The 103,373-nt window shown below is 39.6% G+C and overlaps 3 protein-coding genes across 3 annotated transcripts; 1 reads left to right on the plus strand and 2 right to left on the minus strand.

Moving 5' to 3' along the window:
* Positions 1-2,303: 2,303 nt before the first annotated feature.
* fmn2a (formin 2a) lies at positions 2,304-38,775 on the plus strand. Its single transcript, XM_068720076.1, has 17 exons — positions 2,304-4,461; positions 7,293-7,456; positions 10,406-10,549; positions 11,906-12,750; positions 13,304-13,445; positions 17,507-17,594; positions 20,965-21,026; positions 24,988-25,079; positions 25,174-25,303; positions 25,578-25,724; positions 26,361-26,420; positions 27,055-27,175; positions 29,217-29,309; positions 35,287-35,338; positions 36,316-36,465; positions 37,490-37,571; positions 37,786-38,775. The coding sequence occupies exons 1-17, from the start codon at positions 2,304-2,306 to the stop codon at positions 37,810-37,812; spliced, it is 4,557 nt and encodes a 1,518-aa protein (XP_068576177.1). The 3' UTR covers positions 37,813-38,775.
* A 61-nt stretch (positions 38,776-38,836) lies between these two features.
* grem2a (gremlin 2, DAN family BMP antagonist a) lies at positions 38,837-46,738 on the minus strand. The gene is made up of 2 exons (XM_068717102.1): positions 46,274-46,738; positions 38,837-40,350 (listed from the first exon to the last, which is right to left on the minus strand). Exon 2 carries the CDS (start codon positions 40,347-40,349, stop codon positions 39,771-39,773), a length of 579 nt encoding a protein of 192 aa, XP_068573203.1. The 5' UTR covers position 40,350; positions 46,274-46,738; the 3' UTR covers positions 38,837-39,770.
* Positions 46,739-47,594: 856 nt separating this feature from the next.
* On the minus strand, positions 47,595-100,594 carry rgs7a (regulator of G protein signaling 7a). Its single transcript, XM_068720088.1, has 18 exons — positions 100,405-100,594; positions 99,351-99,469; positions 69,041-69,137; positions 66,026-66,076; positions 57,647-57,753; positions 56,068-56,119; positions 55,077-55,141; positions 54,667-54,743; positions 54,357-54,438; positions 53,332-53,406; positions 53,079-53,177; positions 52,727-52,788; positions 52,200-52,310; positions 51,959-52,084; positions 50,003-50,189; positions 49,647-49,736; positions 48,742-48,778; positions 47,595-48,419 (listed from the first exon to the last, which is right to left on the minus strand). The coding sequence occupies exons 2-17, from the start codon at positions 99,426-99,428 to the stop codon at positions 48,758-48,760; spliced, it is 1,380 nt and encodes a 459-aa protein (XP_068576189.1). The 5' UTR covers positions 99,429-99,469; positions 100,405-100,594; the 3' UTR covers positions 47,595-48,419; positions 48,742-48,757.
* Between the last annotated feature and the right edge of the window lie 2,779 nt (positions 100,595-103,373).

The raw sequence follows: 103,373 nt of genomic DNA on the forward strand, positions 1-103,373 counted from the left end.
ATATATACGTATATATATATATACGAATATGTATATATATATATATATACGTATATATGTATATATATACGTATATATATATATATATATATATATATATATATATATATATATATATATATACATATATATGTGTGTGTCTTAGATCTAAAACACTGTCCCGCTGTCTTCCTGCTTGAACATACTTTTTTAAAATTTATTTTAGCTATAATTTTCCAGTTTGTAGAGTTATTTTTTCCCCCATTTGACTTTAATGGTGTTTTTGTAATTTAAATATCTTATATCCATTCTCTTTAGAAACCTGTCGATGTTTGAATCACTAATTAGCTCAGTGACATGTCTGGTAAAATCATATATCAGCAGGACACAGCTGAAACTAATTTCTTGATTAGAGGGACGGATTTAAAAGTGGCACCAGGGTGCACCAAACCCAAAGGAAGGAAATACCAGCTTGTTATCATGTATGGAGGCTTTTTATCATTTTCTTTTGTCAAATATGAATCCTGTACTGTTTGACTCTACCACAACATTAACAAAGAGTGTCTAGTTTTAACCAGAATCTGAATAAACTTGCAAGTTGTTTTTGACTGTCGCACAGTTCTGTATATTCACGTGATGAGGCCTGATTAAGTTAGTGAGCGAAGTCTCAGACAGTGCTAATGGAAGATGGCCAAACAGACCAGACATGTGATGAGGAAAATACCAACTTCATGTGACCCATGGCTGAGGAGCGGCTCATAGACGAGGACAAACACCCATTTGTGTTGTTTTCCTCAGTCTGTGCTGAACCACTGAAGGGAATCCACCAGTCAGGCAAGTACACCGTCACATATAATATCTTTTTAAATGACTAGCTAAGAGGCTTATCCACAGTTTTTTCATCATTACATACATTGTGGAATTTGACTGCTCATGTTGCAAAATGAGCGCTCAGGAAGAACAAACTTGTATTAGTTATTCAAGTGTTTTGACAAACACAAACTTTAATGAACTTCTGAGTTGGTAATTTTTGGTAAATATTTTTTCTTTTAATTAGGAGCCTTTAAGAATGACATTTATTTAGTTTGTGTATCATTAGTTTCACCCACTTAATTTGCATTCTTACTTTAATACACTTTTGACTCTTTAAGTAAGAGAGACAATCTTTATAATTGGTGTCAAATGGCTCAACTTTGTGTGTACCACACCCATTAACCAGTCCTAAGCCAATGCTCTATGCAGAGACACACACACACACTCTTACATAAATGTCCACTCTTGCCTTTAAGACATGTTTGTAAATAAAATATTTTGTAATAATTATACTGGACTGTGTCTTTAAATGTAGACACAAATCACCCGAGAGGAATTGCATAGCTGTTTGACCAATTTGTAACTAGTGAAACTACATTTTCTATAAAAGACTGATTTGTTACAGTCTGATTCAAATGATAAATTTGTTAAATCTATGTCAGAAAATAGTTTTTGAAAATAGTTTCATATTGGTTTTCTTTGGGCTTTATGACTCTATATGTTGGATGCATTTAATGTTGTGTTTTTTGAGCTGCTCAGAATTGGAATCAAAATCAGCTTTATTGGCCATGGATGCGTATGCATCTATGGCCAATAAACTCCGGTTTACACATTGCTCTCAATGTACATACATAGAATATACAAATAAACAAGAAAAATATAAAAATAAGGACATTAAATACAACAAAGTAGAACAGAGAAACTAAGTATAAACATATAACTACTATGTACAATATAAATGTGTATCAAAGAATATATATGAACATGAGAGCAATCACAATGGATTTATTGAATAGTGCAGAATGGTCTTTATATCATATCTCACCTATGTGATGTTGTAAAAAAGAAAAAAAATAGGCCATCAGATGTCCAAAACCCAAAGATGTTCAGCATACTATCATAAAATGAAGATTTAATTATTTGCTGTAGATCGATTAATCGACTAATCATTTAAGCTCTAAATTTGTTTATATGTGCTTGCTTGTAATTATTAATGTAATGAATGGACACAAATTGCAAAAACACACAATGGAAACATTTCAAGAACAAATCTAAATAAAGAAAACAGTTCATACACAACAATATACAAACTGCATGGCAACAAGAGACATAAGACAGTCAGTTTGAACTCATCTTCAACTTTTACCTCATGACTCCACTGAGAACAGATGGCCTCTGCCATTGAGAAGCTAAGCTGGAATTAAAAATGAATTAATGTCATTTTAACTTATTTTTCCTTTACTTCAGCCTGCCTCGATCGTCTCCCCTCCAGATGAAGCCACTGTGTCAGGATGCACACTATTAAGACAGTGGAGACCCAGGTGCCCTTTCTGAAAGAGAGTTTCTTCACCACCACTTTCAAAGGCAGGAGGAAAAGCAGCGTTACCAACCTCCTTCGTAAACAACAGCACTCACTCCTCAATCAACAACACCAGCAACAACTGTGCATTATAGAGCAGCAGCATCCTAAGCAATTTCTCTCCCCTTCAGTAGAGAATGAACAAGGGCAGCGCACTCCAGAGCATAAGCGACTTGTTCGCTCGACCAGCAGCCCGTTATGCAAGACAGCCGAGCGTGCAAGAGCAGATGGGGATAGAAAGGAGGGGCAAAAAGAGAGGAAGGATCAGAGGGTGAGAGAGGGTAGGGGGGTAGAGCGAGGAGTGAGTGGTAGCGAGCCCGCGGCTGTCAGTGCCAGTCCCCTCCTCCTTTCATCATCAGCGGAGCTGGGAGAGGCAGCATCATTCTCACAGCTGCCTTTAACTGTAGTGGGCAGACAGCAGGGATTAGGCAGCTCTGATAAGGCTCTGACCACCAGAGGACCAGCATCAGTAGCAGCCCAGGAGGAAGCCTGGCATGCCCAGCCTCGACCCCAGCAGCATGGCCTGTTAGCCAAGGGTGTCCGCCTGCTCAGGAACATGGGGAACCAGGAGGCAAAGCAGAAGAAAGGAGGAGGAAGTAGTGGAGCAGCAGGAGACTGTGATGGCGACGCTGATGAGAGGGAAGTGGACAAAAAATCGAAAAAGTCCCACAATAAGATAAGTAAAGGAGGAGAACATGGTGGTAAGAAGAAATCAAAATCTGAGTCGAAGGGTTCTGTGTTTTCCGGCATGAAGATCAGGAAGAGTATATCAAAGGCCAAAGGGTTGTCTAAGGATGACATGTTGGAAGATGGGAGGTCAGCACACTTGGGCAAAGCAGGGCTGAAGCCCTCTGCAGAGGCGAGCCTGTCAGCTGACGAGATGGGCATGCGATCAGATGTCGAGGGGAATCTATGCTATTTGACTCCAGACAGTCAGCAGTCTATGGTGGATGAGATTGGCCGAAAGACAAGCTCAGGGTCGGATGCTGACCTTTATAGTTTTCACTCAGCAGCAGCTGAAAATGAAGACCTGCTCTCTGACATCCAGCAGACTATAAGAGACCAATGTGTGGCCAGTGACAGGCTGGAAATGATGACAGGCTGCTTATCTGAAGGGTCAACCTCTGAGCAGGTAACGCCTCACCAGCTATTTAATCTGGATCAGGAAGTTTTCTCACCCCCTGTTGGTGCTGAATGTGTACCTCAAAAAGTAAGTGAAGGCTGTAAGAATTTAGAGAACGAAAGCTATTCTTCTGGTCCAGGGTCCCCAAGTGAAAGTGGTCCAACATCTTCAGCACCGGACAGCAGTGGCAGCCTTCTCCCAAAGACTAACAGCTCGTACAGCTTCCCTGACACTACACCCACCAGCACCTCGTACGAGAGTGCTGAGGAACACCAGGATGACCTGGAGAGTCCCGTTCTGCACCCACAGAGGCCTCAAGGTAATCGGGGACCGCAGAGCAGCTATGCATGTGGTCCAAGTGTCCGCTTGGATCCCATGGTGGTGAGGGCGGGGCCGATGGGGTCTCACAAGAGTGCGAGTAGCATGGACCTGTCTCTGGAGAGGGAGGAGGAAGAGGAAACAGGGAGACGGGACTTCCTGTCCCTGAAAAGGAGGAAGAGTAGTTTGTCTATTAGTCAGCTAACAACCGACAGCACCAGTGTTTCTCAGCCAAGACGGACTTCTTCCACCACCTCCCCCTCAACTGTCAAACTCTACCCTCCAGTCCACCCCTCCTATGTTAAGACCACCACCAGGCAGCTCACCTCTCCAATTGGCTCCCCCATTACCAGCCCCAATGTGCCCAGAAAAACAGACGTTGCTGTTGCTTCAGTGGAATCTACCCAGGGATTCAGGAGGCACAAGCAGCGGTCTTGCTCAATCGCTGGGCCCCTCGGTGAGTCTGCAGACTGGTTCACAGAGCTGGATAAGCTAAGAGGGAGGCAGGGTGGCAGGGCCAAATTTCCAGAGCAGGAGACACCAGAGAAGAGTCACACAGGTGGGTCGTACTGGACACTGGGCTCGAGGAGAGCACATTATGGACGGCGGACCTCCACTACCACAGCACCCTACCTGGATGTCTTCTCTGGTGAGTCACATATAACACAGGTAACTGAGCTGCTGCCACACATGAAGCTATCAAATGTATGACCTACAGATGTGGCTGATTTGGTTGTTAAAGACCACAGTGATTAATGGTAGCTTCTTGTTTTGATAAAAGAGAGGAGATAAATTGTTTGGGGGTTTCTTGATTGGATGGTTCGAACCAGGAGGTAATCAGAAAGTAGGAATAGATAGAACAATGAGGTCTGTCTCAGAAGATAAATGAAAAAGCAGAATATTAATAGTTCACATCATGTTTGGGCCACAGCCCTACAATTTAAAACAAAACCTGAATCTATATACTATTAGCGTTAAAGTTCATATAGTACAAAAGTGTTTGTATGGCTTTAGGTGGCGATGATATATAATTTTCCAATAAAAAGACCAAAACCAGTAATACGTTTGTCCCTCTCTTGATATTTTCCTGTTTGTGGTACTCAGCTTTAAGCCTATTTGTTTCAACTGAGGAGGTAAATCTTTTTAAAAAAAGGCAGAAATATCAGTCAGTTTTTAGAAATGCTAAGTGGTTTCCTAAAACAGGGCACTTTAGCTTTCAGCAAGTGAAGCGTGGTGCATTTGTTGCAAACTATCTTCAGCCGCAGATTGTGTATATGGGAAAAATAAAACAAATAACAAAAGGTTCTCCGCTCAGACTACGTCGGTGCTCGGGCCCTGAATAGTGTTTTGACAACAATGGAAGTCTATGGTCGAATAACCTACATTGGGCTTAAATTAATACAAGCCATATTTGTTGGTAGGGTCAATACATTGACAAATATAAAACTATAAAATATCACCAGGACTAGCATTATCATTTTGAGTAGAAAATCCTTTTATTGACTACTCTGCTCTCACAGAATCAACCTTTTACTGACCAAGCAATGCATCATGGCAAAACAAAGATTCCTGCCATTGAAAAATTATAGTTTGTTTTTCACTTATTTCTGTTGTTGCTGGGAATCCCAAATGGGCCGGATGTGACCCCTATTAGTTTGGCTCCAATCTCTGTCCATATTGAGATTAGGTTATTATGCAATGGTATTGTGAAATGGTTATGGTAAGTGTATAGTTATTAAAATTCCAGTGACAAATGATCACATTATTTAAACAATCACAGTGAGAATAATAAAGTTATGATTTAAAAGTACAATAGCTCATGAAAATCATGATGAAACAGTGAGGGTTCTTTACTGAGGAGTGTCTTCAGAACAAACGCCTCCTTCTAATAAAACAATGCCACTCTGTCCTCCTCTCTGTTGTGGTGCACTTCAAGAGCTCAGCTGCTCTCCACTGTCTGAGCCTGTGCTCATAAATCAGACAGAATGACAACACTGCCGCCCACCCAGGGCGATGCCATCCAAGCGCGCGCACACACACACACACACACACACACACACACACACACACACACACACACACACACACACACACACACACACACACACACACACACACACACACACAGTGGACACTATTTGATGCTAAACCCAAGTGACAGTTTATCTGCATGACAAAAATGAGTCATGATATGAGGTCCATTCTCATTTTGTCAGGTGAATTTATTGTAGCCAAGCATTGGAGATCCTTTGTATTTTGACCATTGGGCCTATCTGGGATCTCCAAATGAAAAGACATATACTGTTCTGTTGTTATTCACAAAGACTCTGGTTATTTCACCACTTAGTCACTCACTAATTCTGCTCTGCATGTTACATCAGTTTGGCCAGTTTTTCAGGTCACATTGGGCTCTTAGGAGGGAGTAGGAAAACCAAAGAACGGTAAAAAAACAACTGACTACAGATTAATAAAACTAATTCTATATGTAAATGCTATACTGAACTGATTTGAATCACGTTAAGTTGGTCTGTGTCTTAAAGATTGTACATGTCCCTGTGAGTTACTTCATACATTTTATGAGATGCAATCAGTTTTCTGCATTAGCCCTCAGTGTTAGACGACAAAGTGCTCAAAATCAATATCCACAGGACCACGAGTCATAGGACTGTGCTAATGTCCTCTGAATCACATGGTTTAACATGAACAACTGACTACACAGTGTGTCATGGTTGGACTATGAAGCAACAGAGCTGTGTTTTTCCTCAAGGCTCCACATCCTCTGTTGATGTCACATAGTTAATATTTTGTTCAAGCTTTAATAATTACTTCTGCTCCTGCCATCAGCAAGAAACAGGATTCTTCATTATCTGGGATCCAGACCTGGCCCAGGGATTTTGAGATTATGAGAAATGTATCACAGCTCAAACTCACTTTGCTTTCTTACTCTTACTCCATGCCAAAAAAAAGTTTTTGTCTCTGTCTTGGTAATCAGACAAAGAATAATCTGTTTTCCCACTGTATTGAAATGTAGAATTAAAGAGCTGTACAACCGCACCACAATGTTAGGCCTTGTGCTATTTTTCTCTTTCTGATACCCAAAACTTTAGTCATATAAAGTTTGCTCATTAACAATAATAATAGTTTAAAACCAAGTGTGATATTGCTGGATGCACTGGTAACATCTGTCTTGAATTTCATTTTGCATTTGTTAATTCTTTGCACAACACAGTTAACACCATCTCTCCTGTCATCATTTAAATGGTGCGAATAGAGTTTGCACATTGAGGTGTTTAATTATCACATCTGAAACTGAGACATCGCTTTTCCACTCTTTGGTTAGAGTGACACAAGGTGTCTAGTTGAACACTTCGGCTCGCCTATTTATGATATATTACAAATAAATTAGTTTTAACAAAAAATGGAGCTTGTTATTCTTTAGGCCAGTTTCAGTCTTGCGCTTCACTGCCTTTCTGTTCTCAGGTCACACTCTGTTGGACTGGCTGTGTATGCATGGTGGAGATGGGTCTGCAGAAGAGGAGGCGAAGGAACTGTGTCACCGAATGTTGGTCCAGGGTCTGCTGCACCCCTTCAGTGACGGCACAGCAGAGCTCCATGGTGACAGCACTGCGTCAGCAGTGTTTAATGTAAGACCTCCGTCTTCACTGCCTGCCATCATGGTTGTTTTACAAAATTATGACATAACTCGATATATATTAGTGTTAAAAGTACAAAGATAAAAATGTCACACTTTCAGAGGCAAAAACTGAGGCGCCACTGCTCTAATTTTAATTACACTTCCACGTTATGATGTGTGTTGTTAGTGATTGTCCATTCAGGACTGTGGCTGAATGACAGTGATTTGACATCAGGCAGTAAGTTATTGGTCTGAAAAGCGCAGCCAATGCGGAAGTTCCTTGAACTTGCATTGTCACTTCCGGTTGCCAAATAACAAGATGGCCAAAATGCTGAACTCGTTGACATTTGCTCATCAGATGATAAACTGAAAGAATGTAGCACAAAGTTATTTGCAGTGACCAACCAGTATACAGAGTAATGCCAAGCTTATCAAATCTGTGTTTCTATATTTATTACTGTGATTCATTCCAGAGACATTTGATAATCTGAAGAGCAGCGGTGCATGAAGACAGGGTGACCGCATGAAAGTTAATTTCATAAATCTTTAATTCTCCATTCCCGTAATGCTTTGCTCCGACCTAATCTCATGAGCATCACATCACCCTGCACAGTTCATCACAGCCACCCTCATTTCCCCTTGTAGCTGCTCATCCTACTGAACTTCATGTTGGTGTACTGTAGGTTTTGAGTTCAAACCTACAGTTTCTTTGAGTTTTTTTGAGTTCATCCGTTTGGTTCAGACTGAAATATCTTAACAACCATTGGATGGTTTGCCATGAAATATTATACAGACATTCATTGTGCCCAGAGGATGACTTTTCCGTTGACACCACAGGGTGTTGTCACTTATCCAGTGAAATATCTTAGAGTTTTCAAACATGGATTGACACAATTTTTTTTTACAGACATTCATGGTCCCCAGATGATTGTTCCTAGAGCTGTTGCATGGTTGTAGACTCTTAGTGTTGTTGTTTTTTATGTCGATTACCAACGAATGTGAGCAGATTAGTGTTGGTCTCTATTTGCACACTGCTCCTCCCCCCACATATGCATGAAACATTATGTACATACGAGCATGTAAAATGATGTTCATGCATAAAGGTTCATTATGCATACCTACACTAAACATGCATGCTCTAAAGCTGTTATATTTTCATAAATTAAAGATAGTCATTATTTTGCTTGCCTAGTGTGCAGTCACAGTAGGATGCAAACCCAGAGCACTTTCTTTTTATGTTCAACTCTGCCACATGTGCACTCATATAGTATATACAAAAGGACAGCCCCAGACACCCATACATGTTCAGGCATTTCCTCGCATGGCTGGATTAATCGCAGTCCCTCTTACGCTCACTCAGTCTCACACACACACACACACACACACACACACACACACACACACACACACACACACACACACACACACACACACACACACACACACACACACACACACACACACACACACACACACATATGTGCTTGCGTAGATCATCTGCTGACCATGTTATGTAACAACTCCACGTGCCTTGGGCTCAGGCTGCTCTTCCCCAGCAAAAAGCTCACCATGTCAGGGTAGGACAGGATTGCAGTGCTGCCCCCACCCCCTTTTTTTCTTTGTTGTTGTTTTTTTTTGTCCTCACTCTCTGCCTCAGTATGAGGCCTGCCCTGGAGTCCTGCATTATTCAGCTTGATCAAAAATAGCCTTTGCTGTTGCCATTCAGAGTATGGATCTCATTGTTATGGTTTTGTTTCTTACAGCTAATCACTCTTTTAAAATACATCATTACAGTCAGTCTTTGCTCCTTTGCAACCTTCTCACTTAAACCCCTTTTGATACCTCAGTCTTTTAGATTTGTTTTCCTTTAACAGTTAAATTCCATCTTGGTAGGAATAATTTCCTGCATCACCTCTGTCCTCTCTTTCTCCATCTAGCTATCCTTTTATTTCCATCCTTATCTCTCAACTCCTATTTGTCTTCCAATTTTCTACCTAAATATGGTATTGTATCCAATTTCACTGCTGGAGTGAACAAATATATGAGTGGTGGGTTTCTTGTTCTGCATACCGCCTGAAATTTAATACTCCAACTTTTTTTCTGTCCAAAAATGGGGTTTGGGGAGGATGAGTATCTAAGAACTCTGTATAAATCAAATGTCATCTCTCTCACTTGGCGTAGATAAATGCTAATGAGTTGCTTCACATCAATCTAGCATGCTTTGTACCGTGTGTCTATGTGTGGTTGATTGTGTTTTACCTGTGTTGGAGGGACATAAATCTGTTAACTCAGTCACATTGTGGGGACTCGCCTTCCTTATGAGGACAAAATGCACGTCTCTATAACATAACCTAAACCTACTTTACCCTAAAATGTAATGAACTAAGGTTAGTATAAAGGCTATGATTTAGCTGTTGGGTTAGGGTAAGTCTCCAGGAAATGTACATTTATTTAAGTCAATGTAATGTCCCCAAAGTCGTGAAAACAAGACTGTCTGTATGTGTGTTTTTCTGGCTGTAGATCAGGTTACCATAATCCAGCTAATGGGTTTTGTCTTGAGAAAAAACACTGTCTCAGGACAAAAGGAGGAGACGGTTAAATCCCACAAAGTACAAATCATTGATTAGTGTATCTACATGACATGATGCTTTGAATCTATAAGAAGAGGAGAATGAGTCTGTCTTTTTTGTGACCGTGCGCTACATTGGCTATGAAAAGGAAAAAATCTTTATGGTTCTTTCTACACTTGAAGCGTGCAGAAAAAGCTGACTCATATTCCCGGTGGATGTTGTTAAACTGTAATCATGCTGCATTCCATTATGTCTTCACACAGTATGATGGATACAGTGGGTAGTAGCTCTCCATGGGAGCAAGTAGTTTTGAGCACAAATATTTCTCCTTGGATCTGATCTCATTCACAGTTTGTTTTTTTTAAGCTTGTTCTCTAAACCGTCTGCAGGAGGAGCAGCTGTACACCTGGGCTTCTGTAGGCCTGCCAGTGTCTTCTCACTTGTGGGAACTCTATGGGGGGCGAACCACAGCCAGCTTGAGAACACCTTTGCATCAATCATCAGCCAAAACATTAGGAGCTCTACACTCTCAGGTTGGTTAAATCCTCTCTACATCTTAGCGTACTTTACAGTAGGATTGCCCGCTCAGCATTATGCTGGCTTTGATATGGTATCTTGGTTTAACTACCAACATCAGAGAGCATCGTCAGGTTTTATAACCCATCACATAAATTCAGTATAATTTGTTTGTTAACTTTTGTGTATACCTTCTATTTTAATTTTAAAATTCTGCTTAAATGAAGACGCGCAGATGCAAAAAAAAAAAAATGTAACTTTACAAAAAACAAATTGTTTAAAATACATCTGGGGAATATATTTCTTCAAGATCGTTTTAAAGATTTATTCCATGCAGTGGAATGTTTTTTTAAATTATTATTAAAAAGGGAGACTCGTATTTGATTTAGCCTTAAAAATGTATATATAATTTTGATAGAATTCCCACATATAAATAAAACGCTCAACACACAAATACAAACTAAAGAAAAGGGCTCTACATACTGAACAGAACACCCAGTGGGTCATGCTGTTATACGTTTGAGACTTGGATGGAATAGATGCTCTTCCTTTTCCTCTTAAATTAGCATGGCAAATGCACCAAACTGTTTAGTGATTTGAATATGTTTTCATGACATTGAGAAATGCCTACTTTGAAATGCATTCCATTGTGTCCAGATCATCAGGCATTGAAGAATGCAACTGTTAAGGGATTTATTTCACGCATATTTGATTCAAAATCAACAACATGACATGTGCAACCTGTCAAAATGTTGAGGAATACAGTAAACCTCAGTCTCTGGACTGTGAATTGTTCTTTGTCCACCAGAGGTCAGACTTGTCTTGAAATACTTGTGAGACTGTCGCAGTGACCCTCCCTGTTTCCAGGAAGAGTTAATAAATTAGGAAGGCTATACTGACTGAATGTTCCCCTTAAAATTCAACGATGTGACCACAACTGGGGAATGTGTACTAGCAGACACAAGCCCTCCCCATGTGAGGCCCAACGAGACTCACTGTCTCTGGGGTCAATTCTCTCGGTATCCCCTCATCCCTGCTCTAACCAGTCTGGAGCCAGAGGTCTGATGGAGTCTAGACATAATGGACTTTCTTGACCCTCCGTTAGCCCACAGCTCTGTCACTAAACTCCCTCAGCTGTGGCTGTTTTACTGTTTATAGAGTGTAATTTATTGAATGACAATGTGTCCAAGATTTAACAGCAATTTTTTATGTCAACATTAAGAGTACAAGATAGGCTAGACTACCTGCTTTTAAAGAAGGTGTCATGTAGCATAAGCCCCGACTCATGGGCCCTATTTTTCTTCAGTTCACATTTGTGAACCTTTAGTGCCGTTGTATGCTAGGTTAAAATTTTTGTTTTTGTTCACTGACAGACAGAATCCAGCAGGTTGAAGTCAGGTCAGTCATCGTCAGAAGATGAAAGCTTCCTCATCCCTCAGCTGGAGAGGACCGTCGATGACCTGCGGATTAAGATTGCTGTGTTGCAGGGCCAGCAGGCCTCCTTGGCAAAGGACAGCGGTGATAATATGGGAGCTCTGGGCGCTGCCCACCACAAGGCCTCACAGATGAGAGGAGGAAGACTGGGAAAGATGAGCCAGGAGGTGTCCGTCCAGACCTCACCTGTGGAGGAGGGGTTTAAGTTTGACGTGCCTTTCATCGGGGGATCAGGCAGCGTGTCGTCTTCCATTTCATCCTCCATCCCCAAATCTACAGAGAGCTTTGTCTGCACGTGCCAACAGAGGCAACCGAGCAGCGCCCATCAAGCTCCTCCACCCCCGCTCTCGGGAGGTATGCCCCCACCTCCACCACCACCTTTACCAGGGGGTGTTGCTCCTCCTCCTCCTCCACCACCACCCCCTCCCCCACCCTTACCCGGGTTTGGACCTTGTCCACCACCGCCTCCTCCTCCTCCACCACCAGGTTTCGGACCTCCACCTCCTCCCTTGCCCGGTTTTGGACCTCCACCCCCACCTCCTCCCCTGCCCGGTTTTGGACCCCCACCTCCTCCACCGCCGGGTATGTGCCCTCCTCCCCCACCCCCTCCGCCTGGAATGGGCCCCCCACCTCCACCCCCACCCCCAGGCTTTGGGCCTCCACCACCACCAGGCCCCATGCCCTCCATGATGGTCCAGGAAGCTGCCCCTGCCAAGGCTGCAATAGAGCCCCCCAAGCCAATGAAGCCACTCTACTGGACACGGATACAGCTGAATGCTAAAAAGTAAGGATATGCTGTTTGATAGATATGTATCACTTGCACATAGGTATTTTCTGAACAGTAGAGAATTGAGAGGAAGCTTGTCCACTTAAGATAACGATCGCCACGTGCTCTGATGGCAGTAGAGATGCTAACCTTGTGGAAAATGAAAGTGATGCAGTCCAGGCATTGTGGTCAGCACTGAATTACTTACTTGAACCAGGTTTTCTTTCCTTAATAAGGCTTGGAAAATTGTAGCTGAATAAACATCTAGAAATAGACTACTTGATTTACTTGCAAGTGAGGAACTTGATGCTGAATCCTATATGTAATGTGTTGGCTGACAGATTTGACAAATGGATTTGTATGAGTGGATTTTTACGCTGCAAAAGATGACAAATGAGTTCTCCCAAAACAGCAGAGGACAATCAAGAACTGTGCAAAATGCATTTTGTGGTGAAAAAAAACATGAGTTACTATAAAAGTGGACTTAGCTGTACTTTTTCAAACAATACATGGCAGATTAAACCTTGCCTGTCATTGCTCCCATAATAATTCTCTTTCCTCTTATCTTCAGGCCCATTGGCTCACTGGTGTGGGATACAATCGATGAACCGAGTGTGGACTTTAAAGAATTTGTGGAACTTTTCTCCAAAAGTGCTGTTAAGGAGAAGAAAAAGCCAATTTCAGATACAATCAGCAAGTCCAAGGCCAAGCAGGTAAAGTACATTTTATAGTTGTGTGTTTGTATATCCCCCTGGGTCACTAAATATAGTTTCTCTTCAGGGCTTTTCCCATCTTCACTCTCACTCCTCTGATGACCCGTTCCTTTCCATTTCTCCTCTCTGACGCTCTCTGAGTTGCTTTGAGTGACAGAAGGAACTGCTTCAGCCAGACAGTTATTATGTGGTGTGAGCTCTGGCTCCCACCCGACTCCCCCGTGACCATCCAGTGGCACCGAGCCAATGTCTCGCGTGCGGTGAGGAAACCTCACGACGGTGATGACTGTTGGGAGAGACGGAGTGAGGGTGGGGAGAAGAAGGAAAAAAGGAGGGAGGGAGAAGCCTGGGAGCTGTATTTCATGATGTGGTTCCTCCCATTGTGCTTTCTGTATGACTTAGTTTAATAGTCAGACTTTGCCTCCCCAATGCCCTTCATGCCAATCCATCAATCTACAAGTCAAACATTTGATCTACGATTTAAAGCTGCTTTGGTCAGGATTTTTATGTTGATGTACTATTTGCCCAAATGCTGTGTCTAAATCACAATAATGTTGCACCAGGGATGAGCTTTTCACCCTTCTAATTAAGACCCAGTAGGATCACCAGACAGTTGTTGCTGAGATGAAATATTGGTCTCAAGAGTGGACGTTAGTGGGAAATCTTCTTAGTTTATGGGAAGTGATGAAGTGAAACTCAACACTAGAATATAAAACTAAAAAAGGCTCCGATCAAGGAAAAGTTTGACAGACAATTGTTAAACTCCTCTTCCCCATCATAATAATAATAATAATAATGTATGTACAATTGAGTAGTTTCTGAAGCCACATAACATCATTTCTTTTATATATTGTTTTAAACTTCCAAAGCTGTATTTGTTGATGCCACATGGTCCATCCGAGGTGTATAAAAGTTGATGGACATTTCATCATAGGTTTTATTGTCAACTGGGTCAATTTTTGCATTTCTTTTGCCTGCAGCTTTCAAATGTGTTGCTTTAGGGAGTCTGTTTGGACGCAATAACGATATTATTTCACTACTTTCATGGGTTCACTTGATTGTTCAGGAGAATTATTTGATCTTCAAGCTGTGAAGATTCCTGTGTAAGAAAAATGCAGCATATGCTGGAACATCAGCCACAAGCGTGTTTCATGAGGAATATGCACATCCTAGTAAGTGACTTGGTAACTGCCGTAGCTTAGTTTAAGCCACTATGTGTAGCAAACAAGAGGGGAAAAAAACTCACCTTGAAGCTTTGATCCAATAGAGCACAAAAGTCAACACCAATGGGAAAAGGTAGATAAGCTAAGTGAGTTTGCCCTTAAGAAAATCCTTCTTTCATACAGGGATTCCTTTTCAAACACTCTGCCGTCATCAAGCTTGTTGGCACTCCAGGAGATGTCAGATGGTTTCTTTAACACTTGAGAAACTTAATGGAGGGATTGGACTTCTGTACAGAGCAGTGCGACAGCTGAGAGTCTAGATATAAGAGATGACGCAAATGAGTGTCCCACTCTCTATTAAAATAGACTTTCCTTTGTGAGATGTCGTGATTGATGGAGCTCTGAGTAAGTCTGCTACCACGTCATGCAGTAGCTCGTGTTGTGGTTGTATTGCTAAATAGCGAGGGACGAGAGACAAATGGACGTGGGTGTGGGTTGAATTCCCCCAGTCCTCGCTCCACGATGCTGCAGTGGATGTTCTCCAACACAACAATAGTGCTGAAAATGTTAAAGTCAATAATGGGAAAAATAAAAACATAGGCAGAGCTGTGACGGACCCCAATTTGGAGCCAACCTTTGGCATTTCCATCTCACGAGGACCGTCCCCAGGCCTCAAGACGATCGATCCCATCTCCTATTACTTGCAGCTCTTCCCGTCCCCCTGTGTGTTGTGAGTTCAACTGTCTTGCTGATGACAATCCTCCTCTTCAGAGCTACCACTAGAGAGCAGCTTTGACGTCAGTACTCTGCCAGTAGACATCAGTGTCGAATGTGAAATGCTATCATCGCCTAGTGTCAGGGGTTGATCTGCTGTCTATCTGCAAAGGAGTTTAGAAGAAGAGCTCTGTTGCAGTATACGCTGCTGGCACTTTCAGACAGAGGTGCAATGTAGCCATGCTGCTAGATTATGTGAGGTGAATCTGTTTGAGATTGATTTGATGATTTTTGTTTTGTTTCTTTTGTCTGAGCAGCAGTCCAAAGCCCAAAGATATTAAATTTGTGACCACAAATCTTCGTCTAAAATCATCACAGTTAAGATGCTGAAGCTTGGGGATGTTCAGCATTTGTGCATGAGAAATTACCTAAATTATGAATCAATGATCATAGTAGTTGCAGATGCATTTTCTGTCAATACACTAATCCAGAGGCTTTCAAAGTCTACCCTAAACAAATCATGAGCAGTCAAAAGTAAAGTGGTGATACCGCTGGTTATTGTTGTAACATCTGGCTATTGTGCAGACTGTTTATCGATCAATACGTGGATTCTGCAGAACTGTTTGTTTTCCCTCCACTGCTCAGTTTTTAGAATGTCAGGTGATAAAGCAGGCCTACAGTACATTTTGAATGTATTTAGAGCTGTTAAGCATCACTAAATATAAAGTCTTATTCATAGTTTTAGTTCAACTTAAGCTTGATCACAAAGTTAAATGCTAAGAAATAATTTATATTGAATTACTTTTTGTACAACTGGAAACAAGTTTTTATTTTCAGGGTTCTTCTGAATTGTACCTCAGTGATTTGTTTCTTGTATGGGATTGATGAAAGTCCATATTGGCCAATGCTCAACATATAATTATGTAATTATATAAATATAATTACATATAAATAGAATTAATGTGACTTAAAGGATTTCTTTAAACAAAAAACTTGGATCTCATGAGACTGCTGAAAGACACGGCGTTAGATGAAATGTTTAGGGTTGTTTCGTTGTTCTTAAAAAAAAAAGCTATTGATGAAAAATAATTTCTCTATCCATAGTGGTTCATGGATCCAGCTGTGTTTCATTAAGAAATAATACTACTGATGCACTGCGAGGGCATTTTTTAGATTTATGTAAAAAGTGTAAAGTGATATCAGGCAGCACTGTAAACCACTGAACTCTGTTTAATGTAAGTTTAACCTGTTTGTACATTTAGAAGAGTCAGCTCAGCTGATGAATCATGACTGATGACTTGTTATTTCACTGCCATTAAACGGCTACCCTACACCAGCTGTCACAGTCTCACCGTGGAAGTCATTCAGCATCATACCTCGCCCGGCCTGTCCCAAGAAGCTGTGGCTGAGCCAGGAAAATGGAGACAGTTGGGGACTGGTGATATAACTTCCTGTGTGTTTGAGAGGTCTGTGGTCTGTGTGATCTGGTTTAGATGGAAGCGTTCTGTCTGGATCACAGTAGGCTACGGGTTTCCTGCCCCGTCTCTTCACCACTCTGCTACTCAGCGCACACTTCTGCTTACTCAGGCGAGCGGTGGTTCATAATGGCCCCCTTTGGATGCAGTTTTTCATACTTAATAACAACACTGGCTTGATATTCAACTCCTGGCTGGTTGAAGTGGAAGCTATTTCTATTCAGCTAACATTTGTTAATATTGCAGCTTTTAGAGCAGGTTTGATCTTTGGATACGACAGTTTTCACGTCACGTCTGCTTTGAAAAAAAAAAAAATCCCTGCATTGTGCAATTCCATGAAATAAAATGTATTCCAAACCATAGGGATTCTCTGTAAATGTAATCAGTCGCAGGACTTCATGTGATCATTTTGTATTTCTTGTTGCGTAAAAGGTTTCATATGTATGACTGAAAGATGATGGATGTGGAGAATTGGATTAAAAGGAGAAATTGTTAATCATCATAATTCAGCTTGACAGCATTTTAATTTCACTAATGTTTCCAGGTCTTTATCAGTTTCCTTCTATGGAAAGGAACAAATTAAGGGGAGTGATGTTGTGGTCCTTTTTTAATTAAATGTGTTGTCTGCATGTGTGTGTGCGCATTATGTCATGATACATGTTGTATTATCATCCCTGTTCTCTTTGGTCTTTGTCTCGTCAACCCTTAGGTGATGAAGCTCTTGAACAACAAGCGTTCACAGGCTGTGGGTATTCTGATGTCCAGCATTCATCTTGATATGAAGGACATCCAGAACGGTAAGTCTTATCATGTGGTCAGATATCTGGTTTAATAAGTCTTTGTGAAGAACTCTGTTACACAGATTAGAGCACGATAATGGAATGATGTGTCTGCACACTGTAGGAGTAGTTATGTTCTGCATGTTGCTGCAGTATGCACGTGGTATTGAAAACGGCACTGTAAATGTGGAGAAAATGGAAAATAGAACTGTACAGTAGATTTGTCGGTGATTCATTATTTTTTATATACAGTTGACATTGAGTTTACCTGTATTTTAAACCGCAAAAAGTCACACATCTGGGACGTAAATATGTAAAACCCAGGTGAAACACAAATTTTGATAACTGTGTCTGATCCTGACCATCCCAGTTTTTAAGAAAATTAATAAAACTGCTGTCGGGAAGACGCTATAGATCCACTGCAGCAACCAAGAACATTTAAAAAAAGTATTTTATTCCAAACGCCCAAATTTTGTTTCGTAATTCGTAAAAAGCATTCACATTTGGACCGTATTTATGTGATTTACTACTATTATGATTGTTGTTGTTGTTGTTATTATGAATATTATTATTCCCAGCTGTAGGGGAGGCAGTAACTTCAATAAACAGTGGACATGCTGAACACTGACATCAAACGCCACTCTTAAACCACAATATCTTTTATAATAATTTCTGTATACAACATTAAAAAGTTGGCCATAGTATTTCAGATTGTTTTGATTGTTTTTTAGTACAGCTGTGCCAGTTTATTATTAAAAACATCTTCTTTTAAGTTGACTGGGAAGTGAGTAAGATTGAGTGTCAGTTGAATTCATTGACAAAGCTTAAACCTCCCTGTAGTAGTTGGCTTTATCACAAGTCATAATGTTGCAAGGCATCTGCAATGTTTTCCCTTTGTTATTCTCCCCATTTCTTTGCTCTCATTTTGCATAATCTCTCCCCATCTAACATCTACATCATGTTTCTTCGCGGCGCTCTGTCTTTCTCTGATGAGTTGTCACCATCCTGTCTCAGCGGCTTTGTTAAAGTGAAGTCATTCAGGAGATATTGATGGGAACAGACTGTTTTCCTGTTTTAGTTACTCTCTGATTGCTCTGCAGTCTTCGCTCATCCATGTGTCTAAACACTCTTCCTCGTCTCAGTCCTCCTACAGTGGTGCCTTTTTTACAGCTTCAACTCTTTATCTCAGTGGCAGCTAGATAGGTTGCGTTAAAAAAAAGGTGCACCACAGAAACCAGGATTGGTACGTTTTATACACTTGTAGCAATAAACAGTTGCTCTGTTGGGCTGTTTTGTCTGAATGCAATACCTTCAAAGCATTTTGTGGATTTTCACTCTTCTGGTCTAAATGTCAGTCGTTGGTGCATCCATCTCGGGTCAGAGTGGGAGGGCAAGCGAGGGCCTCTCTCATCAGCACTGTCATTTATCACTTTATGTTAGGACAGTTTTTACCAAAGTGCATAATTAGCGTTGATTGGAAACTTCAGTATATCATTGAGAGTAAGCTCAGAGTGAAGATATCTCTGCCTTGGACAAACAGTCACCCAGAAAGTGTTTTTTTGTTTACGTTGTCATGCATTTTAATTGAATGATTATTAGGCGTGAATATTTATTTCCTTAAAATACTCCTTTCACCAAAAGACGATATTAGCAATGCTGCTGTTTTCCCATTCCTGAAATGATCTTGTGTTCCCTTGTGTCATTAGAGGTTTCAGATGATTAAAGAATCAAATCACAACTTGTTTACAAAATAAAGAGATTCATTCATCAAAACTTTATAATTGTCCCTTTCAGTGCAGTGAATCAGTTTTATTTCCTCTTTATTCGGTGATGAAGACGATGACTAGCGAAGGCATCATGGCTTCAATAGCTCTGACTCGAAGAAAAACAACTTCTGATTCATTGATTTAGATCATGTCTGTTTTATGGTGACCCAACTTCACAGCGAGAAATCAAAATATTTTTCTCTTCATCCCAGCTGTTATTTGGTGTTAGACTTGGCCGACACTCTGCATGTTTCATAGGACACTTCCGTGCGGTGTCTGCTTCCTGTGAGGCTTTGGAGCGCCAGTCACAGTATTAGATGGTGGTTGCCGGCGCCATGCTGGGGTTGAATGTGGTAGTCGGGGTAGACCCAGGCAGATGGGTCTGGCTTTTGGTCATAAGGGGTCTGTGTGAGAGTGATGATACGGCTTTCTTCCATGTCTGTTTAAAAAAAAAAAAAAAAAGCTGTCTCCAATCAAACCAGCCAGCCAGACTCTGGTTTTGATAGTAATGAAAACCAAATGGTAACAAGAGAAGAGTGCGAGAAACAAAAAATGGGGAGAGTCAAAGAGGTGGAAGTTATTTCTGTGGTGGCTTTGGAAGAGGAAAGAGTGTGAAGAGGTGAGAGGGTGACAGCAAAGAGCTGGGTGGATTTGCCCTTGTGGCACAAGAGAGATTAAGAAGGATGCAGGATTACATGAACGAAGATAAAGCAATATCAAAGCTGAAAACACCAGGCAGAACTGACTGCACCAGAACAACAAACTCCATGCTCCCCCCCCCCCCCCCTAAAAATGCCTGACCTTTCTCTAATTTTGTTTTTCTGGTGATCTTCTTTATTCTTGTTTCCTCAATGGAAACAAGAATGAAAAGCTTATAAATCCAGAGTCCAAGCATAAGATGTGATGCAAAGTGAACATTGTGCATTGAGTAAATTACTCCCAAGTTCCTTTATCCCCTCTGACACTAGCTGTTTCCTCTGTACCTCAACAGCAAATGAGCGGATCAAAACAATGTCAGTAATTTGGACACCCACAGCACGGCGAAACACATATATAGGTGTGGAGAGCTTTGCTGGGTGATTGTGCGCACAGCAACACCTCAGCCTCAACACCGCAGACCCCCGGGCTCTGTTTGTCTTTAAACATTTACTTTCAAAGGATTAATGCTCGCGGGCGCCAGGTCCTCGCGCCGAGACAAAAAGGCGACGCCAGGAATTCAAACACAGGAGTTCAAACACAGATCTTTGTACCTTCGACAGATTTCTAAGACCTCCGTATTTATGTTTTAGTTAGCGAGCGGCCCCTTCCATGCTATCGTGATGAGAGCTGATATCTGTGTAAGTCACAGCACATGACCCTTTATGTGCAATGAGAATTTTGACCTTGTTTTGTGCCATATTCTGCTCCAGCAGAGCAGCAACATAGATTGGAAAAATGTTCTGCCAATATTTGTGTTTTTTTTTCAGCCAAAGAAAATGTTATAATCTGAAGTGGAGGCCTGTTTGTGCTGCTTTCATTTCTGACTTGTTAATAGTGTTCCTCAGAGGCAGTAGAGAAATGTCATGACATGCTTCAGTATTAACAGTCACATTAACCATGTCGTCCTCTCCTTCCATCCACAGCCATCCTAAATATGGACAACACTGTCGTTGATCTGGAGACTCTGCACGCCCTTTATGAGAATGTGAGTATCACAACAGGCTTGTAGCGCTCCCCGGAGCTGGAGCTATGTCTTTGTGGTTACAACAGTAATAACATTTTTTTTTACTTTACAAATTTTTGACTTTGAGTAGAGGATGATCAAGGCTCATGTGGACAGAGGTTTCAGTAAAGTCAATAGACCCATGAAAAGACAATATCCCAAACTGAAATACACTTCTGCACTTTCCTGCCAAGGCAGAACAATTTAAATACACAATGTTGAGCAACAAACCCAGTGGAATTATACAAAGTAACACCACTGACAGCTCCAGCTGATCTTGACTGCAGCATTCAGTGTGGGAAAAGCTTAGTTTTTTTTTCTTTTCCTCTGTGGTTTGCAGTTTTATTTTGGAACAGTTTGCTTGTGACAAATGGAATGATTTATGGTTACACATTTCATGCCATATATGAATAACAGGCAATCATTTTATTATAGAGTGAAACCTAAGAGGACCCAACAAGCTGTGATATCAACAAAATGGCAAAAGAGTCATTCATCAGCTGTTAGTGTTGTTTTATTTGGCACTTCCATGAGGGTAAGCCGCAAAATACCAACTGCTAGCCATCAAAAGATACCTTGCAAAGATTATCAACACTTAAACTGAAGAAAAAAAACCCAATTTTAATTAAATTTGTGTTTATTTTATAAATCAATGTGTTTTTTGCAGTCAGTCAGTCAGAGATGTCACTTAACTTTGAACATGTTTCTCTATGTGGACTTCCTATTCCATGTTCCACTTAAAAGGGCAAACTAAAGGAAATGTGTATTAGATACCAAAACAAACAGGTGAGCCATAAACCATACTGGTATGTGTGCTGTTTGGCGACAGAGTCTGCTGGCCTGAAAGGGGACCAACGCGTTCACATAGTAAACATGTTTTCTTCACCCTGGACGGGATTGAATTCACTTTTGTAACGCCCCTGTGCAAAGGAAATGGTTGAGAAACTCCAGGATTTTGTGTCACACAGCTCCTCTTGAAAGTGCTTTAAAAAAAAAAAAAAAAAAAAAATGAAGAAAGAGACCACAGTGAGCTTCGCCAAGTGTAACCACCACATTGTATCGGGTAATATTAGCATAAAGAGAATTACGGAGCTGTCATCGCTACTATCCAATATGTCTCCATAAAGGGCCATGAAGGGCTCCTTGTATACAGTAAATACATATTCATCAACCTTCACTGATCTTCCCCGCCCAGTGGAAACGGTTCAGGACCCGTTCGTATTCGGGTCAGTAAATAATGGAACATGAAAACGGGCATGTTTTCCACATTTCAGCTGTAATACAGTTTTAAGATGCTGTGAAATTCCTGTGAATTGTTTTTTGGCAGAACTACACAGGAGAGGCCTGGACCTTTGGCTGCCAGAGGCATATTAATAATGTTGATCATGGGAATGAGACTGAGGCTTGAGACGAGCTGTAGTTATGAACCAATGTGTCATAACTGAGGATCAAAAGTCTTCTAACCTCTCCACTCACCCCGAGACTTCAAGCCCTCTCCCTCTCTCTCCTTCTCCCCCTTATGGCCTAAGGCTATGTTATTGAGTTGAGGAGCCAAATTGTTTCTCTTTTGTATTGCGAGACTCCATCCTGTCTGTGGGTCTCCAGCCCCCTAAACCACAGTTGGCAGCACAGTCAGCCTGTCTTGAGGAATGCGAGGGGCTTCTAATGGTTACACCCTCACTCACTGTGCTAGGAGTAAGATCACACACTGCTCTCCCTCACTCTTTTTTTTTTTTTTTTTTTTCCCTCTCACAAACAAACACGTTGACCCACACGAATGTGCACATACTGTACTGTGTGCACACAGAGAGACGCACACAGGCAGGGACAGAGTCGCTCAGTCTATGAGCCGAGGATTATGGCCGCTCCTGTTCTTTGAACAATGAGCCGACGCCATTAAAGGGGTCACAGTGATAGTGGGACACCACTCCCTCCCCTCTAATATCACAAGCTATAATCTGGGTCCAGACAGTCTGAAGTTCAGACTCCTTTCAGCTGACGGTAGCTAAATGTCATGGAGGTCAGTTTGAGCAATAGTCCCTCCTACGAACTTTTACACTACAAATAATCGCCTCATGCTCCTCTTTTCTTTTCTTAAGACAAAGCCTTGTGATGTCTAAATATACTTAACATGATGCAATTTGTCATTTGGACAACATTCATTGACATCTCAATGTACAAATAAAATCATAAATGTTGTTCCGTTGAAAATTGAGTGACATGAATGGTGATTAAGCCCTGGCTGGTGCTGTTTAGCCCTGCACTAGAAACCTGGCTAATGAATACCACTTGGCTACCGCTAAAATTCTGGCATCACGAATATCATTCTACCTTCTTTTGCATTTGATATTCCACATGGGACTGTATTTCTCATGCTATCAACCAGTGCAACATGCCCTAGCAATTCAAAGATCACACGCTAATGCCTACTTGTCCCCAATTACACCAAACACTGCTGGGCTCTGATGCTGCCCTTTGAAAAGGATCTGCTTTGTATTAAATATATTTACACTTGAAAACATCTCAAGAGAAGGCAAAGGAGAGCTTGCCCTCGTCGACAGAAGGCAGCGGTGTGTAGAATACTAATCGGGCCCTCAGTGCTTTTGATGCTGCCGTTTGATGTTTTCCAAGGATCCATGCCGAGACCAAAACCCAAGAGAGAAAGATGGAGAGACCAGACTGCTGAGACTCAGACTTTGGGGGCCTTTGGGCTCTGGAGAGACTGAGAGATAGTTTACATTCTCTTCCTGGGGATGGTTTTATTGTTTTACCCATCTGCGTCAGACACATTAACATCTATTGTCTTTGCCTCTTGTGAAAAACGAAGGGGCATTTGGCCTGCTTTTCTTTTTCTTTTCTTTTTTATACCACCTTGTTTAAAACTGTGGTCCAGGCCCTGACAGCAGGATAATAGTCCGGAATGTTGTCTGGCTGAAGCAACTCTTTAACATTTATGAAACTTGTACTGTATAGACGCCATTCAGTTGAGTCTAAGAACAAAGTGACAACATTTGTCTAGAGAAATGAAGAACTAAGCTGACTTAACAAATCCGCTGCAACTTTAGCTGCTCTGGAGCTTTTGATCACATTGCATGATCTTCATCAGCAGATGGAGTTGGCAAGTTGTCATGAAATTGTAAATGTTCAAATGTAATTTTTTTTTTCTGAACTCGTTAAGGACTTCTTGTCCATGTTGGCTCGAAAGTCAAGGTTCAACATTTATTTTTGATTCTGAAAACAGCTATTGATAGAACATCATCACCTCAATGTCCATTTAGTACTACAAGTGTCCTGGGGCTGTTAATCTTCATCAGCAGAAAACTAAGGTTTGATTTGCTTTGTGTGAAACTATAGACTCAGGTCACAATAAAAGAAACAACCAGTGTATTCAATTTATTCATTTATTAAAGAATTGTAAAGCTGGAATTAAGCTTCTGCAGAGACTCAAGTAGACACCTTTGCGATCTTGCAAAATAGGAGTATTGCTCATCAATCAAACTGATTGGCACTTAATATAGTTGATTGATGCAGCGGTTTGTCATCGGCATGAGATTGATTTTAGTTTTCTTCCTCTACATTTCTTTTACTTTGTGTTTTGCTAACGTACGTAATGATACAAGTATAAAAGAAACACACACACACAAAATGTGTCCGAAAGACAGCCGCGCATTTTCTCCTGTAGAAGTATGACTCCAGTTCAATGTGTTTAGGAATGCCGTTATTTTTTTTCCTGATCAAACTATTTGTGCACAGTGTATTTTGGTCGGCTAGTATTAAATAGGTTTTGATTTGAGTAAGAAAAAATTGTCAACTGTGAGATTTTACGGATGACATTATACATTCATGTATTTAGGCATGTTTGTGGTATTCTGTACATTGTGGTTACCCATGCCTGTATAACATACATTCCCATCTTTACTTAATCTGCATTTTCATGTTGCAGAGAGCTCAAAATGACGAGATGGATGGCATTAAAAAGCATATCAAATCATCCAAAGACAAGGAAGATGCCAAGCCACTGGACAAGCCTGAACAGTATGAGCCAAACCTACATTCACAATTAAATTCATTACATGAGTTATGTTTTCAAATGGATGTGTTATGGTGACTGATCTTGTGCCTTCATCAGGTTTCTGTTCCAGTTATCCCAAATCCCCAACTTCTCTGAACGAGTGTTCTGCATCCTGTTTCAGTCGACTTTCCATGAATGTATCACCTCAATCGTCCGCAAAATAGAAATCCTTCAGAGAGTGTGCAAGGTGAGCCACTGGGCCTCTTCTCGTTTAATTTCCTTTTCAGTCACTCTATTTAACCTTCATGTCTTCATCTTATTTGTTTCTGTGTGTGTGTGTGTGTGTGTGTGTGTGTGTGTGTGTGTGTGTGTGTGTGTGTGTGTGTGTGTGTGTGTGTGTGTGTGTGTGTGTGTGTGTGTGTGTGTGTGTGTGTGTGTGTGTGTGTGTGTGTGTGTGTGTGTGTGTGTGTGTGTGCGTGCGTGCGTGCGTGCGTGCGTGCGTGCGTGCGTGCATGCATCAGACTCTCCAGAATGGTAAGTGTGTATTGCAGGTGCTTGGCCTGGTGCTGGCTTTTGGTAACTTCATGAACGGAGGTAATCGGTCTCGAGGGCAGGCCGACGGCTTCACCTTGGACATTCTGCCAAAACTGAAGGACGTCAAGAGCAGTGTGAGTGTGTGTGTCACAGGGGTGAAAGCAAACATCACTCACGCCACAAGAGCATACTCAATTAAGTGTTAAGGAGACTACAAGTGCGTGTATCAAATTTTGTAAAATACGTAAATGATCATTTATGAGTTCCCACAGAAACTGCTTTATTGTGTAATTGACAATGTACTAGAAAATAAGTGGTGTGGGAAAATGGTGACTCTAAATGCTGATCTGGTCTCAGTTTTATAATTGTCCAGAAGTTTAAAAGGGACCTTCATTGCTGCCAAACATAAGGACTGTAGCTGTGCAGATTTAGGGGGAGGCATTTTTATTTGCTGTTCTTATTCAATATCACAACGGGCTCAGCGTGCCCTTGGCACTGCCATATAAGGACACAGTGGTTTTTGTGGTGGTGGACCGGGTAAGGTATCCATAAAGAACATCAAACTTTCCTCCAACTCTTGAGTTATGAAAGCCATCCCAGCACAGTCATGTTTTGTTGTATTGCTCCTCCAATGCCATGATTTATCCCCAACTTCTACGAACGCTGTCTCTATTCCCGTTTACCCTGCACAAATTAAAACGTCCTGCTCTGAAATGATTGAATTAATAAATAAAGGAGTTTATTTATTTGGATCTTTTTCTTTTTTTCAGGATAACTCCCAGAGTCTTTTGTCCTACATTGTTGCTTACTATCTAAGGCACTTTGATGAGGTATGTTTTGGTTCCTGTTTATTTGAATCACTTTTCTGTTTTACTCTGATTTGCTTAGAAATCCTTCCAGAGCTCTCTTTTCATCTCCTCTCTTGCCAGAGGATACCATGGCTTATCCTTTATCACGTTATTTATTTTCTCTTTCCTCATTTACGGCAGAAACAAATCTCTCTCCTTCCTTGGCTCTCTCTTATAATTTTCTTTCTGTCTTTCACTCTTCATCTCTAGTTCTGCTTTGGTCTGGGTTCATTCAAACCTGCAGTCTGTTCATTGGCACAGCATCCAAAGCAGTGCTCGTGTAAATAATTAGGTTCTCCAGATGAGATGAACTCAGTACAGTGCTGCTTGCCAAAATCAACCTGCATAACATGGCTCTAGCATTCACAACAGCCTCGTGGTAACTCTGATGAAGAGAATTGCAGTGTACTTTCTGCACCAAGCCTCATGGTCATTATCTGCTGTAGTTTAAGCCATATCGTCTCTGTTTGGACTGTTGATAAGAACATGTTGGGCTCTGAAGACATTTATTTAAATCTTGCCTGGTGTCTACAGTATATACTAGAGAGGCCCTCTCCCATTTGAGGAAGATTGACTTCGACACTGGTGTGTATGTGTGTGTTTTGTGCTTTACCAGGATGCTGGCAGAGAGACGTGCGTCTACTCTCTGCCTGAGCCCCAGGACCTTTTCCAGGCCTCCCAGATGAAGTTTGAGGACTTTGAAAGAGATCTGCGCAAGCTGAAGAAAGACCTCAATGGTATTGTCGTCAATTTACGTTCCACAATTTTCCACATCCGTAATCTTTAAACTGCATATTTACAACAAGCTAGTAAACAGATAGTAAAGTCGGCCATGCTTTTTCAGAAAATGCATGTTTAAGATGCCATCACATGGAAATGTATGTAGCAATATATTATGTGTTAATCCATGCACATATCTCTTAGCACAATGGAAAATAACCTGACCAGCTATGGTTATGTGCGGATCGTAGAGGCGGGTCAACAGAGAGATAGCATCTGTTTGTCGTACAGACGAGCTAACCAGAAGCAGATGTGACTTGTCAGATGTAGACTCCTGTTGGACCTGGCATGCCTTTACTGTCCTCATGAAATAGAGATCAAAATATAGAGAGGGCAAGGTCAGGGAACTTCCAGTACCTGTGTGCACTATCAAAGGTTCAGCAGCTATTCACTGATCTGGAAGAGACTCTCCTGGAGCTCTGCATCGCCTCACCCTGCAAGCTGCAAACCCCCAACACACAACAAGGAGACTGTTTTTAAAGAGAATTTCAGAATGCTCCTGCATGTCTCTGTGCATGCTGTGCACTCTGCCCAGGGCTGTCCTAAATATGATTCATGAATGGACTGATTTGGTTAATGGCTGACTTTTTGACTCTTTAATTAATTCATGTTTTTTCTTTCATCAGACAGTTGTTCAATCAGTTCCTGAGTCTATGCACATGGTTCATCTATTACACAACTTTCCGTGACTACACAAGTGGGGGGGAAAAAAACAAATATTTTTAGCGGGTTTCACAAGCCAAGGAGAAAGTCGGAACTATGATTAGAATAATGAAATCTATTTAATGAAGTAAAAAATAGTAATGATGAGAGTAATGCTTTATGTAGGGACTTCATGTTTTGGATTTTGGTGTAATACAGATGTTAAACGCATATAGTAACTTATATAAAACTAGTAAACATACAAAAGAGGCTTATAAAACAATCCGGTAAAGAATGAGTGATGTTATCAAGACGTCAGGAAAAAAGTGTGGAAATTGGATTATGCTTGACAGGCCAAACTGATTGGTTGAGTGTAAAGAGTCCTAATGAATGAGGCAGTTAGGAAATACTCCCTTTCATTATTCTGTCTCAAGTCACTCAGCACTCGGAACACTTTCCAAGGACTGAAGTGCCTACAGGTGGTAAAAAAACCGACATTGTGTATCCGCACTGTGAGTATCTACATGTGTACGTGAGCTTGCAGCTCGATAGACAATTCCCCAAACCTGGTCTGTTCTCTATCATGCTTTATGGATCTTTGCTGCTAAACCAATCAGGTGCCTGATCCGTGTTGCCAAATATTGTTTTTCCTCTGCCATAATGATTCTTTAGGCTGTTCATTATTTGCATTTCATAAAGACGGAGTTGCAGGCAGGGGAAATGGACTTGCGTCTGCTGCGACCCCAGTGGCAGTGGCACATGCTGACCGTACATAAATACATCATCACATGCTATACCTGTAGACCTCTTCATTACCTAGCAGAGTCAGCTGAGCGCTCTAACAGACGTGGGCTTCGATGACAGTTCCCAGAGGGGGGTTCCGATAGGTAGGCGGTGCAGAAATGGCCTTGGCTGGCCCGGAGGACATCGGTAAGCAACACAGTGGAGCGAACTCGCTGTGTACCTTTTTGGTTGAGGCACCATATGGTCTATGAATTACTACTAGCCCAGTCCCGACCTCCCCGTTCCCTGAAGCGCCTCATGGCCTCTCCACCTCCAAGGCACTTGAGCAGAGTTTGTGTATCCGTTATGATTGCAGATAGAGCGTGACGATAAGTTTCTCCCGGGAACAGAGCGCAGGCCTTCCTGGTTCCTGGGGGTGCCTTATTAGTCATTATGGGTCATTATGTCTTTCCCGACACTTATTCAGCAGAAACTCGGTAGAGATTTATCAGCAGGCTCAGCCAGGGCACAGTGCACTGTGGAGTTTGTAATTACAAAACAAAAGCTGGATAACATATTGAAGCGCTGAAATACTACCCCCCCCCCCATCATGATCATCTCTTGTTGTTTCAGCATGCTCAGCTCAGACGGAGAAAGTTTGCAAATTGTCCTCTGAAGAGAACCTGCAACCCTTTAAGGGCAAGATGGAGGAATTTCTTTTCCAAGGTGAGTCTGCTTTTCAAATCCATTGAAGCTGATGGTTGATGAGCCTTTCACCTGTCTCACTAAAGGATATTCTGTTTTAGTTTTCTTTCAAACAAATCTGGTTTGTAGGATATTTTGCAAAAAAGTAGTTTTTTAGCGTTTTCCTACAAAAGTAGCAAAAGTTACAGTCTTTTAAAAATAACCCTCCGTCTTCACAAGAAACAACTTAGTTTGGTTTAGGCAACAAAACTACTAGGTTTAGATAAAGTCGTGGTTTTGGTTAAAATAACTACAGAAGTGGCGTTACTTTGGTACAGCAGCTCCGTGACAAATAAATCAATGTTGACTTCTTGTTTCACATGCGGCACAAACAGTGGTCTTCTGGCTCAAAGACCGGTTTTTGTTTGCCTCATCAACTTACCCTCCCACCCCGCTCACCCTGTTTGGGTTTTTGCGTTCTTTATACCTCCTTATTCATAATTACGTTGATAACATACAAATTGAATCTGTGGGATAGCTATGAATTGCAGTGCATTAATTTTCATAGGTATAGCTATGAACGCTATCTGAGAACAGTCAGACTTTTTTTTGTCATATATATACTTTTCTATTAACTCCTATTTGATAAACCTTTGCCAAAAACTTAATGTATTTAGATGAAACAAAGTTGGCTTAGGGCTGAGCACCACAGCCTTGATAAGGAAGTTGTAATTTATTGATAATCTGACTATAGCATTGTTAGTTTTGTTGGGATTCGTTGAGTATTAAAATATAGAGTATCGCCAGCCTTATCCTTATGATGGGGAGTATCATGCACACACGGGTTTCCATAGGGACATCTGTTTATACCAGGGTGTATTGAATAACTCACAGCTATTGTTTCAAGTATGCCTATCTGCCTTGGTGGGTTATGACTGCACTTGGTATCTGGGTCTTTTATCTTGAGCTCTACCTTTTTATAAAACAGAGTTTACCTTGCTCTGCCTCAAAGGGAGATTCAGGATGGCCTAAGGTGAACCTGTCTTACAGTCTGCTAAATTGACAACGGAGAACAGAGCTGGTTGCCTGAGATACTGGAATGAAACGGCTTTGTTTGTTTATGATCCCTTTCACTTAGTACTTTTGATGTCATGATATGTTATTGTCATATATTTATCCTTGTATAAGATTTTTCTTCAGTTCCCGTCTTCCTTTATTTTATTCTATCAGATGAGAGTAGAATTCCCCTGTTGCCTCCATGACCTCTTCTCTCTGTCCATCACTCCTATTAGGAAATCAGATAAACCTTCACAGTGAGGTGTTCATTAAGAGGGCTGTATAATTAATTAATTAATTGATAGTAAAATATGAGCTTCCTCTTTCATTGCCATTTTATTCTGACAAGAGTCTACAGGCATGCTAGTGGTTCTGTAAGGCTGCAGGCAAGGCTGTGCTTTGAGCTAAATGCTACTGTCAACATGTTCATAATGACACTGCTAACATGCTGTTTATCAGATAGGATTTGTATGTTCATGTTAGTCTATCGTATTAGGATGCTAGCATTTGCTAATTGGTGCCAAACGCGAAGAACAGTTGAGGATGATTGGGATTTTATTGGTTTATCAGGTATCTGACAGGCGGCAACTCCCGAACCTGAAGAGTGAAGTGAATGGGGAAGAACCTTAAACATGCATTCTTTCTAATAGCAGGGGGGCGACACCTCTGGTTGTAAAAATAAGTCAGATTGTAAAGAGGTATATTTGTTCCCTCAGCAAACATTAGTTTATGGTCTCAATCACTAGTTTCAAATCTTCATAAATAAAGCATGATGGTCATATTCGGAGCCAAACTTCAAAACTTTGGTCCACAAACCAATTGGTGATGTCATAGTGACTACGCCCACTTCTTATATGCAGTCTATGGTATTTGGTCTTAAGCCAATGTATTAGACAAATTAGCAATTTCCCCTGATGTCTGCTAGGGGAAAAATCAGAGGATCATCATGTTCATCCTGAGGGGAACAGGAATGTTTGCAGCAAATTTCATGGCAATCCATCTGATAGCTGTTGAGACATTTCACTCAAAACCACAAATGTCAAAGTTATGGTGGTGCTGGATAACAGGTTTTGTGCAAATCCAACAAGTAGATTTTGAAATATGTCTCTGGATAGAGGAAAACCTGTGACTTGCTATGCTAGATGAAAAATCAGGATCACCAAAGTCTTTAGGATTTATCCTCTGGGTTAGGTTTATTTCATGGCAATCCATCCTGTAGTTGCTGAGATAGTTCAGTCTGGACCAAGGGGGCTGACAGATTGACCATAATTGCCACCAACAGCATTTTAAGATCTGAAGGAGGCTAACGGTTACATCTTTGTTCTCAATATTATTCCAATAAAATCCACTGAATATGTAGTCGTGTTTATCCGTCATGTCCACCAGATGTCACACAGACATGCTTTTTTTTTTCTCCTCAGTAATCTGACATCTACAACAATATTGGAATATTGTGGTCTACTTCAAAGGTGTACAACTTGGTTTGTTATGCTTGTTTTAACATAACAAGCCAAATGTCATTCTTTATGTAGCATTGGCTTTGACCTTGGCTACATTCAGTTGGCTGTGACCAATCTATCTGAAGGAACCGGCTCAGTCATCTATCCAAACTGCTTTTATTCAGATGAGTATAATATATAGCATATGTTCTTCCGCGGTAATGCTCACTGTCCATTTTATAGGAAGTCTGCAGATGAAAGCATCTCTCCCCATTTCCACCCCTTTCTTTTCCTTTCTCTCTCTGTGTCTGAGAGAAATATGGGAGCTCTCTCTTTGATGCAAATGACGATGTTTTTCCTCTGAGAGCAGAGTGTAAGCGCCGTAACATGGACATGTGACTCAGAAGGCTCCAGACGGGATTCTTGGGGTTCCTCCACTGCGGCGATGAAAAAAGAACAGCCAAATGTCTTATTTTTGTTATTTCTGTAATTTCTAAAAAGCCTGGGGTTAAACTGTTTCTGGCTCCACAGTTTAAACCACTTTTGTTTATTTTCTGACCATGAAACTAACCACAGAATAACAGTCGGAGCGGACTTGTTGGAGCTTGGCTGTTTGGTCTAGCTCGATTTTCCCCGCTCGCTTCACAAATTCTCATGCATGCAGGCCTTTGATGGAGTCACTGTGACTAGCAAGGGAGCACTGGCCATGTGATAATCTGTTTCTGATGGACATAAAGATTAGTAAGACTGATGTCAAACCCTCCCTCCCTTTTCTACCGACTACCACTCTGCTGCTTAGGATGTCACCTCATGTAGGCAGACTAGGGATAAAATCAATAAATATATATATATATATATATATATATATATATATATATATATATATATATATATATATATATATACCATGTTATGGTATATATATATATATATATATATATATATATATATATATATATATACCATGTTATGGTATATATATATATATATATATATATATATATATATATATACCATGTTATGGTATATATATATATATATATATATATATATATATACCATGTTATGGTATATATATATATATATATATATATATATATATATATATATATATATATATATATATATATATATATATATATATATATATATATATATATATATATATATATATACCATGTTATGGTATATATATATATATATATATATATACCATGTTATGGTATATATATACCATGTTATGGTATATATATATATATATATATATACCATGTTATGGTATATATATATATATATATATATATATATATATATATATATATATATATATATATATATATATATATATATATATATATATATATATATATATATATATATATATACCATGTTATGGTATATATATATATATATATATATATATATATATATATATATATATATATATATATACCATGTTATGGTATATATATATATATATATATATATATATATATATATATATATATATATATATATATATATATATATATACCATGTTATGGTAAAGTCCCATATTAAATAGACACGATCTCTATCTTGTCAAACCACATGAAGCGATAAAAGAACTAATATTTTTAAATAATATCCCTTGAAATGTTTTCAGCTGTTATTTTGTTGTAATATATACAGCAGTGGTGGAAAGTGTTTCTCAAGTATTATACTTAAAGCTGTAATATTGTAATTCAAGTGGTCTGAGAGAGAACTTGACTTCTGCAGGGTCTCTTGTTTTCGTTTTCTGTCTTTAAAAAATCTAGCCCGATATGAGAGACTTTAGCCAATCAACGGTAATTTCGGAGAGAGGGCATTTCTATTGGCCGATCTTCAAAGGGACTTTGGTGAAACCCTAATTGATCGACAGAATATGTTTCGAAAAAGTTGCTATTCCAGCATTGGCATCAACTGCCTACACTGCAAAGCAAACCAAAAAATGGAACACTGACTTATCAAAAAGAGAGGATATCAAAAAGGACTATATTGCATAATAAGTACTTGTACTTTAAATATTTTGAGTATGTTTTGATGCTGATACTTTGGTGCTTTTAATTAAGTAAGAGTTTGAATGCAGAGTATTTTGCTATTTTTACTTAACTAAAAGATCTGAATTCTTCTTCCACCACTGCCACATTTTCTTAGAAGATAAGAACACAATTAATCAAATTGAATTCCTAGTGAATCATTAAGGGAAAGTTAATCAAAGGGTGACTGAGTTAATCTATTTTACTTGATATTCAACATTTCTAGAAATAGATTTGCCATCACTCGTCTCAGAATCTTCCAATTTAGAGTTATAGTGGAATCTTAAAATGTTTTTCCTCAAAGGACAATGCACAGTTCTGATATTGAGATGCTTCTAGCAAGCCCCGTTCATATGATTTATCAATTTGTCATTGTTTATTGATGAACCGTCAGCAGAGAGAGACACGATCATGGGTTGCAGTGTAATTTAGCGCTGTGGAATGGTAAAGTACAGTGCTGGGCTCAAAGGGTTTGTCTGAGATCTTTAGATGTGACTCTGGCTTCAATTACACGTAGCAACCAGATATTCCGGGGATAAAAGCAGAACACAGATTTGTGCCAGGACAAATTCTCCGTCCCATCTACTGCCATGTCTGTCTTGGAAAGCCATGAGGGAGGCCATAGGTCATTTCTGATCATTTGACAGTTTTAGGCAGCATCAGTTTAAAGATAATTGACGTTGAGGGGATGGAGAATCTGTGTGGGAGAGAACTGAATGTCTAACCTTAGCTTTAAGATTCAGACCAGCAAAATAAAAAAGAAACAGCTGGATTGACTCTACTACGATGTATTTAAAAATCAGCATGGGTCTGAAATTTGATAAGTAGTAACCTGCAGCATTTTCTTGACTGAGGCTGTCACATTTCACTGCTGTTCTCTTATATCATCATTTATAACACAGTCAAAATTATCCTGATGGCCCACCGAGATAAATGTTGTGGCCTGCTGGAAATATGTCCTAATGTGTGCCATGTAGTCCAACTCCCAGCTTTCTCTTTTACTCGCTCACACCTCTTACACAAACACACACATATATATATATATATATATATATATATATATATATATATATATATATATATATATATATATATATATATATATATATATATATATATATATATATATATATATATATATATATATATATATATATATACACAGTCATCTGTCTCCATTGGAAGTAACCATGCACAAAGAAGCACTTGTCCTGCGATCTGCAGCACTCATTTGTCAGTTGTGCAACAGCGGACAATCCAACACTTAATAACCTGGTGGCACAGCACTGACCTTGGAGATGACTGTTGATTTAAGTAATGGTGACATGTGGAATCCTCCTATATACAAGTTGCATCGTGGGTGAAAGATGTACTTTCTGATGCAACAGGAAATCCTGAATGAGATCTAATCCTGTATTTACTTCTGCACTGCTCTTTCCTTTTATCAAAACTTGCCATCCTTTACAGCCACAACCGAACTGGAAACACAAGAGAAGCAGTTGGCAGACTCTCAGAAGATGTAAGGTTTTTCTCTCTTTTTTTTTTTTTTTTTTTATTTCTCTTCAAACATTTTCCTACAGCTTCTTCACCTGAAAGAAAGTGCAGTCACTTCAGTTCCATTTCATGGGTTTACATTAGGTCTTTTCTCAAGTGTCAAAACAGTGATCACAGTTGTGAATTTGAAATCCAATCCAGTTCGAAGTTATCTATTCTCACAGAAAAGAAATATAATCATGCTACTTTGTCAATATTTAGGATCTTCAGTTCCTACAGTTACATGGAAGGTGCAGGCCATCATGCCAGGCCCTCAGTAGACGGGAGGCCCCATGTGTGGTGTCTGTGTTGTTTATCTAAGCGGAGCGAGAGTAGACAGCCTTGGCTCCAGGCTTCTGTTACTGCTGGCTAGGAATGTGTTCCTATAGCACACTCCAAACAAAGAGACCCCAACCTGTCCTCTGTATTGATCCACTGCAAATGGTCTCCACATTTAACACTTGAACATGTGTCATCCCCTGCCATATGCATGCTTTCCTTTTGCCGGATCTGTCTTTGTCTCCTTGCTGAACATGTTTTTTTCCTTGCTCTCTTTCCTCACCCATGCTTAGAACAGAATGTGCGTTTATATGTACACACACTTGCATAGAAGCGTTTTCACACTGAAAGGAGTGACAAAGCACTATATTAGATGTATAAGAGTTTAATTTTAGTCCTGGAAGTTAATTGGTTGGAAAAGAAACAGAATGACTATGCTGCTTTAGTGGCAATAATTCCAATTTGTGTGCATTGTTCTTCTCTGAAATGCACAGTCATCATTGGTTTGCGTTTATGTAACTCTACTATTACATTTCTGAAAACGCATATTATTCCAAGATTAACTCTAATATTTTTGATATTTGCTTAGCACGGCCAAGTTTCACAACAGTTGGTGTACGTTGGTGTCTGTTTCATGTTGTAATAGTTTAGTCTTGAAGTAATGTTTTTGTTCTCCGTCCTCAGCTTCTTGGAGTTGAGCGTGTCCTTCTCAGTTAAACCCAAGGCAGGAGAGAAAGAGGTCTCTCCCAACACTTTCTTCTCCATTTGGCACGAGTTTTCCACTGATTTCAAAGACCAGTGGAAGAAGCAGAATAAGCTGATGTTACAGGAACGGTAAGAATTTGATGACATGTTCCCTTTTTCAAAATGTGACATTATACTTGACACGGACACTGAAAGAACCGTTGAACCTATTGTCCTAAAATCAAATCATGCTCAGGTATCAGCGGCTTTTCTATCACTTTTTCTGTCTTTGGGAAGGGTACACTACTCTCTGACCTTTTTAAAATGCCATTACAGATGCACCAATGTTACTTCCCCAAGCAAAAGTTCCTGAACCATTCATAACTTGCAGTACATTGTGTTCACTGAAGATCCTATCAAACTCATTCAAATTCATGAAGGGAAAAGAGGTTAAATGACCCAAATCTTTGTCCTCACCCCAGTAATGAAAAGAACACATGCAGCATCCAGATAGCTTCCAGTGGTTTGATGAATACAAAGATACTGCTGCATATGTCAACAAAAAGCAAATTGGTCCATTATGCCAAATGAAGATTGAATTGTGATATGTATTTGTAAGAGATGCAAAATGTCACAAGCTTTGCTTGTTCAGTAGGAAAGCCTAAAAAACATTAACTCTTTGCTAGAGGCAATCTTCCCAATTCTCTCTCCTGGTTTTGGTTTTAGACTCCAGTGGAACTATAGATATTAATCCTTACCTGTTTGGACATGCAACTCTGGCACACACAGTACCCAAGTAATGAGAGAGCGAGATGCATGTCTGTTAGCATTAACTGTTCCTCGCTCAATGCCAACATGCTGATAATTCGTCTTTTTAAAGCACAAATGAGTAGTGACACTGTTGGCTCTCTGCATGCAGTAGTAAACTATGTGACTCATTTTAAAGTAGGAGCACTGGCACTTTGACAAACCGAGATCATTGCGTGCACATATACCAAAATTTCCAAATACCCCAATTACTGTAGTCTGGATGACCCAAGCTGGGGTTTTTTTCTAGAGCATCTTTCTTTTTTTTTGTGGTGAAATAGTGAATTTAAGCAGCAGTGTGAATGAAGGTGTCCAGTTTTTCAAGTCTCCATAGGATAACTGATGGTTGTAATTGGTGTTTCTTTAGGGTCAAAATGGCGGAAGAGTGCTTCAAACAGGCCAAGGAGAAGGCTTCCTACAATGTGAAACCCAAACATGCAACTGGAATCGTACGTCTTTACACTTCTTGTCACAGTTGCTATATGGTTGCATCTGTGCTTTAATTTGTTGACTGAGCTTCAGCAGTATTAATTTTTTTTTTTTCTTCTCTTGGTGCAAATTGTCTCCTCCTTCCAAACACTTGTCAGCATGTTGAAGAAACGACACTCATGAGTGCCAATGCTGCCAGCTGTAAATAACTTGGGTCTGTTTTTTATTCCACAGAAAGCAAAACTGGGTCAGAAGATCTGAAGCAGAGAATGGAAAATGATCATCACCCAGCCTATTGCACAAGCACTGTCTGTACAATCTGACGTGACTCATCGGCCATTTTTACAGCATTTATTTGCTTCCGGTGTTTGTTTTCAATTGATTTAGACCTGTTGTTTATTGTGAGTTAGTTCAAAGTGGATATTATATTGTTTAAAAGTGGAATGAAAAATTACATTCTCAGCCACCCTTTTATAGCACTCTCATAATTAAATGAAACATTGCCACCAAAAGACATCCTTTAGCTGAGATGATTAAATGTCGTTGCTAGAACATGCACAGTGGCCTCTGACATTTGTAGCAGCACTATATCCAAGCTTACTCAGTATTTTATAAGCCATATGTAGCCTATTTTCTTTTTTTTAATGAGATTCCTAAGCCTAGTTTTAGTAAGGAATAAGTACTTCCTCTTTATATCTCCATTAATGGTAAAAAGCACAGAATTTTATAACATTTCTATACGGTGGGCATGGATCACCTGCCAGACTGAAAGTGCCTTATCGCACAGTGGAGGGGTCAAATCAGTGCTCTAGATCAGAGCTTATTTTTGAGACATATCACCTGGAATTAAATGTTACAGGTAAGAAGAGTTTAACATCAGCTGAAATATGACAACTTTACGCTTAATAGTTTCATCAAGTTTGCTTTAGAACCTTGTGATGATTATAGCAGCTTCTATACTCTTTTCATCAAAAAAGGCCATGCATACCTAAGTGGTATGACCCAATTTAGATCTATTGTTTTACTCAGCAGTATTGTCAAAATGCTTTGTTTTAAGCAAAAACCCTATGCAGTTAGTTGTGCTTTTCCTACTATGTGTGAGTCTGTGAACTCCCATATGCAAATGAGGCAATAGGACCATGTTATGTGTTCTGTTATGTTCATGTGCAATACCAACAATGTGTTTTGATTGAATACCCTTGTCATGAAAAAAATATATATTTATTGAATAAAATAAATGACATACATTTTTCAATTTTAAAAAATCTGCTATTGCTGACTGTTTTCTGTTTATCGTTTGTCCATCCGTGATACTAAGTGGTACAGAACTACATGCACTGGAAACACCACTGTTTTGTATGAAATATATTTAATATACTTTTCACATATATATATGTATACTTGCACACATACATAAAATATATTTATATACTGTATATATTGCATTGCACCTCCATTACACATGCTGCAGTATGTTTTTCCTACTGGCTAGTATATTTGTGGCAAATGTACAGCATACAGCCAGGCTTGTGTCCGAGCAGGTGGATGCCACTGGTCGTTGTGTTGCTTCATGTTTTTTGAAATCTTTTCCTTAACATCAGCTTGTATATCACTTGGGACATAATAGATGTCAAGGGAAATATACAAGATAACAGATACAATACTTGTAAGACACCAACATCTCCTACACAGATTAAAACATTGTAGCAAACTGTGTAATTACTGTAGATCCACCTGCATAAAAACATGTCATATTACATTAATAGGAGTCACACTATTTCTACGGTTTCTTTAAGACGCTGAATTATCAGCAGTATCCTTTTTTTTGTAGTTTTAAAAACTCCAAGGCACTTTCTTTCCTTTATCACAAAGGAATCGAATGACAAATGTAGAAATAGTCAGGTAGATATGAACTTGAAATAGCAGGGAGAGAAAACTTGCTTAGTGTTTAAAATTGGCTACATCATCAGTGTCTCTTGTGCAGCCACTTGAATCAGTCTCTTTCAACAGCATCAGCTTGCCAACATGGCTGCTAGTCTCTGATTAAATCATCGGTGAGCCTTTTTTTTTTGTTGTAATATCAGTTCTTTGTTTCATGTAATTTTATTGTAGGACAGAATAGTTCAACTTTCAGCCAGCACTTGTTTGGGTGAAGTTTGTGAATTCCTGCCTTTGACAGATCATGTGTCATTTCAATTTTAAAAGGCCTTCTCAGTCCTTCACAGTTTCCCATGGCCGCTCACATCTACAGACATGCAGCGACACTGTTTGACCCTCTGCACCTTACGGTGTCTGAAAGGGGGCTGCAGCTCTGGGCAGTCTAGCTGCACTGTGAGCTGTGTGATGCGGTGTGGCCTGCAGAAGGAGCAGGACTGGAACGGCTCCTGGGCCTTGTTGTGGCTTTTCCTTCCAGAACCTGAGGTTTGGCCTCGATTCTGGCCTTCACCCGAGTTGGGGCCCATATGGCGGGGAATGTAGAAGGAGTTGCACTGGCCGTAGCAAAAACGGTTGACCACAGTGCGGCTGCGGCAGCCGTCCTCGCTGATTGTCTGACGGAGGGGTTGGGTCTTGCACCAGTCTCTGCGAAGGTAGCGGCGTTCTGTCACCACCAAGGCCTCCCGGCTGGAGGATAGCACCTCTGGTTTCTGATGCAATAGCCGGTGGTGACGTTCTGAGGACAGGTTCCCTTTGGTCTTGTATGGGGATGGGATGGATCCCTGGGGCCGGTGCTTTTTGGTCTCTGCGGTGATGCAGAGCACCCCAGCCAGTATGACTGGGATAGTTATTCTCCACAGCATTCTGGAAAAGGAGAGAGTCGCATTACTATGCATGACATTTCTAAACGGATTAAAAACAAAAAATTCTGAAGAATAAAACATCTGTTGAACAGAATTTAAAAATGCTTGACACTAAAGCTGGTGTTACTCTAATTCAGGCACTATGTAATAATACATGACAAACTTTTTGATAAATTGCAAACATGATATCAGTGTTGCCAATCATGTTTGCAATTGCCAATCATGTTTGCAATTGTGAATCTGTATTCGTGTTAAATCGCCTTTGCAGTCCAGCCTTCAAGGCATCATTGAGGAAATTAATCCATCACCAGGTCCCCCATTTGTCAGCATCTCAGTGTCATTACTTCTATTTGCTTTCCTCTCGGCTACGCAACTCTTCTAAAAATAAACAAAGCCCGGCCATCAAAGGATACACTTAAACACCCATTATGAGAAGGGGAAGTTGATTTTATTGGTCCCGTCGCCGGGTAAAATAATTAGGGCTTTGCTTACTTTAGTCATGAACTATGCCGCAGATATGTAAACAGGCATTAGGAAGGCCCATCTGCATGTTATTAGGGAAGAGTTGGGGAACTCTTACGGATACCCTTTGGGAGTCCATTCTTCTATTCTTTGGTGATGTACTATGTAGCAAACTGAACTGAGAATGACCCAGACTGTCCATAATCACCATAATGTAAAAAGAAAGATGGCATGATTTTGATAAATGATTTCTCTGCCATTCAGGATGGAGTATCTGCCCGTGTGCATGCTGTCAGAATTTGCGCCAGCACATTTTTGATCATCACTCAAGCATCTTTTCAGCAGATGTTGCTCTTGACAAGCATTGCATGACATCAAGTCAGAAATCCTGACAGAGAACCAAAACGGCCTCAAGGTCATTGGCTGTTCCCATTCACAGACTCTTCTTTGCTGTACAAATTTGTATGTTCCCTTTCCTCCTTTCCTGGACCTGCAACTCACTCTGACATGGTACAAATCACTTTATCATAATCCACTTAGTTTTTTGCCTCCTTTTTTCTGTCCTTGACCCTGAGGTCATGGCAGCTTTGTCCGAGCTGCATGAGCACTCAAGTCAGTATATCACTATCCCGGCAGCACCTAACGTAAGCTAGAGAGCAGCTGTTTGAATTCTAACCAGACATTTTCTATAGGCTATTAGGAGATATATAGATATATAGATATATATATCTCTCTATATATAGAGATATATATATATATATATAGAGATATATATATATATATATATATATATATATATATATATATATATATATATATATCTTGGAGTTACATAGACACCTGACTTTGTAACGCTTTCTTGTGCAAATCTGATCTCTTGTTTTTGTTGTTTGTTTTCTTTATTACTGTAAGAAATCAAACCTGTGTGGAAAGGATTCAAGGATAATTTATTGTCATAATGCAACACAGGGTGTAACCCATTTGCTACACAAGAAAAACATGACAAACAAAACAAAAACAGTAGTGCATTCCTGTCGTGCATTTTTTAACTTGCATCTGGAGGAATGCATTAACATTAAACATTCGACATTGGGGAAACATTGTCCTTGTCTTTGAGCACCGAGCATCATTGACATAAACACAGAGTCCGCCTCCTCTCGTCCCATCAGAGTCCTGTGGGCCTCTGGCCAAATGCAACTTGATGTCATGATGGAGCCAGGTCTCTAGCTATATATGTGTTGTTGTTTTTTTGCCAAACTTAAAGCTTAAATATCTAAATCCAGACGGAAACTGCAGCTCAGAGCTTTGTTTCTTCTGTAGGCCCACGTTTTTACATGCTCACACAAGCTAGCACACACGCCCACGCACGCCCATCCTCAGGTTAGAACAACTAAACCAAAGACTCCCACTGGGTCCTTCACCAACGACTGCATTATGGAGTCATGACCCCACTTCATCTTCCAGTGATCTACCCTCCATGTAAAACACAGCCTCATTTGTTAGCTGCTCCTTCTCATTCCTGCTGACTTTGTATTTAAATGCATGAATCCCTGGTCAGGGGAACAGGCTTAGATTTTGCGTGCAGCCTCTTGTTCTCTGTTTCCCTGTTCTCCTGCTGTCCATCGTTTAAAGAGGCACCCTTTGACTCTGGTGAGCTAAAGTCTGCGATGCCCCGGGGACTTTTGAAGGATCACCTGACCGACTGTGTACATAAGGCGTGACGGATGGCCTATACAGCCAGCAGCAGCGCTCCCTCTCCACTCCCAAACTCTGCCTAAGTATGATAGTGTCAGCCCTGCTAAGCTATACTAATCAATCTCTGCTGCGAGACAAATTGCGGTTTTGGGGCAGGGATTCATGGGGTTCGGGGGAGCCCCTGAGGTGGTTAGTGGTTTGGGTTGGGAGATGGAAGGGGCTGAAGAGATGGTAGGGTTTAGGACAGATGACCTACTGGGAAACAAATCCAACCTCACTTGGGCTTCATGCATAGTATATGCCCTCCTCGTACAACTGTTTATCGCTCCACAAGCTGTTTGTCTATTCATTTCTTTCCCTTGCTATCTGTCTCTCTCTGTCCATTTATCTGTCTGTCTTTCCTTGATGCACAACACTGATCACCACAGAGTCCCGGAGACGGAAGGAGACTGTGGTTATGTGAGTTAATGCTGAGGCAGAACTGAACCGGACCTTTCTGTCTGCTGAACACTAATATTGTCCACAAACACAGCTTTATATTTTAGCAGAACCACAAATACTTGGGGGATATGCTTCACTGAACTGTGGCAGACTTTGGTTCCAAAATTCAGACCTCTAATGAAATTACAAATACCAGAAACAAATACCGGAGAGACTGCTTTTTGAAAAACAACTATTATCATCAGTGGGAACTTGTTATGTTTTGTTTTTCAGAATGGAATTATAATACCATGGTAATGTTCTCTGACTGGATAACAATGGGTCTTTTTTTTTTTGTTTTTTTTAAAGTCAAAAACAGACAAAAAACTAAATTAGTCAAGAAAATCTCCAGCCTAGATGAAACATACTCTAAAATTTCAAATTTTTCAGTTCTTAAACAATTGAAAAAAAGAAACAATAATCCATTCAAGACTTTCAAATTTGTGCACACAGATGTACTTCCACTAAACCATGTGAAACATCTTCCCAGCATGTCTTCAAAGGCAGGTTAAAACAAACAAAACCTGATGCCTCAATTATTGGTGCGTCAGAAAGTCTCATACACAGACTGGTAAGTGCAGTTAATTACAGTAGAACTGCATTTAATTCACCGTGCAGCTCAAACCTCAATCACATAAGGGTAGCTGAACACACGCACACACTCTCACACACACACACACACACCGTCTACGTGACCACACACATGTGCACACACACACACACACAGACCCAAACACACACACAGGATATAAAGAGGGAAAGAGAGGTAAATGAAATGTTTTCACTTGGAGCCAATTACAAAGAGGAACCATGTCATTATCTGCATTTGCGGATTCTATTTTCCCAAACTACGCTCGGCTGTTGGCTCATTAACAGTTGAGGGGGAGGGGGGGGGTTCTTTTGGGGGTTTTTTCTCTGTAAATGTGTCTAATGCCAATATTGCCAGGAGGCTGCTTTAGGCCGTTTGGGCAGCCATTTGTCACCACAATCCATCTTGATAATGACTAGCAGCCCATATATAATGCTTTCCAAGCTAAGTACTGGCAAGAATGTAAGGCAACTCCTTCGCCTCTGCAACATTAAGTGCTTTAGTGGAGGATGAGAGGCAATTAGAGATGCTATGATAGTACATGGTTTCACATTTCAGATCAGGGTGACACCACTTAGCTGCAGTGATTAACACCACCTTCCATTTGCACTTAAAGTTTGTTTAACCCCTTAACAATCCCTGCTTTACCCTTTTGTTTTCCCTTAAGTAGCTTTAAAGGTGCTCAATTAGAAATTCAGAGCATATCTAGTGTCTCCTCACGGCTCTCAATGTGGCGACGACTGACCTGGCAGCTAGCAGCTAATGTTGCTAACAGTGCAAACAGCATTAACACTGCAAACAACGGCAACAGTGCTGACTGAGCTAACAGTGTTAACCTGGGGGTGGGCCCTATGTTTCCGCGACCATGCCTTGACCTTTTAGGCCGCTTAGGTGGGTGCCATCTTAGGTTGCTAGCTGTTAACTCTTTGCCCACTTTTGGATTAGCTGGGAGTTAGGTTGTTTCATCATTGCCAAGATGGCGATGGCCAAAACCACCCTCAACGGCTTATACTACTGCAGGGCGACGGCCATTAGCCAACCAATAGAGCATAACGGCCGGACCGGGTATATAAACAATACAGAAGCTCTGATTACACCACACACAGAGAGGTAGAGAGACTTCATTCTCAGCTCAGGTAGCCATTACTCCACTCTACTCTTATCTTAGCTTATCTTTGCTGCTATATTAATGCTAAGAGTCCCGTACATAGCACCTTTAAGGTTGCTAATATGGCCTTATTTCTCGCTGTCTGCCAGAATCACATTTATATTCTGTACCAGCTTGTTCCAGATCTTTTTGATGCTGTGTTTACGAAAGAAATATCTGTGCCAATTACTTTTTTATAGCTTCACCATTCTATCAAAAATAATTTCTTGTTCTGTGGGTTTGAACAATGTTTGGTTGCTCAGCATGAGATTGCAATGACTGGTGCACCAGCAGGCCACTGCCTGTTAAGGGTTTTAATACTACTTCTTTTAAGCCATTTTTGCTCCCGCACAAGGTGGAAAAAAAATCCCACAACTGGCCAAAATGCAGCATTCCTTGCAATTGTAATCTGCTTTCCTCAGTGTTTTCTTAGTACCTGTTCAAGTGTAAATTTCACGTGTTAAGAATGTGGTTAAGGCTTCCATCAAATACCAGTTTTACTATATTTAGAGGCTTACAATGAAGTGTTTTCTGTTGCTAAAGAAAGTGTAATGTGTCTGTGTGCTAAATCCTCTTTGACATCAGAGCGGACTGTACAAGGTGGTGCAGTCACCAGAGCTGTAAGAAGGATCAGAAGGCAAACTCCTACCATTCACCGCACGCATACGGTAGAAACACATGTACACATGTGTTCACACACCAACCTGGATATACATAAGTACACACAAATACACAAATGATACATACAAAAGTGAACACAAATGAGAATACACACTTGTTCACATGAACAGAATGAAAAATAATTATTTACACAGAACACAAGTTCACTGTGTACATTAACACCATTATCTCTTAATTCTCTCTTTTTCATATTCACTGGAAAAGCTAAACTGACTCTTAATCTCGCTGCGATGCAAAGTACAACACACTGTCATCACTCACTAATTATCTCACTCACAACACTAAATCCCTGGAAGCTCCAGCCACTAATTATAGTAATTTAGTAGACACTTTTATCCAGAACACCTTACAGTACCTCGAAGGCGTATATTTTATTACAATGGGTGGCCCCAGTGGGAATCAAACCCTCACTGCTGGCAGAAATGCTAAATAGCTGTACAACTACTGCTGGTCGGATTACATGTTTCAGCGCTTAGTCATTCAGAGACTCACTGAGTCATATGAGTGATATGCTGAACCAGCACTCACTTATCTACACTTTTCTCAGTAAATCCAAGTGGTAGATGATAATATTACTTGTATAGTCACTGTTTCTGCACATACGCTACAAAGAATGTCCATTATCAAAGCATTTATCATTGTATTTTTAATTTCCTGTAGATTCAGCAAGTGGGGGTAATTTAAACGTTCACTTTATGGAATGACATGGCATTCATTTGTAATTAGTGCAAATTCTTTGTTATGGTAGTTTTTAAAACACCCTCAGAAATTTCTTGCAACACTGTTGAATGAGCTCTTTGACTGTTAAATAAAGTGTTAGAGAGTTAAATAGGTGTTATAGCAGCAAAGCATAAAGTATGGTTTATGTACCTCTCACCACAGGGTCGCAGCGGGACAGTAACGTGTCGAGGATGCAGTCAAGGAAGGATGTCCACCTTCAGTGGTCCTTGCGTCCGCTTCCAGGTTTCGGTTTCCATGGCAACATAATCTGTAGTATCCTGAGGCTTGTCCTTGCTCCTCTTTTTTTCTCCACCAACCAAAGTTTTTAAATCGTGGACTCGATCAGTGTTCCATCCCGCCCGGACAAGCGGTGTCTCTTTCTAACTTTTTCAGTCTAACTTTCTTTTTTTAGGCTTTTTGTTTTTCGGTTTTAGAGAGAAGCTCCAGATCTCCGTCACAGAAAGCCCATATCTTAGTGCCGTGGAGACTGTCTGTAGTCTGTCTTTGAGAGTGTTTGACTCACTGTAAAGCCTGCCTTAGTTTGAATCCCCACCACCCCCTTCCCTCCTCAAAACTGGGAGGGTTTATCCTATTGGTCATTGTGTGAATCAAACCAAGCTTTCTTTTATTTAAGTATGTCTTTCCCTGTGTTTGTCTCTCTCTGCCTATTGATATTTGTCTTTTATATCTTTTTTTTAAATCCATCCATCCATGATATATCAAACTTTCAAAATGACAGCTTTTCCTTTGTCTTCTTTTTTTCCATTGTAAGTTGTATCCCTGTGTTTGACATTTACATTCACATTTTTAGGAGAGGGATGACATTTTGCCACCATGGACAATAAAGGACAGAATTGTGAAGAAACAATGATGTCCTTCAATACCCCTAAATTATCCTCGCTCATTGGCACCGTGACCACATCACATTACAACCCATAATCCCCAATCCATAAATCATTGTACGTATGTACCCAGACACACTAACAGAATGCTTTGGAAAATGCCACAATTCACATTCCTCATTGCGACTGAGACAATAATGTTTGTCTGTTTTGTGGCTCTTGCTAAACTGACCACTGGGCACAGTGACTGAAAAAAACTGGCTGTCACTTCAGCCATCAAAGAGCTGAAGTATCAACAGACCCTGCAAAACCTCAGATGGGTACAGTCTGAACAATTACCCCTTCAGCAGACCAGAGGATGATGACACTTCTTGCATGACAAAACTTCATTTGTCTGCAGAGTACTGTGGTGCATTTTGCTGATCTGTGTTGAGGAGCTGGTTGCTGAGGAGGCAGATCCCTGCAGTAGGAAATAATTTAACACCCTCTAGTGGCCGAAACGAATAGTGCATTATTCAAGCACTTCTAACCCTGCAGAATGAACGAATGAATTCTAAAGTTGCACTTTGTTTGATCAAAAAGTTTCCAAAAAATCCAAACCAAGGACATTGTAACAGATAGAGGGCCAACTTTAATAATACAAATAAGTAAAAGTGTCTTTAAATATGGTATAAAAATAAATGCAGGAGAGAATAACAAAGAATTATGTTCTACATAAGACAGGAGACAGTATTTTTGTAATTGTGAATGTGACTTTACAAGTGCAATGAAAACCATATGTGCTAATTATTGTAATGCAATAAAATAATGCAAAGCAAAATAAATGCACCATAAATAATCATAATAATAATAATCATAATATATATATGTATATATATTGTATATTCATTCTGCACAACACTTCCCATAGCGTGACAAAGTATCTGTGACCCCAGATCATGTAAAGCGATGACATTGGTTAGATTTATCAGTTTAAGCTGTCATTTTATTATTTTTTTTCCACGTGTTTTTTTTCTCTTCTTTTTTTTCTCTCTGACATCATTTGTTTCAGCTGGAAGTGAGAGAGGGGCCTCCGATCCAGCAGTTACAATGGAGAGAACTGGAACACTGAATTTGATTTCCTTCAATGGCATTTGTCATCCCGCCAGTCTGTCAGTGTCCTCACAAGTCCAGCAGTGCCTCTTTTCTAAGAATACTGGAAATATATCAGGTACTGTAAGAGGAGAGTGAAGAAGGAAAATCCTCTCCATGGACATGCAACATCCGGTGGACAACAGACGAACAGACGAACAGACAGTCCGGCTCATCGCCCGGCTGAGCCAAGAGCGGATGGACAGACAATGATGACGAAGAGATGAGATGGTCCCCCTCTCAATGTCCCAGAGAGAGAGATGGCATTGATTTTAGCATGATGGCACATGACTGGTCAGCCTCTTGGATGCTCGTGGTTTCCCCTGTGATGGGAGAAGAGAAGGAAGGCAGAACAGACAGGTGGAAAAGAGAATGAGGTCAATATGTAAATGAGAGTCAGAGAGAATAAATACATGTATCTTCTGGTTGAATAACAATATGAGCAGCCATGCATTTGCATTGCATGCACTGTGCAAATTTAAGATTTGAGCTGAATGTAAATGTAACATTACATATAGTTCTACATATCTAAAAACAGTAAAGATGCTAAAAAAATGTGTCAATCACAACATACAGTAATTGGCAGTATCACTGACAATACAACAGCTGGCAATGTGTACAGTGTGTGTTTGTATTGGACATTACCTGGAAGCAAAATACTTCAGAACAAGTTCTTACTTTTCTGTGGGGACAAAAAAACAACATGTTAGGTGAAGTAAATTTACCGTGCAGAGGATTCAGGGTTTCATGTATAAATTATGTAGAAAATAACGTACTCCATCATTATAAAGCTATTAAAAATAGTCATCTCCAATGCATTCAAATTGTATAAAAAAAAAACCTAGCTGTCATAGCTAAATCTTCTTTGTCAGAATGGCAGGCAGTGGAAGTGTAGGAGGCATGAGACAGAGCAGCATAAATACAAGTGTGCAATTCAGAATTATTCATCATGTTATGACAGCCTCTCTGTCTCTGGTATTCATAATGGTTTCTAAACCCAATAGGAGTTCTGATCAGTGACTCCACCATCCACACCTGCAGCACACTCTAATATGTTGTATTCACTATCTGCTCCTCATTGGTATTGCTGGCAGGCAGGTGCCATTTTATGTTTGACCTGGTTTGCACCTCTACCAAATACATCACTGTATTGAGAAAATTTAGATCCACATCAGACACAGTACATTATTTGTAAGAGAACATTTACTTGATCCTGCTCATGATGTTCTAAACCCTTTATGATTTTCTGCCTCTTAGTGGTCAAAAATATCTGTGTTACTGAGTAGAATTAAATGAACCCCGCCCCTGTAGCAGGATATGTCACTAAAGGTTAGTGCAACAGCAACTATATTTACATGTGTGAATGGATACTGGGAATGAGATTAAATTGTTATTCAACAGACATTGGAAAGGCAGGACAGTGGTTGCTAGGAAGACAGGTTTCAGCATCACTAAAGAGTCAGTATATACCTGCATGTATTTCTCTACATCTTATTGCTATTTTCAAACTAAGATTTTCATCCAATGTTTTGAAGCATGTTATTTTTCACCTTCTTCTTGGCCTGTAATAACTCCTGGTAGGCACTGGAGCGGATGAATCGGCTGTAGGAATCACTCTTCATCAACTTGTAGATGTGTTCCTGTTGTAGAAACACATAATGTGAATATAATTTACAAAAGCACAGGTGCAGGAGCACATTGTGCTGAATTGAATTGGATAAAATGAAATATGTCATTGAACACCAAAACAGAGTTGTTATTCATAAATTGCAACATAAACTGTTGCCGTTGTATCAGTTGCAAAATACAACAACATTCCAGTTAGTTGAACTTTTCCCTGCTTATGTACAGAACATGAACAGAAATTAGCTGTGGATGTGATTTAACGTGTTTGTATCATTTGAACCTGTGCATCCTCAAAGGCGTAGCGTCCAGGATCTTTGACGTTCTGGGTGGTTTTGCCGTAGCTCTTGGAGTCCACGTTGATGGCACTGGGCGCTCCGGGGGCCAGAAACTCCTGCCAGATCTCCTGAACCCGGGTTGGAACTTCTCTGATGGGACGCTTCTTTAGTTCCTGGACCGCCAGCCAGAACCTACAGCCCAAAGGTAAACAATGCAGTAGCTCTGACCACAAATTGAAAGTGGCACAAGTAATAGTAAACCATGTAAATCAGCTTTTTTTTCCACACATTTTATATAATAATTAAATAATATATTGTAAGAGCATCCCTTTCTATTTTATTTCTAATCAATTTCATATTGTCAACACAGAGGAGAAAAAAATGCATGGTGAGGATTAGAAGCAACTTTGGGACACCTCAGCAGAGAGGGATCTAATGGTGGACAGTAACAGCACCATGCAGCAAGTTCAATTTAAAAAAGTTAGGGTTTTACAGGGTTAATATGTCCATTAATAGCAGCATGTTTCAGGTTAGTGATACATCCGTTCAATTATAGGAGAGTTAAAATGATGCTCAACAGACTGAGATATTAAATTACAATTCAATTAAACTGACCACATTATAAGCTTTGGGCAGAAACAATACAGACATGTACCATCAGAGGGAGCAGGGGAGCTATGCTGCCTAGTGGTTGTTCTATTCATATTAAGCTGTTTGCATGCATCTTTGATACTCTGCAGTATTCCTGTTACCATGAATAAACCAATTAGCATAATATTCCTTCCCACCTGTGTTATTCTAGACACAGCTACTGTGGTGCGTTCTCTTTCTCTTTTTAAACGCTGCACCCACCAGCTCTCCCTGCTTTGATTTAACAATTTCACCGTATTACCTCTTATACATGAAAGAAGCAATGACCCCAGTAATAACAATGATGGTTGTTAGCTTCCCACTATTATGTGTACAGACAGTAAAAACCCATTCAAGTGAATATTATTGATCATGTCGCTCAGTAGAGAACCACAGAAAACCAATGTTCAGCTATTCCAGTCAAACCACATGAGGACATGAGCGCTATGTTTGAGTGAGTGTATCATATAGTGAATGTGAACATTTCATATATGTGTGTGTGTGTGTGTGTGTGTGTGTGTGTGTGTGTGACTTTGTGTGTGTGGGGAAGTGTGTGTTAAATCCTTTACAGTCTTTCACGTGTGCATTTAATGTGTGGGTGTGTGCTGTTTTTAATCACGTTGTGGCGACAAATATCTGTTCACACAGTCACATTGTGAAGACACATGTTGGAACAAAAATCTGGTCCCAATCTGGTCCCTGTTTATTTTAGGATTAAGACTTGGTTTGTGGTTGAGGGTACAATTTGCAAAGGTTCAGGCAGCTGTAAGGGTTGTGAGTCAGCATGTGGCAATTACGGTTGAAGGCACAGTCCGTAATTCCAATTACAAAAAACATGACTGGATCCAGCTATCTTACCAGCTATATTGACAGGCAGCGTTCTTAAGTATATTATTTAGGCACATCACTTGAGTATATCTACTTTGTGCTACTTTATACTTTATTTATTTCATTTCAGAGACAAATGTACTTCTTACTATATTTATTTTACAGCTAAAGTTACTGGTTGCTTTGCAGATATTACATATTGAACATAAGATCATTGTTATAGATTAAATTCTAATAAAAAATCTGATGACGTAAAATACTGATTTGCACACTGTGGAGTAAAGCATGGCAGTATATTAAATATGAAATATTAATATATTAAATCAGCTGAGAAACAACATGCTTTGTTATTTGGGTGTGAGTCACACTTTCTAATTATGCATGTGATTATGATTTATATTTATGAAGTCAAAAATATTGATTGAAGCTTTAAGGTTAGGTCAAGTCTCCAGGGGATTCATGGCAAGACAGTGTTCTCATGAGTATTTTGTGTTGGTGAGTACCTGAGGTTCTCTGAGCTGAACTCAGACTCCAGGAACTTGAGGAACTGCTCTCTTCCCACTGGATCTTTGAGAACCTCATCGATGCCAAAAGCCCACCTCTTTACCCTCTGCTGGCCTGGCTCCTTACTGAAAAAGGACACACCAAAATGCAACACGTCTTTCCCAGAGGAAGCATTTGTGCAACAAAACAAACTAAATATATCAACTAATCTATGTAAAGTTAATCTAGACATGAACCCACCTGGCTTCAAGCTCCCAGAGTGTGGCGTCATCTGAGATCCAGGGGTTTGAAGGATCTGGAGGCGTGAGGAAGGGGTCGTATTCGATGTACTGCTCTGTGTAAGCCAGTAAACTGTTTTTTAAGGAAAAACAGCGAAAGCATATGAATAACAGCAATTTGTATCACTGGTAGACATTTGGTGTATATTATCTAGTTCTCACATCTGAGAAAATTGTGCTCCATGATCATACCTTCCTGTGAGTGATTATGAATGAGTTGTAAGCTATACTTAAAGGAAGAAGTGAAGTGAATTCCTCATTCTTGCTGAACGCACCTTTCTTTTCACTGAAGGAAATGGCTAATCAACACTTTGTGTGCCATCCAGTATCTGGAATCGTCAGCACTGATGTCCACTGAAGGCATCGTTTGGGCCCAGTCACTCTCCAAGGTCATCAGAGCTCTCAATTCAACGCCATGTTAGGCCGTTTAAAGGCTCAATAAACAGATCGATGGCTAAACTGAATAAAGACACAAAGACCATCGCTCACCTCTCAGCCACTTTGGACATTTTCAGTCGATGCCTGTCTAATTGCAATTGCCAAAAGGTGATCTGAAACCACAACATGGAATAATTAGCATGCATCAGTCTCCATGAAGTCACAATAAATTGTTGGTTTGCAAGAATATTTAAAGAAGAACTGCACAATATTTTTTATTATTTTACTTTTTGTGTGCAGGTTTTACTTACTCTTAGAACTTAGTTATGTACACGTCACATTTTTATTAAAATGTGTAATGTGACTAGAGTTACGGATAAAAAAAAAAACGAGAGTTGCAATTTGAGTGCTAGCATTGACTTCAAATGTTTAAAGATTCTGTTTTTATTAGGAGAGATCTAACCTGTTCCTGCAGTTCTTCTTCTGTAGGCTGCTTGGCCTCTGGGGCGGGGGTGTGGGTTGGGCTGTGGGTACGGATATCATTCTGCAGCCCATACACAGACTGAGATGACAAAAAACAAAAAAATTAAATAGAACTAACAGTAATAGTAGCCTTATAGCTACTGACAACCATGAGTCTGTCTGTTCATGTATGTGTTACAATGTTATCAACCCTGACCTTAACAGAAAGGTGTAAGTGGGGAGATGTGCTGTACCTTTCTGGTTTTGTGGGGGTTTTTCATTCTGGACGACTTCTTTATGTCAACTTCTGTTGTGTTCACACATCCAGGCTGTGAGAAGAGCGAAGAGAAAATCATAAAATTCTGTTAATTCAGCTTAAATTGAATTATAAAACTTAAGGTGTTTATGCTTTGCCCTCTAGAATGACACCACAAATGGTAAAAGTACAATTTTGCCACCATGACATGAGTTTTTAGATAATAAAATCCAATATGCTTTGCTGGACTGTGAAGTGATTCTCAGAAGTCTCGGGGACAGTGTGTCATATGCTGGTTAATTAAACATGAAATGTGCCAATTCTAGCAAAACAAGCAAACCAGCGGGAAATAGTGTGCAAATTCTGGCTGATTGAACAAGTGGTCTAATCTAGGTCTCTTCCAGAAGAACAGAACGAAGTAGCTTGACAGCGTCACTGTGAAATTTGAATTAATATTGATTATGTTGCTCCAAGGATGCATAAATTGAACTCATTTTCCAATTAAGCATGGAGCAGCGGCTTTCAGAGAAATACAGCAGAGGAGACCCTGTAACCTCAGGGGGAAAATAAATGTTAATGCCAAGCAAGTGTGTATGAACAAGGTAAAGAGCAGCAGTGACGCTGATGTGTTGTGACAGTTATTGATGTGGCATTTCATGTGTATGGCAGAGGAATAGACGACGGAGGATTTACAGTGTGTTCACCTCTTTTCTCTATTCACGTACAGCTCATGTATAAATAACATGAACTGCATAACATTTTCAAACCAATATTACTTTGTCGCACAGCTTGATGCAGGTGAAATATGTCGAATGGATTAATATAACCCAGAGAGATTAAATTGTATATTAAATCAACAGTATGTAATTTTGATTCTGTGCATGCGGATCAGTGATCAGTGTGAAATATTTTTTTTTCAATATCGTTCTCTTTTGCAGAAACATTTCAGATGATATTAATAATGTCAGCAAATATAATGGTAACAGGAAAGGTGACGATGACGACATCAGCAATTTCACTCACCACTGGTCTGTGCACATCCCAGAATGCTCTTTCCTGACTGTCGAGAATTTTCCTCTCAATTTTGTCTCTTTTCTTATCCACTCTGAGGAACAAAAAGGGAGTTCAGAACCGTTTTTTTTACAGAGCATGTAGCTTATTCCAACACACATATGACGCATTTATTCCATCACATGTTTAATGTGCAGCTCATCTGTGAAGTTGCGTGCTGGTAATTACAGGGAAGTTGTAGTAAACCACTAAATTCAATCATGTCAGAATGAGGGTGTAAGAGGACTCACTCAATGCATGTGTGGTTCTTATAGAAACCTACTTCGCTTGTGCTTCTGCTTGCATAAAAATGAACTCCCATTTCCTTGCGAAAGCTCTCTGTAGCCTTGCTAAGCTCTCCTGCAAGTGAAACAAAGAACAATCGAGGTGGAAAAAAAGGCTTTTTAGGGATCTGGGCTGATTATGTTTACTGCGCATGATGTGTACAGTGCACGGCTGGATACATCTTTAATGATCCCTGCTCACGTACAAAAGAAAGAGTATAACTAACCCGTTGATTCATTTAATAGCTTTGGTGAAAGGAAAGTTACAAATGATGCAGTGTCACACAGAAAAAACTAATGTTCTGAGTGTCAGTATGAACAAAAAGGCAAGAGATAAAGCCTGAGCGCTGAATGCAAAACAGATATGTGAAGAGGGAACTGCAGGCATTACAGGACCTCTCTCACTTACCGCTTCATAGTCTGCAAGCTCCAGACGTGCTTTATTTTGCATTGTTCTTTTGCAGAGGTAAACAGCTGGGAGATGGAGGGAGACAGAGAGATGGGTAAAACACAGAGAACGGAAACTCAGCTTGTTTTTAACAGCCTCAAGTGGCCCTGCCGTTACTCATTTAATCCTCTCAACTGCACATTTAAACTGGCCTGCAAATCACAAAGGTCATTGGCTGTGCATGGTGTCTGAGCGCCTGTCACAGTGTGTGTTGATTGTTTGTGTGTGCATGTGTGCGCCTGACTTTTAATGTCTTCCTGTACTATCATCATCTCTTCATCCCTTTGTTAACTGACCATTATGTGGAAGCTTCATTATGCCATTACAGAGTTTTCATTAAGTCACATCATTCATGTGAATCAGTTGCTACATCTGAGACACTCTAACTTCCCCTAACACTCACAGGATTATTCCCACAGAGAGCATTAGCCCCTTTTTCCTCTCCCACAACTCAAATAACAAATGAAAGATCTGCAAAGCTGTGGCTATGCGCTCAAACCATTTTTGGCATTATGAAATGCTTATCTCCACTCGTCTGTAAACAATGAAGAGCTCGTCCCTATATCAGTATTAAAACCTTTAGCCAAACAGGTGCGCACATACAAACACTTCCCTGGTTTCCTTCACTGTCATCAGTCTGTATCAGTCAGAGAGTATGAATAGAAGTGTGATAGAGAGCACTCGGTTGTTGCATGCTAACTGCACTATAACTGATTCTAACTGTGGGCCAAGCATACAAAACTAAATTTGATTTAATGTTTCTTGCTACAATTGTCATACTGCGGTTGCATCATTTGTGTTTCATCTTTTGACTTTTTGGTTACACCAGCAGTGTTAACATATCTGGTGGACAAATGCACTACACAAACTCAACAACAAAATCATTTGACTCTCTTCAGTACTGCACAATGTAAAAAGCAGGAATTAGACTATAACAGAGCAGCTCTCTCACCATAGTCTGTGTTTTCTGGTTCCCAGCAGTTTGATGGCCAAAAGTATGGAGTCTGAAGGGAAAAACAGGTCATTAAGAAACAAAACTAAAAGAAAGCTTACATCTTTGACAGCGTACAGCTAACCACATGGTGTTTTGAGTCAAAGTGGGCACCGTCATGCGAGGTGGGCACGCAGTCACAGCCCTGCATCTGTCACAAAAAAATATTTTGTTGAATAATGGGCTTGGTATAACGTCTAAAGCACATAAGCTCCTTTCAGCGAGCACAGTGACCAGACACCGGCATGAATCCTGACCCTCCTCAGTGGCACTGTATGCACTGGACTGGTATCAGATGAAAACTGATTACACGTAAAGAGCAAAGTAAAGCCTGCTCCCAACACAAACAGCCTTGGGCATTTATTTACATTGGTTAGTTCTGCGCTGCACACTTGGGGGAGCTCACTGGCTGCTAAATCACTAAAACTGTCAATCCCACTACTAACATTCAGAGTAATGTGTTTTTTTTCTTCTTTATTCATGAACCTGTAAGAATTATGAGGCACAGCAACTCCTAATCACCGTTTTGACTCCAGCATATTACACAGAGGCACTTTAAAAGATTTATCATGACTTCAACTATTAGAGTTGGAAATTTGTCATGTGTAAAGTGAGGTTTGTACTTTGCAGCAAGGAAGGAGCTTTGAAATGTCAAGACATATTTGTATTTTTTTATTATCTTAGCCAGGAGATTATGTAATCGGTAGTGTTTGTGTGCGTGTGTGTGCATCACTGTGTCTGTCTCTCTGTCCACAACCTTGCATACTGCTAGACCCATCAGCCTGATATCTTTTGTGCTCATTAATGATTGAATGGTGAAGAACCTCTCGTGGTTGCAATGATTCACACTTTTTGAAAACATATTTTATTGACAACACATTTTATTGAATGTTGGTGGGAGAGCTAGTTAGCTGTTAGCATCTGGTGGGCAGTTGAGTCATGCGGTGTATGCCTAACAGGGCTTAAACAGCTAACAGAACTAAACACACAGCAGGACTGACAGTCTCTGTTCAGAGGAAGCATTAAACAGTCAACTGAACTGGTGAACAGTGAAGTGTTGCAGACAGCTGCATAGATTACAATGAGAGAGTATCTGTTGCGTTAGAAGCGCGAGTGAAAAAAAAAAGATTTTGATCAGTTGCGGTCTAGATGGGGGCAATTATGGTTTGTATTCATTCAATTAAACAAAACAGCTGTGGTTATTGCAGAGAGCTGCAATTTTTCTAGTTCTCTATGAAAAATACATGGAACAAATAACAATTGATCAGTCCTAGAAATCTCCTGCAAACCGGTCAGACCACATCACTCTGGACTCTTTGAATTTAATCTTAAAACTGTCTGTTCATAACATGAACATAAGCAAACATATACTCTATAGTTCATATGATGAAATAACATATTATAACATGAAAAAATCATACTATGTGAAGCGTTTCGTCTTTTTAGGTCATTTTTAAACATTGCCATTGATTTCTAAAGTTTCATAGATGTTAATAAGATCCATCACCACAAATAAAAGTCAGAGTATTACTATTCTTACCTGAAACCTATAGAAAGTGCCATCATCTTTGAGAGTGAGGACGTGGTCTGAGATGGGGAAGAAGTAACCATGTGCAGCCATCAGAGTTCCTAGGTGAAGAGCTTCCACTGGGAGAAAACAGAAATAAAGTCCATTTACAACTTGATGTACTCTTGTTCTTTGTCTCAGTTTTCCCAGTAATATTGTACACCAGCACATAGAACTTTACTTTCATTTACTGTACATACAGTACATTTTGTGCTCTGAAGGAAAATTTCAGAAAGAAAACCTCTCTCAGAAATGTGTCTTTGTGCTAAACAGTGTTTAGGACAGGCTGCTGCCTTAAATTTAAGAATCTGATATGAGAGTGGTATCAATCTCATCAACTAATTCTCCACCAGAAAATGAATAAACATGATTTCCAACATGTCAAACGTTTACTTAAAGGGTCAGGGTGATAAGGCCCTACTTTTAATTTATCTATCATCTTTAAATGCTCTTTAATCAGATTATACCGAGGCATTGATGATTGATGATTAGAAGAAGAGTTTCTGATTATCCTGCAATCAATAGTTCCTCATCACAGATCTTGAGCTGGCATGCTGTTCTTTATTCACCCTTCATCCCCAGGTAGAAATTTATTGATGACAAACTGATCAGAATAAACACCAGGACCTTAATTAGAAGCTGCTAATCTGACAATAATAATATAATAATAAACCTTGTTTATATAGCATTTACAAAAGGAAATAAAACTAGACAAGACAGATAAAATGAGAACAAGGTCAAAAGACATGAGCACAGAGGAAGTAAAGACAATGAAAGAATAAGATCCATTAAATAGGGAAAAAACACTATAATAGTGTCTGACACTGCTTTGAAAGGATAGGTCTCCGATCCAACCAAACAGCACAGCAGGAGGTCCCGCTGATTAGCCCACCATCAGCTGGAGAGGCGGAACTCATCAGTCGAATCACCTGGTGTTGTGCTTGGTTGGAGTGAAAACCTGCTTCCCTCCGGCGCTCCACGGCACATGGTTGACTCTCCCTGATTTAAAACCATCAGATAATGAAAACATGTAATCATCATCAACTGTGTGTCTCATCTGCCACCAGTTACTCCCTGCCAGTTACTCCCTGCTGTTCTCAACCTGTGTCATGGTGTCAACGTCTATTATTCATGTTTAGTATAATGTCTCCACAATTTTTGGGGAAAACTGGCTTTTTGTGGTCATAATGAACAGTATAGGAAACAGTTTGTTTACATGTTGTTTTCATACAATAGTGTTCCTGTCTATTTCTGCCGTGGTTATTGAAAGTTTGATGTGAAGCCCGGGGGAGTCTGGCAGTAAACTGTGATCTTAACTCACTAATAAACTAACAGATAGATAGGTTGAAATGCTTGACATAGTCTAAATAGGCAGAGTTATGAATGCTTTAACAGGAGCTTAATGTATGCATGAATAAAATATCCACATCTCTGCTCTCTCGCTCTCTAAAGCATACACACACATCCATATATCCACACGCACTGGGTGTATGCGTGTGTGAAATGAATATAGATTGGCTTTTGCTTTAGCACAGAGGTGACTATGACAGCTTTGAGAGGTCAGGATGCTGATGTGAATGCATGTGAGTGTGTGTGTGTGTGTGTGTGTGTGTGTGTGTGTGTGTGTGTGTGTGTGTGTGTGTGTGTGTGTGACTAGGCTCCATTTATTAATAAATAATGACTCATAAGTTATTTAAACCTGTTTACTTATAAACACACCCCTTCCTCCTTATCCACTGCACTATTTCTTACAGCAATAATATTCCACATATATATATATATATATATATATATATATATATATTTATATATATATATATATATATTTATATATATATATATATATATATTTATATATATATATATATATTTATATAAATGATTGTATATTATATTTTCGCGTGTTATTAAGTCAGAAGAAAATAGAGTCTTCTATGTCAAAGAGCTACAGGGACTAGGTTTGTGTACGTCATCTGCCTCTGTCCACGAAATACAGGGTTATTCAAGAAGACATTTACAAGCAAACATCCACTCATCCATATGTCCTTTTACTTATTATCCATTCAGAATTTGTTTTGTCAGATGAAAGTCAGCAAAGTATGGAAAATGCCATCTGGGACAGGGAAGTTGGAGCTTGCTGTCTCCTATTCTTCAACCACTGGGACGATCTGCTCTCATTTTGTGTGCTACCTGTTTGCTCAGCCTCTCTGCTTTTGTTGAAGTGAAGCTGAGGGTTTTTCTGATGCCGTTTGAGGGATGGATGTTGAATGTCATCCCCACAGACATTAACTGATTTCTCTAAATCCCCAAAGCAGTCCTGACACTGCATTGCCTGCCGGTATTTCAAATTTAGGAAATCATCCAGCACAAGTTAAAAGGCAGATACATAAAATTAGATCAAGCTGAGCAGCATGTGCTAATTTAGTATCCAGAACAAAGATATCATTTCTTTCAGCGCAAAGAAAGAAGGGGTGGATAAACTGTGGAGAAATGAAACAGAGAAGAAGCTGCAAGTGTGTCTGCGGCCGCAGGAGGGCCGCAGGAGGGGAGAGCTCCACGTCCAGAAAGGTGACACCCCGAAAATGATAAGTAAGTGGGCGGGGTCACAGCTAGGGTGCGGTTAATTAGCATTATTGTACTTTGGCATAGTTAGAACCTGCATCTATCTGAATTAATGACTGAGTTAGTGCATCAACTGGCTAGCATGTTAAGGGACACACCCACAATGTTCATGACCTGAACCGGAGTAACATACAACAACACACTGCTGTACTCTGTAACTAAGATGAAAACGTCAACAACCACTTTGTCGCGGGAAAGACGTTGCTAAGCAACGTAGTGGCAGTGTCACACGCTACACGGTGTATAAAGACTGTGCAGTCTCTCCTTCACTGTAGCTAATTAAATTAAATTAAATTAATAATAATAATTAAAGCTAAATTTTCCGTGGTGTCCATAGCTCGTTGTATTTATTGTAGATCATTTTTGTTGGATTGTCAGATGTTTTTCTCTTATCTGGTTAATTCTTGTGAGGCTACTCTGAGAAAAGCAGTATTTATAATTGATAATCAGTTGTAGGCAGCAGACGCAGAGTGCTTCTGTTGGTTTGGAGAAAGAGGTCTTGTTGCCGATGTTATATGTAAATTCATATTTAATGCAATCTATTTTACTCTTTAATTCACTGTTGCATCATATCTCACTCTCCCCCCTCTCTAATGTACGCAGTACCTATTTTAAATATTTTGGTACTCCTTCCACCTTTGATACAAAATATACAGTGTGACGGGCCCAAAAGAATAAGTCTGAACTAAAGTGATCGCAGGTTCTCCGTGGGATAAATAAAAGATCAACCAACATTGTTTTGTTTTGTTGCTTAAGAGTCTATAAAGGTCAATTCCTAGTAGCAAGAGAGCTTCTGGCTTCCATTTAACATATTGCAGAGTTTTCTATAAGCTTTATAGCTGACTAAACCTTGGACTCGAATTAGTCAAGTTGTCAAGACAGGCCGGTCTCGGAGTCTGGGGGGAAAACACCCTTTGATTTCATCATATTACTAGCTCTGTGCCAAACACCCAGCAGTTTGGAGCCCTGCCAAGTGGAGTGTGGGAGTATTCTTCCAGCTGAGGGTTATCTAAATACAACAGAAGGGATTCTGTTTTTGTAGTTATATTTAGATTATTATTGTTTACACTACGCAGTATGCGCTGTTGTGAGATGTTGAGATGATGAAAAATCTTTGTTTTAATCATTAACTACTGCATTCAGTACTTCTTAGTTCCTATGTCTTTTATTTTAACTCCACTGCATTTCATAGGAAAAAGGGTTTTTTTAATTTCTAGTTACTCTGTGGGTTCAGATTTTACAATTGGAAAAAAACATAAATATTTGTCATGTGTGAGTTGTTAGCAGTTCCACCAAAGAATGATTTCATCTCTTGGCCCCATTTAAATAATTGTTTTGTTTTCAAATAAAAAGCAAAGATTCAAGATTCAAGTCTACAATATCATTACAAATTTCTAGATCGGTACTATGTTTTTTTCTTGCTTTCTACCCCGTTAATCATTTCACAACGCCTTTGATTTATATTGTGATCCTTAATTAAACTAGGGTTCACTTTAACTTTAGTATTTTTAGATTGTTGTATTGGTACTTTTACGTAAACAAATGATTTGAATACTTGTTCCAACACTGGTTTTAATCAGCTCAGGAGGTGGAGATAGAGGATTCATAAATGTGCAGCTGAATGATTAAGGAGACTGGTAAAATAATACTGAGACTATTTTATAAATCCATGCTTTTCTTTTTAAGTTATAATCTTTTATATGCCAGGGTAGCGGTGTACAGAGAGATGGTCTGACTGAAAAAATACAAGAGTGACTCTCGAATCTGATGAGGAGGAGGTTTAAAGAAGGTTGGAGGAGAAGTCCAGGACCATTATACAGAACAGTATGTACCCTCGCCATGCTGACGTCCTGCCTCAGAGATCATTTTACCGTTCCCTTGTGTTCCACTGAGCGGATTAGTTGCTCTTTCATATGCAATTCACCCTCTTAATAACACACAGGTACACACTCACCGACAGCTTTTTTGTTGATGTTGTGGTGAATTTGACTATTTTATTCATCTGGTGTGTCCGGTCTATCATTACAAAGGGAGAAAAGCCCATTTGTGGGAGCATATCAACAGGGTGGACACAGAATGATACTGGCGAGTGTTGTGCTTTTATCACTGTAAGCTTTGCCTCTGACGTGTCAGGAGCGGCACGGCTGGAGTTTTCCAAGCATTTTTAGTCGCAACATGTGAACGGCCCCTTAACAAGCCGTCAAGATTTTAGTACGGTTGTGATGTCACAACTATACAATATATGTCATGAGCCTTGCTGTCACCTGTCCCTCATTATCCTCGGTATGTGGTCTTTGGCTTTGTGCTCCCTTCTCTTTTTGCCAGTTCGTCATTGTTATTTGTATCATACGTTCCAGCCATTGTTCGTAGGGTTTAGTTCTTCCCAGTGTTTAACGTTCTGGTTGTTTTTTGGATTTAGTTTCATGCCTGCTTCTCAACTCTCAATTTCATCAACACATCATGAAGCTCATCCTGCTTCCTCCTCATCAGTTCCTCTGCGTTTGGGTCCAAACCTGCACTTCCTGAGATATTGACATTTTACAGTATACAAATCTATTTCAGTAATAACATGATCTTATTGATGCGCCTGAAGGCATTCATTTTCAGACAGGTCTTAGGTCAGAAGAGCTGCAGACTGCTGGGATTGATCAGATATAGCAAAGCTAATTTATACTGCAAGTGACTGAGTGAATCAGTCCATAGTCCATTAACCCCTTTGAACCTAAGGCTGTTTTTGCTCAAATATCACTTCATTTACAGGCTTATGTTACTGTACTGTTACTGTAGACACGACATACAGTATATTGCTAAAAATATTTTTCATGAATTGTGTTGCTTCTGTGGTTTTTCATTGTCTCATGGGAGGAGTTTATTTTGAGATTTTCCCATCAAAATACCCATCATGCTTTGGGTGATGTAAACAGGAAGTATAACATTCAGTCAGTTAGCTGTCGGCTACACTGAGCCCATGTTTTTTAAGCTTTATATTTACATTTTGTGGGATATGCACCCTGGAGCCAGATCTGAAGTTAGTCTTTTGATTGGATTTATGGACGTTTATTCGCGATGCATTAGGGATGCTCATCAAGTGAAGGGTAACTAGAAAGAGTAAGTCACACTGGTTTCAATTCAATGTGTTAAAAACCATATACTTTTTTCAGAAGAGCAGCCCTTTTGTCAATTTCGAAATCCCTGATGTACAACAAAAATTTTGTATGTCTGCTGTGACCGCTTAAGGTTGTAGTTCATGTCAACCTGTGGCTCCTCATTCACATTTAGCTTCTCAATGTTTTCCGATCTCTTTGTGAGCTGTCTGAACTGCACAATATTGCACGCTAATAAAAACAAGTCTGGGCCAACCTTAACTTGGTAAGCACTTAATTGCAATAGTTTCCATGCCAGATAAACCAATTAGCTATTTGTAATGGCCTGAATTGTAATGAAAGTATCATGGCAAAGAGTGCACGCATGTGCAAAACCTTCTGCTAAAATGTCCCAAAAGATATCAAACAATTTTGAGAGAATCTTTAGAGACAGGAATTTGCATCGGCTAATCAAATAGAATTTGAGACCACTAAGATTGCAAAATAAGAGGATAATGAGTTCATCTGGAGTGTGTCTGTATATTATCTGCGGCATTTATTTGGAAAAAAACCTCTCCCAGTCTACTTTGATATATAACCTAATCTGCCTTTACATAGTAAACATGCTGCTATCGTGCTGTGAGCCAAATTAATTGTATTTCACTTTTCTGTTTTTGTCAACCCCGCCAGGAGTTTTTCTGTGCTGAAGTCACTTAGTTTTGCACAACACTGTTTACCACCGCAGGGCAATTGACAGCTTGTTTTGTGTCTGTTTGCAAAAAAATGCACTGATTTAAATAAAAAGAGAAACAAAGTGTTAAAGGACAGAGAACATCTGCTTGTTCGCACCTGTTTTCAGACCCTTCACAACATTTCAGTTTATGTGCATTATAATCTGGAATACTATTTGGAAGAGCATTTTCACTATTGCAGGTGACACAAAATGTAACACAATAAATGTTAATTTGAACGAATGACATGGCCTCAGTGAACAGTGCAACAAAAATGAACATTCTTTGTCCAGTCCCAGCACATTAAGCAGAAGTGATTTGATAGGCTTTCTTGTTTTTTGTGGTTTACTTCTTTTGTTTTTGTTTTGGCATATCAGAGGTGCAGCGCTACAGATACATTAATAATCACAGTGCTGTCTGAGGCATGGGGCAAAGCATAATCTCTTGGCAAATTTAAATGACTTTACTCAAACAAGTTTCTCGACGTAAATAAAAGGACAAAAAGAGAACTACAGCACAGGAACAATCTGTACACTCTGGAAGGTTCAACTGCTATCAAACAATGCAGAGATGTTTTATTATGATCCAACTGCTTCCTGCTCTTAAAAATCACACACATACACATAAATTAGAGCGTGCCTTTCTGACCTTTCTGACCTTTCTGATACAAACGCACAATTGACAAATTTCGGAAAAGACAGGCAGATCCTTGCATACAAATGAAACAACACACAGAGGAATTGTGAGTTGATGAGTCAGCTGAGTATCAGGAGCTGGCTGAACTATGAATACTGAGGCACACACCAGAGCAGACAAACACTGATATGTACACCCACACACAAACACTCCAATATCCAAATAAACACACACCTACAGTAGGCTACATACACAGACATTTTAAACACTTATAAAAGTGTTTTCCACACTGTTAGCTATATTTCTTTATCACCATATTTAATGCAAGCAAGTAACCAGTTTTAATTTTTCACAACCTGCCCACTTTTGAGTCATTCTATGTGCAATAAGAGGCTCAAGCAATGATCTGACAACTTCCTGTCTAGCTCTACTTTATCACACTGGAATAAAATAAGAATGATAAGAAAGAAAAATTAAGAACTCTGAACTCTCTCTCTTTCTCTCTCTCTCTCTCTCTCTCTCTCTCTCTCTCTCTCTCTCTTTATATATATATATATATATATATATATATATATATATATATATATATATATATATATATATATATACACATAAACATACACACACACACTCACACAGTCACTCCAGTGTCTCACACCATTTTAGACCAGGGACAAAGTCTGACCCACTCTTCTATGGAGCATGTTTGGGGGATGTAAACAGGAAGTATACTGTTGCCACAGTCAGTTACCTAGTTAGCTGTGGGCTACAACTTAGAGCTCTGTTTTTAAGCCTATATTTTTTTTTTATTACTTTTTGGCAAACTGGCACCATTTAAAGTATGCCAAATTAGCTTTTTTAAATGTATCCATGGATGTTGAGACAACTAAAACTGGATACTTTGACACTGAAATTAAAAAAACCTGTTGATTCTCAGGCAAGTTCTGGAGTAGGTTATAAAGAGTGTCGTTTTTCTATGATTTATGCATGTTAATTCAAAATGGATTAAAGAGATAAAGATATCATCGGATAGTGTAAGTCACACTAAATCTATAAATCTTTAAATAATGTCTGTGTATTCTCACGTCAGTGAGTTATGACAACTAGAAGCAGTGTGATGTTTAACGCAAATTGTGGTGTTTGTGTGCTAAGGCTTTTAAAATAATTGCCTTCATGGGATTGTGTGTCACGTCCATTACTGCAACTCAGCAGTATGCACCTGTCCCTTTCACCTCATGCAGTATCTTTGCCTATATGCAGCTCAGCATCTGCCCTTTTACCTTGATCTTCAATGTCCAGATTCTTGATCATCCACTGTACAATTTCAGCACCTGAAATGAGAGAAAGCACAGGAACATGAATCACTGATATCTAATATATTCTGTCTGCTGAAACACCTTTTTTGCATATAGATGCAAATGAAAGGGAAAACAATGACTCTCTTAATAACCCTACCCACCTCCCCTCATCATCACAGTGCATACCAATTCCTCTCGCCTTGCACCATGTGGGTGGGTAATAGGCCATCCATTACCAAATTTTCTTTTCTGACACCCTCTCCAAGCCAGCTCACTTTGGATGTAGTCCATTAATATAAATGACCGAAGAGTTACAAAGGCACAATGAAACAGCCATTGTGTGCACTAACAACACAGCCTGTCTGACTCAGTCACAGCACCGACATTACAGTTGCAATTGTTTCATTTAATAAGGCAATGTATCACAGCGGACATTTCAAACTGTCTCAAACAAAAATGAAGACGTTAACTGGGAGGAATAATGTCTGAAGAAAGGAGAGGAGAATTGCCTACATGTAAAATCTATCCGCTGTGAAGGCAAGATACTATATGTGTATTTTTTTTAGATGAGTTAAAGTCTAGAGATTACTTGTATACCACTGTCATTTTTCATGTTTGAACATCAAACTTTTTATTTGGTGGATGTAATTTTGCAATTCATCTTCTCCATCTGAGAATGCAACTGAATCATTTTCACATCTCAGAAAAACACAACAGCATCCTCTGCCCCCTGGGCATTTTCACACCTCATCACAACATGTAACTTTGGCACTTTGGCTAAATATACATTTTCCAAGCTATTATTACTGTCCGTCATTCTGACAGGTGAAAGTATGTTGAGGAGACGAGAGCCACAGAAGGCAGGAAAAACGGTGTGAAAATGTAGACATGAGGGAATTCATGCCGTGAGACTGTCAGCCCTGTGGCTGTCTCTCTGTCCATCAAGCTATCTTTCTGTCTGTGTGTGTTTTTGTCTTCACGGCACCCCCTTGCTTTTTCGCGCCCCCATAACCAGATGAGATTTTCCATGGATTAACACCATTAATACATCCCCATTTTCACACTATCAAAGTTGACCCACTTTCTAGGAGAGAGCTTAAATGAGACATGTAAGGTAATCCTCTAACAAGGCTGTTCTCTGAATTGATTAATATCGTGCCCATAGATTGGGCTGTGTGTGTGGGTTTGTGGGTGTGTGCGGGTAAAAGCATGTGTGTGCATCAGAATGTGCCAATAATACAAACAGATAAATGATACCAATGATGGCTAATATTGGATATTTGCTGCAGCATAAAGTAGCAGCATACAGCGGCACAGCTCAACATCAACATATTAAGTAGAAATAATGTACAGTATGAATGAAAGTAACAATACTATTTAGAGGTTGTAGGACCATATGAGTTGAAGAAAAAGCACCTGTGAGAGTAGTAAAATACACCTTTAATTTATAATTTGGGTCAACAGCAAAATATGGAAAATAGACACATTTGCCACAGTTATTATGAAAAACAAAGTATGGGATTTAGGTAGATGCACCACATCTGCAATGAAGTAATTTGAAAGCAAGTGCTGTTACTCCAACAGGTGAATAAATTGGCAAGTGGAAAATGTGTTTTTTCTGTCCAGAATTGAGGCTGCAAAAAGTGGTGCAGAGGAAAAACACAATGCAGAAACCTTGGTTACATCCGCGGCTGTTGTGCTTGCCAGCTTGTCCGGGTGCTCCAGTGAACATGGGTGAAGTGGCGGTGTTCACAGAGGGGAAGCTACACAGAGACTTTGTCTTTGTTGCAGCCCTAGAAACTGCTGAGGACTAGTGCTTTGGGAGCGGTAGCATGAAGTCTGAGCATTACACTTTCTCGCTCCACAGTGAAGCTTTCTTGATAGATACTGCATCCGTTTTTACTAAAATATATAGTAATGTTAATGATAATGATGTGTTTTTTTAGACATAAAAATGAATTGTAACTATTGTACTGTATTTAGGTCTAGGTGCAAAACAAATAAGCCATCTGTTGCAATCTTGTTGCGTTTCCACAGACGAAGCCAGTGTAGCCGTCGGTGCTAGCTGTACTTGATTGCATATCATTTGACAAAAAGACGAAGCAGAGATGGATCTGAGCTGATGTTGATTGGCCAGATGTAAAATAATTCATCAATACTGTGTAGAAGACTTGGCATGAAAAAGGAACCAAACCACAGAAAAAGAACTGTGCCCTTTAAGTGCCCAAAAGCATTCGTCATCGTTTGAGCTGACGTCACTGAAGCTAAAGTTAGCTATTTAAATTTATCTGTGTCTATATGTTGGTGCTCACTGCCAACCATCCAACCTCATCGTAGCCTCCCATGTCAAAAAGGGCCTGGACATGTCACTGGCTGTGAGAAGCCAAGCGTGGCTCCTAGTTAGCAGTGAGGGGGGTCGGTGAAGGGTTCTGGCATTTGTTGGTTGCCTGAGACATTATTATTTGTAAAGGAGGTTTTTGCACAATGTTCAGGAAGAAGAATTTGTAGGAAAATCTTACATTATTGGATTATTTATAAATCACTAATATTTAATAAGATGTTGATGCAGTGGCATTGTAAAGCTCTAACTTTTATAAGCCGATATAAGCTTTTAATTTCATTGCGTAATGCTGTTGGTTTAATACTATAAGTTTATATTTCTGTATGTGCATGACAGTGATGATGGCCTCACTCCTCTTAGCTTTTCAATGTAGTGTTTAACTTGAATAATCTCTTATGGAGTATCACTCCAGCATAGATTCTTATGTATTTGGTTGCACAGCTCGAAAATCCAATGTGATCCTCTTGACATTCTGGCACTGCTGGTGTGAAATGTAAAACGGACAACTCTCTAAATACTTTCAGTGTTTTGTTTGGCCAGAAGTGAGTACTAGTCGGGTACTTAGTGGGTGGGAGCAAAGTGGAGGAGAGGAAGAGGAGAGGAGACAGGAGAAGAACGCAACAGAGCAGAACAGAGCGGAGAGATAAAAGCCTTACCTGAAAAAACACTGGGGATCTTGGTTAGAAAACTTTTCACTGTTCGGATGGGGATGCCATTTTTCTCATCCTGCATGCGTGCTATTACTTCCTCCATCTGGACAACACAGAGACAGTGGGGGAGAAGAGGAGGAAGGAGTGAGAGAGGTTTCATCAACTTGCATTTGTGGGTGAAGGTTGTGTGTGTGAGCAAGACGGAAAGCGATAAACGGATACAAACAGGTTCCTGTGTTGTTCAACCATGTCTCCAGAGAGGGAGAGGAGGAAGTTGGTGACTAACAATCACTGCTGTCAGATTTCTGCCTCTCCTTTGACGAATCTCTCTGATTTGTGTCATTCTTATTGAATTCTGCTACAGCTATCAGATTTCGGAGGTCTAGCAATGAAGTTTCTTGTTATGATCCATCGCAGCACATTTGTGTCCCGAAACAGCCACACATCCAAACTTTACAGAGCAGAGAAGAAAAACTCGTAAAGCCATTCAAAAGGCATTTCAAACAGGAACGCTTTGTGTTCGGCATTTACTGAGTTACAAACTTGAAACCAAAAGCTGCACCGAGGAACGACATGCACAGGCAAATAGACACACATGAAAAAACACACAAACATTTGCACACGCCACTGATGAGACAGAAATGCACTGGGAGTTTGTCTCAAGGGCCTGGCATAGCAACACAAGGCAGCCTCGTTTCCAAGAAAATACAGAAGGGAGCAAAGCCGAGAGTAGAGCATGGCCCTGATGCGTCAGTTGGATCGGAGGCCAAGAGATCTCCCCAAACTAACCCCTTGGTGTAAAAATATACACATGGAAAATATGTGCACAGAGTTCGACGGCCTGGCAACACACTAATATGTGCTACGCCAACAGGCACACATTAACAAACATACAGAATGTGTTGCTTCACATCCCTCCACCTGTAAAGGATTTTCTGCACTGAGAGATATTCATTGAGGATGGTCAGTTTCTGCCAAGGTTTGTCTATTCACCGACAAATACCACAACCAGCTAATGATAGATTTAAAAAGGCAGTCGAGGGCACGAGTTGTGATTTTCTTTTGATTATCTTAATCAATCAAATGTTTTTTTCAATAACACATTTTACATTTATAACCTCACAGTGAAGACAAACAACGAAAGGCGGAAATATGTCCAGTAAAGAGAGTATTCTAGGCATGATCTAAAAAGAGCAAAGTTAACTTTTTTCAAGTCGTAAAAAAGATTTCATTTTGGTGTTTTTTTCTACCAAAATTACAGTTGGCATACTTGACGATGGTGGACAAGCTACCAAGATTTAGAAGATGAAAATATAGCATGTTAAGCTTGATGCTTGCTGTAGTTTCACTATAAGATACAGTAAGAGAAGAGACAAATCCCTAATTGCAAGTAAATTCTCTGAATCAATCATCTGCTGAAATATGTCAAAAGCTGAGCACAGATCAAGACAGATGAAATTAAACATGTCAATAACAAAATCTTGAAATGAAGCTTGTTGTCTACAATCAAATATTACAATGAGTTGTTCTTTAGCATTAGTATCAGTTGCGGTGCAATTTACCTATTGGATTATAAGTAGTACTCTTTTTGGTAAAAAAAGAGGCTTCCTTTTTATCTGATTAAATCTAACATATAATCAATTGTAGCTTAGTGTGGTGTCTGTATATTGTGACTGTGCACTGCACTGAAGTGTTGCGTTTTTCTCACAGGTCTGGCTTCATGGATCAACCCCCTTAATTTAGTTTCATCTCCATCTTCCAATGACATAAAACACGACTTATCCGTGGAGCTCATCTGGGAAAGGTAACACAATTGGTTCTACTTGTACAAATGAAGATTTTGTGTGGGTGAAAATGATTTTCTGTGGACATATTGGCGAGAAAGGAACACTTCTGATGAAAAAGCTGTGTTTGATATGTAAATCATGTGTCTACTTTGGTTTGGCAGTTCATGAGCTAGAACTGAAGCATTGTGCTATAATGAAAGCTTGTAGCTAGTCAAATACCCTGGAGCTAAAAATCATCCCAGTTAGGGATTGGAGCTTAATTGACAATGATGGAGCTCAGGCAAATACTGCAACTAAAGAGCTGCTGGAGGACGATTGGAGGCCCTGCAAGACTGAGAGAGGGAGAAATGAAAAGAGAGAAAAAAGTACCCATTTTCAGATTATTTCAACTTGTTCCTTTAATCTTTTTCTCCAACGTCCTGCGTGAGGCAGGTCAGTAGATCTGCCTCTACAAAGTATTTCCTTGGAGGTTCACCACTGTGAATCAGGTGGGCGCTTATGGCGCTATAAAATTAGAGTTCTGAAAACAAGTTAAATTTCTTACGCAATTTCAAGACCTTAGTGGAAAAATCAATCCTAACTGCTTCTGGCAATGTCCTCCTCAAATTTTTGCTCGCATTTTGTTGTTTATTGGTGGATATTTCTTATTCCCACACATATCTGTATTGTTCCCTACTGATACCATTGTCACAGCAATGTTATACCAATGTCTTCACCAGCGGGAGTCTTAATGGACCACAATGCACTGCAGCCACAAAGATCATTTTTAATAAGGGGCACCGCTGCAATCATAGACGTTCACTGCTTTGTTAAAAGTCGTTCTGGGAAATGTAAGAAGTCACTGACTGAATTAATGCACGACAAGGCAGGTTGAAGGAAAAAGGGTGAATATTTCAAAGAGGCTTTTAATATTTGATCACAACACAATGGAAGCTGTTGAAGTTCAGAACATGTTGACATCCAACAGTTTAAGTATCAGAGGGTGAGGATTTTCTTTGGTGTTTCTCAACCAACACTAGTTAAAGTTAGAGGATAAGGGGTGATTCTAAAAATAAAGATGTGATTTTAATTCTAGTAAGAAACTCAACCGGGCCAAAATCAAACCATAAATACTATAAATACATCAATATAATTCAGGTGTTCAAAGCTGTAGCACCTGAAACTGTGCCACAGAAAAACAAAAATGAATAGTATTCAAGTGGCCTCCTTTTCATGTGTCGCATGCCTCATTCCGTTTGTTGTTTTTAAAGATATCTCTCTAAAATTAATTTTAATTGTGTTCAGCTCATCCCCCGTGGAATAAGCGTGCCTTATAAACGCCAACTTTCCCTCTGTATCTATGCCTCACTGTCTTTTTCTGAGCGTTAGCTGGCACTACGAGACACAGAGCACACAAGGACAACGGCACCAATGATCAATACCTCACACACCCTCTCCCGTCTCTGCAAACCCTCACCGCCTACACATGGTAAAATGCCACCAGCGTGAATATTCAGGATCTAAAGCTCTTGAAGTCGGGATGCTCTCTGGCTTCGTGTTGTGAGGAAGAGAGGAAAGTCGTTTCCCTCCAGAGAGAGTGAGAGAGAGCAAGAGTCTCTCTCTCTCTGTCTCTGTCTTCGTCCCCCACCCATCCACCCACCCAGAGCTGTCTGACTGCGTCTCTGCAGCCTCTTAACAGATAAGAGTGAGTGTTTTGGCTGCACAGTGTGAATCATTGAATAATGATGGCACAGGACTCAGTACATATGAAGTGACTAACAAAAGCTCCAGATATAAGCACATACTGAGCTTTAGCACACGGCTCCGAGCACTTCAAAGACTATCACTGGGGGCACTCAGGGTGCAATCAGAATGCTCTGAAGCACCATTTGGAGCAAAAAAACATTTCAAACTAGGTTCTTAAATCAATGCTGGCATGTTGGATTTCTTTTTAGCTGTTGTTAAGTGCACCACAAGTCCCTTATTTGATGGGCTGTTTCTAAGAAAAGCAAGCCGATAAAAGGATTGGTTATTAGAAAGCTTCTATCTTGAGCACATCAGAGAGGTGGGAGGTTTTTAGGAGGACATTTCTGCAATTTTATTGTGTGTTCACAGACAGCTCATTTGAAAGTGACCTTTATCAGTTACCTGGGCAAAGAAAAAAAGGAGGTTAGAAAATAGGTTGTTTTTCTGCCTTGGTAATGATGGTGTTAGGCTGAAATGTGGTTACGTCCATGTGGATCAGTGTTGTAAGGCGTGAACCAAGTAAATAGAATTTGTAAGAAAAGGCAAAAAAGGAACATGGTTTGGCCTAGAGATTTCTGAGAACTTGGCTCTGAGAGCTTTTGGTTACTTAGGGTTCAATGACTGCGGTGTGTATACGGGCTGAGTGCTATAGCAGATGATTAGGCGGCTTGAAGCAGGCTGTTCTCATTGACTACGCTTCGGCGATGATGCCGTCGGTAGGGACGTTGTTATAAGCTGTAACAGCCGTATTAGCACAGTGCAGAGCGGCGGCCATGAGCTAAAAAGTGGGGCAACTGTACAACTAAGAAATAACTTTTTGTAAGACATCATACGAACAGTTGTAGGATATGTTGCTTGATATGCTGTAAACTACTATGATCATACGATTTTAAGCTACTACATGTCAACCATAGAGCATCCATTTGTTGAGTGTGTTGCACAACCCACGGGTTGTATTAAATCGTTTTCTTCCTTAACAAATGATGCTATCCTTCTCTGGTGTTGACCTAGATTAAAGTGACGGGGAAAAATCCTCAGTACTTGATGAGCTCAATCTTATTTTTCAAACAGCTTTAATTAGATCATAATTACCTACATACGCTTTAAATCCCTGAAGACAGATGAGTGTTTATTAGAGACTGAGGGACCCATCAACATTCATTAACAAATAGAAACTTAGAAGCATGCACTATAGTTCCCATACTGCAAAGGTGAGCGTATCCTCAATTACAATTTCTAAAATGAATCTACATCTGGTCTTTCTTAGACAGCAGCATGTCTCATCATTCAATTGGAAACTTATCTAGAGTTCATTCCAGTTTCTCTGCCTGTGCAAATGTAAAAACCTCACAGATGTGCTGCTGAGGAAATTAAAAGCTCTGCTTTTCTTTTTCTTCTCCTTCCTCTCTCGCTTCTCCCTCATCCCCCCTGTCTCTTGGTCTCATTGCCTGAGCTGCGATGGGTGAATGTTACTGCATCAGACGTTCTGGGGAGAGTGGTATTACCTTGACAGTGTTATCTGAGGATAAGTATGTCGACATGAGGAGAACAGATATTATCCCCAACTCTGCATCACACAAATATGCACTCGCATCCACACACACACACACACACACACACACACACACACACACACACACAGCACAGCACAGATATTCCCTTTATGACATGAGACACTGAACACACAACGATTACCAGTAACATTGCAGGCAGAACATATATAGTCTGACAGAATTCAGAGACGCACACACACACACACACACACACTCTCACACACAAAGACATATATTATGAAAGCTTATGTAGCCAGAAGGTGGGGATTATTATATTTTAAAAAGTGCAGCATCAAAATAGGTGAGCAACTCAGCTCAAGTCTGGCTGCCTTAGGCGTTGCGAGGGCTGCCTGAAGAGAACCTGTGGCTATATAGCTTGACAGCTCGACTAGATAAAACAGTCTGTGCAGTTGCTTGATCTCATTTCCTTCTGAACCGCAGTGTTTGGCTCCGTGAACGAGGCAGGACCTGCGGTGGAGGCTGAGAGATAATATTTCACATTTTCTTTTGCCCTCAAACACCGGCAGTGGTTTACCTAAAAACACAATATGCATTCCCGATTCCAGTTCAATTACTTTTAATAGGATCAAAACTATTTGAACACAAACACTTAAAGGTGTACATTACCGCTGCATGAAAGCACAGTGATGGGTTTTGTTACCACATATGAGACACACATGTCTTCTGGACTGGCTGGCACAGAGCAAATCCGAAAGCACAACCTTCATTCTTCATGGTCTTAAAAATTTCCAGTGCAGATATTGTAAAATGTATTATTTTGTCTGGTATGAGGTTCCCTCCCTTACCTTCTATATCTGTATACAATGTGATGCTGTTCCTCTCCAGTGGTGACCTAGATAGACTTGAGGAGGAGAAATCTCAATACTTGATGAACTCAAATACCTTTTTCAAACAGCCTTATTAGATTATCACATCTTATATATGCTCTAAAATCTCTAAAGACAGAGCTAGTTATTTCTCTCTGTGTCTCTCTCTCTCTCTTTCTTTCTTTCTTTCTTTCTCTCTTCCTTTCTGTCTCTCTCTCTCTCTCTCTCTCTCTCTCTCTCTCTTTCTTTCTTTCTCTCTTCCTTTCTGTTTCTCTCTCTCTCTCGCTCTCTCTCTCTCTCTCTCTCTCTCGCTCTCTCTCTCTCTCTCTCTCTCTTTCTTTCTCTACTTATTTAAACAAACTTGACCAAACAAAATACTACCAAACACACAGCCAATATGCTGACCAAAGGCATTCTGTAATGGCCTTTGTGAGACGAGAGCACTTTGCACGGCCATTATGGAGCTTTTAAATTGACCACAAAGCTTTTTTTTAATCAATCGCATACAGTACGGCATTAACAAAACATCCCCAAAACACAAAGTGAAACAAAATCCACACATCTATTTTAATCATTAAAGCAAAATAAATGTACATCACTGCAGTGTCAGACAAATCAATCAGTAATATTGCTTATGTGTAACATTTTAATAATTCCCCATAATTTTACATAAACACAAATGTGCTCACAGAAATTATGCTGGATATGCTATTCAGGCCAAAGTAATGATCAATAAAATAACCAAATTATGACAATGCACACATTTGGTATGGATTATGTTAATACTGTATATGCAGGATATTAAGTCTCTACATCCGTGAAAAAAAATCGAATCAAAAATTTTGTGTAATAATTGGGAATATAATGGTATTCCTTAATATAACCTGTAGCACACTAATGTGTTGTCAGAATGACCACTTTGCCTGTCAGATATAGAAGAAAATACTTTCTGTGCAAAAATAAAAAATAAAAAAGAGCTATAATGAATAGATCATAAACCTCCAACAACAGCTGGGTGGCACAAGATTATTTTAGATATAACACCTATTGAATATTTGACATACAGGTCTAAATGTGTGATTAAGGTATTCTATTAGATTTGGTCCCTGTTAGGATATATTGGTACCACACTGGCAGCTTTTTTATGTATATTATTTCATATTTATTAGTTGTTGATGTGTGACATGGCCTCCCCTTTTTTGTTCTTGCTTGCTTTGTTGGTTTTGTTGGTTTACCTTTTGTATTTGTTTGTTCTCATCTGTATATTTGCTTGTCTGTGATTATGAGGCTGAATGGAAAATACAAAACTATGACGCAGTCTTTGATGGGGATGTGTACTTTTTCTGTAGATCTGTTGGCTCCTTTTGTGCTTGTATTTACATAAACAAGTTCAATTAAGATATTGACCATATAATATATACTAGAAAAATACAGCACATACTGTTACAGCACCTAACAACTGCAATTGTGTGCATGACTGGGAAGTGTCCGATTAAAAAAACAAAAGAACATATTAGCTCAACTATCACAAACAAAACGCTGTTACATTGCCAGCTAAATTCAAACAAAGTTAGTCAGACACTTCAGCCTGCACCTGTGCAGCACTGCACCACTTGGGCATTCAAAATAAAATTACCCTGCAGAAAGGTGGGGGGAGTTATTGAGCTCATGCTGACAAGGTTGATGAATAGATGCCATGAATCTTAAGTCTCCGAGTTACCACAGCAACACCGTCTGCGACCACTATCACAAGGACATCTTTGGCAGCTCGCCATCGCTCATTCATAAGCAAAAGAAAGAAGGTGGTTGTGGGGGGTGCATGAGGGGGACAGTATGGAGATGAAGAGAAAGATAGATATTGTCTATAGGGGGAGGCATCATTGTGTCCTCTACCCATTACATATGGTTTACCTTGATATCAAAAGTATACTTTGTTAATGTTATGTTGTGTAGATAAGGTATGTGGTACATTATAGTAATATTTTTGTTGGTATGGTTCCACAATATTATTGTAGGCTGCAGGCAGCAGAATGGAGTTTTATTATTATTACCCCAGTACTTGTTATTTCATGATCACTTGCAAAAATATTAATATTATTGTAGATGTGTGATATTTAAGTTGCCCACTCACGTCTTTGCCTTGGGATATTTTTAAGTCCTACTTGTTGTGTGAGTGAAGAAAGAGAAGTTGTTTTTTGTATTGCCGTGTTTGTGTTGGTTTTTCTAAGACAAACTGCTGCCCACTTATCAATAGGATTCCGACTAACAATTATGTTCATTATCGATTAATCTCCCAATTATTTTTTCAATTGTTTGGCCAAGAAAATGGTCAAGGAAACATCTACAGATTCGATTCACACCTACTTAAAACAGAGAAAGCAGCAAATCTTCACGTTTGAGAAACTGGACTCAGCAAATATTTGCTATTTTTACTTGGCTAATAACTTTCATGCCGTAATAGCTCATCAAAATAGTGGGCGATTCATTTCCTGTCAATGGACAAGTTGATTCATTGATAAAAGTCTAACTGTTTCAGTGCTACTTATCACCCACAGGCCAGAGGGACTGGAGTATGTTCAAAATAAAGAAGTCAGGGTTATTTAGCTGTAAAGACTCATGCGATTCTAAATAAGGAGGCAACAGCTGGTCATGCTCTGTTTGCTTTGCTTGCCTCTCATTTTACATGAACTATCCTGATTAATGATCCATCCTATTTTAAATGAATTTCTCTGTCCCCGTCTTGAGTTTCTTCCTTTATACTTATAGCTGCATATTTTGCATTTTCATTGTCCCCTTGGCACTCTATTTACCTAACCCTTCACTTCTCATGGGTGTGCTGAGGCTTTCGGATGTCGAACGAGAACGGACAACAGTCTGTTTCACAGCAGGCCAGGATCCTAGGACATGAGGAACAGATGCCAAGGTGACAACACTGACTGGACAGAAGGCAATTACTCTATCCAAACTGAACGTGTATTTCTATACGCTGCGATTCAGATTCTGCCAACCAGTGATTAGCCATTTAACAACATCTGCAGTTTGGTGCTTCATAAACCTTGCTTTCGGTTGCATTCATCAATACTCTTCTGTCTCTGTGTACACAATCAAGCTCCATTGAGCCAATCCGTCAAATGGAGCATCTGTTTCTTCGGATGTCACTTCGCTGTTTCACACTTCAGGATGTTTTCTCACTCTGAACATTTGTTCCCTCTGTCGTCCTTATTCTTCATTATATGTCATTTGTAATAAGATCGCATCCCTGAAGGTACAGTATTAACAAACCTAGGGATACTTCTCTATTTGCAGCTTGCGACTTCTTCTTCCCAGTCCATAAAGATCCATGAATTTTTTAGATTATAATTATTCCTCTTTGACGCCTCCTCTCTCGCCTCACGCCTAATATCATTAATGCGTTTTATAATATATCAGTTGGTGATATACTGCTTTGCGATTATTGCCATAATGGAAGACTGTGATTAGAAAAATCGGATGCCATTGTTAAACACTGTTGGGCATAAGCAAGCTCAGATGGACAGTGCCGGACAGATGGCTTTCTTACTACAGACTTTCGTCTATTTGGATGATCACAAATGGATGTTGTCAACCATGATGCCTGCTCAGCTTTGAAATGCTCCTCTAGGTGTGACTGAGAGCCTTTTAATGCTTGATCTGATTTGGCCTGAGTTGCTAATGGATGAAAGAGAGACTGATGTTTGCAGGCAAACAAGATCTCTGATTTGACGTGTGGTGTTATTGACTTAAGGTTACCAGAGGGGCATGTTGTGTTGTTTAATGCGTGCTTAAATATAGCAGTATCTTTTTGTTCAAGGCTGAAAGCATAATAATGTGAATAATGCATTAGATTTGAACTAAATCAAATTGACTTGAATCAAACTGAATTCTGGATTGTGCCATGCTGTTAAAGGTGCCCCGTGTCACGCACCAAAACGCATATGATGTCTGACAAACGTATTGAAAGCATTTTCCTCCTCATGAAGCATTTATAAAGTCAATTTTTTAAAGTATTTTATACCCAGAATATTTTGTATCTACGTTTGCTCGCTAGCAGTCTTCTCCTTCCCTGACTTTGCTGGGGCATTGCAGCATATCTTCACGTGTTACCACCACCTGTACACCAGTGGAAAAGTGTGAAACCATTGTTTGGACTGTAGATTGCGTCACTGACACCGACAATACCAAACGCACTCCGAATTCACACAGCAAATATCCAGGTGTGCAGAGGGGAGAAAGAAGCAGGGTTTGAACTTCTCTTTCAAGCTCTCCTTTGATTTTTCACACATTTGCTTCTATCACTTTTTGTAAGTACAACCGAGCGCAACACCATAAATACGTTCAAGGAATGAATATCTAAAAGTGTGCATGGTTATCCCAATTTATATGAGTCATTGCATCTTGTCCCTTTATATGACAGACGGCTTTTCACGCGACCTTCGTGTGTGGCTTTACCAAAAAAGCTATTATCACTTTGTCACCTTTACTCTCATATCTTAACTCTATTACTGTTATCCTGCTGTAGCATTGCAGACTCCTTTTTAAGATTAATAAAATATAGATCTAATAAACTTAATAAAGTCTCACTAGACTTCATCTCTTATGCTCAGTTTTTGCTGAAAGATTTCAGCCAAGACTTATATTATCAAGAACAAACAGCACAACATTTATGAAAGGTCACTTCTTACCCCATCAACAAATATTTAAACATGGTGCTGAAGCCATACAGTGAGCTAAATGTTGGAGCTGCATGACGTACGTCTTGTCTGTGATTTATACAGAGACTAATTTTAGCGGATGGTCCGTATATTTCCAGGCTGAAAATCAGAAGAAAAGAACAATCACAGCCCTGTGAGTGGTGCCTTTGTCTAACCAGGTGTAGGAAAGGTTCATGTGGATGTCTGAGTGAAAGGGAGAACCATGGGTCATCTGTGGCACATCCTTTTTGATGTCTGTCTCAAGCAAATTCAACCACAGACCACACTAAGCAAAGTGAAAATCTGCTTTATCTTGGCGGGCTAATAATTAGCAGTATTTGCTCTATTCTTTTCATCATTACAGTATCCTTCCAGGAAACTTCAGTACTGTAATCTAGGCATTTTTCTGTAGAATAATCCCTCTCTCTTTACACCCCCAACATCATTATAAGTCTTTCACGATGTATTATGTGGTTGGCAGCGCATAATCTTCTCCATCATTCCCTTGCTGGAAGTCTAATAATCAAAACTCACTGTTAAAGCATTCCTGTGCAAAACAAGAATAAGCAGCAGTTGCAGTATTGTCATCTGGTTTGATGGACAGATGGTATTATCACTATTCCATTTAGAAAGCTTTCCAGATGGTTGCCAACAGATACTTGCATACACAATTCCCTTCTTCACGGGACTTTCATCAACTCCCACAGCTTTTTTAGAACACACAGCCTCCCCAGAGAATCATCGTCCCCGGCGTACGGCTGCAGAAGGATGTTCAATATTTCCCCTGACTCCACAACATCTCCTTTCCCAAGGGAAAAAAAGGGAAAGAGACAAGCATTGAATCATGGATGAGAGGTAGTCAGCCAGCTATGCCTGCTCCCTGGAAGAAGAAAAAAAACACTGGCATTTATCCTCGTTTGACATTGCTGCGGCTAATGCAGTTCTTGTTCCAAATTTGCCAGCCGGTAGGTTTCTGCCATCTCATGCTTTATGCAACAACAGCACATTTTAGAGAATCATACAATTCCCGGAGGATATAGTGTTATGTTCCAATGCAAATTAAAGCTCTATGTGATTACTTTTTCATTGAAGAACATTAACATTTCATTTTTACCATCATAGCAGTTCACTCAGGAACTGGATTTACTGTTAACTTTTGGCTTGACATCAGACCCTTCAGAACGTCTTACACTGATCTACTGAATGGTATACTGGTGCAAAATTGTAGCTCTAAACAGAAAGTGCTGTCCTCTATTTCCTTTATGTGTTGTTGTTTTTTTTTTATAATTGAAAGAAGTAGAAAAGAATGTTGGTGCGGTTTTGCATGTATTTCACAACCCACTGTGATCTGCAAGTATCAGGCTTCTTTATTGTCAAGTAGACTTTCCGCAGTGACTTTCCGTCCAGGATGGTGCTATGGTGTTAAGAACTTTGACACTGATATTTCCACTGTTAGCTCTATAATATATATATATATATATATATATATATATATATATATATAAATGTATCTGACAAGTTAAGTCAAAAATTATTATTCACATCACAGCTCTACTAATCAGCAATATGCAGTATCAAGCAGCAAAATAATTCCCTCAGAATGAATATCAGACTTATGTTGATCAGGTGTTGATCAGAAATACGACTCCAAATAAATGCAAGTGTCACTGAACATGTGAATAAGCAACTGTTTGCTAACATGTTTACCACATTTTCTATAAAGGTTAGGCGCTGCCCCCAAAAAATCAACAAATACTGCTTTATATTGAATCCCGTTATCCTAAAATATTTATATATTTGTTTAATCTCCTGTATCTTGATTTTGTGCAGGGTTTATCTTGTAGTGTTATATATTTTGAAATCGGTGTACTAGCAGCTGCGGTAACAGAAAGTGGACTGACAACTAAAGTAGTCGCAGCCCAAGTAATAGACTCATAATATGAGTAGTAGCGTTTGTATTGGTGGGCAGCAGTAACAATAGGGACAGTAAGTGGTGGCACTCTAATTATGTGTGGGAAAAGATCTACTATAAATCTGCTTGTACTTTAATTTGACGCGTAACAAATATAATAGTGTGCTTTTTCTGATGCAGGTGACCCAAGGCACATGTATCCCACGCTCACACACACACACTCATTCGTCCTGTATTACCTCCGTTTTCATTGTTGTCTTTGTTGTCTGTAATAATCTCATCACTAGCAGTTTCTTGTTCATGTTGGAGTAGCACTCCTGAGGCTGGACCTTCTTCACTTTTTTGTCTCTAGCTGACTCTGTTTTCTAGACACAGATTTTTGCCTATTTCTAAATCCACTATGATCTGATGTTCCTGGCTGGTGGTGGGATAATGTTCCTAGGGCAAGGCCTCTCTCGCGCGCTCTCACTCTCATCTCCTTGGTGGGCGGGCAGTGGGCGCGATGACTAAGCCAAGGTTGGCCATGTGCGAGAACATAATCCACTGAAAGCCAATATCCCTCCTGCCCACCTACCGTGATTTCATCACTCAAACAGCATGCAATCATAAATTAGTAGATAAAGTAAAAAGAAAGCTCAGATAAATTGGCAAAAATAGAACTTAATATTTAAATACTAATGCTTGCTAAAAGAATGGCGGCAGGAGTATATGCAGACACTTAAAAAAAAACATGCTATCATCTATTTATCAGCCATGCACAGACAATTACAATGAAACAATCATAAAAGACACTTATTCGTGATTAGCAGACACAAAGGAGATTTGTACTTAGGAGCTTTTAATCATCATGCTTTCATTTTTGGTGGTTAAACTGTGCCGTCCGGACATGGAAATAATGTAGTGTTAAATGAAATCACCCCTATAGTTAATCCTTCATCAAGGCAAGCCTGTTAGCAGTTTCCAAACTGTCTGCCATTGCACTTCAGGAGTCTTATCATTGGGCACCAGAGAGCATGTTTACTTGGACCAAACAGAGAGACGAGGATGAGAGGAAAACAAAGGGAGATCCAGGGAGGGATGCTGGGTGTGGAAACGGATGAACTGGGAATAAAAAATAATGGGAGGATGCAGTCTATTTTTAGGTTCAGAAAACATGAGAGGGAGGGGTCCTCACTCCTCTCTCCATCCCTTCATTTCCCACATTCCTCCTTGGCACGTGCAACAGGACGGCTCCGTGTGCCCTGAATACCAATAAGAGAGAAGCAGCTGGATACTGGCAGGCTGACATTCTTCTGCCTTCTCCTGTCTGCAGAACCGAGACAAGACGAGGACTGGGTATCTGACAGGACATGCACACTTCAGAGGACACAGCAGTCCGGATAGACAACAAACCGATAAGGGCAGACTGTTTGACACAAGTGACACTTGAACTACGGAGGAATAAAGATGATGGACGATAGGCTTTGTTGAAGCTCTCAAAACGTCTGTCACTTGTGGAGTGATTCAGACAGTCATCAGGTAGAATAGCATGGGGATTTTACTGATTCGTAGATGGACACCAGGCAAAATTAAAACTTAATCACTGCTACGGTTGTTCCATACGATTTAGAGCCACTGGGAAAAGTAAATTGCCTCAATCCATGCAGTCATTCAGGACATGATATCTATTTGCAAAACTTCAAATCATGTGCATCCATGCTCACCCTGACATATCCATTCCCACCTGCTCCAATACCAGCTCTTCCATTTACACACAGGGCGCCGTTGACAGGCAAGGGAAGCCAATATCAACAAATCAAATCAGTCCATTGCAAGGAATAGAGACCTGTCCTACCACATCCTAATGCATTGTTAAACCTGACCTTGTCTTTTTTCATTCTGCTCAAGCTTAGATCACATATCTTTTGTCAAGCAAAGGCAGCAAGAAAGAAGAGGCAACGCTGCCAATATACATGTCCAGGAGATCGGTGGAGGGGCTTTATTGGCAGATGCGAAACACTGTTAACAATGCCCAGCCTCTAATTTACAGGCTGAGCAGAGATGAGATAGAGGGCCTGATCTAATTAAAATTGTAAGTGTAGTGTCAAAAAGAGTAAAGTACATTAGTATTAGCATCAAAATGTCCATGAAAAGCACCTTAATATCCTATTTCTGTAGATCTTCTGTGTTTTTAATTAATGTAGTTATAAGTGAAAGGTGTTGGTAAAAGATGCATTAGTTCAGCCACTATACTGCAGGCAATGGGAAAAGAGATATTAAAATATTGTATTATGTAAAAGTAGGAATACTACAATGTAAATATCCTCTGTTACAATTGAAAGTCCTGCATTCAAAATCCTACTCAAAATTAGAATTAGAATATACTTAATTTTCCGAACATAAAAGTATTCACTATGGAGAATGGCCCACTTAAAAATCATATATATCAAATCACTGAATTATGATGAGTGATGCATTCAAATGTACATCACTTTAATGTGGCAGCTGGTAAATAAAATAGAATAGAATATATATTGTCATTGTCCACCAGGGGAAAAATCTGTCTTCAGCTAACTACACACAAGAAACAACAACATAAAAAGTAGACAAGCAGTTACTAAATCAAACACATAGACAGAGTCATATGACACATTAAAACAGTTAATATCAGTGTACGTGTCTTCAATCCTCTCAGTCATTTTACTGAGTTGAGAATATTGGCGGTACTAAGTCGCCAAAGGGACTCTAAAGCTCCTCCCGGAGCTCAAGAACTCAAACTGGCTGAAGAGAGGACGGGAGCTATCTGCCAGTACACTCCTCGCTTTCTGCCTCTTCCTCTCTGTAAAAAAATTAAGTCAAGGGCTTTTTGGGATGCAAACCATTTTGCTTGCCATTTCTAGAAAGTTTATTCTTAGGTCTACGGTTTAGATGACTTTATTAGGCAGGAAATACTCTCAATAGCTTTGTTCACTAGTTTTAAAATGGAGCTAATTGTATTTATGCACTGCTGGTGTTTTGAAGTGGATCTGTATGAGGTGCATATGTGTAGTCGGTATATAACTTACAGTGGATGACGGTCGGCACACCCCCAGTTTGGTGAAACAGACAGGAGTACCAGCACAGAGCAAAGCAATGTACTGCTGTGGACGGGGCCATCTAAAAGTAAGGCTAACCTAAAAAATGTTTTGAATATTTTCCAACAGGGAATTGAACTGAAAGTAAAAGTTATGTAAGCTATCTTCAAAGCCACTCCATTAACAAAAACAGTATGGATAAGGTTCACTTTCATTCCAGTAATCGGAAAATATTCTAAATATAACGTGCACAGAAATGGATATTTACTTTTTCAGGTGGGTCTCTGTTTAACATAGTGAAGATACATTTTGCTGCTTCCACCATCCACAGCAATACATTACTTTGCTCCCATGCTGGTAGTCTCTCCTGTCTGTTTCTCCAAACAGGGGTTTTTGCCAACCGTTATCTTCTGTCGGAAATACACTGACTATGCATATGTACCCAATAAAACCCCACTTCAAAACACCTGAACTATCCCTTTAATCCATAATAGTATATCATAATATAATAGTTGAGTTAAATGTTTTATTAATAATCTAAATCTACAAGTAATTTAATACATTTAGTGGATTAAAAAGTATAATATTTGCCTCTGAGATGTAACATTAGTGGAGTAGAAAAAAGTAACAGAAAATAGAAAGTATCTCAGAATTGAACTTAAGTACAGTACTTCCTCGTTACTTTCCATCACTGCCTGCAGGTTGCCGTGGACTGAGCAGAACATCTTAAAAGTGTGTGTGTCTGCACTGAAATAAAGAAACAGACATACACACACTCATGTTCGTTGTGAGCTGAGGGTGAGCTGGACACGTTGTTGAAGTGTTTAAGATAATAGCATTTGACAGACTGCTGGTGTGGTTGTCATGGGGATTCCAACAGAGCAGCCATCACAGTGGAAACAGAACGGACGGCAGGAGAAAGCACAACCACTCCAGACAGGAATCTCTCAATTAGCTGATCAGTGATGAGACACAATATATATATATAATATAACTAGGAGCGTTTGAGAACCAAGATGACTAGAATACCGCTTACCAAGATAAGGAGTTCTGCTGAAAGTAGTGGTTTTGAATTAGATATTGGCCATATTATGCCTAAAAACAGCACGTACTGCATCATTTTATAAGTAAACTTTAAACAAGACGAGGGCTTTGTCCAAAATCACTCCATACTTTCTATGTAGTGCACTACATTTACTGTCCCCCCTCTGGGGAACAAGACTATCTCTACAAAATGTCAACATCCATAGAGTCTAGCATGGCTAAAAACATCTCCGATCATTACCAAATCTATTTTCAAGAATATTGTTTATTATCATGCATTTCCATTGGCTTATTGCCAATTGGCTACATCAGAATAGCTGTGAATAATCATCTTGTTTACATTGCTGCCTGGACAAGAAAGACTTTGACTTAATTTGATGAGGCCAAAAGTCTTCTATGCAAATCCTAATTTGCCATCTCATATTTTACAACTGACATAATTCTGCCAGTGACACACTCCAAATATTAAAATACATGGAAATAATATAGGCTGCTTTGTATTTTTCATTCAGATTAGCAAGCTAAGCTAATTAAACTCTACATTTCTAGCATTATTTCTTACCTCCCTGTATTTATATTAGGATGCAACCTCCGGGTCTGAAAAGTGAAGCCAATGTGGAAGTGCCTTAAATTTGCATTCTTACTAATAGCCAGCAGGGGGCGACTGCTCTTGTTGCAAGAAGAAGTCTGATTGTGGAGAAGTCTATGAGAAAATTACCCTTCTTCTCACTTGATTTATTACCTCAGCAAACATTGTGAACATGAGTTTATGGTCTCACTCGCTAGTTTCAAGTCTTCTTCAATACAGAATGATGTTCATTTAGTAAGAAAGCCAAGATGACGACGGCCAAAATGCCAAACTTATACTAATTAGTGATGTCACTGTGACCACCTCCACTTAGATACAATCTATGATTTAAATATGACATAAATCTCTCAACCATATAATAGTACAATTAATGGGTATGATTTAAAGTTTGTTGAAGCAGACACTTACATATATAGCCAAGATATTTAGGAAACTCACACCCCAGCTGCATACATTTTGTTTGCTGCTGCCTTATTTTGCTGCATTTTAGCACAGAAAATGCACAAGAAGAGAAAAAAGCAGTAGCCGATTGAGTCAAGATGGCGCCCGGGGTTTATAGACTACGCTGTACTGTGGATGGCTGTGCTTGCTAAGCTGAACTAATGGTTGTGAAGCTGTGAGGCTCAGTGGGCTGCAGGTAGAAGCTGCTCAACACACTGCAACCTGCAAGCTAAGAGTGCGTGTGTTTGTGTCTGTCTGCCACAGTGATGTGTTGCGAAGTGCACGATTTCAGACAAAGGTGTGTCTCAGTCTGTTTGGCAAATGAAGATTATGGCTCAAAACGTATGAAAATGTACCCTTTGGAACAATTGCTGTTTGACTTTTATTATTTTGCTGGTATTGGATTTGCGCATTGGCACTCAGTCATGGCAGGCTAATCACTGAGACGTGATTGCTTTTTGGAGAATGACTCCTCATTGTTGAGAGCGGCACTGAGCTGCAGGGGGACAATCAGGGCAGCACTCTCAGTTACAGTTACAGTCAATTTGGATGGAAAATGCCACAGTCCATAGTTATTTGTTTAGACAGAGTTCCCAATGAAGCTATGAGTCACGAGTGAATCATTTCACACAGGAGGAGAGATGACTATGCTCCGGCAGGGTGTAAATACATTCCTCTCCTTTTCTCTGTGCGAGGATAAAAGCTAACTGGAGAGGCATGGGCTCTGACTAGGACTCTGATGACTTCAAAAAGAGGCGTGAGAGGAGGGGACAGACAGACAGAGGTGGATGGATGTCTCACAGGTAAGAAACCACTCACTGGAGGGGGGGTAGAAAGAGAGTGAGAGTGCACATGTGCGTCAGGGTGAGTGAGAGAGAGAGACAAAGAGACAAACTTAGTGTGATATTGCAGATATATGACAAACATCAAAGACCTGAAACGAAAAAAAGGGCATGAGAGTGGGCGGGGGGGGGGGGGGGGGGATAAAAGAGATAAAAATGAAAAGGGCAAAGTGTGAACACCAGCACGAGAGACAGACAGTGAGGGAAACTGTGATGAAAAAAGTCTGAAGTCCAGACTTAAAAGTCTGAAGTCCAGACTTGAGACGGAGACAGAGACAGAATGAGAGAGGGAGAGAAAGACAGACTGACAGAGAGAGACACAGAAAGTTGCCAAAATATACTACAGAGGAGGGAGGTAATGCATGAAATACTCTCCGGAGAAGATGATAAGATTTCTTATTTCTATTTACTCTTGAAAGCTCTTGACGTGCAAATATGACTTTAGCTTTGGCACTGATTTGAGATGAAATATACAAGGGTTGTTTTGGAGAACGGCATTCCTCCAATATTTCATTTTTCCTTGGCAGAATGCTTTAGTGAATGTTATTATTGAAATGAGCAGCAGTGCCATTTTCAGACAACATTTTTTGCAATTAGGAGAAATTAGGTGGTAGTGCTTTGGTTCATGTTCCACATAATGGATCTGATGTCTATTAAACTATTATTCTTCACAACCAAAATTGCACCTACATTCTAAAGAAATGCACCAATACAAGTTAAGATGTGTAGTGTAATCACTTCTAAAATACCTCACAGTGTTCATGGTCTGAGCAGCACTCTAAAGTCTGAAACCACAACAGGAAGAAAGTACTGTCGACCTGTCTTAGAATAAAAAGGAATCACTTTCTATCGGCTCAATGCAACTGGATGTGAACATATTGGGAAGGGATGTAACTGAAAAATGAGAAGCCAATTGGATATCAAGTATCTATAATGAACAGAGACACAATGTCTAATGCATCAAGACATAGAGACGAGCAGGCGTGTGGGAATTTATACATCGTAGACTTTAGTGTGGGAAGAAATAAACCGTCACCAGAAACAACCGGGGAGTGCATTAGAAGTAGAGACGACATGGACGCAGTTGAGATTCAGATGATGTATGTTGAGATGGATGGTCAGGAGAGGAGGCACGGAGCTATAAACAAGGACACATAGATGTATCCACAGAAACAAACCCAGTGCGTGGTGAACCCAGAGAAATACAGCAAATAAAACGGCCTCTGTCTGTCTCCTCGACATGTTACGCCTCTCTGTTTCCCTTTAGTCCTAATGGAGCATCTCTGTCCCCATTAAGACCATCAAACTGGATTCATTCACAACTCTGGCCTGGGCACTCCTGTAATCTTTTGCTAAATGTTGAGCGGGAATTAAATGACCGGACGAAGGCGAGGCCTGAGTCAGCCTCTATCTTAATGCCCAGGCTTCCTTAGACCCTTATATAACCCTAACAGACAGGACTAAAGACTCCAGCTGTGGCAGCCTACACAGTGGCGAGAGCTTAGAGCAAAACAGGCCTGGTATCTTTTCACTGTCTTCACAGAGCAACCCAAACCATCACCCAGTGAAGTCCACTACTAAATATTTTAACTGTCACCTCACTGAAGATGAACAATGTCAAAATTTATGATTTGATGTACTGCACTTTGCCTGCTACAACTTTGTTAATATGCAGTTATGATTTATGCTCGCTGGCAGCATTTAGTGCCAACGCAGGAAGCACTGTGCCATTTTGAGTTCAATGGCCAAATAAAGTCTATTACTTTGAGATTGGAGATCCAGGTTTGGGTCCTGTCTTATACGAGAGGTAAATATTTAATTTTGTTTAACCATGATCATTCAGTAACCTCGGCCTAAAATTAACCATACTTTAAAGGAATAGTACCTTTTTTAGAAATATTCACTTTCTTTCTGGAAGTTTGATGAGAAGATTAATACCACTCTCATATCTGTACCTTCACTATGAAGCTGGAGCCAGCAGCCAGTTAGTCTATAAAGACTGGAAACAAAATCTGCCTACCAGCATTTCTGAAGCTCACTAATTAACACATTATATCTAATTTATTCAATCCGTACAAACACGTATAACATGTTAATTAGAGAGCTTTCAAGGTAGCTGGGCAGAACAGACTGCAAACATATTTTATATCTTGAAAGTGAATAAACATATTTCTTATAAGCAAGGCAAGTTCCTTTCATACCACAATTCATACACATCAGAAATTCAAAGTGATTTACAAGAGAGCAGATAAAAGAATCACAGAAAATAACAGTACAAATAAACAATTAATAGAACACATGAAATTAAAAGATTAAAAAGGAAGAGTGCATTAAATTAGCTAACAAAACATAGAAGGTAGAGGCATTCAATCAGTTGGGTTTTAAGTTAAGTCTTGGAAGTTTGTTCCAGAGACAAGCAGCATAGCAGCTAAAAGCTGCGTCACCGTGTTTAAGTTCTGACAGTAGGTAATACCAGCAGATTTCTCTCCAGTGCTTTAAAGTCAATTCTTTGACACCAGTCTAAGGACTTAAGCATCGGAGTAAGGTTGTCAATTCTTTTGGTTTTGGTAAGAGCTCTAGGAGTTGCATTTTGTACAAGCTGAAGCTGTCTGGAGGTCTTGCTAGGAAGGCCTGTGAAAACAGTCGTCAACCCTGCTGATAATAAAAGCCTGAATGAGTTTTATCAAAATTATGTTTCGACATGAAGCCTCCGAATTTTTTGCTTTATTTTTGAGATAGTAAAAAGCTGATTTAGTTATGGCTTCTACAGTTTTCAAAACAGTAACTTAACTTAACTCAATTAAGACACCGAGGTTTTCAACAGTGTCCTTCGCTTTTAGTCCTTTTGTCTCCAAGATCATTTCAGTTTTGTCCTTATTCCTCCAAAGAACATTTTGAGACATCCTGCTGTTCATTTGGTCAATGCATTGACAAAGAAATTCTAGGGGACTAATGTCGTTAGGTGAGTGGACTAAGTAGAAATGGGTATCATCAGCATAGCTATAACAAGAACATCTTTTTGTCGTTAATGATTTGTCCAAGTGGCAGCATATAAAGGCTGAATAATAAAGGCCCTAAAATAAACCCCTGTGAGACACCACAGATCAAGTGTGTCGGTGTTGAGGTTTAGTTTCCAATGGAAAAACAAAAACTTCTGTCGAGTAAATATGATCTGAACTACTTGATAACAATACCTGGATATCCAACCCAATGTTCCAGTCTGTGCAGTAATACAGTATGTTATGTTCAACGATGTCAAAGGCTGCACTAAGGTCCAGTAACACTAAGACTGATGTTTTTGGTATTTAAGTGTCATTTAAAACCTCAATGTGTGCTGTTTCAGTGCTGTGATTAGCAAGGAAGCCTGATTTTAAGTCATCAAAGTACCCATTTGATGTTAAGAAGGAATTTAGTTTACTCATGAGAAAATACTCTGTAGTGTCAGGTAAAAAAAAACCACAAACTTTGATTGTATCTGGGCCACTTTTCTTGATATCTAACCATGTTTAGACCCTAATGATTGATGTTTAGATTCTGAACTGTTTTTCCAGAGTTTGATTGTCTATCATACTAAATTATTGAGTTCCCCTCGCTTTGCTGCTAGTAATTCCAAATGTTGAGTTGTTAGTATTTCCATCTGCCTAGGAGGTTATGTTTTCGGGTCAGTTTGTTTGTTTATTTGTCAGCAGGATTATAGAAAACTATGGGCCCAATTTTCATGACACGTGGTGCAATGGTGTAGCATGAGCCAAGGAAGAACCAATTACATTTTGGAGCAGATCGGAAATACGGACAGATAAACAAATTATTTTTTCACTTTTGTTAACGTTGCAAGATTAGGAATGGCCTTTGCAGAGGTCTGTGCTCTCCGAGTTAAGACTATATATTCACAAACTCATTGAACAACCGTGAATGGGGCTAGTTAACGTCTCAACAGTTGCAAATATAGCAATCTTTCAGATTTCCTTCACTCAGGACTTTTTTAGGAGTTTAACAGTTTGATGTTGTTTCCATGGTACTTTCTGTTTGTTGATGACTGTCTTAACTTTTACTGGAGCAAAGTCATCCATAATATTTACAGTTTTTTTAATTAAAATGATTCAGCAAATCATCTACAGAGCCTTGAGGTCCTTGGAGGTGCATGCTCAAAGGGAGCACTCGTGTGATCATTTATGGCTCTCAGTGTTCTGAGTGTGTGGGAACATAGACACATCAAAGAAAAAAAATTAAATGAACAGACAAGGCCAGGACCTTGACAGGTGTACATGCTGTGTTAGGCTAAAGGTATCAAGTCGTGCATTTTGTTCGGAAGGGCTAGCTTAACAGTAACTGTAGAGGGTTCAACAGATTAATGTTTATACAAAACGCATTTTAAATTAGAAAAGCTCACAACTGTTTCTCTAAAACATTCTTATTGGTTTGCTTATTAACTAGGACAGGTGTAGTTGAGTATGTGAGCACACAGTGCCCTGACTTGAACAGAGACTTTTTATAAATGGACGTGTCGGCGAGACTTAGCGCATCTGTATAGTAGCTCTCGGAGTTGTCTGAGAGTCTCTGCGGGGAGTTTCTTCGTCTCTGTGAGAGTTGGTATAATAGTCTTTGATAGTTAATATCATTGTTTGAGTGGCTTGAGAAATGGTGATAATTAGGACTCGTGGTATGTCATGAGGTGGGGGCCTTGCTTGAGTGTAATACTAGTATGGTGTTCATGGATAACGTGAACTAGCTGGAGAGGTGCCAGTTCTCCTCCTGGGTATATGATGAATAGCTGCCCACTGCTCCTAATACTAGGACGGGTTAAATGCTAGTTCATTTCACTGTGTATGCTACGCTGTGTACATGTGTGAAAATAAAAGTCGATTTGATTTGATTTGAGGGCAATGTGGAGATCAGCTTATGCTGGTCTGACATGTACACACAACCTAACCAACTCCGTAAACAAAGCACAGAGAAGCTCTTATTACAACACACAGAGAGGGAGCGCGATTCTCTGGTCAGGACGCATTACCCCATTATATCTTTACATAGCAAACAGATTAACGCTCTAAAATTAATGATCTGAGTTTCAAATGTATTACCTTTAAAGAGTTCATTATAGGAATACAAAAGAAAGCTACAGTTTGACAGTAAATCCTGTATATTTTACAGGATTTTAATGTTTTGTCTGCTAAAACATAATTAAAGTTGAATTACATTTCCCCAAAAAACTGTATGAGAACAATTGACACTTTAATGGCTCTGGCTTCCAGCCCGAGATAGTATATAGATCCAAACAAAGCTTGCTAATTGACAGTAGCCACTAATATTGACTAATTGCTAAGCTATAAGAAAGAGTACTTATGATTATTCAGATGTGGTAAGTGATAGAGTAACTCTGTTTATTTTGTCACTTCATATTATCTCTTTGAAGACTAAAAAGTAGGTCAGAGGAGAATGAACGACTCCGAAAATGTATTATAAGCATTCTCAATTTATTTTTTTTTCATCAAGAAAGCCTCCTGTCAATTATGGTGTTTCTGTAATGTATATAATGTTATAGATTACATTGTGACAAGACGCAACATTGCCTGGTGGATTATCATAGCCCCCATAGTATGATGCCAGCCCCTCTAATTGGCATTTAGGTATTGACGTCAGCAAAAACAGGCAAAATGGATTAGTTTAAAACACACAAAGCCATAAATGCCAATTTTATATCCAACAGTGTCTGCCAAACCCCCACACTCAACTGTGTATGCAAAAACGAACATGGATGTTTTCACACATAGGAAGAGAAATCGCATGGCTGGCAAGCTGACATACAAAGAGCCCTACTTCACACACAAAGATTTCTCTCTGATCTGGCAATTATAGATCATCCCACCTCACCCCCCTCCTCTCTCCCTCTTTCTCTTGGTCTTCCTGATCTTCTGATTGCAGATTGAGGGAGACAGGCAGTACAAGAACCCTTCAATCTGGCTCTCAACTGAGAAAAAATGTATTCAGTTCCCTCCGCTTCATGACTCACAAACAATGTAGGATGGTTGGGAAATTGTATTGATAACAGTGCAGGCAGATATGGGTCATGTTTAACAGATGCAGATTAGGCTTAGATTGAAAAATGCTTTCCAATGACGGGATCTCTGCTGAATTTGTAGTAGTCTAAACCAAGACTGGTGTATTAATAATGGCTGCAGTTCTGCATCATCTAACACTGCTGTATTACCGCTGCGTTGCAGTGATGTAGAGGGAGAAGAGGGAAATTCTTGTTCATGCAAAATGATCTCTTGTACACAGCCACTTAATCAATTGACAAAATCAATATTATGCACTAATACCTTTGCCCTGTTTGTTATTTGTTCATTCATTACTTCATTCCTGAGTCACACTGAGAGGATACGGTTCAATTCTCACGGTGCGGCATCAACACGCTTTTCACTTTGCTGTAGCTGAAAGCGCAGAGAGAATCCTAATGTTGTGAGAAGAAAAGCTTGGAAAAGAAATGTTGATAATCTTTTTGACTTGACCATTGACCATAATTATTCTCTCTGGCCTAATTATTTCAGTTGCAGTATAGTTACATGCGAATGCTATTTCTGGCTGACAGCAGTCTAAGAACAAGAAGAAAACTTTTTACACAAACATTGGAAAATGTTGCCACATGGGAAACTGATGTTACATGACATGTAATAGTATTTGTTCTAATGACATGTTGAACTTGACATAAAAGTCCCAATAAATATACTTTATCTTGGATTGTTCTGTTATCTGACATTTGTTTGGCCATATAGTTAGCTTGTTAACACAAGTAAAGTGGTGTGAGAACAAAAAAAACCGCAGACTCATACACTCGTTTACACATCGTTGATATCTGCAGAAAAGACCAAGTTTCACCAGGGACCAATTACTTCAAAGATGCACCGTATTGACATTTATGTAAACAGAATTTAAAACAGGACTCTCCCATAGGAACTGAAGACAACAATAACAATGTGACATATAGTGCATGACCTCATTGTGAAGAAACAGAAGAGAAAAAATAAATACATATAGAATGAATGGCTCTACACAGAGACAGAAGCCAAACTGGCTGCTAGAAGAACAATTACTGGATAAGAAGAAGCTCAGATGTAAGTAAGAGTGGGCTGTCAGATACTACACCACAGAGGAAGAACAGTAGAACGTTATACTGCAAAAAGATATATTTGTTTATTTTATCTTACATAAAGTCCTAAAAATCAAATTTTTGGAGAAAATGAGGAATATTGTAGCATTTGGTTTGATAACTTATTACATTTTAAGCCAAATAACTGGTGGAGAAGGAAGGTTTTTGTTGCACTGAAAAGCTCTGCTAATTCTTTTGGGGAGAAGCAAGATAATCATTTTCAATCAGGGAATATCTCACATTTTCTCTATTGCAACAGTAAACTTGCGATGGAACAATGTCAACAAGCTGTGCCATTTCTAAATTTGTTTACGAATGTGTCAAAGAATAGGTGATGTAAAGGTGGGTGTTTGCTGTATCTTCTTACTTTGTGCTCATCTTAAGTTTTTTTTGTTGTAGGAGACCAATGAATACTGTAGATTTTCACTTTCGGAGGATGAAGTGAATGTAGAGAAAACTATACATACGATATCTATCTATACTCTATGTTAACTCTAATCATTCAAATATTTCTGTGTTCCCTTTCCTCTTTTGCATACCTACAAAGACACACACACTCACAGCGCTGGCTGCTCCCTCCTTGTGCTGAGTGGCTAAGAACTTCACCAGAGCTGTTTTAGGCTCCCATAAAAAATTCAGGACCCTCTCTTAGCAACATTCGCCCTACATACAGCATACACACATACTTGCACATGCATCAAAGCATTATTCATGGTGCACACATGTGAGCAGGCATGAAAACACACACACGCACACACATACTGTACACTCTGGTACACTTGACGATATACAGAAAGCCTGACATGTTTAATGTGAGAGCAGCAAGACATCACAGATGCTTTTATATGATAAGTAATGATCTAAACCCTCAGACATGCAGTGCATATCCACTGAATCCTTCCACTGAACATTTTATTGGCTTTTCTTGATAAAACAGGAGGAGTTCGGACATATCACTTGTAGTTAGGGTCACCGGTGACTGTTGTCAATAAATCAGTTTATCACAAAGCCAGCTGTGTGTATGTGTGTGTGTACATCTGTTTCGGTAAATGTGTACTTGTGCATTTGCATTTTTGATACATCTCGGGTACGTGCGTTTAAGCAAGGTGCCTGTGTGCATGCATCCTTGAGGAAAACAGACATCTCTGCACAAATCTCCACAGCAAGCAGGTCAACACCTCAGCTCACCCATCTATTTTCATTAAGGCGTTAACGACAGGAGTGGAGGGGTGGGCGGGCTCGAAAGAAAAAAAAAAAGACTGAGAGTTCAAGGATGTAGTCATGCTCCCAGTGGAAAGACTATCAAACAAGAATCTGCAGTCCTTACCATAAAGCTCCCTCTGCTCACATTACGTAATCCTTCCACTACTATAGAGGTCTACAGGGATGATGTATTTTTGGAGGCCAACACCGGAAGTTAGCATCGCACTGATTCCCTCGACCAAAAGCTAATGGGATTTTTCAATTGGATTTTATATGATTGCAAAAAAATAAGCTCTGTGGCAAACAAACGTTTTTGATGCCAACACGTTTTGTTCAGCAACATCTTCACAAATGAACACCACTCATGATTTTTGAAGCGTGAATCCAATCGGCAGAAGTAAAAAGCTAACGTTAGGCTGTAAACGAACTGCTCCACGGTTGCATGAGCGTGAGTATAAACACAACGAGGCTGCAAAGGCGGGCTAGTCGGCGTGATAACGTTTTGTAGTCTCATTTAACCGGCTTTTTTGAGACCCATAAAAGCTTAAAAATTCACGTGAGGGGTATTTACTGATGTATTTTATATCGTAGAACAAAACATTATAATATCTTAAACTTGTCTTAACCACAGACCTTATTTCAGGCATCTCAACAAAAAGATATTTAAAAAAAAACACTGACTTCAAGATGAGGGAACCAGCAGTGCAAAAATGCAAACTCATTTACTGGTTTTAGGACTCATTCCTACAGGGCTCTATGCACTAGTAGCATGTTTTCAACTATCGAGTAGATGTGCTTAATATCAACATTTTATAAAAGCATTTACTCTGTGTATTTATGATATTCCTGCACAAGATGTCTGAACAGCAAAACAGAACATAAAAGCATGTTTTCCACTTGAGATTTGAGCTTGTTTAGCAAGGCCGTCAGTGTGGGTTGCAACACCTCTGCCAAGTCATCTCCATCTGAAAAGCATTTGGGGCACCTGTTCATCCTGGCCGTATCCACACGTCTCCAGACAGCGCTCTTCCAATTGCAGTTTTGAATTAAACCCACTCCAGAAACACAATTTCATCCTCACTGCCTTCACCATGTTCTTTCATTCTGCAGTGTATCTAGGTCAGTCAGTGTACAGAGCCAAGCTGCGGCCATGTGTGGTCAAGTGTTGAGAAGTGAAGAACTGGATGATGTAGGAGTGCTTCATGACTAAGATATTAATCTGACCAAACATTTGAGAATAAACTGACCCTGAAGTCTGAAATCCTGCCTCTTAATTTTGAAGAAATAAAACAACAACTCTTAAATGTGGTTTCTGAAGGTAGAAGCTGCTAAGTCGACACACAAGCTACTGATATTTTTCTCATTCGCATGCTTGGTTCTACAGATCGTTCATGGCAGGATCGAAAAAGCCGGACTTTCAGATCAATAGTAGAAAAAAGGAAAAGACATCACATGTAATTGAATAGGTGAGAATACCTCAAGTTAATATTTAATATACAGCATGGGACTAGCTTTCATGCCTCAGCATATTTTGATACTGTTTCATATTAAAGGGGAGAAGCCCCAGGCAAAAGCAGTGTTTTTCATTCACTGGTCAATTTCATATTTCAGGCTATTTTGCTGCCATAACATGTCTTCTTTGAGACTTGGAAAGAAGACATCCAAAATAATCATTCTTCATACATAATATTATATTTAATAATTCTCAAAAGTAATGCAAAAAATAAATCATTCAAAGTCTAATTTGTATAACATTTTTATTCCTAAAAACACTAATTTGCATATTTAAACACATTTTTCTGAAAACTTGTAACACAAAAAAAGAGTAATTGTCCTAATGTAAGAAATCAGCTGGAGAAGTTTAATGGTAGAATTTATTGGTGTTCCTTTTATTTTATTTCCCTTGGGCTGTCTCCCCTAAAATTATATTTAATAAGAGCTATGGTTTCCTCCAACATTACGAGGGACGACAAAACCAGTCACATTAATCTATCTCCATTATTCGCACTGTTTGGCTTACTTATGAACAGGCTAGCTTATGGGCCAGTCGTCCTGCATTTGGAAAATGAAAATTATAACTTAGAAAATAAAAAAAATAACCTTTCTGAAACATTTCTGCTTAGCAGCACTTCCAGCAAATCTTGTCCCACGCTGGCAGTAACATTGCCTAACACGCTGGGAGTGCTATAAAAGACCGTCAATCTATGATATCATGCTAAGCGTATCCCCTTCCTGGCGTGCAGATGCTGTCACAGATGGAATGGGAGCATTCGCTGAAGGGTGAAGAGAATGAAATGAAGAAATTCACTCAACGCTTGAGTCATCCACAAGTAAGATGAGAAAATGATCACTTCATTGGTGCATCTCAGAGTAAAGTAAAACATTACATTGCCCGTCAGGCAATGTCCACGCACATACAGCTGTTGTTGCTCTGGTGTGATACTGTAGATATTTAACACATTTGCAGAACACCATAAGCTAGAATCCAGCCTCATTTGATTATGGAATAACGACACCTGGGATGAGTGAATTAGGTATTTGATTTTATCTGCAAGACATGTTACACATACAGCATGGTTCATACTAAAGGATGTCAGAAAGAAAACGCAAACTATAAGAGAATAATTACGCCACCAGGGAACAGAAGGCTCTCCTGATGGTAGCAAAAGCAATTTTCAGAAAGGTTTATTTGTAGGTTAATCTTAAATTTAGCTGTTTTTGTCAAGGGAGAAGAAAAGATTAAAACCAAATAAGTGTTCGAGGAGCAGTGCACACACCCTCATATGTATATATATATATATATATACATATATATATAACTATAATTGGGCCTCAAAGTAAACAACTGTTATCTTTCCTGCAGATTATTATTTTATTAACCCGTTTGATGTTTGGAGCAGTGCTGCATTAAGGTGTCTCAGCAGTGGACCGGTTCACTCCCCTCCCTTTCTCTGATTCTCTAATGTAGTAATGGATTTAACAGGGAAATGATACACCACTAGCAGTGTAATGAGCAATGGTTAAAAAGCCTGTGGCTTCTTTTTGGTTCTATTAATGTCAGTCAGTTAAAAATCCATCCTCCAACATGTTCGCAGTAAAAGCTGATGGTTCAACTGGAAAATGTGTGTGTGTGTGTGTGTGTGTGTGTGTGTGTGTGTGTGTGTGTGTGTGTGTGTGTGTGTGTGAGAGAGAGAGAGAGAGAGAGAGACAGAGAGCATGATCTGAATCTACTTGCATGGCATACATGTTATGAGAAAAGAATTGCATGCTCTCTCCATGCTCTCACCAAGCATGGCGTAGCATTACAACCCTAAATCAACCATGTCACAAGAACACTGTCTTGCCATTAGTAATAGCAATTTCCATTGCACAGCTCATCGTTAAGTAAATTGATGCAAGAGAGACACGCTCACACTCTCAGACACACACACACACACACACACACACACACACACATGCAGGCTAAAAATAGCAGCGGCCTTACCTTTCTGTACACTATCATGTTGGGGGACTCATCCGCTACCCCGTTGGTCCCCTGCCCACCGCTGTTGGTCTGTGCCATGATCCAGTGAGTAAATCTGCCACAGGAAATGTCAGGTGCTCCTGTTGTGAACAGAATGGATATTTTGGTCCATCAGAGGAACAATCGGGCTTGAACGTGACTTGCCTTGACGTTGCCAAGAAGAGAGCAATTTACATAACTTGTGGCCTGGACTCATACTTCAACATATTTGACATTTCCACATGGAGCAGATGTGCAGAGCTACATGTGTTCCCATTTCACAAGGTCTTGACAAGGACGGTTATTTTAATAAGCAAGGCAGTTTTAAGCAAGGTATGGTTACTAGTTAAATTTGAATTCCAAATGAATGGGACAAAAGTTAAACTTGAACAGCAATGATTGGTACCATGTAGGACTGTTACTCTTTTCTCTGTTACATTCACTGTGCACAAAAAAAAGATCATCATTTACTGTTTGTTGATATATGAAGGATTCAGCTGCAATCCTCGAGTCCTACATGGCACCGTGCATCCTAAGATTGCAATGGCAAGATAAGGTGAAGTGAAGACCCGGACCCCGACAACGATAAATACAGTTAAAAAAAACAACAACAAAACACCGTCCCTGGAGGGAATGCAGCTTAAACACATCCATTCGGGTAGAGCAGCCGTAGTCAAAACGTGCAAGACTGCGCGAATGTAACGGATATCGTATGCACGTTACAGCTTCATCATTCTTTCTTCCCTATACGACACCCACACGACATCCTTGGGAGGTTTAGTCTGCAACACTAAATAGCCTATAGCACGCAAACAGCGAAGTCATAAAACCTGCTCTTAACATGAGGCCGTCATCCCTACTATGCGTGTGCTTTTCTCACCACAAGCTGCTGCCCGTTTCAGCACCTTGGACAGCTACCGCAAACCGCCCTCGCCTGTTATCGTACCTCTTCTCAATCACGAATAGCGCGTAAATACACTGGCAACACAGCGACATCGGTCACCGGAGGAGAAGGAGGAGGGGGGGGGGGGCTTACCTGAAAAAAACGTGCAGCCCGCTGTAGGAGTCCTGAATCCTTGCAGAGGTGGAAACCTGGTCCTTCGCGTTCAGTATGTCAACTGGCAGACATAGGAATGCGAGGATTGTTCATTGGCAGCGTGAGGAGGCAGACATTCGGTGGACACTTGGTGTGGCACAGCTCTCCGTCTCTATCTCTCCTCTCTCCTCCAAACGATGCTCAGAAGCACGGGCGCGCCACCTCGGAGCGCGAACGCGCATCGATCCATGACCAATCGCGTGTGAGGAATAAATTACAACCCCTTTTTGGAGACGTATAGCTAGTTTTCCAAGTCAAAGTGTACCGCTATGCACTGCGGTCATGTGCTGGTGCCGAAAGCTAGGTCAAGATGGAATATGTTCGCACTTGCACTCTTTATCAAAGGTAAAGAGGGGACAGAATTTAAGCACTGATTTTATTTTCCATTCTTTTCTGAAACAGGGGAAGTAACTGTTTTGTATATGTAGACTACTGATGGCGTTGCAGTTGAACGTAAAGGAATATTCAGCAGAGATAACTGAACACTTTAACAACACTCTGAGGAACTTGTGATTTACTTCGGTAGGCTATTTAATGTGTACTTTATAATTATAATCCACCACATTTCAGATAAACCTACAAAAGGCATATAAAACACACGCAGTTAAAAAATGAAGCTAGCCAACATTGTATAAATAGAGCCTACAGGATTATAGTGCAGTATAATTAGTACATGATAATGCATCAGTATTCAATTATCATTCAAAGTTATCCAATTACATAGTCAAATAATGTGTATACACTGACAGAGCTCATTTTGCTGGATATTTAATGCTTAAAATGTAGGTACATTTTGCTGATAATACTTAGACTTTTATGTGAAATTTTGAATGCAGGACTTTTAATGGCATTTTCTATACATTGTGGACTATTTATAAAAAGGATTACAAATGCTGTTATATTAGGATCTGAATACTTCCCCCACTACTGTCCTTAATATGTAATTCCTGTGATGGGACATATAATGTAATGTTACTTTCTCTGAGTCAAAACTCTTCTGATGGTGTATCAAGACATAGTGGTGCTCCATGATAGTCAGTAAGGTGCCAACCTTTGAAGACACCTTGTATGAACTATTAATATATGATCAAGTAATTTACATGTTCCTTATTAAATCATTGACGCTTTGTGTTGCAACATCAAGTTTCCTTTTTGTTTTTTCAGCAACAAAGTTTCAGTTTTAACACGATAATTAACAAAAAATACTGAGCCACAGTTGCTGTGCCCAACCAACTATTTGTATCTTTAAAACACCCATAAATAAAATACTGTATATGTAGATGTAAAATAAACTAAGTGAACAGATCTTGCCAAAATGTTTCTTTGTTTTTAACTCGAAATGTAAATCAGTAATAAACAAAAGTCAGAATCAGGGCTGCACTTTATTAAGGGATCATCCAGTAATAGTCTTTTTTGTTCTTACAATATTTCAGCAGAATATTAATCCCAATTATACAGATTAGTATTTATTTCAGAAAAAAAATTTATAGGTATTTCAGTCAAATTCAGCTCTTGTATTTTACAGCTATTTCTATGTATCTGACTGCACTGACTGCAAAATGTTAGAAATTAACTATGAGTTTCTGTGATTCAATGCTGTAGATACATAAATAGAAAATCTCTTAATTTGCTGCAATCTGTGACTTTGAGGTATGCAGCAGTCCAGGCATGAAAGATGACAGATGTGCCCCTCCTCCCTATGTACTGTATGTATGTACTGTATATGTATGTTTTTTTTGTTTTCCACTTTACTCTCTCGGGACTTCCACTCTCTGCAAGATTAACCTAAACATTCAGTCCACTGATTTTCCCTGTGAGCGGCAACACCATAATTACAATAATGTACAACCATAATGGATGAGTTTATAACAGCTTTGTGAAGATAATAGGTTACAACGCCTAACAGAAAAACATGTTTCCGCCTTGGGGGGATAGTGAGTCAACTGATGTCCATATTTCATCTCATCTTTGCATTATTTTCTTATTATCTTGTCATCTGTTATGATAATCATCTGTTTATGTGCTGTAGCTTTTCCAAAGTCATTTAATTCATCCATAAAAACATGCATACGAGATGCTGCTTCCATAGTAAATACATTAATCTCAAATCTTGAATTTATTGGGAAATGATTGAGAAAGTTTTTTTTATACAGCTGAACAACAGCATAAATGTTAATTTAGTTCTTAACCATTTTCATTCTGACTTGACTGACTAAATAACTTTTGTCTGATTAGTGATTCAAGGAAAGTATCAGTTTGTGCTTCAGGAAACAGATGCAGCCTGTGCTAACACAGGCTGCATCTGGACAATGAGGAATGCCCGTCTGCTATAGTCTACAGTAGGTTTAGGTTGTATAGAAAGCAGTGGATATGTTTTTACTGACCTTTGCAATCATGTATCTGAGTCAATCACTGTGACATGCAGAATCTCCCAGAGTTCAGTTCTTGGCCCTCTATTATTTAACATACCTTTAGGCCAACTCCTGTACTCCTGCACATTACTCAAAAAACTCACTTCATGACTACAACTGGAATACAAGACTTAAAGTCAGAGTTGAAATGTTGATGTTATAATGGAATCAGATTTGAGCCTCAGCAACCACATCAAGACAATAATTGCAACATCTTGCATCAGAGCTACAAATAGTAAACATTAGAAGATTCATATCCATTGAAGATTTAGAGAATCTCGTTCATGTCTTCATCTTAGCAGGATGGACTTTAGCAACAGTCCCTTCTTTGGTTTTCCCAACAGATCCCTGCAGACCCTTTCAGGAATCAGGATGCTGCTGCAAGGACCATTCTTAAATCTGTTCACTGGTTTCCTGTTAGTTATATATGATTCTAAAGTGCTGGTGTTGAGGGCCAACATACATCTCTGATATATTTGAAGAACCCAGTAGGCCCCA

Source organism: Cebidichthys violaceus, unplaced genomic scaffold (assembly GCF_023349555.1).
Source record: "Cebidichthys violaceus isolate CVI_PGR_0920_01 unplaced genomic scaffold, fCebVio1.0.p SCAF_10, whole genome shotgun sequence".
Taxonomy (NCBI): Eukaryota; Metazoa; Chordata; class Actinopteri; order Perciformes; family Stichaeidae; genus Cebidichthys; species Cebidichthys violaceus.

Bases quoted from the DNA above. Each gene is read 5' to 3' on its own strand.
- rgs7a (XM_068720088.1), bottom strand. From the start codon at position 99,428: ATGGCACAGACCAACAGCGGTGGGCAGGGGACCAACGGGGTAGCGGAT. The intron at 53,407-54,356 runs GTGAGTGAAATT...CTCTTCTCACAG, and splicing joins GGGATGTGCACAGACCAGTG to CCTGGATGTGTGAACACAAC. The intron at 50,190-51,958 runs GTACTCACCAAC...TTTGGGCTGTAG, and splicing joins TTCAGCTCAGAGAACCTCAG to GTTCTGGCTGGCGGTCCAGG.
- fmn2a (XM_068720076.1), top strand. From the start codon at position 2,304: ATGCACACTATTAAGACAGTGGAGACCCAGGTGCCCTTTCTGAAAGAG. The intron at 25,304-25,577 runs GTGAGCCACTGG...TGCATGCATCAG, and splicing joins TCCTTCAGAGAGTGTGCAAG to ACTCTCCAGAATGGTAAGTG. The intron at 35,339-36,315 runs GTAAGGTTTTTC...CTCCGTCCTCAG, and splicing joins TTGGCAGACTCTCAGAAGAT to CTTCTTGGAGTTGAGCGTGT.
- grem2a (XM_068717102.1), bottom strand. From the start codon at position 40,349: ATGCTGTGGAGAATAACTATCCCAGTCATACTGGCTGGGGTGCTCTGC.